The sequence below is a fragment of the Haliotis asinina genome, chromosome 16 (genome assembly GCF_037392515.1).
Source record: "Haliotis asinina isolate JCU_RB_2024 chromosome 16, JCU_Hal_asi_v2, whole genome shotgun sequence".
NCBI lineage: Eukaryota > Metazoa > Mollusca > Gastropoda > Lepetellida > Haliotidae > Haliotis > Haliotis asinina.
In genome coordinates, this window is record NC_090295.1 from 12359156 (window position 1) to 12502740 (window position 143585).

Genomic DNA, 143585 nt, shown 5'->3' on the forward strand with positions numbered 1-143585 from the left:
CTTTAATATTGCTTACAAAGCACAGCGTGATTTTGAGTGAGTTTAAGAGTAAAATAGGAGAACGTTTAACTACGGCTGAAACTGGTCGTACACTGACTGGAAAAATAAACTTCCACGTGTATACAGTCAAAATTATTTAACACACTGCTAAAGCTTGATGGCGCAAATGCACTGAATGCACTGAATATGCTTATTAAGACGAATGTTTTGAAGAAAAAACATGTTTGAAAACGCGCAAAGATGTCGGTAACGTAACCGACGTCCTGACTATAACTTACAACATGAAGGCTTGAGTATGCTTTCAAGAAGTTAAACGGTGGACATGAGGAAATGTCCACATTTGATGCATCAGTGACATAAATGATGTCCGATGCAATTCCCTATTTTGACTTATACCCTACATTCCCGAATTATTTAAGATGAACAAGTGTCTAGACATAGCATACGTTTATGAGTGAGTGAGTGAGTGAGTGAGTTTAGTTTTACGCCGCACTCAGCAATATTACAGCTATATGGCGGCTGTCTGTAAATAATCGAGTCTGGACCAAACAATCCAGTGATCAACAACATGAGCATCGATCTGCGCAATTGGGAACAAATGACATGTGTCAACCAAGTCAGCGAGCCTGACCACCCGATCCCGTTAGTCGCCTCTTACGACAAGCTGAGTCGCCTTTTATGGCAAGCATGGGTTGCTGAAGGCCTATTCTACCCCGGGAACTTCACGGGTCCATACGTTTTTGACGGGTGCCAACGGTGGGGTAGGATACGCTCACCTTTTCGCGAACACTTGGTGACATCACTATTTTATGGTGATAGGAACCAGAAATGTAAAAATAAAACATGTGTCTAACATATGCTGGGACTCGAACTGGGTCTTCGGCTTGAGTACCGAACGAGATTACACTTTCTCTCTAAAGAACAGATTCTAGTAATTGTGGTGGGTTCAGCTTCATTCAGAATTCTACACCCAACTCTCAGGCATCTACTCGGCACAAAAAGTCAGCGATGGAATCGACTCACAGCAGCATTAACAAGACAAATTTTAACGAGTGTAAATTGGTCCGGCTCCCGTGTCCAACAGCAATGACTACATAATGCAATTTAGAAACTGCCATTCCGTAGGTATGACACAGTCATGGCCGCAGTGTTTGCCCTTAACCCCGAAAAGCTGCAGGCCTTAAAGGACTCTGAATCATAAAAGGTGGTGGGTCCTGATCAGAGTGTGAAGGCCCCACAGTTTAGCTAGAGCAGAAGTAATTATCCGGTAAACAAAAGGATAGGACAAACAAAGTTTAATAGTTTGATTTAACTCAACATCAACTTCGAAGTCTTCTGAAAAGTCAGAATGACATGAATATGTCAGAATCATTAAGTATGCATAAAAAGTCGTCCAGCAGAAGACAAACGCTGTGTGTTTTCAGTCGCCTTTGGGCCAAATGGACTGACGTTCATTTCGAACGCTGCATACTCGTGTGTCTGGAACTGGCCTATCGAAATTCGTGATAGCGTTTACACGAGCACCTAACATCACTGTTGCTAGTTCACTGTTCACTGTGAACACGGTGTATTCTCAGGACATATGAGCCGGGAACGCCACGATATCAGCTTAATCTCAATATTGTTTTTATATTCTGTTGGTAACACTAGTCAGTTTCCCGTTTATTCAGGATAAGTAATTGAAATCGAAGAACGTCGTGTGATTGAAAATACAAACAATGCATACACACGACAACAGTATGTCATATTTCTACGTCAAGAGAAGTAAGTGCTACAAAATTATACCGCGCGTAAATCAGGATTGTCCTGAGAGTGAAATTAATTTTGGTTGTGAAATTGGACATGTTTGCATAATGAATATTACAGTTGTAACATTTCGTCAGAGTGACGGCTGATTATTTATGTTTTTATATGGGCTAACTTGCACGTAATTGGATACAGATTTCCTGTTACCAGTGGGATTATTACACAAGCATGTGTATCATTCTTATTTTCACGAAACAAACTTTTGTATAAATGAGAGCCTTTTGTAAGCAGTTTGACATACATTATTGTATAGCCCTACTGGATTTGTTTGTTATGTTCTTATTTATGTTTTACAGATTAAGAAAATTTTCAGGAAAGAGGGTTCGGGTGATCCTGGCACAGTCAGGCTGATAAAGCTCATTATCACCCGATAGCAACTGGTAAGGCTCATCATCAGCGCCAAGAGATAAGGGGGTGCCAAACCAATGGCACCGAGAACAATGGCGACCCTGACAACAGTGTATTTGGGATGCAAGCGAGACATTTCAAATGTGCGGTTAGCGTGTTTAGAATGCTTTTCCTTAATCTTACCAATCACATTGCCGTCAAAAGGGACAGAGAATTTAATGATATAAATAAATTCATTGGAAAAAGGACAAGATCAGGTTTGTTGGCTGGAATTCGTCTCAGGCTGTATATTAGCCTATTCCACAGAAGTTTGAAAACATCATTTTCCGAGATGCATTGGACATGTTCAGGGTCGTACCATGGATGGACCCCGATCGTGGTCAAGGCCACAGACATGGCGCAGACGATCGTAATAGCAGCGAGCCATGCCATCATGTCTTTTAACATATGTTGTTTGTGTTAAGGAAGGGCATCAACTCACAACGTGTCTGTAAATTCATTACACAGTCGGCATTTCATGTTAATATTTTTTTAAGAATCACATTTTGGCGATTGCGAGTGGGAAGTGACTGGTTTAGAGCAGCGAAAATAAAACCCTCAGTTTTACCTTTGAAACCAGCCGAAGAAGTCAGTTGGATTGCCATTCTGTTTGACACAGTACACTCGATGCAATGGCGTACAGACAATTCATTATTTTGTTTTACAGATTAATTTGAAAATGGAACAGGGAGGGTTCGAGTGATCCTGGCACAGTCCCCAGTCTTGTATCTTGACCAATCCATTATTAGTAACCTTGCCAGGTTTCAGATGATTTCCGTTGAACCGGAAGCTGGCGGGGGGAATGGAGGCGAAGAACGATCTTGCCCTTAAAATGTTAAATAAAATATATTTCACGGGAGTAATTGTTCAACATGGGGTTGAGAATCTGAGAGCACAGTCCAGTGAAAAAATGGGTGTATACCTTTGATGGTGGCGATATTTTATTTTGACATGAAAAATATTTTTCGAACCGAAACGAGGGAAGAACGTTGCCAACCTTTGCTGGCCTCGTTTGCATACATGGCTGGTCATATTATATATGCTGCGCAGCCCCATTTGCGCTACAGTTTGCCTGTGAACCAACCTATCCCACTAGTCGCCTCTTACCACAAGCATGGGTTACTGAACATCAGTTCTAAAACTGGTCTTCACGGGTCACAGAATGCATTAAGGAGTCCAAATTGGTAATCTTTTGTTTTGGAATTATTCAGTCGAGTTCAGCTAAGACGGTCACAGAGTCAATTTAATGTATATTGATGCTATTATCCAGATGGCGTCTGTACGTGTGAAATCTTATATTCTCATTATATAGCATTTATGGTTACACTGCTGACAGATAATATGATAGATAATTTCCCCCGCAAATTTATGATTTGTTGCACCCTTCCTATACTTTGATAATTACGTCTTAGGTAGCTATTCGAGTTGGTGAGGTAAATTTAGTTTTAAGTTGTACTCACCAGTTTTCCAGCTGCATGAATAATCGAGTCTAGATCAGATAAGCCTGTGATCAATTATTGTTATTTGAACACAAATATGTATTACACATATCTTACTTGTTAAAGATAACATTACACATAAATCCAAAATAAACTCAGTGTATTATAACGAACCTTGAACCTTATTTAGCTAAGGTCAACGTATTTTAGCGACAGTTTTAACATGTCTGTCTTGGTGTAGGATCCTCGGACAACGGAATAACTTTCTCACATACGAGAATATCAGCTTTGTAAAAATGTATATAAACCTATAACATTTCCAGTTTTGGACAAGCATAGTAAACCACAGTGAGTGAGTGAGTGAGTTTAGTTTTACGCCGCACTCGGCAATATTCCAGTTTTATGGCGGCGGTCTGTAAATGATCGAGTTTGGACCAGACAATACAGTGATAAACAGCATGAGCATCGATCTGCGCAATTGCATGGGAACCGATGACGTGTCAACCAAGTCAGCGAGCCTGACCACCCGATCGAGTTAGTCGCCTCTTACGACAAACATAGTCGCTTTTTACGGTAAGAATGGGTTGCAGAAGGCCTATTCTACCCCGGACCTTCACGGGTCCCCAAACCGGACGTGATTTCATAAATTCAGTTAGAACAAACAACTAGGTTTCAATATAACCCAGATCCTTGTACCTTTAAAGTTTGAATAAAGTCAGCATCAGTTTCACAAGTCACAAGCAGCATAATCCAAATCAGACTACGCACAAGGACTATAAGTGAGTGAGTTAATTTAGTTGTAAGCCGTTTTTAGCAACATTCCAGCAATATCATGGCGGGAAACACCTGAAATGGGTTTCACACGTTATACCCATGCGGGGAATCTAACCCGGGTCATCGGCGTGATGAGTGAACGTTTTAACCACTAGGCTTGACATCGCTATATTTTTCTTTATAAATCTTATTTTTTATTTATTTATTTTCCCATTTGGAGTGAAGGAGTTTCGCCTGACGTCGCTTTAGGAATATTCCAGCAATATAATGGCAGTTAACACCAGAAATGGGCTTCACAGAATGTACGCATGAATCGAACCCAGAACTTCGGTGTGACGAGGGAACGTTTTAGCTACCCATCCGCCCCACTTCTGTTTGGAAATTGCATCGAAAACACCCTGCGTATTAAACGACCTCAACTGCCGGATGTCGGCAACAGTCTTCAACTATGATGTCGTATCTCGTGAGATACTGTCACGAGGGTCACAATTTCTAGAACTAGTGTAGACCACAAATAACACAAATGGAATAACGTATACAAGTTGATTTTGATTTTTCGTTTGTGCTCAAGGGAAACGTTGCCACAGTCATTTCACTCTTCAAAACAAAGAATCAAGTACTAGACTAAACTACTAATATTTTTGTTATAAATGTAGCCAAGACAATGATATCCCTTATTTGTTTCACATAGGCATTTTCATTTCTTAGGCCCTGCAACGACACCAAGACCTCGATTTCATTCGATTTTCGATACTGGACCAGCGATTCGATCATTGTCGATTCGATTCTTCATAGCAATCAAACATGTAAAAACATCAGATTTTATTTAACTCTCCAAGTTTATTAAGCAAAACACATGACACTAAAACTTTGTCCGAGATAAGACAAGGAAATCAGGAATGCAGATGTTGCAACCGTGTAAATAAACAAGTAAAATATGATGTTTAAACACAGAAGATGGCTCAAATATGGAATCGAAATAGTCATATGGTGATCGAAAATCGAAACTAAAGTGTCAGATTCCATCTTCGCTGGAACTGAAATTTCAATGGCAATGAAGTTGTAGTGTAGTGTTCTTCTAGTAGTGGTAAAGTCTTTGACGCTACATCGGAGGTTCTTCTACTTTTTCCTTTACGCTGTCCACGGCTATATATCTATGCGATTTCTTGTCCGTTGTTATGGTCAGCTCTACTTTGTCATGGTTGTTCCATGGCTGTGCGTCACCGCTGGCGAGGAAAGCGAAGATAACCGCACCTGCCACCAGAAACCCCGAACATATGCACAGCACGAGACGCCATTCCTCGGCAGTTTTCTGAGAAAAAGTGTAAAATATTTATTAGATTTAATATTAAAGGTGACTAGTGAGTGAGTGAGTGAGTGAGTGAGTTTAGTTTTACACCGCACTCAGCATATTCCAGCTATATGGCGGAGGTCTGTAAATAATCGAGTCTGGACCAGACAATCCAGTGATCAACAACATGAGCATCGATCTGCGCAATTGGGAACCGATGACATATGTCAACCAAGTCAGCGAGTCCGACCACCCGATCCCGTTAGTCGCCTCTTACGAAAAGCACAGTCACCTTTTATGGCAAGCATGGGTTGTAAAGGTGACTAACATGACAGTGAAGACTGGATTCCCATCATGTTGTGTGGTGTAACGATTCAATTTCACGCAGTTACTATTATTTGTTGGTTTTTATCACCAAAACAATACTATTCAAAATTCCTCAAGGTGTTGACAGATAATCAAGTGATCAACAACATGAGTATCGTTTAACTTAACTGGGATACGATAACAACAATATCGGCGAAGCTGACCACCCGATCTGATTAGTCGCCTCTTTGGGACAAGGATGGGGTGCTGAAAACCAATTCTAACCAATTCAATTTTTAAGGTTGTAAAGTATTACATACAGTGTAACGTATTCATTGTGGACAATTTATGAGATGTTAACATAATACCTGCGTGGAGGCAATATATTTCCTATACGGTGCCAAATCACAAGAAAATAAACAAATTGAGACAGAATGAAGTCGTAATGAAAATTTAATTCTTTTCAGTTGAGGATTTGTTTTCAAAAGCAATAATGTAATTCGTCAGAACACTTGCGAAGTGTAAATATTTTGAACTTGACTCCGTGGCCTAAATCTAGCCTGAACGTCAGTCGGCCATCACTGTCGGGCCTATTCGTCATGTTGAGAAGTGTTCCCCGAGAAGAAGATTCTGGGGAGCATTTAATTAGGAAACTGAACAGCAAAGATGAATGTGAATAACAGGGAACTGTATGTCTCAAATAGTTGAGCGTAATGTACTTCATCGGGGGACGAGTTACTGTAAATAAGTCGGCAACGCTTTGCGCAGGATGCCAGTGACGCCTTCTCATCGCGGCTTGGAATTCCCACTTGTCGAGATTCGATGTTTATGTTGAAGACTTCACCGAAAATTGGGTCTGAAAACACAGCCTACAACCTCGAACGAGGACGATTTCAAGCCTATTGTGTTCAGATTCTGGGAAGTGCTTTTGACCCCTACATAAGAAACCACGGGAGGCATTGCAGTGACATGTTTGTGCGGGAGGACGCGAATGGATGCGGCTGACAGTGGCAGTGGTAGAGATACGAGAGCACCGCTCTTCTTTTGATGTTGTGTGTTACTGTGCAGTCCTGACAACATACACGTAGTAGGTATTCAATCTCTTAATAACATTCACAACTCTTCCACCCAAATGTCCGTCAATTTTGATGAAATCAATAACTTTTACGGGCGACGTATAATAGGTATAATAGAAAATATATGTGAAATACTTAACGGTTACACAGTCAAATCACAGAGTATATCATGCATTTATGCTATTTCTATAGATGAAGTCATGATAAATATGCATCGCTAAATCAAAGTAAAATTTTATTTTTTGTATTCAATAGCTAAATTTTAGTATGTAAAATAATAAGCCTGCGGGTATTGTTCTCAAAGTTGTAAGGTGGGCGCACACGCAGAAAATAATATTCGTCTTTGTTTCAATTCAAATTACAGGCTTAAAAAATTCTTTGGTCACGGGTAATGTTTAAATAACGTCCAGTTTCAATGAGAAAAGAGCTGTCCGAAACTTTTTCAAAGTTACGTTATACAGGATAATCATCCTGGATTATTTGTGATTTATACATTTTGTAATAAGAACACTTACTTCACCAAGCTAACGATGCAGTCCATGTCTGTATATAAATATCTATTAATCTTTGTGTTAATGAAAAACAACAAAATTTGATTTTGAATATACATTCTGGCCATGCCAAACCTGCCCGTAGCAACTATTAAGAAGTATCTCTCTTACACCCGTGACCCGATGTCTTTTTCCGTTATTGTCATAGAGCAACATCATATTATAACATTTTGGGGGAAGTCTGTATGAAGGCATGTCAAGAAGTTTGAAAACACTTGAAAAAGCGTTTTTGCTTGCAGTGCAGCCTGATTTTAACACTTATTCCATGTCAGATTTCTACCGAAATAGACACCAAAATATTATAAAATACTGTGGTCTCTAAAATCTCCCTTCCAAATGTCCAGTACTCATTACGTGATAACTGCCCTCTATTCTATTTAAATACAAGAACTTTTGTCTTATCCCTGTTAACTGTCAATTTCCATTCATCACATTAAGTTACAAGTTCATCTATTTGTCTCTGTAGCCCTTTTACTGTGGATGAAAAAAGAATGGTATCATAAATTCAAGATGGCGGATTTTCTTTTCAGTGAACCTGGTTACAACAATCATCTGCAAACAGTAGTAGGAATAGCTCTGTTTAACCTGGATGAAGCTGGATACCAAATTACTATTCTCATTTGTTTGCTAAGGTAATTCATTGGTAAAAAGGGTAAATAGAAACGGACTTAAAAGGCGATGTTACAAACATGTGGTGTATATTTGGGTTCCAAGCTACAATGCTTTGTCTGGAATATTGTGGGGCGTTCAAAGAGAAAACCACACTTACGTTTGGCGTGAGAGCCCCAGCTACAAGAGGGGCTATCATCCCTGGGATAGTAGCCATTGTGTTGGTAAAACCAAATAGTAAACCAGAATAACTGCAAGACAATGAAGACACTGTTTAAACTAGATTTAGTTATAACCACAATTATATGGGAATGGATATATTCTTGCAAAACGTTCGCGTGTAACGTTCGTGTTTTACTTTTTCTTAAAATTACTTTTTGTGAAAAGAAAACACAACAAACCAAAACAAAGCGACAGAGTTATTGGTTCTGTTCCTTGTTGGGATGCGTGGTTTATGTTCAGCACGTCTCCACATTTGGTACACACATCCTGACGCAGGGGTTTTAACTTCTTACTGAATATTATGCAAGGAGTGGTCCAGAAAAGGTGGGCTTGTCCTGCCGATGGCACACATCACTCACGCATTTGAGTTAGGTTTTACGCTGCTTTTAATGGGCTTCAAACAATGCACTTATGTGGGAAATCGAGCCTTGTGAGTGAGTGAGTGATTGAGTTTAGCTTTACGCCGCACCAGCTATATGGCAGCGGTCTGTAGACAATCGAGTCTGGACAAGACAATCCAGAGATCAAAGACATGAACATCGATCTGCGCAATTGGGACCCGATGACATGTGGCAAGTCAGCGAGTCTGACCACCCGATCAAGTTAGTCGCCTCTTACGACAAGCACAGTCGCCTTTTATGGCAAGCATGGGTTGCCCCGGTTCTTCATGGATCCTAACTTAAGAAAACGTGGATAGTTTCATACTCCCAATTGCGCAGATCGATGCTTGTGATGTTGATCACCGGATTGTCGGGTCCAGACTCGATTATTTACAGTCCGCCGCCATATAGTTGGATGATTGCTGAATGCGGCGTAAAACTGAACTCACTCACTCTTATGTAAGTCTTGACGTACTTGGGGGCAATGTCGACGTGGTTCACCATGTATCCTGCTTTGCTTATTCCCAGACAACCTACGGCGGCACACAGCAAGACGACTGCAACCATCCTATTTTCACATTTCACAAAACCTGTTGCCACAAGGAAAACGGCAACCGAGAGAAACGCTGAAATGGGGAGTGTTTATATCATTATAATTCTCCCCTGAAAAAGACGAGAAAGCACATTAGTTATTGAACTAATTTAAGATCTGGAACTACTTTAAAGTACAGAGATGTCTTTCCAGTATCTGAATGTAAAATCACAAAGATGATGATCCATGTATTAACTGCCTTTCCTAAACAGCCACGTGAAATCAACATGGTCACAATTGCTTTGTCCCTTCAGTATATTTGGAAAACTACGTGTTTCATACCAGTGGGTTAAGGACACACACAAACCTGTGTTCTGGCAGATCTTTCTGACCTTTGTGGTGCCAAGTTGGGTTTTGGCTCTCACGAAATCAGCCACCTGACCAGACATCACTGCCGCCACAGAATGACAGATGTAGGGTAAGGAGGATATCAGTCCGTTCTGTAACAATATATGCATACTACTCCTTAAAGGATTAGACTCACTGCTTAAAACGCAGCCATTTACTTCAGTCAACTGTTCTAAACTAGATTTGGAAACTATTCCATACTGTTTGAAGGTACCGTGTACACACGAACTGATGTATTGTAACGTTGAGAAGATTATTGCCATGAGTTCACTAAATGATAAAACTGGGCGAAAATTGGCAAATTCTTAACAAAACTTTACATCAGAACGCAGCTGTTCACATGATTTGATTGACGTCAGCGCTCTGGCAGATCAACACATGTGTTGTGATTGTCTGGTGAGACCTTGATTGACGTCAGTCTCTGGCAGATCAATATAGGTGTTGTGAAACTAAACTAATTGGATTGCAATCCAGTGTCATGGTGTCATGTGTCATGGTGACATAGTGACATGATGGCATTGTGACATGATGACATGAAGCCATTGTGTCATGGTGACTTGGTGACATGGTTCAACAAACCTGGCGGATGTCAAACTTGAGAACTTCCTTCATGAAAGTAGGAAGGACAGTGATGAGAGTGTAATTGGTCCAGTTGTTGCACATATGAGCCAGGATGATGGCCCAGAGAGGTCCGGACTTGGCCATGGCCAACCATGGTGTCGATCGAGTCTGAAATACGTGGAAATACTTGTCCCTTTTAAAATATGGTTTACATTGTACACTCAATACCATAACATTGGATTGACATGTACTTAAGTCATTTATAGAATTCCTTTAAATTGGGTTGTGTGGTAATACGTGGCATACGAGTTACTTTAAATTATTAGACACAGAACACAAAACTTTATGTTACAAAACAAGTTCTTGTGTGGAGTTCGGTATAAGTTAGGCACGCTGGTCATAGCGAAAAAGTAATTTACTGGACAGAGTGTAAAAGTAGCGTGACTGTCAAGGATATACACTACAATGCTGGATGTCCCAGTTCCTTTCATTAATTGAAATTAAATCAATTCAAACACCTATGCGTTTCGGGTTCCGAAGAGAACGAGGGAACTTGCAATTGCTGGGTATTTATCGGAGGACCTCAAGACAGTTGTCTGAGGTAAAAGTAAATGTACATACAGGTTCTAGTTAAAGCTAGTTGCAGAGTATGAGCCTGAGGCTTTCAGGTGGTATAACAGCTTTAAATACACTATCTGTGGATACTGAAGCATTGTATTGATTCCAGTGTCCGATGGTTGTTATCAACGTGTTCTCATAGTGTTCTCATAGTGTTCTCATAGCCTGTAGACAACTGCTGTATTCCCATCAGTCATTACATACCGTTATTGTTCCGAATTTTATAATGATACGAAGAAATGGGTAGAGCTACATTCCATCGAAACACCCGCTCAAAATGTATTATTGTTGAATGGGGACTAACTAAATGTAAAGGGTAGTATCGCTCATCGTTAGGATGGTAGACGTATCACATTTGTCTTGTGAGGTTGAGAGTGGAATTGTTCATACATCGTACCTTAACGTTCGTCTTGTAGCCTATTTTCTTCTCGATGTAAGCAATCTCCTTCTCAGATATGAATTTATGTTTGCGGGGATTGTCAGCTGACAGCAACATCCACAGGCCAAACCAGACCAAGTTTCCAGCACCTACGAGTAGCGTGGAACATATATCAGTTTATATAGTTAGATATAAGATGAGTGAGTGAGTGAGTGAGTTTAGTTTTACGCCACACTCAGCAATATTCCAGCTATATGGCATCGGTCTGTAAACAATCGAGTCTGGACCAGACAATCCTGTGATCAACAACATGAGCATCGATCCGCGAAATTGGGAACCGATGACATATGTCAACCAAGTCAGCGAGTCTGACCACCCGATCCCGTTTGTCATCTCTTGTGACAAGCATAGTCGCCTTTTATGGCAAGCATGGGTTGCTGAAGACCTATTCTACCCCGGGATCTCACGGGTCAGATATCAGATGAACAGATGGCCTGTCGTCGAATGCAGTTGGTAGTAACGATGACCGAAACGTGAGGAATCGAACTCGGGTCTTCAGCATGACGAGCCAACGCTTCAACCACAAGGCTACCCCACCGCCCCAACAGATGTACAGAAACAAGAGGTTGAACTACGTGTAAGTAGTGATCGTAAACAAGTTATGATGTAGTAACACCGGAACTATTCTGCATTTCGTGACTAGAAACGTTTTGCATACATAATGAACGCTTTAACTGAAAATTCAGCCATCAAAGGACAGGAAAACAAGATGTTGTTCACAATTAGCAAGTAAACATTCACATGATTGTATCTACATAAAGAGTGGAACATGTGGAATCACATCTGGTCCCTATGGATTCACGTCTGAGAGCTTTTTTTCATAATCAATGGTTAAGACTTATAGAGTATTACTGTAGAAATATAATTTCTAAATTCGAAAATTTCTGCTGATGACAATAAGTGAGTGAATGAGTATAGTTTTACGTCGCACTCAGCAATATTCCAGCTATATGCTGGCAATTTGTAAATTACTGAGTCTGGACCAGACAATCCAGTATTCGACAGCATGGACATCGACCGACGTCACTGGGATACGATGACATGTGTCAACCACGTCAGCGATCCTTACCTGATCCCGTTACCTGTTGTGACAAACATGGGTTACTAAAGATCAGTTCTAAATAGGATCATCACGGGTGATGACAACATCGACGACGATTCATATGTATGGTGATGGTAATGACTGACAATAATTTTAAGCAGTTTTCAAATTGTCATTGTCAAATATAAAGAATTCACTGCCAGTATCATACCATGTAGCATTATCAACATCACATCTAGTTGTAGCTGTTGTCTTAAAACATAATTTGCTTTAACTACTGAGTAGGCAAAACTATACAAACCAAAGACGTAGAATATGGATCCCCAGCCGTTGTCAAACCCGTTGGCACAGAGGTACCCAGACAGTGCGAATGCGATGATAGTGCCCACGTGAGATCCTGCAGGTGATACGGGCATTGTCATATGAGTTTCCCAATGAATATTCATATGTCTGTATCTCTCGGATTGTGTTTCATCACAACTCAGTTAAAATGTGAAGTACCTTCCTATTTGGGGAGTGGGGTGGGGGTTCATTAGGGGAGATGTTTATCCTGCACTTCAGGCAGTGTACATGCAAAGAAACTAAAAGCAGTCTGTTTTAGTCACGTCTTTCAGGGTCAGGTGATATGTGTGCATTACTCTACGTTGCGTTGCGTTACCTGCATAACAAACCGACATGAGTTTGCTTCTCTCGAGGGGAGGCGCCCATCTCCCCCATAGTGAATGTGTAGCAGGAAATGACACGCCCTGAGACATCCAAAAATAAAGATAAGCATCCTTTGCGAAAAAAATAAAATCAATTCATCAGATTGTATATAAAAAGCAAGTTGAATAGAAAAAGTGTATAAAATACCACAACTGCATTTAAACGCATTTACTTCGTCACTAGCGATCGGAACCAGAACGGTGGATCCGAGAAGGAACAGTGAGCACGAAGAAATCGGGTGATCTTCGATCTATTAGTTGTATGATCTAAAATGGAATCGGGCCAAGAGTGAGTGAGTGAGTGAGTGAATAAGGTTTTACGAAGCTTTTAACAATATTCCAGCAATAACAAGGCGGGGAAACCAGAAATGGGCTCACACATTGTACCCACGTGGGTAATCGAACCCAGGTCTAATGTGTGTTGAGCGAACGTTTTAACCACTAGGCTACCCGACCGCCCCTAACATCGAAACCAAGCAAATAAAACAGGTGCGCGCAGAGTGGTCAATTCTGAAAGACGGATACAGAGTTTTCAGGAAACAACCAGCATTTCAAGGGTTGTATGACATTGAGAATTGTCTAAGTACGTTGAGCCATGTCCAGGAAGCTCAGGAATTTCTATTCTTTAACTTTCGAAGTACAATCACGACATCACGCGAAGATAGTTCGTCGTATATTAGTGTCATTAGATGCTGTTTGATCAGGGCCCCGTTTCACGAAACTCCCGTAAGCCTAAGATCTCGTAACTTTTCTCGTAGCATCCATAGCTCCTGTGTTACAGTATAGGAGGTACAATGGCTACGAGAAAACTTACGAGATCTTAGGCTACAAGCGTTTTGTGAAACGGGCCCCAGATCTATTGTACTCAGGCCCTGATAAAACTTACCACATGTAAAACGTGGAGAACATTTGGAAATTTGTCAGATCACTAACACTAGTGATGTTAGATGCATATCCTAATTATTGCGTGCACATGTTGCCAATTATTGTTTGTAAATTGTCTTGCCTTTACACGTGTTTGTGACAAAGGCGCAATCTATTTGCCAACATCTAGTATTTTAGTACAAGTTTGATTTGTTGAAACTCACCGCTGCAAATCCCATGATGAATCTCACTGCATACAAAACATACAGATTCAGACGAGCACTGACAGGGGTGAGAATGGTCCCAAGTCCGTTGACGAACATCCCGAGTCCCCACACCCGCCGTGCCCCGTAGCGTCCTGCCAGCCACCCTCCAGGTATTTGTGTGAAGATGTAGCCGTAGAAATACATAGCCAGAATACGCGACCTGGTGGGCTTGTTCCAGTCAAACTCTCCTCTCTGGAACACAATTACCGGTAAGGTAAATATGATCCTGGTATTTTGTGTAAAGAACCTGTGTGAGAATTCACTGAAAGTCGGGGCAACTGTACCTATACACGACGTACAGCATGTACTGATCTTTTGCAGTATTTGGGGACTACTCTGTGGCATTCTAAGGGGCTTACGAGTAACCTTAGAAAATAATTCAATAATTTAGTACGGAAAATTTACATGTATTTAACATTTTTTGGGTGTTCAACAATCTCATTTGCACAGTGTCACTCTTGTTTATATAAGTGAGTGAGTTTAGTTTCACGCCGCACTCAGCAACATTCCAGCTATATGGCATCGGTCTGTAAATAATCGAGTCTGGACCAGACAATCCAGCGACCAATAACATGAGCATCGATCTGCGCAATTGGGAACCGATTATATGTGTCAACCAAGTCAGCGAGCCTGACAACCCGATCCCGTTAGTCGCCTCTTACGACAAGCATAGTCGCCTTTTATGGCAAGCATGGGTTGCTGGCCTTTTCTACCCCGGCACCTTCACAGGTCCTTGTTTATATAACAAGGAATTCATTATTCAGAAAGATATCGAAGACGTATGATGCAACTACTTCTGGCAAATAAATGAGTGATATCTTATGTGCATTATTCTGGACATAGTACCTACAGGTATGACCTGATATCTTTAAAGCTGACAAAATTTACTCATGGATTTTGTTGTTTAAAATGGGCTAGAGGTTTTCAGAAAGTTTGGTCTTAACTCCGTTGTCAGTTTACACTTTTGTAACATTATCTGACCAACCTGTAAAAACAGATGAGAGGGGAGGGCACGTTAAAGAAAAACATTCAAAAGTAGGCTTAAATGGTGAAAATATGTAGTTGAGACGGCGTGCCTGTCCTTTGATATTCTTGGATGAAACACGACATTCAGAATACTGATACCTCCACACGATGAATCATATCAGTCAAGTTATGTCACCACCCTCGCATTAGTAAGGAGTAAGGTCACGAAGCTGTTGAAGTTAAGCAAAGTTGGGCGCTAAGAGCTCTTGAGTGGGTGACCGTTTTTGACAGCTGAACACCCGTGAGTTTCTAGGACTTCAGTCCTGCCCCACAACGAAACACATGTAATATATGTGGCCTCACCTTAGGCAGGTGGTTTGTTCAAAATTGCCTCTGTTCACCTAGCAGAAAATGGTTATCATGTTGGATAAAGTCATGAGACTAGCTAGCAGTCAGCTTGTGTTATCCGGGGTAATAATCAAATTCTGATTACAGCGTCCAGTACGCCACTAGACAGATAGATACTAGGCGCTGTATAAATGACCAATTATTATTTGTATTATTTACATTTGGTTAAAGTGGACTCTTCGTGGCATATATTCAATATGCACACATGATTGAAATTCATGATGGACGCAATGAATGAGTTGTGTGTTGATACAGATGGCTGGCCCGAAAAGTGAAACAGAAGGCTTCCTGCTCGATCTGCTGGGATCAAACGGGACATGGGTGTGAGCATAACTGGCTCTTTACTGCAGTTATTTATTAATCGTAGTCTGTAAATATGAATAGCCAGAATGACCATAATATTACTCACCCGTTGAAGATACTGCAGTGTAATATTTGTACGGCAATACTGAACTAGTGTAATACCGCTTGACGTATGACGCCAAAATGGTTCAAAGTTGTGACGTCACAATGCTAATGCCAATGTCGCAATTTTACTGGACCTTGCTTGACTCACGGAAAGCTGAGAGTCCTCACACTGTAGGGAATTTCGCGGCAGTTTCTGTCAATTTATGTTGGCGAGCAATAAACAGAATACAACACTCGCTTCCGTGAAATATCAGCAAATATCAGTGAAGTACAGATATTGTACTTGCCATTGTGTCATAAAGATATGATAATTGATTACCTGAGTAGTTGTTGAGATAGCTTGTTCCAAAATGCCACATGCATCATCAAGAACATCAAGAGACCCCGACGTCGACGTCACGTTGAGTCCAGAGCTGTTGTCATCTGATGTGAAGTTCGACGTCGCCGACCGCACCATGCAGATGATGGCCACGCTGATGTTGACGCGAGTGGCGTAAACGAAAACGAAACCGAAGAAGGACACGTAAGCCAGAATCCATCGTCTGGCGAATGGGCTGACTGCAAGGAAATATATATCCCGGTGAACAATCAAGATTGCGTCGACTCAGTGCAATATCAATGTACTCTATGTCATACCGTTTCTGTATATCACAACCAATAGTCTGATCAGGTGCTTTTGTGTGTTTGTGAAACCTCGCACATCGCAATAGTCCACCCATAAGGTGACGGTCTGTAAATGAAGGAGTCTAGCACGGAAATCCAGGGATTAACAGCATGAGCATCGGTTTATGAAGCTGGTATACAATGACATGTGTCAACCAAGTCTGACCACCGGATCAAATTAGACGCATCTTACGACTGCGATCAAGACCATATTATTGTCAATAGTATAAAGATACCCTCCAGGACAAACATATTTAGTAGTGGCTGTGTAGACATTAAGGTGCACTGTTGGGTTCGGACGGATATTCCAGATTGACGGCGGCGGTCTGTAAATAATCGACCGGTGATCAACAGCATGAGCATCGATCTACACAACTGACATACGACGACGTGTCAACAAACCAACCAACCAACCGATAGTGTTAGTCGCCTATAGTGTTAGTCGCCGATAGTGTTAGTTGCCTATTACGACAAGCATGGATTGCAGAAAACCACGTTGTGTCGATGACCAAACTGCAGTTGGTCGGGCGATGAGAAAAAACTGTTTCCCAAAAATAAGAGGACATTTTGCCAATCCCTAAGAGGATTTATAATGAAAACGTCTTAAAGTCTGAAGGAGTAAGTGAGTGAGTGAGTGAGTTTGGTTTTACGCCGCTTTTAGCAATATTCCAGCAATATCACGGCGGGGCACACCAGAAAATGGGCCTCACACATTGTACCCATGTGGGGATTCGAACCCGGGTCTTCGGCGTGTAATGATTAAGTAAGGAGGTTTACAGAACTATTCGGAAAAATACTTTTCTCTAGAGTCGTAGGGCATATGTGTATAGTCCGTTTGGCTCAAAAGCGGACCGATGAATTGCAATGTCACTCGAAAACTAATAACCATAGCATAGCCAATGAAACGCTGATCATAATCAAAAGATCACTTCAACTCTCTCAGGTTTTTGCAGAATTTTTGTCCAAATAATAAAAAGCTTGTTTAACAATCTATCATTATCAACTATGCTTTCTCGCACACATGGCTGTCCCTTTTTCTGCACTCCTCCCTCGTAACAAATAGTGAACTGTCTCAATAATTTCATGATGGTTAGTTAAACAAATATTTTTTTTTCAAGGAAAAATATTCTGCACAAAATTCAGTGATGTGATGTTCTGATTATGATCATGCTGTTGGTCACTGGATTGTCTGGTCCAGACTCGATTATTTAAAGACCGCCGCCATATAGCTGGAATATTGTTGAAGGCGGCGTACAACTAAACTGACTGACTCACTCATCACACTGGGCCACAACTTCAGGAGGAAAGAGAGCATTACAATTTTCTTGATCTGCACGTGATGTCCATGTGAAACCTGATGTTCTATATACACTTTGTTGTATTCCCTAATATCTCTCCATATTGTCGGTAACACAGCACTCACCACTTCACCGAAAATTCCGTCCAACATATACCCTGCTTCAAATAGCGTCCATTCTTTGAGCAACACATGCGGTATCCATTCGCTTTTGTCAACACATGAAGAGGGATCGTTTCTTGCATTACATAATCAGGACGTCCGTTTCCTACTGTTCATCAGCACGGTTTATACACTATGCATGTGAATCAAGCGGCTCTCCCTTTTAGTATCGCGAAAAACAATAGTCTGTTTACATGTATATTTAGCATGTAAACGTTTATATTAATTCACAAACTGTTTATTCTGGGGCGGTATGTGCATGCATAATGTTCTTATTTATCAATCTGGATTTCAGGGGTGAAATATATACAGTTTTATCAACTTCAGAAATGTTTTGACATTCTGGAAGCCCATTCACAGGTAACCATGACACTGAATAGAGCTAATTTAAGTTCATGAAGAACAAATTTCTGCTTTTGATATGGAGTGAGTTTCATTTTACGCCATACTCAACAATATTGAGTTGGCGGTCTGAAAATAATCGAGCCTGGACCAGACAATCTAGTGATCAACAGCATGACCATCGATCTTCTCAACTGGGAACCGACAACATGTGTCAGCCAAGTCAGCGAGCCTGACCACCCGATCACGTAAGTGGCCTCTTAGGACAAGCTTGGGTTACTGAAGACCAATTCTACCGTGGATCTTCATGGGTCGCTATCGTTATAGAAGTGGACAAGGTCGATTCATTTCACGCTGCTTAGGATTATAGTATTGTGGTTTTATCACGGCGAACCAGAAGAAGGGCTGATTCCACGCTATATGTAGTTTTCGTTTTGTTTATTAGCGCAACAGACATCAATAGTCCAGCAACTTGAAGGCGGGCTGTAATTGATCGAGCATAGACCAGACAGTCCAATGTTTGATGTCATGAACACCGATCTACGATGACACGGATGAATCAACACAACGACCATCCGATCTCGATAGTCACCTCTTCAAAAAATAATAAAAAAAACATTGGCTGATGATAGTATTTTCTAATACAGTCCTTCACGAGTCTCATGATACATGGGGGGGTATTAATAGTAATATACAGCCCGTGAAGGTCTACCCGGGGTAGAAAAGGCCTTCAGAAACCCATGCTGGCCATAAAAGGCGACTATACTTGTAGGAGTCGACTAACGCTATCGGGTGGCCAAGCTCGCTGACTTGGTTGACACATGTCATCGGTTCCCAATTGTGCAGATCGATGCTCATATTGTTGATCGCTGGATTGTCTGGTCTAGACTCGATTATTTACAGACCACCGCCAAATAGCTGGACTATTGCTGAGTGCGGCGTATAACTAAACTCACTCACTCAGCAGTAATATTCCTCTGTTCACAAAGAACCTTCAGTTTGAAACATACATTACTTGATGGACACAAGAGAACTTACCAGCGTCCTCGTCCTTGACCTTTTGACCTGCTACCTGCTGTTTCATGAGCTGACCATCGCCCGATTGGTCAGACATAGTCATTGATGATTCCTGAGTAGAGTAGATGCGCTGAAACATTACTGTTTTTGAGTTTGTAAATACGTCAGAGATGTTTTAAATGCATATGGCAGGTGTCCGTGATAAAACGTAGAAGACTGAAACAAACAAAAGGCTCCAGTCAGGACACAATCTAGGGAACATTTTCAGAATCAGGAATTAAAGAGTTATACGCCTGCAGAACTACAGTGAAGAGCTACCATGGCAGATATCTTGAAATTTTATGCACGCTTCAAAATGACAAATTTGACATGACGGTTATGTGTATTGATTCCTGACAGTAATTAACTCATGAAGAAAATATTGCTGTTTACACAACGCAAGAATATGCTGGCACTAGAAATGGTTAGAGGTCCGTCCATAAACAAATCATAAACTACTGCTTGACATGTATTAGATGAGAATGTTCTGGAGGGCGTTCCCATATATGCAAATTGGGGTCATTTGTCAGGTCGTGGCTCATCTAATACTGGTTCATCAGTAACGAAACACCACAGTTTCGAACAGATTCCATGACGCGTAAAAGACTAATGATGTAAATTATAAGATCGATAGGTCATACGTTTTGTTTATTTGTTTTTCAGTGTCGCATTCAATAATATTCCAGCTATATTGCGGCGGTCAATAAATAAAAAAAAAGGTAGTGTAGCCAGACAATCCTGTGATCAGCATGACGAGCATGTATCTACGCTATTGGTATCGATGGCATGTGTCAACCAAATCAGCGAGTCTGCCCACATGATCATGTAGGTCTTCTCTTTCCACAAGCATGGGTTACTGAAAGCCAATATTCTAAAACGGACCTTCATCGTTTCCAGCAGTTACATCAGTGTTACAATTACTGTCTGTTTGCATCGAAAACATACCTTTGAATTTCACTTTAAACACAAAAGGTAAATCAAATAAAGTGAAACTAAGATTGCGAATCCCCACAATTTTCCCTTGCTCACTGGACATTTAAACTTCAGAATTGTATTCAACTGAGCATAAATGTTGTTCAAGACACGATCATAGATTCAAATCGCCAATATTGATTTGTACTACAAGGGGGTAAGCATGGAAGTTGGAACAGTTAAACAAATGCGATGTGCGGTTCGTGCGTTAACCTATACCAGCCCTAGTTGTTCTCGGTGTTTCATTTAATGCGCATACCCCCTTGTAATACAAATCAGTAATAGCAATTTCAAACTATGATCGGTTGTTGAACAACTTTTATCCTCAGTCGGCAGGATTATCCAAAGTCACAGTGCCCACACACCACGGTGCTGGTAATATGCGAGACGCAGCAGACAGAATGAAACATGAGGACAATAAAATATATGATTTTACGTTTGTACTAAATCACGTGCTTCCGATTTTTTAAGAAAAAAAATATGTATAAATTAATAAGCAACGATCAGCCAACAGTATCAAATAGTACGTAATCCTTAAAATATTATGAATATATATAAGAGTCTCATTGCTCACTATGTATGTATTGAAGCTACAAGAAACGTTTTCCTACAGATAGGTAGCCATTCATTCGAATACGGGGTGGTGGGGTAGTGTAGTGGTTAAAGCAATCGCTCGTCACGCCGAAGATCCGGGTTCCACTCCCCACGTGGGTACAAGGTGTGAAGTCTACCAATTCTGATGTCCTCTCGCCTTGGCATTGTTGGAATACTGCTAAAAACGGCGTAAAACTAAACTCACTCACTCACTCGAATGCATTATCCCAGACTGACATGCTAATGTATGCAAATGATACCTCTGTATTGCATTTCTAATAGCGACATTAGTTTTGCCGTGGACAATAAATGGAGCCATTATTTTGACCACAGATTAACAAAACACCTCATTTGGCTGAACATATTATTTCCAATCAATAGTGGCAAGAATGTCTTTCACAGATACATGCACAAACCAATGAATACTGATTTCCGAACTATTTATTGCCGATGTATCTCTCGATGGTCTCCGCTGAATATGATCAAATAATATAATATCTATAAAACAACGATGATTGATTGATATGTTCTGCTCCCCACTTTCATAACAGACATTAAAATGATCGTATATTCTTTTACTATTTTTCGACATGACACTTTCCCAAATGGTTTACGCACAATTTCCTTCACGCACGGATCACCCCATGCAGATTCATTCACACATGATCAAACCCAGGTCCTCACTCCAAACACATTCAGTCACCAGTATATGCATATATACTATAACGAGCGCTCATGTTCTCAACTTGAAACGTCTGTTAGCCGTGAACTTTTCCCGGAACTGCCTCGAAAGTGCTTCGTAATATGGTGATGGCAGCTTCGACATATCCGAATACCGTCATAACCGGTACAGCAGATCGGACAGGCTTTTCCTTCTTTAGCGGTAATAATGACAGATATTTCAAGTTTTGATTTCTTCTACTCAATTGTTTTAAACACTCAGTAAAATCCACTTGCGAATCTCCCACTAACGAAATATACTTCGTTCTGCGTAAAAGTTGATTAACAGTAAAATTCCAGTCATATCTCTTTGATGCGGTGGTTAAGCTAATTATGTAATATGACTACGAAACCTGTTTCTTATTTAAATAAAAAAATGTAAGGTTATAGAATTCGTTGACGTTAACTTTTTACGCAAATTGCTTCTCGTTAAAAGAAACATGCTACTATACATGCCATGTGGAGAGTGAGTGAGTGAGTGAGTGAGTTACGTTTTACGTCGCACTCAGCAATATTCCAGCTATATGGCGGAGGTCTGTAAATAATCGAGTCTGGACCAGACAATCCAGTGATCAACAGTGTCTATAAAAACATATGCTTTTGTAGCGTTGGATCTAAGATGCATCATGGTAGCTTACGCAACTTCAAACGTCAGTGTTGTTCGATGGGTAATGAAAATTAAACTGAAGTTGTGTAAAAGCATATACTGGAATACGTGTTTATTAGACAAAATATATCAACATGTTGTACAATCTTATGTTTCGTATAACATACTTAATCGCAACATAAAATGTCTTGTCTCGAAACCGTCCGAAACTTGGGACAATCTATTGCCAGAATGATGGAGAATGTTTCATTCGATATTTCCACACCTTTCCAGATGTAAAATAACACCTGTTCCTTTTGTACTTTGCAGTATAATTTGAAACAAACAAACCATGGCACGTACAACAATGTAAAGCCGAAAAAGGGCAAACGGTCGCGAGTTACCTAACTCTTTGATACCCATCATTGCATAATATACAGACAAGATTCCAATATCCAGCCAGAACGGTGCGAACAAGGCATGCGACTCAAAACAGGACAATAAGCAGTTCAGTCTCTGTTACGACAACCGTAAACCAGCCTGGACCTTCCGTTGATGAACGACGTCAGATTCAACGTCGGTTTACAGACATCATATATGGCGTCATGACGTCAATTTGGCAGACCGGTCACTGGAAAAGGGTTTCTATATACTCCTAAAGCATGCTACTGTTACCACTTAAAAGTTTAGAGAATACTTCGAGTGTGTTTTCTGATTTAATACACAAACATCAAGCTGAGTTAAGTTTGTTTGCTGCGTTACGGAATTTCACTTACATGACGAAATCCAGACCAGACAATCCAGTGTTCAGCATCATATTCAAAGGCATACACTCACATTACACAAAGTGCGTTGACTGATGCTCAGGTTGTTGATCAATGGATTATTTACAGACCGATACCATATAGCTGGAATATTGTTGCGTGCGGCGTAAAACTCACTCACGCATTATCACAGGAGGACGCTTTACTCACCTTTACCGTATTCTCTGTTGTGGTGTTTAAGGAATAAACCGGGGTTTCAGCTGGGACGCTTTGATGCTAAGTAATGGTTGGGATTCACATAGCATCGTTCATCTTGTGACACTTAATGGTATTTCTCTCTTTGTCCTCATGATAATTCCAGTTTAATTAAACACGACTAATTCATCACGGACGGGTAATCAAGCTAGACGATTCACATTGTCAATCGAAACAGTTATATAGATGCAAATTTATGTTTAACGCCGTTTTACCTTACTGTGAGTGAGTTGGGTTTTATGCCGCTTTTAGCAGTATTCCAGCAATAAGAAGGCAGGGGACACCAGAAATGGGCTCAACACATTGAACCCATGTGGGGAATGGAACCCGGTTATTAGGCGTGACAACATAATGCTTTAACGACTAGGCTATCCCAACTCAATGTTTTTGAGTAGAGATGCAACTATATACCTAAGGATGTTAAATTTTACGTTCTTGTAAAAATGTTCCAGCAATATTAAGGACGGGGACAACAGAATGGGCTTCACATATTGTACCCGTGGTGAATCGAACCCTGGTCTTCGGTGTGACGAGCGAACTCTTTTGCCACTAGGCTACCCCGCCGACTCTTTGGGATAGTAGTGTACACAGTTGATAGAATTAGACTTGGTTGTAGTAGTGTACACAGCTGACAGAATAAGACTAGGTTGTAGTAGTGCACAGAGCTAACGGAATTAGATTAGGCTGTAGTGTACAGAGCTAACAGAATAAGACTAGGCTGTAGTAGTTTCCAGACCTGACAGAATAAGACTAAGATGTAATAGTGTACAGAGCTGACAGAATGAGACTAGGTTGTAGTAGTGTACAAAGCTGACAGAATTAGACTAGGTTGTAGTAGTGTACAAAGCTGACAGATTTAGACTAGGTTGTAGTAGTGTACAAAGCTGACAGATTTAGACTAGGTTGTAGTAGTGTACAGAGCTGACAGAATTAGACTAGGTTGTAGTAGTGTACAGAGCTGACAGAATTAGACTACGTTGTAGTAGTGTACAGAGCTGACAGAATTAGACTAGGTTGTAGTAGTGTACAAAGCTGACTGCATTAGACTACGTTGTAGTAGTGTATAGAGCTGACTGCATTAGACTACGTTGTAGTAGTGTACAGAGCTGACAGAATTAGACTAGGTTGTTGTAGTGTATAGATCTGACCGAATTAGACCAGGATGTAGTAGTGTACAGAGCTGACAGAATTAGACTAGGTTGTAGTAGTGTATAGAGCTGACCGAATTAGACCAGGATGTAGTAGTGTACAGAGCTGACCGAATTAGACTAGGTTGTAGTAGTGTATAGAGCTGACTGCATTAGACTACGTTGTAGAAGTGTACAGAGCTGACAGAATTAGACTAGGTTGTAGTAGTGTATAGAGCTGACAGAATTAGACCAGGATGTAGTAGTGTATAGAGCTGACCGAATTAGACTAGGTTGTAGTAGTGTATAGAGCTGACCGAATTAGACCAGGATGTAGTAGTGTACGGAGCTGACTGCATTACACTAGGTTGTAGTGGTGTACAGAGCTGACAGAATTAGACTAGGTTGTAGTAGTGTATAGAGCTGACCGAATTAGACCAGGATGTAGTAGTGTACGGAGCTGACTGCATTACACTAGGTTGTAGTAGTGTACAGAGCTGACAGAATTAGACTAGGTTGTAGTAGTGTATAGAGCTGACCGAATTAGACCAGGATGTAGTAGTGTATGGAGCTGACCGAATTAGACTAGGTTGTAGTAGTGTATAGAGCTGACCGAATTAGACTAGGTTGTAGTAGTGTATAGAGCTGACCGAATTAGACCAGGATGTAGTAGTGTACAGAGCTGACTGCATTAGACTAGGTTGTAGTAGTGTACAGAGCTGACAGAATTAGACCAGGATGTAGTAGTGTACAGAGCTGACCGAATTAGACCAGGATGTAGTAGTGTACAGAGCTGACAGAAATAGACTAGGTTGCAGTAGTGTACAGAGCTGACAGAATTAGACCAGGATGTAGTAGTGTACAGAGCTGACAGAAATAGACTAGGTTGCAGTAGTGTACAGAGCTGACAGAATTAGACCAGGATGTAGTAGTGTACAGAGCTGACAGAATTAGACCAGGATGTAGTAGTGTACAGAGCTGACAGAATTAGACCAGGATGTAGTAGTGTACAGAGCTGACAGAATTAGACTAGGTTGTAGTAGTGTATAGAGCTGACAGAATTAAACCAGGATGTAGTAGTGTACAGAGCTGACTGCATTAGACAACGTTGTAGTAGTGTACAGAGCTGACAGAATTAGACTAGGTCGTTTTCTTCGATTGCAAAATCTTCATGAACATTAGAGGTAATGTTGTAGACAGAACGTCGGTGGTATATTTGCCGGGGGTAACAGTCTGACTAGAAGGTTCGCTCGTCACACAGAAAACCCGAATTCGATTTCACATATATGTACAATTGTGAACCCCATTTCTGTTTCCCCTGTCGCTTTATTGAATCTTCCATATCAATGCAAACATGTACGGGCTAAATGCTGTATAATATAGTTAGTATTATTCGAATTAATTCCTCCATCCAGATGTATTTTGATATACATTAACATTCATGATGAGTGGTTCATCTGTTTACAACAATCTGTTGCCCATATCACATCATTTTAATGCTGCATAAACATTACTATGATTAACCTTTTCACTATCAGCACGGACAGATCGCCAGTCAATCCTGCAGCGGATATCAAACATACAGAATGTCATTTGATAGTATTTCTCCTGTGTTTTGCTCCTCCCAGTCCATGGCCGTACAAATATTGTACACAAGCGGAATTATGGACTTAGTGAGTCTTCGTACACGATATTTTAAAGTAAGTGAGTGAGTTTAGTTTTACACAGCAATATTCCTGCTATAAGGCGGCTGTTATTTTAAAGTGTGTTCAGAATATTAAAATCTTTAGCAACATCAATTGCTTGTTTTGGTTACGTTGTCTGTGTTGGATGGCCCGGAATAATTTTAATAATTGCATCAGAAGCAAAATTTTGATTCACAGAGTGACGTTGATGTAAGAGCAATTGCCAAAGAAGAACTGGAAAGGTCTTTGTCGGTCCGGATTATGTTAAAATAGGGTTTAGGACACCAAAATGTGGTTGCACAGAGTGTCAGAGGCATGAGAACAATTGTCAAAGAAGGACTGGAAAGGTCTTTGTCGGTCCGGATTATGTTAAAATAGGGCACAGGACACCAACATTTGGTTGCACAGAGTGTCAGAGGCATGAGAACAATTCTCAGAGAAGCACTAGAAAGACCTTTGATGGCGTATCTAATGTTCTTCTTCTGGTTCCTTGATATTTTCAATGACGACATATTTATGTGTGTTCTTGTCCTTGATGACTTCAAGCTCTATGGCGTCATGGTCGTTCCATGACTGGAGATCCCCACTTGCAAAGACGGTGAAGATGAGGGCACCTGCTACCAGAAAGCCCGCGCATATATACAGCACGAGGCGCCATTCCTCAGCAGTTTTCTGAGGAAAAAGATTGAAATATTTGGTTTAGATACTGACACACTTAATATTGAGTGTGAGTGAATGAATGAATGAATGAGTGAGTGCGTCAGTTTGCCAATGAGTATGGTTTTACGTCGTCCTTAGCAATATTCCAGTAATTTCATGCGACACTAAAAATGGGTGTCATACATAATACCCATGAGGGGAATCGAAGCCGGGTCTTCTGCATGACGGGCGACCGCTTTAACCATTAGGCTACCCCACCAGAAATTTGATAATGGAAATGCTGTGCATAACAGGGTAGAAGTGCTTCTTTTCTTTTGTTTATTTTTCTTATTGTCTTTTGAATAGTTGGCTCCAGGATCAACTAACGATTTTCTGACAAATGAAGTTCAGTCAGTTTGTGAAGACGTGCTATATTTATCTGGAAGAATGGCTAAACGTTTGCCGCACCCAGCAAAAACTCCAGCTATATGACAACGGTCTGTAAATAATTGTAAACAATCCAGTGACTGACATCATGAGCATCGCCCCATGCAGAAACCATACATTACGATACATCAATCATATCAGCTTCAGTCTCCAACTCCTGCTACCAAACGTATCTTTTTTTACGTCAGACAGCTATGTCAATATTTCAAGCGTTGTCACAAATGACATCAGAACCAGGAACTGCAGATGGCGAGAAAGAGTTGCAGGCTATGCACAGCTGACACTGGGCAATGGTCAGAAAGTGGCAGTTATGGACAAGGACCGGAGACATCAAGCATTTTAGACATCAAGCACTTCCATTAAAGTACATTCATAATATATAAGTAACCTGTGAATGTCTTGGGGTAGAATAGGCTTTTAGCAACCCATGCTTGCCATAAAAAGCGACTATTCTTGTCGTAGGAGGCGACTAACGGGATCGGTTGGTTAGACTCGCTGACTTGGTTGGCACATGTCATCGGTTCCCAATTGCGCAGATCGATGCTCATGTTGTGGATCACTGAATTGTCTGGTCCAGACTCGATTATTTACAGACCGCTGTCATATAGCTGGAATATTGCTGAGTGCGGCGTAAAACTAAACTCACTCACTCACTCATGATATATAAGTAAGCAAATACTTACGTTAGGCGTGAGAGCCCCAGCAACCAGAGGGGCAATCATTCCAGGCACAGTAGCCACCGTGTTGGTTATTCCAAATAGTACACCAGAATATCTGCAAGTCACAACCAGGTTTGCTCATAGACGAAAGATCACTTTGTGCATTTGTGTAGTCATGGATATTTGTTTACATAAGAACTGCTACAGTATTGATTTGCTCCTTTTTTGAGAAAATATGCTCGTATAATCAATCATTCAAACAATCAATCAATCAATCAATCAATCAATCAGCCAGCCAGCCAGCCAGCCAGCCAGCCAGCCAGCCAGCCAGCCAGCCAGCCAGCCAGCCAGCCAGCCAGCCAGCCAGTCAGTCAGTCAGTCAGTCAGTCAGTCAGTCAGTCAATCAATCAATACGAAGGAATTACATGTATATGTCAGTATAGAGTATGGACAGAAATGTAATTATACATATGTAAGGCAATGTGAAATTGGGTAGTAGGATTTCTGCAAGGTAAAAGCTTCTTAAAGTCATGTAGGTAAATATTTACTTCTGAGTTAAGTCAAAAAGACTCGTGAAACTCGTGTTAGAATTTCTCTATAGTAATCGTAACAGGCGACTAACGGGATCGAGTGGTCAGGCTCGTTGACTGGTTGGTAATCGTATACCAATTGCGAAGAGTGATGCTAAAGCTCTCAATCATTACATTTATTGGTCAAGACTCAATTATTCACGGACCGCCGACATATAGCTGGAAACTATTGCTGAATGCGGCGTTAAATCATACCCATTCATTCAATCAGTGCTTTATGGAATCCGTTTCTGCAGCTATTCCAAACAGATTTTTCTCTGGCGTTGTCACTTAAATTTGTCTTGAAAATGGCTTGGGAGCGTGATCTTTTTTAACACTTCATGTGACATCGATTAAAAAGAGGAAAGTGGATGTATAACGTTGATTAGCCAAGGACAGTGTTTACAACTTCCCATGAACTTGAGATCGATTTAGTCCGTTTAATGTGAGTGTGACGTACTTGGGGGCTATGTCGACGTGGTTCACGAGATACGCTCCTTTGCTGATCCCCATACACCCGACAGCGGCACACAGGAACACGACTGCGACCATCCTGTTTTCGCACTTTACAAAGCCTGTTGCTACTAGGAAAACCGCAACCGACAGGAATGCTGAAACAGAAGCGATGGGATTGTGTATGAAGTCGCTCAGAATAAATTTTCAGTTTTTTTCAAATTATCAATCAAGTTGTAAATTAATGCAAGCAAGATCTAGGTTCAACAAAAGTTTTAGAAGTGAGTGAGTGAGTGACTTTGGTATTATGACTCTTTACAGCAATATTTCAGCAATATCACGGCGATGGACACTAGAAATGGGGTTCACACAGTGTATACATGTGGGGAATCGAACCCCGGGTCTTTGGCGCTTTAAGTTGTAGGCTACCCCACAGTCCCTCCATTCCTTGGAGCAGTGCTGACAAACTGAGGGTTCTGCAAGCTATCATGCTACATCACCCTCTACGCTAAGTATGAGAATATGAAACTACTAGAGCTCTGCGCAAGAGTGGGTGAATTTGGTTTTACTCCGCTTTTAGCCATTTTGCAGCAATATCACTATGGTTCACACAAGAAATGTGTGTCCCACACCGCGCCAAGGGGAGGCTCTGCACAAGAAACCTAAGAAACCAATGCTTTGAAAGATGTGGGTAAAAACCCGGCGAGATGAAGGTCTTCAACGCCCTTTATGGAACTACGCCATCAGGATACAACGTCGTCAGCGAGCAACGTCACCACGATACGTCGTTTGTCGTTACCGTAAAATGTCGGGGTAAAATGTAGTTGAAAAGCAGTTCATTACATCCTAAAATATATTTTCCGCCACGATTTGGACAATGTTAATCTAATTTGGATTAACACGTCATCACATTACCGTGATCTGCTTCTAAAACAAAAGCTGCTTGTGCACACAGTTAGATGACCAATCTGTTGGGCAATGAGGAAAACCAATCGCCTCCACCACTGTGATATTTCAGCTATACATGAAAAGGGATGATCACAACTGCATTTCGCGCTTGTGTTTCTCTGAACGCTGTGCTCTTCATGCCAGTGTGTTAAGCATATAGATATACCTGCGTTTTGCCAGATCTTCCTGACCTTTGTGGTGCCGAGTGTGGTTTTGGCTCTCACGAAGTCAGCCAACTGACCAGCTAGCACTGCCGCCACAGAATGACAGACATAGGGCAGCGAGGATATCACTCCGTTCTGTAACATACATGTGCATTTATTGGATGTGTTTTGCACAGGCCTTCGTGTCATTGCGAGGACTAAAGATTTTTTTTTTTAAAAATATAAAAATATTGAGATGACCACCCGACTTGCAACTTGAAACTTGAAACATATATTTAGTAAATATAGTGTACTGTGAATCGTTTCAAGTGGGGGATCATCTCAAAGTTTTTAAAATAATTTAAACACGAGGGCATGTGGTATTAAGTGGCAATCTGCAAAATAGATTTGACATATTCATAAATTAGGGTCATATATTTCGCAAGGTGATTGTGGGAATTCTGGTATCCGTGGGCCAGAATCAACTATTTCAGGAGGGATATTGCTGTCTGAGGCTCTGGATCAGATCATCCAGTGATTAACAGAAAGCAGTCAGTCTCGGCAATCAGGTTACAATGACACGTGGGGTATCATCGATCCGAACCAGTCAGTCCCGTTGATTGCCTCTTGCGACAAATATGTGTTGCGGGAGACCAGTTTTTACCCGGATATCCACGTTCTTGTAACTCCGAAAACATGAAGCACATTGCGGGACCAAAACCAGGAATAAGTGATCAGAAAGAGCCTCAGAAATTCAGCATTGTTCAGTTTGTGTTGGGAATGCTATTTCACATTTAATAGCGCGTAGTGATGGAAAACCCATTGGGCTTTGTCTTTACTATGTTTACATACACTGCCGCCTCCCCCTCGTCAGTTACTAGACAGTCACAAACAGACACCGTGAATGAATGCAGCACCCTATGTTTGAACTGAAATGGGGGAAACGTCGCATGGAAGATTATTGGACTTGCTTGAGCGAGTCAGCTTAGTTTGTTTTAGCAACGTTCCAACGATATCACGGCGGAGACTTCAGAACTGGGCCTCACACATGATATCCATGTAGAGAATTGAACCTCATTGAACGCTTTAACCACAAGGCTACTCCAGACTTGATCGCCAGGGACAAGTTTTTCGAAGCGTTCAAAGAGCTATGATAGTCGTAAGTTAATGTTAATGTACGGCACGTACGACTATCTTAACTCTAGGGGAGCTCCGAGAAACTAGGTCCTGTCATACGTGCTGTACATTAGGTCCTGTCATACGTGCCGTACATTAGGTCATAGTCATACGTGCTGTACATTAAGTCATAGTCATACGTGCCGTAAATTAGGTCCTGTCATACGTGCCGTACATTAGGTCATAGTCATACGTGCCGTACATTAGGTCCTGTCATACATGCCGTACATTAGGTCATAGTCATACGTGCTGTACATTAGGTCATAGTCATACGTGCCGTACATTAGGTCCTGTCATACGTGCCGTACATTAGGTCATAGTCATACATGCCGTACATTAGGTCATAGTCATACGTGCCGTACATTAACATTGACTTATTATTAACTTAAAATTCGAAAATCTGGGCTCTGGGTCCCGTTTCACAAAGCTACTATAGCGCTACGACTATCGAATGCCTATGTTACAGTATGCAAGGTTCGACAGGCATAGCGCTCCGATAGCTTTATGAAACCAAACCAGTAATCTATTGTTGGAGGAGCTGCCGAAAAGGCTCGAGGTACAAATGTCTCACTCTGTAAGCTAGTGGATGTGTTGAATGCGAGTCCATACTCTACATATGAACAAACCTGGCGGATGTCAAACTTGAGGACTTCCTTCATGAAAGTAGGAAGGACAGTGATGAGAGTATAATTGGTCCAGTTGTTGCACATATGAGCCAGGATGATGGCCCAGAGAGGTCCGGACTTGGCCATAGCCAACCATGGTGTCGATCGAGTCTGAAATACAGTGTGGAAATACTTGTTCCTTATCACATAATAATTTATGGTAAAGTCAACGCCAAGCATTACTGGAGAGTCACTTCCTATTTATACCCTTCATTTATGTTGGTGATTGACGTAACACATTTCATCATAATGCAGAACATTTTAGGGCCGGTGCCTTTTAGCAAATGAGACCAAAAAATTATCTCTGTGTGTTGTGTGATAGACTTTAGTTCACTCTCTGAAACATTCATCAGACTGTGCTAATGAGTGAGTTTCTTGAAACGTACTGAATTCAACGTCTCTATTATCAGACCGCAGTTGCCTCATTGTCACATGATTATAAATTGTTTAACATCGAGCCGGGCAGTGAGGTAGCCTAGTGCTTAAAGCGTCAGCTTGTCACTCTAAAGACCCGGGTTCAACTCCCAACATGGGTACAATGTGTCATTTAAGGTGTCCCCAACTAAACTCACTACCTCACAGCCTGCATATTACCTTAACGTTCGTCTTGTAGCCTATCTTCTTCTCGATGTAAGCAATCTCCTTCTCAGATATGAATTTATGTTTGCGGGGATTGTCAGCTGACAGCAACATCCACAGGCCAAACCAGACCAAGTTTCCAGCACCTGCAGCAAAGAGTGGTATCTATAAGTACGCATGTATGTAAAACCGCAATATCCCCGGTTCTGAGATGCCTCGCTATAACGTCTAAGGCGCCGAATAGTTCTTTATCAAGAAGTTTATCATTTGTATTCACGGCAAAGTACGTCTACGTAGGGGGCAGGCCAATCACTGGACGAGCCCTCCGCCTCGATCCCTGAACGAGGATTGTTCATTTACGTCAACGTCAATGTAATTTTTCTCTTTGTTTTCTGAATTGAATAATTCCTGCGTGTCTCATATTTGGCATTTTAGAAGAGAAATATAGTTCGCTCTACACGTATGAATTGTGTAATAAAGTACCGTTTTGCTCTAAATTAAGATCGTTAACTTTAGGGGACCCTTGCGAACTGTATTTCTGGATTATCAAAGTACCCTCCTATCGTGTGATAATTTCAACATACACTACACTACAACCATGTCTAAGTGGATATACCAGTTGTTCTACCCAATAACACCAATGAATTAGATCTGAATGGACGTTCTTAATGATGTGCTCATTAAAGTAATACTGGATAGTACATATGCACGTGTGGAATGAGCAAATATATTAGTACATATACTAACCAGTATTAGTGACTAAGCAAAGATAATGATGATGATGGTGATTATTATTATTCATGCTGAGGCTGTCAGTTAAAACCCAATTAAACACTATACCAAATAACAACATCAACAACAAATGTAAGACGTGTTTTAATTGAAAACAATATTCAAGAGGCATACAGGAGGCATACAAACCAAACACGTAGAATATAGATCCCCAGCCGTTGTCAAACCCGTTGGCACAGAGGTACCCAGACAGTGCGAATGCAACGATGGTGCCCACGTGAGGTCCTGCAGATGACGGAAGATGATAAGGTCAGTATTCTACAGGAACTAATTAGTGTCAAGTTAAATACCCACTTGTCCGCAATCCTCACGCATGTTGTGGGTCCATTTGTACCATCTGATTTTGTTTGTTAATGTGTGTGTGTACATTATCATAATGCGGCGGTTAATACGTCTATTACCCTTTGAACATTCTTTTCTCAGGATATATATAGGAGAATGACGTATTTAGGCATTTTTCTCATCAACAGAATTACGATGAAACAAAATAACACACAGGTATATATGTAAAATATAAATAATAATAAAAGTGGCGGTAGAGTTTGTACTACACTTTTTCAGAAAAGTCCATATTCTAGTTCTTTTGAGGGTGTAGGACTCAAACCTCAACCAAAGCCACATCAAGTGTTATATTTGTTACGTTACTTCACTTTACGTTACCTGCATAACAAACCGACATCAGTTTACTTCTCTCGAGTGGAGGCGCCCATCTCCCCCATAGTGAATGCGTAGCCGGAAATGACACGCCCTGTGATATCCAAAAATAATATTCTGCCTTATAATTTCATTAGGTTCATTAAATACAATTATGTTGAAATAGTTGATATGGTCTTGCAAATGCATCTATTGAACGGTTCCACCATTTTTACAGAAGCTTGGAATCCATTAGGAGAGGTCCCGAGTAACTCTATCGAATCGGATAGGGTTGTGATTGGTTGCTTGTGTACCCAAATGGTCTGGGGCGTTGATCATATTATTATTCACTGGATTGTGTGGTCCAGACCAGGGCTGCGTTTCACAAAAGACTCCTAAATTTAGGAGGTCGTAGGCCATACGACCTTGTTTACGACCCTCGTCCGACCTCCTTTACGACCGCTTCACAAAGACGTCGTGTCCACGTCGTACCACGGGGTCCTATATACATGTCGCACATCGTGTAAGAGGTACTTTGTTGCATAGCAACGCATACAGCGAGACCAAACAGGCACCTGCGTATCTTGTTATTCCCGTAGTATTTCAAAATAGAAACACTGTTTCAATACCAATGGAAATGTCATGTTTTTAACTGATAGCACAGATTATCTTATCGTAATAATTTTATTCTCTCATTAAATTCCATTGAAAATTACAAGATAAAATGTATAAATCAGTTCCATTAATATTTGCAGTGTTTACCTATAAGGTTTGAATTAATCGCTGTCCATTAACCATGTTGCCGTTATGTCTACGTTTGATCTACTAACACTAATCTTGTGTAAAGCTTTAACCATGGTCCGTTACACTAAATGAGTCAACTTCTTTCGTAACTTTTATTCAGTCAATTAAAAATGTTGTCCACGCTTGTCCATCCGACCTTGACCTCAAAGAAATGGCCTAATATGTACAACAATGTTGACATATGACATCACAGCCGATGACCGATTTCTTACAAAATGGCAGCTTCGCTGACAAGGGTACACAGGATTTTGCGAGGACTCTTCCCTCGATTCAGGGATCGTTTGAGCATAAATACGATATGTAAGTAATCAGAATGACTCTGACTATCTGTGTGTTGTTATATGTTTTCATCATTTTTATTGTAAGTAAGAGAAGAAGCCAGAAACACTCATCTGATAATTACCGTTGTTCTGCGTGATTTTGCTTCAGTTATGGCGTCACGCTACACGGAAACTTTGACAATTACTTATGAAGTATCAAATCTTTGAATTGTATCTGTTATTAGTTTCCTCTTTCCTGCTATGATACTCTTTCTATGCATACAGGTATTGAGCCATTCAAAGAAATGGAGAGCCGGTTGTGGATGTCGGAATTTGTTTATAAAGTGCTGCACAATCAATGTAAAGTAGGAATTTTTGTTTACGTTTCAGACGCAGTCTTTGTTTGTTTTCACCCCCAGTATGTTTCGTTTTATTTTATCTAGACTGTTGGTAATGGTGGCAAAGACCAGGTGTAATATCATGTTAACGTGTATCGGTAATTTATTGATGCATTTGTCACAGTTGATTACGGAATATTCGTGATGCAATAGGCGTCTCAATACCGGCCTTCTCGAAATGAGATTTTGTAAACACAATCCAAAATGGCGGAAAGCGCACTTGGGCGTTGGTGTGAGTATAGATTCGAAGTTTCCAAGTTTCGAGGTTTCAAAAGCAGCCCAACCGGTTCTAGGTTCATCGGCTGCGTTTCAGATTTATCATTGGTAATAACATGAAAAACTCATATCAGTGATCGTTAGCATGTTATTTTTAAATGAAATAATCATAGTAATTATCACATTTTCGCATTTGAAATCATACTGTACACCAAATAATGCTGTGAGTCATTATCTCAAAATTTCTCAGGCCTTATTAGTTAGCGTGTTTTAATCACTTGCTGTACCATAGTCGTTGACGCCATCTTTGTACTAGTAGTGTTTACGACCTCCTAAAGCATTTACGACAGGTCAGTCGGGGTCCTGAATTTTGGGCTGTTTGCAACACAGTGTAAATGTACGAGGTCTTTGTGAAACGGGGTAAAAAAGTAAGAGGTGGTCTACGACCTGCTTTACGAGGTCGGACCGGTAGGAGGGCTTTGTGAAACGGGCCACAGATTATTTGACGCCGTTACACACCTTGAGGGCAAAACAAACAAAACACAAACAGCACGTGGGGTGACATAACCTATCCACAAGACTTGTGGACAAGAAGGATGGGTTCACCTGCCCAATGGTCAAGTTTCCTTTCACGTCTATCGGAGGTTGTCCAGCAGTGTCTTTCAATACTTCAAAGGGCTGCATGCGACTTCGCATAAAAGGTGTTCGTGGGTAGCAACATTCAGTCCCTCAGTGAATGTATCAAGCATTGTATGGACAATGGAATCTTCTTTTGGAAAGGATCCATTGATAATTACATATGTTATTATTATGATTATGAAGAAAAATATTTTCGCTGAATTAATTCAATTTCAGACGCTTATCTCCAACATGTCCGATATGTGAAATGAGGACATTGAAACTCACCGCTGCAAATCCTATGATGAATCTCACTGCATATAAAACATACAGATTCAGACGAGCACTGACAGGGGTGAGAATGGTCCCAAGTCCGTTGACGAACATCCCGAGGCCCCACACCCGCCGTGCCCCGTAGCGTCCTGCCAGCCACCCTCCAGGTATTTGTGTGAAGATGTAGCCGTAGAAATACATAGCGAGAATACGCGACCTGGTGGGCTTGTCCCAGTCAAACTCACCTCTCTAGAACACAATCACCGCCAGTATCAATCATGTACAGTAGTCTTGATCAAATAGAAAATTGTAAAAAGACGTAATTTTTTAAAGAGATACATAACTCTCAAGCGATTTTGTCGAGTTTTTTTTCTCATCTTATATGTCAGTGAAGGTTTTTTTATCTGCATTCATATGCTGACAGATACAGCTGCAAAAACAAACTTTAAAACAATTAAACTGTGATCGAAAATGTTATAAAACCAATCTGAACATGTCTCTATTTCAACGCACGGTCTATGCCGTAATACGGAGGTCACAGGCCCTCTTTCTTTCAAGAGTAAGCAGTCTGCCAGGAGAAAGAGCATCTGTATTTGTTTGCCAGGGCTATCTTGACAATACCGTTTTGGCTTTATTTTGAGCAAAAGCAGTTCCATCCGTCAACGTCTAGTTAAAACGTTTATCTTGACCTTCTTTGTGTACAGCTTCGTTCCCCTTTGCTGTTCACCAAGTTGACGGCACCCTGACGAACTTAATCTTAAATCAGTTTGAAAAATTAGATCCAGCACCGTGGAAGTGTTGCCCCCCAATTGCATATAACATAATATGGCATGGAAATGGAAAGGAAAATGCCCAGCCTGAAAATTATTGGTTGAGCGTTTGATAAGCAGTAGGATGACATATGTCGACTGAAATTAATATATTGTGGATCATCTGCCCTTAGTCCCGACATCTGAGGCTGGATTTCTATAAAATTAATACATCAATCCTCATAAGTCTCTTTCTTTATATGTTCATGACAGCATAGGACGGAAATACATTTGGTACAAAAGCACCACTACCTTTAAAAATAGCAATAACATCAAACACAGTCGCAGCCATACAATCGAACACTACACTCCAGCGTTACAACAGTGCGTCCAGCCGTTCTGGCTTGGAGCTCTGATAATGTTTACCTGTGTCGTGGAGACTGCTTGTTCCAGTATCCCACACGCTTCATCCACTATGGTTTCCGAACTCGACGTCACATTGAGTCCAGTGCTGTTGTCATCGGATGTGAAGTTTGACGTCGCCGACCGCACCATGCAGATGATGGCCACGCTGATGTTGACGCGAGTGGCGTACAAGAACATGAAGCCAAAGAAGGACACATAGGCCAGAATCCATCGCTTTGCGAATGGACTGACTGAAAGGAAACACGAAACGCTTCAGTCAGCCATATCCTCACAAATTCTCACAAACGTACCAAAATGTTACCTTCATTTTGTTTCAAGCACTACGATGTGGTTTTAAAACGTCCTTGTGCAGGAATGGCGTCGCCAATAGCTGCACAGGCTCTGTCTCCAAAGCAAACGTTCGGACAGGATGCCTATTACTTCTATGAGTATTTGTATGAGTGGTCGGGGAGAGAATGGCACTCCAGCTCTATAGACATTCACGATATTTATATCGTTACCGACATACTTGTCAAATAAACTGTAAATGCTGAAACATGCGATCATCATAAATTCATTCATTCTTCTTACCCATATTCGATCCTTGAAGATCAGGGCCCCGTTTCACAAAACTCTCGTAGCCTAAGATCTCGTAAGTTTTCTCGTAGCCATTGTACCTCCTATACTGTAACATAGGAGCTACGGATGCTACGAGAAAAGTTACGAGATCTTAGGCTTACGAGAGTTTTGTGAAACGGGACCCTGGTTTAGAATACTGGCCTTCATCAACCCGTGATTGTCGCGAGAGACGACTGACGGTATCGGGTGGTCAGGTTCGCTGGCTTGGAAGTCATCAGTTCCCATTTGCGGAGATCGATGCTCATGCTGTTGATCACTGGATTGTCTGGTACAGACCCGATTATCTGAGGCCCGCGCCTTATAGCTGGAATATTGCTGAAAGCGGCGTAAAACTACACTCCCTCACGTACCCATACTCGTTGTAAAATTTACACTTTTCCCTTTCCCAATCGTCTTCATGTTCGACTGATGTAAACTGCGAGCATGGTGAACTCGGAAGAACCACTAAATCTAGTTCGTTAAAACCGTAAATCGCATACACACATTTCAGTTAATATACACATGGAAATAAAAACGCAGCATCTAATTCATAAGACCTATTATTCTGTGAAATGAAAAACAGACATTTCTGTATGGTTTCTGAATGATTTTCGAATTAACATTTTGCATGTTACTGTGTGGCATGAATATTTTGGGAGATTCAATAATTGTCATGACACGTTGTAAATTGCCAGAGGTTACAAGATGGCAAATGACTGGCATGAGAAATGTAGGAATGTCAGTCAGGCAAACTGGAAATCAAAGTGGGCGTACCCTTACATCATTTCAAGACTCAACACAGAACAAACACAGAACTACCAATGATGTTAAAGATCTTCTAAGTCATGACAGACCCTGTCAGACCAAAGAAAGAGAGGACAGAGTCTTGTTAAGCACTGAAGTACATCGTGAAGACAACAGTGGTCTCTAAGGAGACCCATTTTCAACAGGACCGTCAGGAGTCGGCAGAAAACAGCAGGATACAGGGCAAGAAGAAGACCCAGCGGATGAAACTGTCTCACAAAGCAGCACTCCTTGCGTGATGTAATCGCTTGAACATTACATGATGAGTTCCGATAAGTTTCTCATTGTATATGATGGATGGCTGAACACGTGTGTGGAGACAGCAGACAACTTCCGTTCCTCACAATATCCAGGGTCCCTTTTGGGGAACGTGAAACATGGTGTGGGCATCATTTCCTTGGGTTGCGAGATGGACGTCATTACCTCTCGTGGTAGCCTTAACTGACCTCGGTGTCAGCAGGATCTTTGAGAGGGTTGTTGTCCCACATTTTGATAACCATCCTCTCTCCACAAAACCTATCTTTATAATGATAATTCCAAGCTTCACAGAACACGTGCTGTCTCCCAGTTCGTGCAACAGAATGCCGTTGAGACCATCCCATGGGCAAACATGCCTCCAGATCCCAGTGGGCATCAGACGGACATTTTAGTCCGTCGTTTTCGACAGAGAGCCACCTGTCCACACTCTCAATGATTTGACTGATGCTTCACATGAGGAATGGAACAGGATTCTATAGAATGAATAGAATATAGAAGAATGAAATCTGCAGATTTAGTTAATGAATTAGGAGGCGTCCTGATTCAGTTTTGCACGGAACGTTAGTATTCGGACTTACAAGACATTCTTCTTCAGTTCCGTGAAACAATGTGTCCTCTGTAGTGTCAGTTTCGTTTCACCACAAGATTCATGTACCATGGACATCTTTGACAGATTTGATGCACCAGTTCACTAACGGTGGTAAGAGACGGGTATTGCTTAATTAATTTTCATATGTATACATCAAGTGACAGGGACAGAAATATCCGTCCACGTGTTTAAAATAACAGTCTAAGTAAACTTATCCTCAGTAATTTTCGTTACACTCCACTACTGAGTCTAACACACGCTTATGGGAGGTCGCGTCAGGTAACCTTTGAGACTGACCAATCAGAACACAGCTTACCAAATCGCAAAAGTGCATATTCGCACATATCTTTTGATTCAGAACTTTTTACCTCGAAAAGGTTCTTACCCGAACGATTCCGAATGCTATTTAGCGTACGCTCGCTTCTGGGTGATGCACACAGCGTACGTACAACCATGACAACGGTGAGTAAACAGTCGCTGAAAATAGTGTTTTGGGCAATATTCAAGGATGTTATCTTGCGGAAATATTAGCTAATGGTAACCATGCCAAGAGAAACCCCAAAGCCTATATACTGCAGGTCAAATAACTGTGTTATATGCCTATTTTGTTGTGGAGAGATCTGTGTCAGTGACCTGAATGTTTTGAAAGTCCCTCCTATCCCTAAATAGTAGCCGTTGTCTGATTAGTTAAATCTATTTAACCGTCTCGTGTTTGATTGGGCGGTCATAGGTCGCTCAAAGGTTACCTGACGCGACTTTCTACTAGGTTTTGTTAGACTCAGTGGTGGTGTGTAACGAAATACATTGAGACTAAGTTTACTTAGACTGTTCAATATAACTGTTTACTGTGTTTGAATTAGGTAACAGTAATAGTAAAACATATAGATACCAAGTTCAGGCTGACATCTATTATGCGATGAATTTCCATGTCGTGTTCAATATCATGCCAATAGTCACACAAACAAAACCCATGTCACCTTTTCAAAAACGGTGGACGTAAAAACTACGAAAGACACAAAAAGAAAAAGTAAGATAAAAAGAAAATAAGAAAGCAAAGACGGAAATAGACAAGGAAATAAGGAAAAATAAGCAGAAACACACAACTATAAGACAAAGATATGACAAAGGGTAAACAGAGAGGAGTAACCGGAGAGACATAGAGTAGACACAAGGTAAGACAACATTTAAAGAGGGGAACAATGGAAAACAATGGGGGAAACGGGGAGGGCAAAAATGGGAATGGGAAGACAAAGAGGAGAAACAGGGGAATCATAGGGGGAAACAGGAGAAGACAAAGAGGGGAACAAGGGAAGAAGTGTGCATTGAAAGCATAGTACATTGTAAGAACCCAACAATATTATTAGCTTGTGTTTACGATTTACTACCCAGTCGGATGATAACACTCTTGTGACACACTCTAACTCTGACTAACCCGCTTCCTTACTAACACAGTAAGCGGTGGGGGTAATGTCACCTTTTTCATCCTCCTCCTTTCCCGATTCCCTTTCAATGAAAGTCTGCATTTTCTCGGTATCGCCCAGCTATTCACCAAGTCTGTTGTAATCCACTAACTAGGGCATGAAGTGAGCTTGTTCGCGAGATAGAATCGTGGATACATGCTGTTGCATAAGCACACGCGTCTTGGACATGCTCGCCTGAAAGCATTTAGTCGTTTCGTGATGTCCATATTTGACTTACCAGAGGCGAACGTCCGTAATGAACGCTAGTTAGTTTTAGTTTTACGCCGCTCCTGGCTATATTCCATCAATAACCGACTGGAGGAATCGAACCCGGGTGCTGGGCATGACGAGTGAACACTTTAAGCACCAGGCTACCCAAGTAGGTCCCTCAGTAGTTAATGATTCCACAGTAATGTCTTAAAAGTTCAGAACTTCAGCACAAACAATCTGATGACTAAACAACGCATACACAGGGATGAAATATTTCAGACGGTAGGTTTCCAAACAACAGTGTTTGCTCTTGAATTGTAATAAAAATACATTACGTTGATGGGACAACATAGATGCATTCAGATATGGAAATATTAGAGTTAACCGGTGTGATTAATTCTCTTGACAATGACCAGGAACTTGATGCCAAGGTCGATACGTAGTTAGACATGAAAAGATCCGGATTAGAACTGATCTTCAGCAGCCCATGCTTGTCGTAACTGGCGACTAACAGGATCTGGTGGTCAGGCTCGCTAACGCATGTCATCGGTTCCCTTTTGTGCATGTCAATGATCATGTTGTTGATCAATGGATTATCTGGTCCACATTTAATTATTTTCAGACCGTAGCAATATATGGCTTGAATATTCCTAAGTGCGGCGTATAACACAAAACCAATCAACCAACCAACCAACCAACCAACCAACCAACCAACGATACGCAGTTCTCAGCAAAGAGAGGTGATACTTTGATAATGTGTTCCGTTTCCCTTACAAAATGTTTTATAACCGCACACTTCCTTATTACCATATCGTTAGTAGATCTTTCCATTTCCTTTCTAACTTAAATCAGATGATGGACTATTGCTCGTTTTAAGACATTCACTCAGCAAGTGCCTCAACCAATAAAGGGTTGTATTTAACTCATATTGCAACGTTTGCAAACAGATGCAAGTTGTACTCTAATCAGGGCCTGGATTTTCAAAGCTCTCTTAGCGCTAAGATAGTCGTAAGTTAATGCTAATGTATGACACTTACGACTACCTTAGTGCTAAGACAGCCTCAAAAGTCCAGGCCGTGGTTCCTAAACGCAGCATGCAGACTGACTGGTTTAACCGGCAATAACTCACGAACTCAACAGAGGGATATGGGTGTCCATGTCTGCCTGTCCTCATCAGATGTGTCCACGAATACGTCACATGGAGTCAACGACAAGATCCATTTCCCATTCAGCTACAATCGTTGTGAAAGCAAACAGAGAAGCGTGGCATGAACGTATTGAACTTGAACTACGTGCTATCTTGTACATGCTCGACCTTACCACGGACCTTACGATTCGTGACCTTTGACCACACTGTATCTCAGCTGACTAGTATGCAGCATGGTTCTCAGATGGAGTTTTGTGTCTTAGTTGACTAGTATGCAGTATAGTATTTCTGTGGACTAGTGTGGAGTATTGTGTCTCAACTGACTTGTATGCAGTATACTATCTCAACTGACCAGTATGTAGTATAAAATCTCAACTGACTAGTATTCAGTATGGTATCTTAACTGACTAGTATGTAACATGTTATCTCAGTTGACTACCATGCAGTATAATACCTCAGTTGACAAGCATGCAGTATAGTATCTCAGTTGACTAGCATGCAGTATAGTATCTCAACTGACTAGCATGCAGTGTAGTATCTCAGTTGACTAGCATGCAGTATGGCATCTCAACTGACTAGTATCCAATATACTATCTGAGTTGATTAGCATCACGTATAGTATATGAGTTGACTAGTATGCAGCATAGTATCTCAGTTCACTAGTATGGAGTATAATATCTCAGTCGACCAGTATGAAGCATGGTATCTCAGTTGACTCGTAATACACAACCCCAGCATACATCAGTGTTAGTATAAGCAGGCGCGCGCACGCATGCACGCACACACATACCTTTGAACTGCACTGTTTTGTTGAGCATAAGGTTAAGTTCTTATTTAACCCCATCTCACTTGTAGTGTGCGAGCTCTAAGACTTATAACTTCAACAATTTTCTCAGCTGTAATTATAAATTGTATCGCCAGCGTTTTGTTAATGATAAGCGGACACAACACAATGTCTGTGTGACATATCGCCAGAAAGGGTAACTCGATCGCTTCATGTGCGATCGAATCCAAGTACTGAAAGCTCAAACACGTGTAGATCATTGCCCTAATATCTTATACACGTGAACATACGGGTTAGAATTTGTCTTCAGCGACCCATGCTTGTCGCAAGAAGCGACTAACGGGGATCGGGTGGTCAGAGTCTCCGACTTGGTCCACACATCGTAACCCAATTGCGTAGATCGATGCCCATGCTGCTGATCACTGGATTGACAAATATTGCGGCGTTATACAGCCAACCAACCAGCTAGTCAACCAATCTAATGACTTATCCCCTGATTGTGCACACATTTATTTGACCGCAGGACGTTCTACGTGTTCATGCATATAACAAGTTGATAAATCTCAAATGTCCAGGTAGGAGGCTAATTATCTTCATTTAAATCAAATACAGTGCTCTGCTGAGGATCTGTGGGTCTGTGGATCCTGGGTCCCGGGGACGTCTTCTTTGTATGCACAATGTCTATATATGTATTACCTTAATCCGCATGGTCAAGTCAAATTCAAAATGACACCGAGATGTTCAGTCAAATAGGTATGGGAGATAAAGACAAAAAAACAAGGGCATTTGCAATGCGCTGAATTTCGCAGCACGGAGTGGCACGCTTAAGGTCCTACGCTTGTAATCATGCCATGATACCATGCAAGAAAGCATAGAACCTCGGCGTTAGATAATATAAAGGGAAATTACATAGAGGTGGCAGTGTCTCTGCTTTGCTCCATTGCCATCGACCACAGTTCGTCTACAGAGAAATTGGAAATGCACATGATAAACGAAGAACTTTCTTTTAAGTACTAATTTTCTTGAATTTTCAATACATAAAGTTGACTTTTCAAGATATTAAATTGAATTTCCAAGATATTAAGATGATTTTCAAGTAAGGATGTTGAATTGTCTTAAAAGGATGTTGAATTTTCTTGATAGCAAGTTGAATTTTCATGACAGAAAAAATTATTTTCAAGATACTTACTTGAATATTCAACAATGTTAATCTAAATTCTTAAGATATTAAGTTGAATTTTCATAATACTGAGTTGAATTTTCAAGAAAGGATGTTCAATTTTCAACCATTCCAGATCCCGTCCCTTCCAGGTCCCACGCCATGCTCATGCTATATAATTGACATCGTTCAGTCCAAAGTGGTTTCAATGAGGATGTGGGATTTGTCACATGTATTTACGATTATGGAAAATGTATATTCTACAAACATTACAGATTACTCGTGTGCATATTTATTTTGAAACAATGTTTGATATACATTACAAGGATGCACAACTTATTGGCCCTCATGACGCCCAAATATATATCTCCCTACCCAACTTAATAGGTATGAAACGTTGGAACGGTCAGGAGAAATTCAGACGTGTCAAGGCATAATTACTCCGTAGCTCAACGTAAGGGGAGCTTGGTTCAGAAGTGTCAATATATTGCTTGAATTTCTTCACGATAGTATTCAAGATGTACAGAAAGGAGGCGTCCAGAGGGGGTAAGTGCTGTCTTTTAATTGATGAGTTCGAATCCATTTTAAATCAGGACTGGTACATTTCGTCTGATTTCATTTGAGACCATTAAACTGCTCTCTGGCACAAAATCTTATAATTTCAACAATATTTTTGCAATCACGTGATTTGACAGACCACCTCTGATGATTTTTCACATAATTTTGATACCCGAAAAGAAACGTTCTCTAACATATGATCATTATTTTGCTGTCACATTTCGCTATTTTTTAACAGTGGGAACCACTTGCTGGTAGAACAGTCAGGTACTTCATCAAGCCTGTGCCGTGAAATTTCATTTTCACACGTGCAACCCTCATAGCCGCAATTACGAGAGCTTGTGTTCGTGAGCAATTCATCGGTCTAAAATGAAATAAAAAAGTCTATATCTGGGTGGTTTTAATTTGAGCTGTTGCACATTCTGTATCGTATGATGTTGCCTTGTATACAACTAACATGATTTTGTTCGTTTAGTGGTTGACGCTGTACTCAAATTCACTGGGTTGTTCGCTTAAAGCCGCACTCAGCAATATTCCAGTTACATGGCAGCAGTCTGTAAATACTCGAGTGATCAACAGCATGAACATAAGTTTAAGAAGTCCGGAAACATTCGCAAGAGTTTACGCAAATGTTTGGATTGTAACAATTTAATGTAATGACATTGATGTTGTCAGTATCAACGAGGAACTAGCAATTGTCTTGATTGACGAACGAAAAACTTCAAAGTAATGTGTGCTATTGTGTACAACATACCTTGTGATGTGAAGTCGGGCGTTCTACCATAATGTAATGTGATTTTGTTGACAGAAAGAGTAAAGATAATAAACCAGCAAAGATATTATCCTTATATTATCCTTCCTACGCTTGCCAAACAATGGACTAGGGTATCGAAACACCTATTCGACAAAATTTGTCGTTTAAGATCAAACATGAGTGAGTGAGTGAGTTTTAGTTTTACGCCGCACTCAGCAATATTCCATCGATATGGTGGTGGTCTGAAAATAATCGAGTCTGGACCAGACAATCCAGTGACCAACATCATGAGCATCGATCTGTGCAATTGGGAACCGATGACATGTGTCAACCAAGTCAGCGCGTCTGACCACACGATTATCTGCAGAAAACGTCTTTTACCACAATTTACCCCATTATTTAAATCTACAAGAACAGCACGTGTCATTGATCTAAGCTTTAAATAACCTAAAGCTCTTCAGTGAAGGCCTCTAAATCAATAATAATTGATCCTTATTTGTTCAATAATCTGTGTTTCTCAAGTTAAATTGTCATTCATGTATCTGGAAACTATTCTTTCATATTTTGTGGACCAAAATTGTCTTGGTTGAACGTATGTTGAATGTTTCAGTGCCATGTATCTGCTCACGAAGATGGATCCTGGCTTACATAAGCTTCTTTGGGATGTTCTTCCTGTACGCGACACGGGTCAACATGAGTGTTGCTATCATCTGTATGGTCAGATCAGGAAACGGGAGTCTGTCGTCCAATCAAACACGGCTTGGCGACGACGTGTCATGGCCAAATCAAGCACTTCCTGAAAACCATGTTGAAGATGACACATGCTCAAAGCAGGACACATCAACGTCTAGTGCAGCCACGGTAACATGAATCTCCTTGCATTATACTATTATGTTTTTGCAGTAAGGGGATTCTACATCCTGGCTTCTATGAGCAAAAGTTAAAACAGTTTCGCTTAGAGCACTATATCTCATACGTAGACAGAATTATTTTGAGTTAAGTTTTCATTACTATCTCAAGGGGTGATTACAAAACACCAAAACACAGCAGACACTTTAGGGTTCGCCATACCACATCCGCTCCTCCCAACGCCCCCCAACCCCCCCCCCCCTCCCCCCCACCCCCCCAATCGTGGATAAAAAAAAAGAAATTAAAAAGAAAGTAATAATAACAAAAGTCCAGTCAGTACCGATCGCCAGACAAATTCGATGCCACTAGGCTCAAAATAACGAATTACCGGTGAATGATTTTTTCTTAATTTTGCGATACCCCTGAAGTTAAGGAAAAGAGAACGATATTGCTTGGATACATGTAATGTTCAGTCAATGCGTATTTTTCTTGTTTGTGTGCTTGCAGAAGGGCGAGTTTGACTGGGACAAACCCACCCGATCACGGGTCCTGGCTATGTATTTCTACGGGTATATCATCATGCAAATCCCCGGGGGGTGGCTGGCTGGGAGATACGGAGGCAGGAGGGTCTGGGGGCTGGCCTTCTTCCTGCTTGGGCTGTTCACAATCTTAACCCCTGTTGCAGCAAGGACCAGCCTGGCCTTTGTGTATGTGCTTCGCTTCCTGGTTGGACTTTCGGCGGTAGGTATAGAGTACAAAACAGTATACATGTCGTGTGCGTGTGCGTATGAGTGCGTTAACGCTCTTCGAAATAATATGCTCTTGCCCATTGATATGGGGGTCTTTGTTTAAGTTATCTGTGAGTATTTCTACTATATGCATTTATCTAAAGCATAAAATGAACGAAGGCCATCTGTTTTTAACACCAGTTTGTTTATGCCATATATCAAATTGTGCATTCAAATGAATGTCATATCTGTATCTTGCTATAGTGAGTGAATATTCTTTTCTGTATATTCCTCAGTATTATTATAACCCTCCTACTCTGTTTAAATACAATGCATTGATGTCTGTAGACAACCCAATGGGATTAAGAAATCTTGCAATGTATGTCTTTCAGGCAAATGAACTGCATAAAAGCCGTCTATTGGCTGCAAAATAACTCATACAATGCTATGTATTATGGGCCGGTGGGCTACATACTCCTGAATAAAAGAAAGTTCTGTTTAGCAGCAATCGAGCAATATCAATCACAGTAGGATTATTAAAGTACTGTCGGAAATAGGAAAACAAGAGTTATCAAAAGATGACATATCCCCCCGGCCCCAACATGTTTGAAAGGACAAATAATCTGAGAGTTACTCATTGTTTTTTCAGACTAAGTTTGAATTGTTTCCATGGAAATCATGAAAATTATAAATGCTATATATCTGTAACCAGCAAAGTCACAATTTCAAGATCTGTCTCATATATCTGCCAAGATCTGTTGAAAGATATGAAATGGTTTTCGAGTTGTGCTCTGGGAACGAAGCCCATCCCTCCATTTTGAGACTAAGTCCGAAACGTTTCCATTGAAACCAAGAAAATAATGCATCACAAAAACCTTTAAAAACCAAAAGGCATCACTTCAGGTTCTGACTGATATATCTACCAAGTTTTGCAGAAAAATGTTGAACGGTTTTTGAGTTCTGCACCGGAAATGAAACACACATCTCACTTTTGAGACTATGTCCGAAACGTTTCCATGGAAACCGAGAAAATAATGCATCACAAAAATCTTTAAAAACCAAAAGGCATCACTTCAGGTTCTGACTGATATATCTACCAAGTTTTGCAGAACAATGTTGAACGGTTTTTGAGTTGAAACTGTTTTGAGTTGTTTTGAAATGAAACACACATCTCACTTTTGAGACTATGTCCGAAACGTTTCCATGGAAACCGAGAAAATAATAAATCACAAAGACTTGTACATAGCAAAAGGCACCACTTTAGGTTCTACCAAGCTTTGCAGAAAAATATTGAACTGGTTTTCAGTTCTGCACCGGAAACGAAGCCCACCCCACCATAAGACTAACACCAAAATGTTCCATGGAACAAAAAATATATAAATGCCAAAAATCTGTAAATAGCAAAAGGCACAACCATAGGCTGAGACTACTATATCTATCAAATTTGGTCTAAAAGTATTGAACGGTTTCTGAGTTATGCTCCGGAAACAAAATGATTACGGAAGGACGGACGGACGGACGGACGAGGCGTCGACTATATCCACCCACATTACATGCCGGGGGGATAAAATGTTTTCGCGTTTGTGTTTACACTTCATGTAGCTGATATGTTAAACTACGTTCGGTCTAACTACAGTCGTAGTGACAGGGAGATAGGACATGTAATTAAAAGACTTTACTGAGGACAGATATGAGCCATGCCGGATTTTTAAGTTCAAAGAGACTTATTTTGGACAGACCAATGGCTGTACGCAAACTACACTGCAGAGTAGGGTGCGATGATATTGTATTACAAAGGACACTTCTTAAATGTCCCTTTTGAAAACACACTTAGCTTTCATTAAAAATGATAGCTGACGTAAAAAGGAATAACTTAATAAAATACTAAAACACAAACTATTAAGGATGTGCCTACCATGGACACTCACTATCACTATAAATAACTGGTTGGAGGTGATGTCTCAAAAGCAAGACCACGGCGGGTTTCGCAGACGGTGGTTGGGAACGGACTGGGGGATAGTGATATCAGCAAAGACAAGATAATCCTTTAGGGGGATTAAACTGGGGAAGTAAACGACAAGTCATAACAAATAGTATCCAGTCCTGTCGATCTTCGGATGGTCATGCCACCTATATATTTTGAGACTTTGGATATGATGGCTAATATGTAAGCTATTCTATGGGTATCATACTCCTTTACATATCTCAGCATAAACATTCTGACAGAAAAACGCGTAAGATGTTAATCAATGGATTAGACATATTCAACACATATGAAGAAAACCCCATAAAACGTCTTTAAGATGCCCCTTGTGTCTGTTGGCAGCACAAACATTTCATGCCAGGTGTGTAGAAGGTAATTGTTATCTAGAGTCTGACCTATTGTTTTCAGCAGCTATTTGTAATTTTTGCTAGATTTTACGAGTAAACATGCTTTCCTAAATACCCTATTATTACGCATTCCACTAAACACCCAGTTAGGCCGAGGTGGGTCATTTCGACACATGCTATTTGTAATTGTATACGTTATAATGATACAGAAAAACTGCTTCCAGCGCTTAAGCTTCACAGGCTGATCCCATGTGAGGGGTCAACTCCTGGGCCCCGTTCATCAACGCGACCGTAGCGCCAAATTGATCGTAACTCCCACACTTTTAACATAGCGCTACGATCACCTTAAGGAACGGGGCCCTGGCCATCGCTTAAACCTACTGGCTACACTACAGTCCCACATTACTATAGGATGCAGCGTGTTCATATTAACCAAAAGATCATTGGTAATTCGCAATATCTGGGGGGTTTTTTTTGGCAGGGGGTCACCTTCCCCAATATGCAGTCCATGTGGGGACGCTGGGCGCCTCCTCTGGAGAGAAGCAAGCTGATTACTTTCTGCATGGCAGGTATGTGGACATTTTGCAATGTAACAGTAACTTTACCCAAACCCCTCGTACTGGTCCAGATTCTGAACATATACTGAACAGCACAAGAAACACAAGTTTCGAAAAATTGAAATCTCATAAAAGTAAGATTTATGTTTACGTCTTGTATTTGAAAACTGGACAAAAAGCCAGACTTGCGGTTTTTGTTGTTGTTCCGCATATAATTCTGTTTGTTAACTGGCAACATTCTTGGGTTCCGTTTAAAAATTCTCGTAAGCCTGAGATCCCGTAAGTTTTCCCATAGTATTCGTACCTCCTATGTTACCGTAAAGGAGGTTCGAATGCTAGAGGAGAGTTACGAGTTCTTAGATATGCGAGAGATTGTGTACCGGGCAAACGGGGTTTAAAACAGTGTTCAGTTATGTAAAGGTGTTCAATGGCGAAGCAGGTCCTCTGAAATAGGTTCAACCCATTCGGGATGTTTCAACAAAATGCTAGCCCCGTGACGAGTGCAAATGAGGCTGTACCAAAAGCGTAGTGTTACCAGGTCTCGATTTCTCGAAAAAAACTCTGAGTTTTGACTTAAGTTAGAGTTAAATACTCTTCCCAGAATGAACTGAAACTGATATTAAATTTAAACATAGACGACAGTTTATGTTTGGTGAATAGAATACTAACGTTTGTGCTTTTATATGTTAAAAATGCAGCTGAGTTAACATGCTGTTTCAAACTGTCAAATTGAATTTTTGGTCCGCAAAAGGTTGGGCACAGATACTTAGAAAAGCAAGGCAATTCTTAACCTGAAAGTCGCAGTCGGCCATCATGTTATCACTGGCTGTTACATTATGGAAATGTCCTCCAAATTTCTACGTTTATGAAATTTATACTGAGCCCATAACTGAGGAAAATTTACAGCATGCGGCTAACGGCATTCCATAGCAAAAGCGTGACTTTGTTCGTGTGTGTCTCGAAAGATATGATGGAATTTGTCACGTTATAAAAGAAATAACATTTATCTCATTATTCTTAAAAACATTATGCACAAAATTGCCGACACAAGCCCCAACCAGTATATATGTACAGAATTGATGACCTCCCTACCTCCCCAAAACAAAATGGGTTATTCCCCCGCCCCACCTCTAAAATCATTATCACGCCTCTAGCCGTAGGTTAAGAACGGTCCCTTATGGTATCACGTTCAGAATTGTTTTTTTTTGTGGGGGCCTTATAAAGTTGTCTTATATCACAATGACCTGCGTTTCCCCAGGATTTGTTTGAAGGATGTATTTATCTGTTACCTTTCTCCACAGGGCCTGCGTTGGGGACGATAGCTGGTTTTGCTTTATCAGGATACCTGTGTGCATACGGATTTGACAACGGATGGGGCTCAATATTTTACGTGTTTGGTGAGTAAGTGAGTAGTTTTACGCCACAGTCAGCAAATATTCCAGCTATATGGGAGTGGTCTGTAAATAATGGAGTCTGGACCAGACGATCCAGTGATCAACATCATGAGCATCGATCTGCGTTCACCATGGTCGCAGTTTACATCAGTCGAACATGAAGACGATTGGGAAATGGAACAGTGTAAATTTTACAACGAATATGGGTACGTGAGTGAGTGTAGTTTTACGCCGCTTTCAGCAATATTCCAGCTAAAAGGCGCGGGCCTCAAATAATCGGGTCTGTACCAGACAATCCAGTGATCAACAGCATGAGCATCGATCTCCGCAATTGGGAACTGATGACTTCCAAGCCAGCAAGCCTGACCACCCAATCCCGTTAGTCGCCTCATACGACAAGCATAGTCGGCTTTAATGGCATGCATTAAGGGTTGCTGAAGGTCTGTTCTACCCCGGAACTTCACGGATCGTGAGTGGAAAGCAGAACGACTGTGTCGCTGATACTAGAGTGGTATGTCATGTAAGCTTAAACTGTCACCATAATTCGATATATTGCTGATTTAGTTATATTGAAGTCTCTAAGTCCTGACTGATTGACTGACTTAATATCTGGCCTTTTTTAGTAACATCCAAGTAGTCCCAGTACACCGCAAACTGGTTTCAAATAACGCAACCCCTACTTGGATTCGAACTCATGTACTCGACGTAATAAGCGAACACTTTAACCACTATGTCACAGTCCGTCCTTTAAGCGCCTATAGCATATTATCTAGAGCGAAAGCTACTTAAACACTGTGCAGGGACAAAACGTAAACCTGAGATGGCCTCACCTACAGATTATACTATAAATTCTTTCACTTTCATACCTACTACATGTTTTGATATAATTTAAATTTGAAATAATCTTCCATGACAAGAAATGCCCATGAAAAAGAGTATAGTTTTGAGCATACACGTTGAACCACTTGCTGATCATTTTTATTAGCATGTAAATAATGATGGTTTAATTATATCTTGAGCCAGAAATCATTAAATAATGCAACGATTAGGCCACAAAATATATAACGCCAAATTGCTTCCCTGGTCTCATGAAGTACTTTCATAGTACACTCTATGTTAAAGTTAAAAGCGAAATTCATCGCTTCTTCCCGCTGAAACGACGCAGGAGCCTTCATTGTATACCTTTACCAATTCTTGGATTATATAATTGTGGGTAGCACATTGATGCAATTTGAAAGCTATTGTGAATGGCCTTTTAAACTCCTTTAATGAAAAATTGCTAAGTAAGTGCAAACAATACCTTGACACCATCAAACGTTCTTCTTTGTGGTCAATTGCAGGTGTGGGAACCCTCGCGTGGGTAGTGTTATGGTTCCTGCTGACGGCAGACTCTCCGAGAGACAGTTCTCGTATATCAAATGCCGAGCTGGAATACATTGAAACAGAGATCGGTTACAAAACAAATGTGCAGGTAAGGATATTTTGTTAGATACTTTACATCTTAATCATTAGTGCCACAGATATGTAGTGCTCGCCTGTAAATGGTCGAATCTGGATCAGAGACGCCATTGGCATTTAGCTACGTCCGAATCTCTTGGAAGCCATGTCATGGAATCCACCATTGCACTGCGTTTAAGTCCGTAATGAAAGCAGCAGAATGCACTATACCTGCTCTGACTTGGGCTCATGGTTGTCTCATTGCAACAATTAACTTATCTAAATGGTAGTATAGCATACAGACTTGTGCGTAAAATACTCATCCTTACAACCTGTTTGAAGATTCCTTCATGTTAAACCAACAAAATTTCCTGAAAACTTTATTCTTTTCAAAACAGATACTTTTCCACATCTAAGATAAGTGTATATTTTTACACCACACTCAGGCGACTATTCATTTATATTGGTATTGGTAGTGGATCAACTTGTACAACAACCTGTGACACGTCACTGGTGAGCGAGCGAATTTAGGCTTACGTCGCATTCAGCAATAGTCCAGTTATATGGTGGCGGTCTGTCAATAATCGGATCTGAACCAAACAATCCAGTGATCAACAGCATGAACATGGATCTACGCAACTGGGAACCGCTGACATGTGTCAACTTGGTCAGCACGCCTGACCACCCGATCCCGTTAGTCGCCTCTTACGACAAGCATAGTCGCCTTTTATGGCAAGCATGGGTTGCTGAAGGCCTAGTCTACCCTGGGACCTTCACGGGTCAGATATCAGATGAACAGACGAGTTGCTGAAGATCACTCCTAATCCGGATCTTCAAGGGTTCAGCATCTGAGAATAATAACAAGAGGGCATATGAGTTATTGGCATATTAATATATGGCAATAACTCATATTATTAAAAATATTAATTTTACCACGAAGTACTGTCTTTAATTTTGTGCTTTTTTCCATTATCAGTACCAGTATTCTGGATCTCGGTATTCCGGACAATTTCATGACGATTCGCTTGTGGAAACTTTCTTTTAATACTTTCATTTGACATATCACCGTCGGGAGTGACACACATTCTATTCCACGGATAAATGTAACCATGGGTGCATAATTGACAATTATGACTTTCTTACAAAAAGCTTGTCTTTTTCTAGAATACATCCACACCCTGGCGTGCTATTTTCACGTCTGCCCCTGTTTGGGCAATCGTTGTGACACATGTATGCCACAACTGGTCGAACTACACACTGCTAACGGGGCTGCCCACCTTCATGAAGGAAGTGCTCAACTTTGACATTAAACAGGTATTGTGGAAAAAAATAGTTAGAATCGCTGAATATAACTCTTGGTTTTAGACTTCTATACAACTTCCAAAAAAAAAAATTATACGAGACCTTTGCTTTGAGTTCAGTCAGTCCTTTCATGTGATCCCTTATTTCTTTCCCTGAGTATATCAGAATCGTGTGCAGGTGTTTATAAACTACTATCAAACAGTGATGACACCGAATGTTTGCCCGTAGTTCAGCATATCCTGTTACAATGTGCAGATTGGTCACAAACGCATGCAAAGGCAGATCAACAGTTTGCCTGAAATTGATCAGTACCGAATTGTTCAAGTCAAAATAGTCCCATAAACGTTCAGCATTGGACTGCATGTCCACCATAAAAGGATTTGAAAACATTCCTGAGTCTTTGTATGGGTTAACCTTATTTTTCATCGTCCTGTGCAGGACAGGATTAACACACGCAAGCTGTAATATTCGGTACTTCGTGGTAGTACTTCTTTATCTCGAGCAGCATTCGAAGTTTTGCGAATGCAAATTGATCGAAGGGAGATAATTCTGCAAAATCTGCGATGGCTACGAAAAGATTTGCCTTCCATTCCAATGAATAAATTTTGACAAAACGTTCAAATGTAGACCAAGTGAATATTAAGAAGGGGAGTTACATCACGGTGACTTTACTAAGACAATTCCTACGGGTAAAACAGCAGCATGCAAAATTCAATCATTTAATTCCCGGAGGTTGGCTGAAGTGTACGATCCGATACCCACGCTTCAAACATTTCAAAATTAACATTGAGATGTTCTCTAAGATAAATGCATTGTTCACTGGTCCCTCGGGACCCATAGGTTGTTGTACCCTCCAAGTTTGTTTATGTTCCCCTCGCCCTCAACCCATGGGCCCCTCGTGACCAGTGAACAACTATTATAGATTTCTTGAAGAATGGAGTCCCTAAGGTCCAGTTAAAGAAATACACAAAAGTTTAGAAAAAGGTTCACACCAAGGATAAACAATTGAGCAAGAGGTAATATTTTCTATCATGCGGATGTAGTCAGATCAATATCGCGAAAACAATTTCGTTTCGGTCCGATAACACAAATATGCAAAGAGGTTTTCAAAAGGGATAAACAATTAGGATAAGCAAGTTGAAATATTTTCTACTTGTTGTTGTAAACCAAGAAACATGGTGTAAACAAGCAACACAGAAAGACCCACAATCATGTGACTATTTCCCTCAGAATGGGAGCCTGTCCGCTGTACCATACCTGTGTGCTGCCTTCATCAGCATTATAGCAGGTCAAGTTGCAGATAGCCTGCGGTCAAGAGCGGGTCTGGCTACAGTTACCGTCAGGAAGATCATGGTGGTCGTGGGTAAGTGACCCAGTTCCATTTGATTGCATTATGCCGTATAGCAGGGGTGAAACAGTTCGCCTTTACCACCGTACGGTTCGTATTGCGGTACAAGGCCTTCAGTTGACTCCACCCTTCTAGCAGGGGTGAAACAGACCTCCTTTACCACCGTACGTTTCGTATTGTTGTACAAGGCCTTCAGTTGACTCCACCCTTCTAGCAGGGGTGAAACAGTCCTCCTTTACCAACGTACGTTTCGTATTGTTGTACAAGGCCTTCAGTTGACTCCACCCTTCTAGCAGGGGTGAAACAGTCCTCCTTTACCACCGTACGGTTCGCATTGTGGTACAAGGCCTTCAGTTGACCACCCTTCCAGCAGGGATGAAACAGTCCTCCTTTACCACCGTACGTTTCGTATTGTTGTACAAGGCCTTCAGTTGACTCCACCCTTCTAGCAAGGATGAAACAGTCCTCTGTTACCACCGTACGTTTCGTATTGTTGTACAAGGCCTTCAGTTGACTCCACCCTTCTAGCAGGGATGAAACAGTCCTCTGTTACCACCGTACGTTTCGTATTGTTGTACAAGGCCTTCAGTTGACTCCACCCTTCTAGCAGGGGTGAAACAGTCCTCCTTTACCACCGTACGTTTCGTATTGTTGTACAAGGCCTTCAGTTGACTCCACCCTTCTAGCAGGGATGAAACAGTCCTCCTTTACCACCGTACGGTTCGTATTGTTGTACAAGGCCTTCAGTTGACTCCATCCTTCTAGCAGGGGTGAAACAGTCCTCCTTTACCACCGTACGGTTCGTATTGCGGTACAAGGCCTTCAGTTGACTCCACCCTTCTAGCAAGGATGAAACAGTCCTCTGTTACCACCGTACGTTTCGTATTGTTGTACAAGGCCTTCAGTTGACTCCACCCTTCTAGCAGGGATGAAACAGTCCTCTGTTACCACCGTACGTTTCGTATTGTTGTACAAGGCCTTCAGTTGACTCCACCCTTCTAGCAGGGGTGAAACAGTCCTCCTTTACCACCGTACGTTTCGTATTGTTGTACAAGGCCTTCAGTTGACTCCACCCTTCTAGCAGGGATGAAACAGTCCTCCTTTACCACCGTACGGTTCGTATTGTTGTACAAGGCCTTCAGTTGACTCCATCCTTCTAGCAGGGGTGAAACAGTCCTCCCTTACCACCGTACGGTTCGTATTGCGGTACAAGGCCTTCAGTTGACTCCACCCTTCTAGCAGGGATGAAACAGTCCTCTTTTACCACCGTACGGTTCGTATTGCGGTACAAGGCCTTCAGTTGACTCCACCTTTCTAGCAGGGGTGAAACAGACCTCCTTTACCACCGTACGGTTCTTATTGCGGTACAAGGCCTTCAGTTGACTCCACCCTTCTAGCAGGGGTGAAACAGTCCTCCTTTACCAACGTACGTTTCGTATTGTTGTACAAGGCCTTCAGTTGACTCCACCCTTCTAGAAGGAGTGAAACAGTCCTCCTTTACCACGGTAAAACGCGGCCCCCGAGCAAAGAAATACATATATTTTGACAAAATGGTTAGATTTCTATACACTTAAAGGTTTAAAATTTCATAAAATGACGTTGAGAAAACCGATTTTGGGGCTGCATTACTGTGTACCGAATCGAAGGCGAAATACGGAAGTTCTAGTATTTTCCGCGGTATAACGTTTCAGACCTACCATACAGTAATGGTGTAAGCTGCATCAACTGGACATATCTTTACACCGAAAACAAACACCAGAGTGAGAGTGAGTGAGTGAGTGAGTGAGTGAGTGAGGAATTTAGTCTCAGTGTTTCAGACAGCGTGACACAATACCTAGTGTTCCCTGAAATTATTGGGACAAAGTGGGTCGACAATACATTGTTTGGTATTTTCCGGAAGTGACTGAGAAAGGTTTTGGGTCGTTTTACTCCGGCAAGACACAAGAACAGGACTTCATACATTGTACCCATTTAGGGGAAGCGAACCCAGGTCTTCGACGTGGCGAGCGAACGCTTTAACCACTTTTCTACCCCGTCATCTGGGTTTCCCGCGATCGGCGGCCGTGCTATGGCTTGGTGCTTTGACAGATAATATTCTCTATTTAACTGCTTCTGGTCAATTCAGCCCTGACGTAAGCCCTTGCTTAATTTACCACTCACAGTTTTATTATCTGCTCTGTTATCGCCCCGTTGTAGAATATTCCTTCAGAAAGATTTCATTTAGCCTAAAGTACAAATTAGTCGTGACGTTTCTAGAAATGAAACAATCAGTGATGAGACCAGGTGTGTTTGTAATAGGGTCGGCCTTTCACATAATTTGCATTAAAATGTACTCAATAACTAAAGAAATTCAATTCTGGTTTTTTCTCAAATTTTGAAACAAAAGACATAAACATGAACGCTTACTTTCATGAGATTTAAATTTTGGGGAAATTGCGTTTCTTTAACTTTAATATGAAACAGTATAGTCCGCACCTGTTGCCCTACGTCACTGCAGTCCTTGTTTCGTGAGGGAGGAAGTATCGTTTTTCGCTGCCTTCACAATATACCAGCAGTATCACGGCGGGAGACATCAGAAATGTACTTGAACCCATGTGGGGAATCGAACCCGGGTCTTCAGTGTAACGAGCGAACGCTTTAACCATTAGTCAACCTCAGAACACCCCCTGTGCGCCCCCCAACCCCCATTTCCTCATAGACACGCACGCGCACGCGCGCACACACACACACACACACACACACACACACACACACACACACACACATACGCACACCGCACAGTTTTGGATCAACCGTTTATGCAGTGTAAATGTACATGATATGCAATATGACACCATGATCAAGGAAACATGGTTCAATGTACGCTAAATGTTTCAGCATTTTCGACTATCGGATCCTTCCTTATCGGTGCCAGCTTCGTGACGTGTGAAGCTCGACATATCGCCGTCGTGCTGTTGTGCTTTGCTGTCGGTGGTACTGGAGTCACCAGGGCTGGGTTTCCAGTTAACCATGTTGACATCGCTCCCAGGTTGGTACACGTCACGAACTGGCTGAAGAACGAACCTGAAAAACAGTGATTAAATGATTACAGGTCAGGAGGTTTCGTTTAGTAAGAGGAAACTGAACGCGTGGTCTGATTCAGAGAGGAACGCTGTCCTAACGATCACAAAAGGTCTTACCCAGATTAGATTAAATAAAAGCAATCTATCCTCAAGTACTTTGAATATTTGACTGCAGTGTTAGACAACGAACGTGACATGTCATCTCACTAAAATTCCTTAATGCTTATGGTGTTGATCACTGGATTGTCTGGTCAGGACAACAAACAGGAGACGACATCTACCTGTCACTGGTCTATAGACAGGTCTATTGTTCATGTGTATACTGTTTCAGACACGCAGGTGTATTGTATGGCATAACGAACACTGTTGCTACAGTTCCTGGAATGGTTGCGCCGCTCGTGGCAGGGGCGTTAACCCCAAATGTAAGTCATACATATCCTCCACCATTCGTCATAACTCGCCCCTTTCCGTATCCTCCAAAAAGACATGAGTCGCTATTCGACTTGTCATGGAATAACACGTGTGGGCCGCGAATGATGCTCCACTTTAAGGCATCAAATCACAATGGTCTCTTTGGAATATAGTTTGGGACTTGAAAGGTTGGAGTGTGGTGGGTGAAAATTTTCTTCTTGCTCGGGTGTCGTTGTTAGGCCGTTTTTACTCAGTGTGCACACTTATTATTCACGTTGTGCGAGTTTTAAGACACATGAAATAATGAATTTTTTTTAAATTTTAATTTTTATTATTTTTAAGAAATTCAATGGTTTTACGCCGATTTTAGCAATGTACCTGCAATATCACGGCGGAAGACACCAGTACTGAGCTTATTGCATTGTTCCCACTTGAGGAACAGAACCCCGCTGAATAAGCTACCTCATCGCATCCCAAGTATTGAAGAAAAGTCTTACATGTGTAGATATACGAAGAAACATTTGTTTGTGTTTTTAATCTTTTGTCTGTCATTTGTTCAGAAAACGGCAGAGGAATGGCAGAACGTGTTCTACGTCTGTGCAGCGTTTTCTGTCCTGGGTTCCATCATGTTCCTAGCATTTGCTAAGGGGGAGGTCCAGCCTTGGGCTAGAGAGGCCGGAGACAGGGCAGCTGGAGAACACTCCAGCACTTACCGTGTCATGTATTCCCCCAAATCGCGACCATGATATAAACATATTATCATGAACTATGGAGATAATTTTGTTGAAATAAAAACTGCCTCATTGTTCCTTACTTTTCTTATCTACTTTTTAATTTACAATTTTGTCAAATCTAAATTATTTTAAGTTCTCCGCTGAAGTAATGAAGTTTATTTAATATTCGTACTGGATTATGTCAGCTTCCCCTCAGAAATGTTCACATAAAAATCATAAAATCCAAAGGTTAGAGGGAAATGCTACTTGGAGAACATGTTCGGAGGAATGTGTGGGATGGGGTTGGTGCGCACGCCACCTGTGGGTCCCCTTGTGACATCCCGAGATACAGTAGACATTAAGATGATACTTTAGTGGGATGTTTCTACAAGGTTGTGTACCAACACCAGATTTCCGCCAATACCATTGCTCGAGACTCAAAGGACTCAGCATAATACTTAGCGCCAACGAAGTACTTATTCCAAAGATAAGATAAGTGTCTACGTATATTTCGGTCCTTTTGACTAATATCACAATGACTGACAAAACCATATTAAAATGTTTTAGTATTTTCACATGTAAATCTTGTTTTTTTAATCATTAATAATAACTTGGATACATACTGCGAGACACACGTCATTTTCAAACGTCGCTGAAATTGAGAAAAGATTATGATTTCGAATATTGTCTACATGTCACGAGGTCAATACTCTTCCAGAAATCCGACCTGTCATCATTCGGCCGATTCGGGTTTGAATCTGAAAATCTGAATCATGATTTTTCAGTCGTACTCTCCGGAGTTATAGACCTGCCTTTGTCATGACACAAGACACTGCGGCGGTAATATCCTAAGAACATTTAGTCAAAATCATCGGTCCGGCGATACTAGTACTGCTGCTGATATGGGAAAAGCATTCTGCCATCCATATTTAAATAATACTTTAAACCACCAACAACAACCTTTTTTCAATAATGTGCACCCCCTTTCTTGAAAAGCTGTATTCGCCCCTGGTGATTGTTTACACACAATATCCATCTACTCGTGATGCAGTGTAGCAGATAAAACATACTTTGATAAAATAACAATGTGATACAATGAAGTTGTGTGTTGTAAAGTGAAGGGAAGAACGGATGAATAGAGAAAGAAAGTGCACCATTAAAATGGTGATCACATGGGGAAATATACATCTGTCACGTGGGTGCATGTTACGAAAGTATTAATAGACATAATGATAGTAACTTTAACGGCAAGTTCAGTGAAATAACAAAAAAATATTGAATATACTTTATCTAATGCCAACCCAGAGGGCCACTAATTTCATTTTCGTTGCAACTAGTTATACACGTTTCGACTAAAACAATCCGGGACAGAAAACAGTTCGTTATAACGGCCATTTCGGTATAACCGTAGTTTACTGAAATGACAAAACATCGTAGACTATATTTGGAAAATATCTGACTGAAGCACTAGACATTAATTCGTGAGACATCATTCGTTGAGGTGAAAACAATGTACGTATAAATTGCACTTGCCCACATATGATACTGTCCCTCTTGATACAAAATGAAGACTAGTATATTCTTGCAATTGTTTTCAGAGACTAAACAATAATTTCAAATCACTATCGTGCGCTCACGTACATATCCTTGGAAACAACCATGATTACTACATTCATCCGAAGTTTGAAAAACGAGTGACGCACTGGCTCCCAGTCGAAATACAATGCAGGTTGTCATTCATATAATTATGTTTAAAACCACACGTCGTATGAGTGGAATACGCCAACGTAAGTAGCACAACAAGTATATGTATTATATTCAAACGTTTTTTTTTGTTCGACACCTGGATCGATCTGCCGACTTGGCCCTCACCAGACAGACTGTCTATTTTCTTTGAGTGTCAGTTAGAAGTGTTATAAACACCGGAGAGAGTTCTGATTACTCGCTTGATATGTGTTATTGTCCGTTTGGCTCAAAAGCGGACCGATGAATTGCAATCTACCTCGAAAACTAATAAACATAAAATAATTAATGAAAGGCCGATCATAAGCCAAACACCATACCAACTCTCTGAGGTTTTTGCAGAATTTTTATTCTAAAAACAAACTAAATAAAAGTTATTTAACAAATAATCATTAAAATATTGACGCAGTTCACTGCTTGTTACGAGGAAGTGCAGACAAAGGGACAGCCAGGTGTGCGAGCACGTGAACAAGTGCCGAAAAGTTATTTATTAATTAACCTGTGCGGTGCCGTCTTCATTCTTTATCAGACACCCGGTTCTCGCTTTCTACATCCATATAACTCCCTCCGTTGTCCAGTGAGCAATGTGTAAGCTTTGTCGATGTCGTGGCCTGGCAGGAATCGATTCTGGTACAACGATGATGATGATGATGATGATGATGATGATGGTGATGATGATGATGATAAACAATAATAAAAAAAATGAAAGACCACCCAACCTTAACGGAAGTAAAGCAGATCGAGCAATGCATTACTTTGTACCTCTTGACGCTCCCAAATTGCATCTTCATAAAGTCCAAATTTTGCTGGTGATACAAGTAACGCCTGATCAGTTTCGACTTTCTATTCACCTTTATTGACGATGAACATATATTTACATGTACGTGCACATGTCTCCAAGAATGTTTGTGTCCACATAATACGACGTATATATAAATAAACAATATTAAAAAAGAGACAATAAAACGTCAGGGCCAGGGCCCTTATTCTCGAAACTTTCGTAGCCATACCATTTCTTAACTTTGATCGTAGCCAATGTGTCAACAATGGACTTAAGATATTCGTAGGGGTGGGAACGTTTCGAGAATAGCTAGCTGGGGTTTGTGAGTTTTATCAGTCTACCAGTAATGTGACGAAACAAGACACCAAGCAGTTGGCCTATAAACTGTGGCAAGCATATGAGTGGATCACCTGGAATAAACAAACACCTCTGATATGAGTGGATCACCTGGAACAAACAAACACCTCTGATATGAGTGGATCACCTGGAACAAACAAACACCTCTGTTTAACATTACTGTTACGATTATCTACCTGTGGTAACATGGTAAAAACCCATACCTGTAAAGAGCATTTTACATTTTACTGGTGAATGTGTAGTACACATTGTTTAAGGTAACACGTTTAACGATTTCCTTGGAGAACGATTATCTCAACAACTTCTTGCGTATTATTTCATGAAAACGTCAGAAACATAATTATCAACTCCTTGGTATGTTATTAATAATCTTATCGACAAATCTTATCGAACAAAATCGACACATGACCTCAAACATGCATAGAAAAGAAGTTTTTCCTGAATTTGTACAAACCGATTTGATGCGTAAGCACAGTCTTTGTGAGTTTGTTATCTGCGGCACCAAAAATATTCTACGTATATGATGGCCGTCTATTAATGAACGACTCTGAACCAGTCAATCCAGTGATTAATATTACCATGGATCTACACAAAAGTGCTAACACGACTTGCACTGACCTTCGTCTCAAAACTTGACAACACGATAACGCACGTTGCTTCTTACAAAACATCATAATATTTTAATGTACACAACATTTACACACCGATATCAAGTACAATTTCCCAAAATTGCATACTGTTAATAAGAATCCGAAAAACTATTCATACATAATGTAACAAATCTATATTAAATAATACAACATAGATTAATGGTGATGAGTATATTTTTCACTGCTAAAAACATGTTTCAGTTTGAAATTTTCTCACAGCCAATACATTTATAGTTCTGGATACACAAATTTCAAAACAAATATGAAACAATACCCGTTTACAAATAACAAACACTGACGTGTTTCATGTAAAACCGCACAGTGGATTTCTTTGATGCTATATAGCTTATAAATCGAACGACATTTTTCAAAAGGATACATGTAGAAGTAAGTTGCGCATGAATGAAGGCCTGCATGACGTATGTTGCGATATTTGTTAGAATGGTTTCTGTTATTTACCATTAGTTCATGGTTGGCCGTTCTATTTATTTGAGACAGAAGTCCATATATATCAGAAAACATTTCTGATTAGTATCATACCTTTGGTCGGCATGTGTGTAAACCACTGGAAAAAAGAACGTAAACGCAAATGTTAGATGATGACTAAAAACCAACAGGAAATAGCTATTCAGTAGTGATAACTCTAATTCTGCTTTGGATTATTTTAAACGGCGTCTGTTAAGAAGTGTTTGCAATACTTTATTTTACTAGTTGGCAATCAGGGCCTGCTGACACCTGCAAGTTTTAAAATCTACAGGCCTATTTTGATAAAGTCAAACCAATAACGCAAAACAGACTACACTGTACACAGCTTTACACTGTTTGTAATGGAATGGCGTTTTATTTGTCAATGACTGGTGTTGACATTCCTATGCGCATAGCGCTGAAATGGTGGGAGGTGAAGTTATGGCACATGAAGGATCATGCATGATCCCCGAAAGTTATTAAGGAAAACAAATAAAACAAAAATAAAAAGAATAAATAAAAATAAACAGGGGAATGATTGCAGTTGAAAAAGCGACACATAATTTACTGAAGGCCACAAGGGCCTGCAAATATTAGAAACGGCCGGTCCAATACAATAATAACCGGCTTTGGGCCTCCTGGCGGCGGTTATTTCGGACGCTGCTGTTAAGCCGGGTAACGTTCTCATAACCCATGTAAATGTTTGGCCAAATCTAATTGATAGGCGTTCGTTTTCATTTGTCCAGTGAGTTTCCTTTTCGTTTGACCAGCGCGCACTATGTCCTGAGGTACTGTGAAGGAACGAACGATGGTAAGAGGTTCCTTGTGCATGTGTTGGGACATTCAGTGCTGTGTTTATGAGTCCTGATGCACATCCTGTCTCAACGTCGTCAGAAGGGTTTATGCTGGACCTCGACGTCTCCAGAAGCATCCACGCTCGACGTCTACTGCACCTTACACTGCACCCCTGGAGGACCTTCATCATCTGCGGAGAGAGGCCATACAAGGATTTCCAGTGTGCCCTCCATCTATAACTTCACATATATCCACGGAACTTACTGAAGGTTACACAACTGACATATTCTTCGCCTTCAAGACTGATTCAAAATGAGAACAAGAGGACATTCTAAAGCTACAGCATTAACATTTTAGCAATATTTTATGAATATTGTCTTTCACACGTTGAAATAACTAAATAAGAAAAAAATCAATCAGCAATACCAAAAGATAACCAAATACAAGAGAAAATAGCGTTGTACTAATATTATCTAAATCGTCTTTCCTTGCCTGTGAAGTTACAAGTTAATGGAAAAAGACACAAGACCCTTGCCACATGACCACAGGACATGTCTGCTTACCGTCGAGTCGAATGTACAATATTAACTGTATCGAATGTACAATACTGATTTATCGAATGTACAATACTGATTTATCGAATGTACAGTACTGACTGTATCAAATGTACAATACTGACTGTATCACGAGTGTTAGTACTTTGACGCCGTGTTCAGCAGTATTACAGCAGTCAGTTTGGACAAGACAACCCACAAATGAGAGCTTGGAATACGATGACAGAGCATGTATTTATGAATCACTATGAAATAGTGATGACACCAGGTGTTCGCGAAGAGGTGAGCGTGTCTTGCGTGTCCAAGTATTACTCGTCATGAACACAAAGACCCGCGCACATCAGTTCAAGGGGAACAACTCGTCACAGCATACATGTTATGGACGACAGCTTCAGGGGCGCGAGCAGTGTACTTTCGTTACACATTTTGGAAAATATGCAGCAATTTAGATCGGCTATCAAATGGCCATAAAATCATTGCACATCATCATCTTACCGTTCTATAATGCTGAGTAACTGCTTTATTTATTGAATGAGTATATCATGTCTAAGAAATGAAAGTGCATATTGTACCATGGAATTCTATTCCACAAATGTTTCTTATAAGGAAATCATAATTCCGCAAACGGAACATGTGCCATGTTCACTTCTATACTGAACAGCAACGAAGAAGCCACTTTGGTCTTTTTTCAAGTTTTCAAATAGGAGGCATGAACGCTTATTTTTATGAGATTTCATTTTTTTAAAAACTTTTTTGTTTCTTTGGCTGCTCAGAGTATTTAAGCGATATTCCAGTAGTACCAGCCATGGTAGCTACAGCTGTCACAACTTTTGAAATACAATCACGCTTGCTCGACTTCAGGAGAATCTGAGCAACAGGGAACCGATGACATGTGTCAACCAAGTCAGCGAGCCTGACCACCCGATCCCGTTAGTCATTACTTACAAGTTCAGTGGCCTTTTGTGGCAAGCATGGGTTGCTGAAGGCCTATTCTATCCTAGATCTACATGGGTCAAGTGCAAATAGAATATTGTTTACTCCGTTCCTCCACCTACCTTGTGTGATTCTCTGTACTGTTTGTACTGGGGTGTCACAAACAGGACACTTCGAACAGCCATCGGCGCACGGTTTGCACATCACTTTATGTGCGCATGGGACGAACTTAGCATCTGACGGACGTCTGAAGCACTTGCTGCAAGGAGTCGGGATGTCCAGCAGATTCAACCCACCTAACCCGTGTGCCAAGTTGTGTGATGAGTTGGTTGTAGTGGTGTTCAATGAGTCTTGACTGAAATAAGGAACGATACACACATTCGATATACAGGGAACATGGATGCAGGAACATTTCAATCATATAAACTGATTCTGGGCTAGACAAAAACAGTGGTTAATAATGTGAACAACAAAATTACCAACATCACCATTCTACGCATTTGGGGATATGATGAAACATGAGCATCCATCTTTGGGGCATCGCCGATATCTCCAGGGTATACGCTCCATTAAATCTTCACAATATCCTAGCTACATCTACGACTCAGACTGATGAATTTATTACCTGAGGCTACCTTTCCTGGCTTTTTGTCCAACCTACACTGGGAAAATGAGCATTCGAGGTCACAAATCACTTCTTAAATCATCTAATGTATTATATTTGGCAACACAAATCATGCACAAGGTCATCACAAGGTCATCTGAAACAGGCAGGAGTTATTGCACATATTTTTTTGTAAAACATGCGACCGCTATCTTTGTTGACACTGGGAAGGTCGATTGTAACAGTAGTTTGGCTTCAGTGAAAATTCGGAGGCAGCAAAGGGAGGTAATAAAAGTAGACGTAGAGCATCCGGTAATATTGGAGATTTATCGGAACGTATACCCTGGAGACATAGAGGATGTCTTCGGAGTCAGAAGACGATGACACACAATATCCCAAGTCACATATCTCAACTAACCGACGTTAAAAGGTCGGATCTAACAACAAACCGAGGACCTTCCTTTCCTGGGGCATTACCATGAACACTATATAACGAACAGTGTAAGAAACACAACTCTGGCTGTTTGTCATGTTTTCAAAAAGAGGACTAAAATATGAACGCTTACTTTCATGAGATTTCATTTTTTCGAAACTTGTGTTTCTCTATGGATGTGTTTCTTTTTCTGTTCAGTATACCATGAGAGGTTGTGGGCACATGCGTGACGGGCGATGATACTTACGAAAATGTCTTTTCAACAAATATGGTAACATTCGCTGTTTCAGATGTGTACCTTAGCTTTTTTATTGAGGAAAATATCATTTGCCTAGTGGCTAGCTAAGTGGTTAAAGCACTCGTTCTTCACGCCGAAGCTCCGGGTTTGATTCCCCACGCGTACGTTGTGCGAAGGCAATTTGTTGAGTCCGCCGTCGTGATACTGCTGGAATACTGCTAACAGCGGCGTAAAACTAAACTCATTCACCCATTTCAAATGGAAGGACTTGTACACACTTCTGATCAATGTATTTCTGGATTGCTTTCTTGACACCTCCGTTATTACACAGATCAAGGGCCGCCATTCCGAGTGCGTTTTTGGCCTTGTATGCAGCACCATTCTGAAGAAGCAGCCGTCCAACTCTGAAGAACTTCTCAGCCTCACTTGACGATATGGCACCCTAAAATAGTTATTTAAACGATTGACGCTGAAAAAGATTAAATTACCCTGAGAACAGTTGAGTTTGTATTGAGTTCTCAATATCTAACGAGAAGACAAGGTCATCAATATCTACAGCCACAGTGTTCTGTTCCTGTTTGGTTCCTGATGTTCCTAACTCCAACATAACGTTAACTTTACTTACTGAAAACACATGCCACATTTGGTTTTCCTATCTATAACGGCTCTTGAGAAAATCTCCTCCCATTGAGAAAACCATGCACTAAGTCAATAATGCATGACAAGGGCCATGATTCTCTAACAAATCGTAACACGGTTTCCGTTTGCGAACTCCATCAAGAGATTCATGTCACGAAAAACACAAACTCGCCAAATATGGTTTCCCTGTTTATAACGGTTTCTGAGAAAATCTGTCCCCATCATCTGGGAAGGGAGGGATGGACGGAGTTCAAACCAATATCTCCCTCTCACTTTGTGGCTGGGGAATATAGAAAGAAACAGTTGCACAACAAATGACTCGGCATATTTACCCTCTGGGACACATGAACACACATCGCATGTAGCGGCCTGTCGCCCAACTCATTTTCAGCATTGGGATCAGCACCTGAAGAGAAACGAACCTTAAAACGTTAGAGATTCACATGCAGTCAAATGATCAAAGGCCAAAATAACGAATGAGTGAGTGAGTTGGGTTTTATGGCGTCAAAGAACTGTTACAGTTTACCACTCGTGTTAGGGAAAGCGGGTCTCAGAAGTTTAACATGGAACAGTGGAACCAACGTGGATTGGTATGCTGTTGGCAACAACGTCAATAGGATACTGATTTGCCCAAGGCAAACAACTCTGCCAGCGAACGGTGGTGCCTAACGACTGCCCTTTTTCATTACCAACACCTTCCTATATTCTTTCCACCGTATAGTGAATGAAATAGAAAGTTACGATAATCAGTTACAATTAACAAATCTACAGATGTCTATTTATATAGTAACCTTTCTGAAGAAGGAGTTCCGCTGCCCTGTAATACGGTTGGCTGACAGCAATATGCAAAGGACTGAGGCCCTGTCGACCCTTCCGGTTAACGTCCGCTTTGCCCTGATAAGGACCGATCAAGGACGAGGAAAATGTCACAAAATATTGAAGGCAACATTATGAATCAGTGTTAGTGGGCAAAGAGTATAAACGAACAAGGAGCTTAAGGCGCCATTCCAAGTGGGTGGGTTATCGTTTTGGCAGCTTGGCTCCTGAGAGAATTTTCCCACAAAGAAACACATGTCATGCATGAGGTCTCACCTTACTGTTCACCTAGGTGTAAATGGGTACCCGGTGGGATAAGTCACAAGACTATTAACGTTCAAGCGGGCTGCGTGGGTTAATTGGGGTAACAATGCCCATTTGTTGAATGCGCCTAGAGTTCAGCGCCACATAAGTGGTCTTAGTAAAGCTGGGTATACAAACGTGTTTATGTGCTACCTTGTCAAGGAGCAGTCTGCCACATTCCACGTGATCGTTTGCTGCTGCGATGTGGAGAGCAGAGAAGGTGTCGTTGGCCATCAGATCATTTACAAATGACGTGTCTCTCTCAAGTATTTTTTCAACCGAGCTGAAAGCACAATATCAGATAATTATTTTCCCACGGTCAGTTTTCTTTTTCGTATGTAAAGTCGACATGCATGTTTTTAATAATGTATGATAAATTTGACTAATGGCTTAAGAGATAAGGTATATATATATATGTAATGTATACATGTTTATTCAGTAGAAGTGCAGATTGAAAACAAATAAATACGCAAAAGTTTCTGTTAGACTTTTAAGTACTTTTGATAATTTTTTTTAAATGTGCCGCCATAGGCAAACAGTGCAATAACTGACAACCCATCTGATAATACATTACTTCATGTCAGCGTTTACCTTGATTTCCAAGATATTTATTGTTACTGAATGCGTTATTTATTGTCATGAGTATAGCTGGCAATTTCGAATGTTTGTGAGTAATAAGAAGTAAGATTCTTCATGGATAACAACTTCAATTTCCAACACATATGATGCAGCATAATAAGGGGCGAAGGGGTAGCCTGGTGGCTAAAGCGTTCTCTCGTTACGCCGAAGACCCGGGTTCGATTGCCCACATGGGTACAGTGTCTGAAGCCTATTTCTCGTATACCCCGCTGTGATGTTGAATATTGCTAAAAGTGGCGTAAAACCAACCCACTCACTCACTCACATGTAACAAATAAACTGTTATCCATAAAGTATCTTTCTTCTCATGAGTATACCTGAGTTCAACACTGTGCTGTGAGCACACAACAGGCTTTGAGTGGTTTCTCTCCGAACTCGAAGTTTCAGATGGAAACGGGGGCAATAATCTAGGTTATATTGTACTGTGAAGCGTTTCAAGTCGGGGGTATCTAAAAACGTTTATATTTTTTTTTTAAAAAAATCTTTATTCCTCGCAATGGTCTCGGTACCTGCCATGTTTTGCTGGAATATTGCTAATGGCGGCATAAAACTCAGTCACTCACTCACTCTCACTTACGGCACAACGTCTTTGAGACATGCCCACTGCAGGGGGTTGAAGTCTTGTTCGTTATACTTTCGGAGATCGGTTCTTGGACATTCGATCAGCACCTCAGCACATTCGTGGTTCTTGATAAAGATCGCGTCATGGAGAGGGGTGTCGCCGGCCTTATCCTGAAAATCACACATAGTTTTGTCGTCTTCACCTAAGGCAGGGAGCCTGGAGGGCGAGAAGAAACTCCTCGAAAAGCCGCTGAACGTATGTCTCGGGTCGTTACGTAACCAGTGTAGCCAATATGGTGGCAGCTTAGTGAGCCCGGTTTATTTTCAACAGCTGATTAAGTTCACTGAGTGTTGTACCAACTGAAATCCTACCTGTAGGAGATAGGTTAACTATTTTGTCACTTCAGTTTAAGTCAAATAATTGGTATTAGTGTCCGTATTAGGACAGTAGATTTGTAGTAAAGTTTCAAGTCGGTATGTTATAGCTCACTGGCTTCTATTCTCGATTCACCGCGAAGACAGACTAAATGTTGCCTACAAAAACTTCTTTCACACATTCGTTTCATTTTTAGAAGGAAAACATACCTTTAGTTGAAAGGTATTTGCAAGTAGTGTGACAGTTTTATGACTTAAAATATTGTTAGGGTGTAATTGAGGTGTGTGAAAAATATGACATTTCGCCGATCTGTTCTGATCCGCCATTAAAATGCTATTCGCCGTTGTTACTTCTAGTTACTTCCTCCTAGTTACTTCCTCAAAAACATCTTTCACATACACCTATAATTAATATGAGGGGAATAAACTATCAGCTGAAATGTGTTTGCAAGTAATAGCGATAGTTTCATGACCTAAAAAGGAATGTTAGGGTGCATTTGAGGTGTGTGAAAAATGTGACTTATCGCCGATCTGCTCTGATCCGCCATCGAGATACTACACGCCGCTGTTTGAGTGTTTCTAGTTATTACTTCAAAAACATCTTTCACATACAACTTTAATTCTTATGAGGGGAATATACTATCATGTGGAATGTGTTTGCAAGTAATAGTAATAGTTTCATAATCTAAAAAAATGTTAGGGTGTATTTGAGGTGTGTGAAAACATGATGTATCGCCGATCTGATCTGATTCGCCATAGAAGCTAGAGGGTTATAGTTCCATAACTTCTTTCTTTCTTGATGATCTTATTATTTGACAAAACTGGAAAGGTGTTTTAGAACGTTTTGTGACAGTTTTACACATTATATTTGAGGGCAGTGTGACAGTGTCAGTTAACATTTTGTTAGTGTCCATTCCATTCCCCACATGCAATAAGATATCTGAATTAAACAAAAATGACTCAAAGTACATTTTTTAAAAGGACTGCTGATGTTAACACATGTTCTCGCGATACTTTTGCGTTCTTTGACATGTTTTGGGAGGGAAGGCAGCGGTGTATCATTTATTCTTTCATTCATTACATATGTACTTCTTTCTTTTATTCTTTTTCTTTATTTCTTTCATTTATTAACATAATTCTTGGTCTTAATTCTTACTATAATTCATTCATTGTAAAATTCCGACTGATACAATAAACTGGCTGAAGTTCTGTTAAACACAGCTGAAGTTGCGCTGGGAACGAGTCAAGTCACTGTGTGCCTTGGAGCATGACGAGGCACACGTTAGTTAGTACAAATGGTAAAGAAAGCAAGCGAGTGACCTATCCCTGTTGTAGAGTATCCCTGCCTAAAGGAACGAGTTTATGGATGTCGACTTCTTTATTTTCATGGACACCAAGCTTTCGGCAAGGGAAAGCACAGAACGTTGTGTATAGAATGAAAAGAAGTTATTCTCTAAGTCTCTCTAGACCAATGTTATTCTAACTCCTTTATCGGGTGAAAGAAAGACAAGGAAACGGACATCTACACAACTGGGAATGCCGAACTCATTTGATACTTCGTGGTAGTAATTCTGTATCTCGAAATACAATGAATCACGTATGATGTACGGAAATTACCGATGTTTTGCGAATGAAGTTCGATGGAAGGGACACAACTCTAAATCTGTTTCTTGTCGCCTGAAAAATCTAGGGAAAGTTTCTGTACCTTCTCAAACAATTCCAAATTAACATTGATGTGTTCGGTAAAATAAATACGCAGTTCACTGGTCCCGGACTCAGAAAACATAAAGAACCGAGGGTACATCAACCCATGTCGGCCTCCTGACCAGTAAACATTTTACATGTACATGTGGAACGACAATTGTGATAAGATAACAAGGGAATCAGTAGCTAATCAGCCTTACATTGGTTAGATGAACGGCCAAATCTGTTAAGTATTCTTCCACGTATAATACTAGGATATCTACCGTTACATTGACGTCCACACCAGCATCTACCAGCATTTTGAGGACGCGGGGGAGGTTGTTGTGCACAGCCAGATGGAGAGTTGTCTGCCCGTGCTGATGTCTGTGATGGATGTTGGCACCCTTCTCGATCAGCAAAGTCACAATGGTCTCCTTCTTCCTAAAAATGGAGCCGAGAAGCACCGGGTTAGAATACTGGCCTTCAGTAACATTGGCCTTCAGTAACATCTTGCTTGTCGTATGATGCGACTATCGGGATCGGGTGGTCAGGCTCGATGACATGGTTGACACATGTCATTGGCTCCCAGTTGTGCACATCGACCACATCGACCCTTATGATGTTGATCTCTGGATCGCCTGGTCCAGACTCGATCATTTACAGACAGACGCCACATAGCTGGAATGTTGCTGAGACCGGCGTAAAACTAAACTCACTCTCTCTTTCTATAAAAGATACAGTGGTATATTGCAGTGTTACAAGAATGAACGAGGGGATGTAATGCAGGAAACACCACTTTCAAGGCGAGAGTTTGACGAGTGGCCATTCTCGGTTGGTGGTGCTTGGACGCAATATGGTTTAGATTGTACCCACAAAAGGAGCAGTATTGTATCATACCAGACCACTGACGGACAGTTAATTATTTAACTAGATAGCACCATTTCACTGTTTCTATATATACTGGACAAAATAAGTTATATGTTGGATACTGGTATTTTTATGACTGATTTTTTATCAGTGTGTCTGTGAATAGTAATAGTGGATTTGTACATCCTAAGGAAACTTAGTCTACACTCCACCACTGAGTCTAACAAAACCCAGTAGAAGGTCGCGTCAGGTAACCTTTGAGCGACCAATGACCGTCCAATCAAACGCGAGACGGTTAATTAGATTTAACTAATCAGACAACGGCTACTATTTAGGGATCGGAGGGACTTTCAAAATATTCAGGTCACTGACACAGATCTCTCCACAAACAAAAATCCGCATATGACACAGTAATTTGACCTGCAGTATACACGCTTTGGGGTTTCTGTTGACATGGCTACCATTACTGAGGATAAGGTTGCTTAGACTGTGGATTTGTACTGCGATTTTTCCATAATTGGACAGTATGCTCATTATTCATAATTTCAAAATTTACAATTTGAAATATCCCTAACTACTTTTATATATAACTATATTTCCACCGGTCATATCTGTTCTGTGTTCCAAATAATGAACGTCTCACCCGACCAAGGCCGCTGAAAGAGCGGTAATTCCCATGTGACCCTTAGCGTCAAGGTCAGCTCCACTCTCCAACAAGAAGCGAGTGATCTTTACTTGGCCCTCGTGGCATGCTATCATCAGTGGCGTCAAACTTTGGCTTCCAGATGTTTCCGACAGCTGAGAAATTGAGACTGGATCTGAATTTGATGCTTAATGTGTATTTAGAATTTCAAAGGTAACGTAACAATGTATGGTATGTATTTAACCTGATGAAGAGACAAGAGGTAGTTCAGAAACGTCGTGTTGAAAATGTTATTTGTAAAGACGTTGTAAATCCATATCATAGCCATAGATTTGGATGGGACTGAAAAAGAAGGTTTTTTTTGTAATTTATGTAATCACCTCTTCGCATTATACTATGAAACAATGTTGGGGATATCGGACTTCGATGAGTGATGGGAGGCAACGTAAGAAAACGAGAGCGGAACAAACAATGAAGAATGAAGGGACCGTATGGAAATGCCATACATTTGATAATGCCAAAGAAACAAGGACATTCTTTGGTATGGGTCAAACAGCACCAAGGGTCAATATGCAAATTTCTGATGGTCTAGTCTCTTGCGCCTGTTTGCATTCGTTCTCTAATCTGACTGGCTGTTAAAACACGATTTCTTAAGGATGTAGCTTGGATAAATCTTTCCCGAGCCGCAGTTGTCGCCCCTGGTCTATCTGAGCGTTGTCAGTCGTTGGCAGATAGTGTGTAACGGTATCTCGACCATAATCTGCTGATGATTGTGAAACGTTCAAACTTCGTGCCACAAGTCTGTGTTGTGCCGACACGTAGCACGTCAAGGGCACGTAATCAGTCATCTCGAGAAAGTCTGCGCATGTCTCAAAGTTGTTAACAAAGTTCTAAAACAACCAAATTGATGTTTGCACATTCCACTTTCCTCTGTTGATGACGAGAAACGTCACATCAAACATCGTGCAAATTTCAGGTTCAACCCCCATGATCGTCACAATTATCACGTGCATATTGTGGGCATGTCATTGTTGTATTTGGGCGATAATGTTTAGGGAAAATGATTACTCTCAAAGGATAGATAATATTTACATTGATAATCATTTGTATTTACTAAAACAATGCATGTAAAATGGAATGTCCCCTACTTTTTTTATTGTATATTTCCAGATTATATGGATGCGAAAGATGGATTTATTGAGCGTGTGTAATTTAACGCCGTTTTTTTTGTCGCATTTCAGCACTATAGAGGTGGGGAACACCAGGAATGGGTCTTATACACTGTACCCATGTGGGGAATCAAACCCGGCTCTTCAGCGTGTCGTGATAACGCATTAAACATAAGACTACCCCACCAATTTCTGATGTCCCCCGCCGTGTTATTGCTGGAACTTCGCTCAAAAGGGCGTAAAAACATTCTCACTCACGGCAGGGGACACCAGAAATGGGCCTCACAAATTGTACCTATTTGCGGAATAGACCCCGGTCTTCGGTGTGATGAGCGAACGCTTTAACCACTAGCACATCTGTGACACAAACAACACCCACCAGCTCGGGTTTGGTGTGGATCATCGCCTTCACCGCATCAAGGTCCCCCTTCACAATGGCACCAGTCATACCGCCCATGCCAATTGACACCTCCCCACCCACAAGCCTTGTCAGATCCCCTAGCAGTCCGCCCAGCATCCGTTCAAGGTCTGGAACTGCATCTAATCCTAAATAACCAAGAAAGTGTTGATTAAAGGCAAGAACATGGACTAAAGATACCATCAGAACTCTTAGAACAGTGTTTGAGTGAGGCAAAAGTCAATGAGATTTATATTGTACGAAGGTCTTCGGCCCATATAGAAGCAGTGGTGGGAACTGAAATCTCACAATTGACTATCGGTTCCTTACCAACCAGCAATGATAAAAAAACACTAAACTGGTCAGTGTCATTTTCCAGATTTTGCTATTCACGATGTTATTGAAGTATAACGTACTATTTTTCTGTTTGTTTGTTTTTCTTTTTTTGTTTTGTTTTGTGTTATTTAGAAAGTGCGCAAAATGCATTTGAAGTGATGACAAATTTATCATGAACATAAACTTCCTGGAGTCTTTAAGAGTTGTCACTAACGTTTCATTGCAAGGTCTTCAAATGCTAAAATGATTCAAGCCGTTGTTCCAAAATTGTTTGTGTTGGATTAGGTGAGAATGTGATTGATTTTTCGGTCGTTTGTTCACTGTGATCCATCCTCAGTTACTTCAATTAATAGGAACACCACTACAGTTTGTATATACAAGACAATTTTATACATTCATATATTTCATACTATTGCACACTTCTTTAATCAGTTTCATTTCTTTTGGCAAGTTCATATTTTATCGATAGTGAAAGATTTAATGCATGAGTTCGTCCTTTGTCGTTAAGATACATACGAGAACTTCTTTCGAAGGTCACTATGAAATGGACAGACGATTATTACACACAGAAAAATCTCCGTCGCTATCTTTCTTGTGACAGTGTATCTATCGTTTAATGAAATTCGAAATATTACTGAAACATTCACAACAGAAAGTACTGTGTTAAACATTTATACCAAACGTGAATTGCATAAAACTGTAAACAAAATCGAAATCGCATACAGGTACATTTGCCTGCAAACACCTGTGCGCTCATAGTCCTTTACAGAAGTATTACAAACAGTCAATGGAGCAATAAGAAAGAAATGGTAATGACTAAATCAAGTGATATTAATTGTAAAAGCCTCCTTACCTAATACTGCATCCCCCTGGGCACCGTCACAGTCGTCCACGTTCTCACCAGGGGCAGGGACACAACAGGCGGGGTTATAGATCCACTTCCTCGACCCAAACATAACAACGACATCCCCATCGCTGTCCACTCTCTTCACCCGGCCTACTTTACCCAAGGACTGAAAATACAACAGGTGGGGTTCATCAACGATGAGTACAGAGAGTACATGGACAGGTGGCCGTCTTTAGCAGCTTGACTCCTGATAGTTTCCAGGACTTCGGTCCTGCCCTACAATGAAGCACAGGTGATATATGTGGTCTCAACTTAGGCATGTGAGTTTGTTCAGAACTGACCCTGTTCACCCAGACAGACAATATTACCGCTCAGTCACTGAAACAAATACTGGTGTACAAATACACCTGGAGTTTGGGGATTATTCTTCTTTTTTTAAAAAAGGAAAATATTGTGAAAGGTGTGACTTACAAATCGGAACATGTCATTAAAAGGGTCAACATCGGTTGAATCGTCTACGTTAGTGAAGGAACGTTACTGTGCTCACAGCGTTGCAGCTGGTTCCAAATCAGTAGCGTTTGGGCAACATGAACAGCTGTGTGTGATTCATTGCAATCAAAACACTTTCCAGAATATTTACGTTCCTTTTAAGAAAGTGTGTACTTTCTTTTGTACGTCAGTATATTTCGAAATCGTGAAGTATTATGACTTTCTTACAGTGGTTGGTAGTGCAGGTTTTATAATGCTTTTACAGTATACCTCTTCCATTTTTGCGTTCCACTCCCCGTGTCCGTCTTGGAGCATCTGTACCTTCTTCTTGTCACTGAGAACACGGACCACGTCGTTGACGTTGTGGTCATACACCTGCACCCAAAGTATAACACAGATAATACTGAGATTATATGAGATACTACATACCCGAGATATATGAATACACACATGTGGGATAACACACACTAAACTAATAACTGGCAGTTATTAAACAATGTAATTATAACATTAGTAATATGATAGAATATAATTTTTTTACAATCTGTAAAAGTATGTTGCCAAATGGCGTTTGCGTTTTTGAGAGCTGATACCAATGCAAGGCAACACTGAGTAAGGTAAGGTAAGGTAAGGTAAGGTAAGGTAAGGTAAGGTAAGGTAAGGTAAGGTAAGGTAAGGTAAGGTAAGGTAAGGTAAGGTAAGGTAAGGTAAGGTAAGGTAAGGTAAGGTAAGGTTACAAAGTTCACTATTACTAAGGATGTAACAGAATTCGTGGTCTAAAATAAGTTTCAGCAATATGTACAGATATGCTTACAGTTTAAAAATGTGAGAGAGATGAAAAGATACAGAGTGAGTGAGTGGGTTTAGTTTTACGCCGCACTCAGCAATATTCCAGGTATATTGTCTGTAAACAATAGAGTCTGGACCAGATAATCCATTGATCAACAGCATGAGCATCGATCCGATGACGTGTGTCAACCAAGTCAGCGACAAGCACTCTTGCGACAAGCATAGATTACTGAGTACCATTTTTTTTCACCTGGATCTTCATGGGAGATCAGGTTCAGAAGCAGTACCGACAACATATATTTCCTCATGCTATTTATGATAATAATGCACGCAAATAAAACACACTGTTGATAGTCATGTAAGATTGTCACTTGTCTGTTTTTCATTATAAGGACAGCACTGGGTTAGTTTGAGTAACGGCTGTTTTGACCGATGCGCGTACTTTTTAATTTACAAATCAGTCCTAATTTTTTCAAGAACCTATTTACTACCTTGCCAGTTATTGCAATACTTTAGTTTGCCAGTTGACCATCAGGACCAGCTGCCGGCTTTAAAATCTGCAGGCCCGTTTTGTTACAGTCTAACCGTGCCAATAAAGACAAAATAGACTACAGACCACTGTACAGAGTTTCACTCTGTTTCTACAAATCATTTATCGAAGCGGGAACTTGACATTCCTGTACGCAGAGCGCTGAATAGCAGGAAGTGAGACTGTAAGTTATTATAACATGATGGGTCATGGATGATTACCGAACGTTATTAAATTATCGGAACGGTTCCAGTTGAAAAAATAATGACAGACCACAAGGGTCTGGAAATATTTGAAACTGCCGGCCCGATACAATGACAACCGGTGCTGGGCCGCCGGGCCGGCGATTATGTCAAACAATGTATTTTGCTCATACACAGTTTATGGATAGTGACGACCAAAAGTATTCGTGGAGATTTTACACACAACGGTACATGAACTCTCACCTTTGTGAGTGCTTCAGTTGCCAGTCTGTATCTACAGTTTTCAAACTCAACACAAGCTACGCCATCGCATGGTATTTCTCTGACGGTACCGAACTTCCCCATACACTGAAAAATAGGCAAAAGAATACTGACATTATGAAACTGTACTTTTCAGCAAAATGAAACAAATAAGAAGTAAAGTGCTGTTGCATTTAATTTGTTTTGTTATACTATGTTTGTAGTTAGAGGTACAGTCCAACATCACTGGGACAAAGTTGGTGGTGGGAGCAAATTAGGTGAGGAAAGGCAACTTTGGAGTCGGAGAGTCTTTGGATGGGTGTTTATTAGCTTGACTCCTGAGGGTTTTTAGGACTTCAATCCTAACCCACAACAAACAAACAACATGCATACATGTGGCCTCACCTCAGGCAAGTAAGTTTCTTAAAAAAAAAAATTTTGCCACTGTGCACCCAGCAGCAAAGGGGTACCCGGTGACTCAGCTAAAGTCATCCGGGTAATGAAAGAGTGAGTGAGTGAGTTGGGTTTTACGTCACTTTTAGCAATATTTCAGTAATATCACGACAAGGGACACAAGAAACGGGCTCTACATATTGTCTCCATGTAACGATGAAACCAGTGAACGTTTGTTAGCGCAGTGAGCATTCACCTATGAAATGGAGTTTAGTGCATTATAAATACACTTTAAGCATTCCACATTCCGCACAACCGACGAAATGTTGACTAAAGAAGAAATACAGTAATCTGGTTTGTATTTCGAGAGAGCTGTAGGTTCGACATATCAGTGTCTGATTATTTGATGCTCGTTATAAATATAAAGGCAAAAACGCAAGGGGCAAGTAGTAAAAATATAACCTTGCTTTTCCAACAAGATGCCTGACCAAACTCACAGCATAATGAGTATTTGACCAAAATACAAACGTATCCACTAAGGTTTACCTCTAAGACATATAAAAGTCTTCCACAGCTCACTGCTACTTTTGGGTAGTTTAGAGGCAAGAGTGTTCGATCAACATGCTAAAACCTCAGGTTCGATTCCCCACACATGTGTGAAGCCGACTTCCGGTGTACTCTGCCGTAATATTGCCGGAAAACACAAGTACCGTAAAGCTATAGCTACTTTAAAAACGTCCACGTCCAAAATACAACTACCCGGTGCTAAATACTAGTGAACCGATGGGACTGAAGTTGATATAATTACTGTCTATCAAAGAGTAAACAATGGCTTGGAAGTCCCATTGTAACTGCTGAGTTAGCCCTGCTACAAGACTGTACTGAATGCGAAACCCATGGATGTGTAGTAATTTCTATCCTTTACAGAGGCAAGTCTAGATAAGCGGATAGTCTGGACCCCCAGGCTGCTGGTTACAATGTTTCAAAGAAATTATCATTTATACTCTTCATTTTTACATTAAAGACCTGTGCAAGTGTACTTTTCAACATTCAGTACTCTACCTCCGCCATGCTTGCTGTCCAACCGCCCTTGTCCGCCTGAACTCGTTTCATCTCATCTTCATCCAACTGTATACATACTTTACACCCAACGACAATCTCAGCGCTGACAGCGGGTTGTGGACGCCTTGGGACGGCCACATCTGGATTTCAGCATTAACGTTATTACTGCTATTATTCGATGAACCACGACCTGACAAATGACCCCATTTTGCATCTATGGGAACGTCCACCAAAACATTCCATTTGAAACAAGAGGAAAACAGGTTGTCATCTAGACATTGAGCAACCTGCAGCAACCAAGTGTATTCGTCCAGATTACTTGCCCCGCCTGCTTGTTACAAACGCATTCACTGTGCTGGCACATCTAATACTTGTCAAGCAGTAGACTGTTAGACACTGTGCATCCATTTACATAATTTACACTTCAATTTTGCCTACGTCACCAAATGAAGTTTTACTTGGCGTATAACAGAGACTGGTCATCCTCTGGCTTTGGCGTTTTATAGTTATTTCAAAAGGTAAGGGGGTGATGGGATAGTGTAGTGATTAAAACGTTCGTTCGTGGATGGATGGTTGGAATATGTTCCAGTATATAATATCTGGCGTAGACAGTATTTTTCGGGTTTCTAAGCCCAATGAAAATGATTAATATCGCTACAATAGTATGACCTCCGTGTGGTGTCAATTATCAGTACAGCTTCATTAACCCATGCTTGTGGCAAGAAGCGGCTAACGGGATTGGATGCTCAGGCTCGCAGACATGGTTGACAGATGTCACCGTACTCCAGTTTGCCTAGATCGATGCTCATGCTGTTGATCACTGATTTTTGTGGTCCAGGTTCGATCACTTAGAGACAACTGGAATATAGCTGAGTGTGGCGTTAAACAACAAGCCACTAACCAATGCCAGTACAAGGCTGAGTATCTATAAAGGTCGCCGCTACATCTCACCTAGGACAGGCATGTTATCCCTGTAGTAGAATAAACCAGGAGCTTCCTCTACGTACTTGAGGTCAACCTTGCCCTCAAACCCCACCCGGTACAGATTTGAGGGACCTGCGTCCCACTTCACCCTCACTGTACTTCCGGTCGTCCCAACCTTGGGCTCGTCATGCATCTCAGTGATCGTACCCTTGCTTCCACTGCCGCCTGTAGTGACAAGATTACAATATGTGTGTAATATAGATTGTCAGTGCAAATGAATACCAAGTCTCGACTGTATTCAGAAACCAATTCCGTATAAAGACGGGCGAAATACGTATATGTGCTTTTAATTAATGTGGTTCCGATTTTGACGTGTTGACTTCAAGTTGGATTTCATGATGAAATTATAAAACTAATACAAGATATCAAACATATGTAAACAACTATGCTTAGATACAGAGCAAGAGTGGACACAGCTGGTTAGTCTACACATACCATCTTGTAGCCCCCATTTCCAGTCATCTCCCCTCACAACTCGTGCCCCGGGGTAGAGTCCGAGGGAGCGAACCTTTAGACAGGTAGTCCTTTTCTTTACCTCAATCCTATAAAGAGAAATGAGAGATTTAAGAAGCTGGAGGAGACGATGGGGAGGGAGCGCACCTGTGGCCGGTGTAAACCCTTGGAGTCATCTTTGTGTGCACTCTTTCTGTGTTGTTACAACTCTGTGCTCTGAAAAGATCATACGAATCCGTTGGTACATAACGCGATAGCGGCCACATGACTACGAGTAATTTGAAGCAAATTTTAAAGACTTGTTTCATCATACACTTGTCTGCCTCCTTGGTCAAGTGGATGCGGGTTTTGCCCGGAAATGGTCAGAGTTCGACTCCCTGTCCTGATGAGGTCGTTGCTTCCCAGCCTGTCGTTCGTCACAAACCGGATAAAGCAAACACTGTTGAGCTCGGGATCAATAAAATATACCCGAGTGAGTGTCCATGTTAAACTGCAGCGTGGCAATGGACTTGAAAATCAGCGGATTGCTACAAGCAGCCACGGAAACGCGTGCGTGCATGTCACTGAATTAGGGGCGGTGGGGTAGCCCAAAACTTAAAGCGTTTTGGTTTTTTTGTATTAGTACAATGTGTGAAGATTCTTTCTGGTGTCCACCGCCGTGATATTGCTGGAATATTGCAAGCAGCGACGTAAAACTAAAAAATTCAAACTTGTTATTAAGGAAAGCGAGAAAATCCCTAAAATCTCCTGTAAAACAAAATCCAACCGATCGATTTTAATTATATGATAACAAGCTCCATTTGTTTATGAATCAACATGAAATGTTTATGAAGAAACGCGTACATGAAAATGTGTGTTCCGGTACTATCGCAATATTACAATAAAACGATACCTGACCATTTTTTAAAATAAACAACTGCTGATCACAGGATTTACTGTCACAAGTGCGTTATCGAAGCAAAAGTCAGGGAGGTCAACGTACCCAGCATCCCCTGGCATATCGTGACGTAAGAACACGTGACCAGTGTTATGTTTATCCGCGGAGTAACACAGAGGGCACAAGGTGTCACTCTTGCACTGGGTGCACGTCCATCTCATGCCGAGGAAGTCCTTGGTGTCACAACCAACACACGTAAATCCTCTGTGACGTATTCCTGAAATAAACAAAATAAGGATGGTAGGTGTCCAGGAAAAACGTGTTGTGCGAAACATAATTGTTCGGCTACCTCAGTCACAGGAAACATTGCCTTTTCTTTTGTCTTTGGATAATTGTTTTGTGGAAGTGTACGGATCTTAGTTCTGTATAGCCCATTCAGTTACATTATGCTATATATAGCGTTTACTTTTGTTGTGCAGGTTGGCAGCTATTCCTTCAACTGATATTGCTATATCGGCGCACTGTTAAACAGATGGCGGTTATTCATTTCCCCGTGTATAAATTTAGAAGGGTTGGTTGGTTGTTGTTCGACGCGGATATATTTCAGCTATATTGCGGCGATCTGTAAATAATAAGCATACCACACTATGCAATATTCCAGCTGCATGGCGGCGGTCTGTAAATAATCGAGTCTGGACCACACACTCCAGTGACCAACAGCATGAGCATCGATCTACGCAACAAGGATACGCTGAAATGTGCCAACCAGTCAGCAAGTCTGACCACCCGATCTCGTGAGTCACCTCTTACGACATGCACAGGTTACTGAAGATCAATTTTTACCGATCTTCAGGGATCGTAGTGTTTAGACGGGGTTTGAGTTGGCAAATATTTTAACACGTGTGGTTGTTTTCAACAATTATTAGTAATGCAGCCAGTGTATATTCTGGTGAGATGTCTCTGTCACTTCATGATCATTTACACTATAAACAGGAATTCGTAATGAATTTTGATATGAGCTGATCTGTTCAAAACGAACATAGTGACGTGAGGTCAAATGGGGCTAGACGTCGTACTTATGAATATTTCGCTCATATGAAGACGTGCATGCATATGTATATGTGATTGCTTGTACTAGCCCAGAGTTAAGCCAAGGTACCCTGCGGCAGTTAAATGAATGAGTGAGACAATGTATATGTGATTGCTTGTACTAGCCCAGAGGTAAGCTGGTTTTATACGCTGAGGTGCCGTGCAGCAGTTAAATGAATGAGTGAGACAATGTATATGAGATTGCTTGTACTAGCCCAGAGGTAAGCTGGTTTTATACACTGAGATGCTGTGCAGGAGTTAAATGAATGAGCGAGACAATGTATATGAGATTGCTTGTACTAGCCCAGAGATAAGCTGGTTTTATACTCTGGTTTTATACACTGAGATGCCGCAGCAGTTAAGTGAAAGAGTGAGAGAGTTTATATGAGAGCAATATGGCGGCGGTCTGTAAACAATCGAGTCCGCACCAGACAATCCAGGGATCAACAGCATGAGTATCGATCTGCACAACTGGGAACCGATGACATGTGTCAACCATCCGATCCCGTTAGTCGCCTCTTACGACAAGCATAGCCGCCTTTGATGTCAAACATGGGTTGCTGAAGGCCTGCTCTGTCCCGGACCTTCTCGGGTCTGCAGTAGTTAAGCATGAACACCCCACTCGGGTACAGTATACTGACTCCCAGCCGACCAGTCCTTCTTGTACCCATTAATGCCGAGCCCCAGACAGGGACCAACAAGTACCATACGTTAACGTCTTCTGGTATGAAGCGGCCGGGGATCAAACCCGTGACCTTGAACTCTCCGGTGGACGCTCACAGAGGCCACAGAGTCGTGAACAAACGATGGAGACATGGGATCCTCACCTATGGGAGCAGTATCCAGGATTCTCAGGTCATGTTTGCCGTCTTTCCCAGCTCTGCACGTCGTTCTCTGACCACCGTCCCATATGACGTCAACACAACCTGCGCCATCTTGTGATACAACAGTTCCCACGTGACCTTCACCTCCATCTCTCTCTCCGCTGGACCAGTCAGGACCGCGCACTACTCGGAGTCCTTCGTACATTGTGTCACCAGTAGATTGTTTTCCTATTGGAAATACGAAATCAATATCACATAAGATTTGATCTAGAAGCCATAAACATTATATCAATTATCATACGAAATTCTGACTATTTACGATTTCGGTTTGTGCAGCCGTTGTTTATGAATGCGTCGCAGTGGTAAAATCTAACAGAAAATATATTTAGATGTTAGAAATAGAACGTCAGAGCGAAAAAATAACCAGTGTCGCATATCAGATTACATTGTGAGTAAAAGGAAATCCTTTCATGTATGAATAACTGAAAACGAAAATCGAACAACTGGTGGTCTTGACTGCGTACTTTGTGTACCCCGCTGTGTGTTAGTTGTGTTGTTCACTTGTCACTAGGGGACCATGGGATGAGGGACCTTCGATGTTTGTTTATGTTCCTTGAGCCCGAAATGAATCATGCATCATGCGTCATTTAATGTTATTCGAGATAAAAAAGTAACTAAATTTAAGCACCGAATGAGTTGCTGTTGGCAGCGGGGTGTATTGCAATACACCTCGCTTGTGCACGGGGTGCATTGAAAACAGCAAGTGCGCCTCAGTCAGTCAGACAGCGACATTTATGTGTGTGTGTGTGTGTGTGTGTGTGTGTGTGTGAGAGAGAGAGAGAGAGAGAGAGAGAGAGAGAGAGAGAGAGAGAGAGAGAGAGAGAGAGCATTTGTAGTGGGGTAGCCTAATGGTTAAAGCGTTCGCCAGTCTTTCTGAAGAGTGGGGCTCGATTTCCACCATGGGTACAGTCTATTTCTGGTGTCCCCCGTAGTGGTATTGCTGGATTATTGCTAAAGGCGACGTAAACCCCAACTCACTCATAGCGACCATTGTTTTTTAGTTCGTTTAGTGTCGCATATATACGCATTTCGACTGAAATATAACCTACGTTGTCGGGACACAATAATCCAATTCTCTATGTCCGTCCATTCGCAATACGCGTGTTCGTCTGAAAAGAAGTTTACTGTATTCCAGAAGGGTTCCCATATCCATTCGTAATCATATGATTTTCATCACAGCTGCACGTTTGGTGCATGCTGAAAATGAGAAATTTAACTTTAAAGTAAAACATCATGAGGGTGCTGCTTCTGATATAGGTGGAGAACCTTACTTTGACACGGAAAGATTAACCTGCATCCATAAAGTATAAATAGAAATGCTACGGAAGCTTAATATTCACATTCAGTGCTTTTTCTCCCATTTCCTTCTGGCAACTAACAGGGTTGATTTTGTGACAATCCATTGTATACGTGTTGGGGGCGTGGGGCAGACCAAATGTTAAACGTTCGATTCCCACCATGGATACAATGTGTGAAGTCTATTTCCGGTGTCGTTGTTATTGAAAGCGGTGTAAAACCATACTCATTCGTTCGTATATATTTCGTTTGAATCTAAATGAGTAACTTTAGGGTTACGTGCAATTCATAAGCGATTGTGTGAAACATAAGCAAGCACACACACACACACACACACACACACACACACACACACAGTGGTGGAATTTGTTGATACGAACTAGTAATGGTGGAACGAGGATGTTTTTTACGTCTTTTGTTTTCAGCTACGTTCACAGTGTACTCACCTTCTCTAAATCCACTTTCTGCCATGAAGTCGATCGTGAGAAGAGTGACGTTTACAAATACCTGGCAACTCCGAAACAATACACTCAGTCCTCTTCGCAAATACCGATTTCTGAGAAATATACAGCACTGACGTGCATCTATTAATAGTGCATACGGTAAAATCTGCTTTCAGTTTGAGTGCTATTTATAAACTTGAATGAATGATTTATTGTGTAGCGTTCTTGTGCACCTGCGAGCTGTGTCAGTTGGTATCATTATAATGTGTGATCTGCGGATATAATCTTTCAACAAGTCATTTAATAGTTTACTCAAATGAAACATAATTACAGCTCATTGCATATCCTCTCGTTTGTATGTACGGATAAGCAATTCGCCTGGACCTTGAATATGGAACAATTGTCACCAAAAGAAGCATAGAAGACTACAAACAAGTATTAGCTTTAGTAAACTGATTCTGTGTGGTTTTTGACAGTATATAAGACTGCATTACGAAACAATTCACAAACAAATGCAACAAAGCTAAATAAATAAATAAATAAATAAATAAATAAATAAATAAATAAATAAATAAATAAATAAATAAATAAATAAATAAATAAATAAATAAATAAAACAAAAAAACCCATAGTACACATATCATACTAATTAGCAATCTCAGTATTTCCTTATACACGACTCGCGATCGTCTGCATATTGTCAGAATTTAGAAGCTTGTTATCTCTGCAACATAACACCGATACTACATGCAGTTGTTATTCATAGTTAACTTTTGTCATGCAAGTTCATCATGACCTAGTTAAGGTCAAGGTGACACATCTAGACATGATACAGTGGAATACTATCAACATGCTTAACACGACTGGTCCTTGATGTTGTTGATACGCTTAAAGGACAGTTACAGCCAACAGTATTTTTGAATTATTTGTTGCAGTTATTACTGTGTTCTTTTCAACATATAACAGAACATGTGACATATCAACTCCTTCTTATGATTGTGTAAAGTATGATGTGCCGGTTGAAAAGACTACGAATGTGTTCCCGATAATATATGTGTCTTCTTCCCCGATAGGTCTCCTCTAATAGGCACATGCATTCACATTCTTTCGAACAGGTCTTGTACTGTAAAGGAATGCACTCATGTTTCACATGTTGTCACCTAGGAGTTTAGTTTTACGCTGCACTCATCAATATTCCAGATATTTGGCGGCGGTCTGTATATAATCGACTCTGGACAAGACAATCCAGTGATCAACAACATGAGCATCGATCTGCGCAATTGGGAACCGATGACATGTGTCAACAAAGTCAGCGAACTTGACCACCCGTTAGTCGCCTCTTACGACAAGCATAGTCGCCTTTTATGGCAAGCATGGGTTGCTGAAGGTCTATTCTACCCCGGGGCCTTCACGGGTCTACAAGGAAACAGGAGTCAAATAGAATTCATATTGTGATCTCGTATACCTGTATTATGCAAGAGCTTTGCTTGAATATACACTGATAACACATATTTAGAAACATCCTGTGGTTTCAAAGCACCACCATCACGGCCGTAAAACACACATTTTGTGGTAGGCATTGGAGAGTATAAAAAGGTGGAGATATAAAGACCTGAAATCATCAGGCTTGAATACTACAAACATACCCTTTAAATTCGTTATATCTTGGGCAGTGTTTCTCCAACATGATTAAACTTTTGTTTTTGTTTGATTTGGATCGTAGAACTTGTTAGAACGACCCGTGAAGGTCGTGGATAGAATAGGCCTTTAGCAACCCATGCTTGCCATAAAAGGTAACTCTGTCGTAAGAAGCAGCTAACGGGATCAGGTGGTCAGGCTCACTGACTTGGTTGGCACATGTCATCGGTTCCCATTTGCGCAGATCTATGCTCATGATGTTGATCACTGGATTGTCTGGTCCAGACTCGATTATTTACAAACCGCCAACATATAGCTGGAATATTGCTGAGTACGACGTAAAACAAAACTCACTCACTCACTTGTGAGAACAGATGCAACCTTATGGATAGCAACTGCTTATTTTTTCTGCAATCCACAAGAAATGTTGCATGTTCCATGTTACACGTGCTATGGTAGCGAGCGAGTTTACTTTTCCACCGCTTTAATCCATATTTCAGCAAGATTACGAAGGGAGACACCTAAATGAGCTGTGCACATTAAGCCCATGTCGGCAATCGAACACTGACTTTCGGCGCGACGAGCGAACGCCTGAACCACTGCACTACCGCACCGCCCTTAAGCTGTGGTAATGTATTACTTTACCAACACGAACATCTTTAAATAATCTGTCGGTCTGGCATGAGTAATAGCTTACGATACTAATGGATGACAACCTCTTTATTCTTCTATGATGGGACTTTCGCCATAGCCGTTGTCACTGAATGAGTGGCGCAGTGCAGTGATAATAAAAACAATAAATAACAATAACGTAGAACGGTCATAATACTAGTACATGTTTATTAAAAGTGACAACGTGAGATGCAACAACAAACAACCATCATGGGAGCATCAGCAACAATGGATATATGTAAATGATTATGGATTAAGAACTGAGGAAGCTAAGTGATCCTGAGGCCCAACAAAATATACATATCTGGTAACATTCATTAACAAATTGACAACGGGAATGTTGTTTCATCAGTTCATTGATGACATATCGCTGGACTCTTGATTGACGGCTTGTGCCAAGGGATTCGAGGTGCTAGTTTTCTTGGGGTGACGTTATGAAGCTTTTTAAATAATTTCTACATTGTCCAAATATGGGTATTTTATTGACTTCTTGCACTTACTTGTAAATGACCGCATTAATCATTATCAGTTGTGTGTGAAACCAGAATTAGTGACGCCATTTAACAGATCACTAGTTGGCACTCCAACCGACGATGGGCACTGTATACAGAAAATACGATATTAAAGCATCGTTCTGTGCAAACGTTGCAACACTCATACAAACTGGCTTGGCGTTACTCAACCCAACACGTACACAGATATAATATATCGCCTATAGAGTCACATGAATTCAAATGTTGTCTTGGCTGACGGTGCATTTCACACGCTGGGTGAACTTTATATTCTACTGAACTTTGCACGGTACATCGTCATCACCACCACCATCGTCATCATCACCATCACCATCATCACCACCACCACCATCGTCGTCGTCACCTATAAAGAATAATTGATTATTCATTAGTAATAATTTAATTACTTTTCATATGATCTTTGTATTATTTCTACACTGTGCAGAACCGATTTCCGGTTTGTGTGTCACGCTCTGTGCCGTGTGTATTACTTTTTGTGTTCTGTTTATCAATCTCGGTACACAGTGTATTACTTTTCGTGTTCTGTTTATCAATCTCGGTACACAATGTATTGCTTTTCGTGTTCTGTGTATCAATCTCGGTACTTAGTGTAATACGTTTCGTATTCTTTTACTCTTTTCTGTGTATTACTATTTTGTTCTGTGTACCATTTTTGATGCACTATTTGTGACTGTGTTCCGTGTGTCATTCTAGGTGTACTGTGTGTTACATTTTGTGTTCTCTATATCTGTTATGGAACACATTGCATCACTTTTTCTATCCTGTGTATCATTAATTCGATGTGTACATATTGTTTATCATTTTTTTAATTCGATGTGTACATATTGTTTATCATTTTTTAATTCGATGTGTACATATTGTTTATCATTTTTTTAATTCGATGTGTACATATTGTTTATCATTTTTTAATTCGATGTGTACATATTGTTCCGTGGGTTACTCGTCACCTACCTCGTTTGCTTGTTTGAACGTGGAGTACGTGCGTGTCGCATAACGGACACTTATTGAAGCTGGCGGCGCACGAACTGCACATTACTTTGTGTCCACAAGGGACGAACTTAGCATCTGCAACCTTATCGAAGCACTTATTACATGGCGTGAAAAATTTGGAACTCGGACTTTCTGGAGCTTGGGGCCTGAATTGATTTTCCGGGGGTTCTGCGGAATTCAGGAATCCTTCACTGAAAAAATATATGTCACTGATTTATTTGTTTATTTCGTAAAGGCGCCACCGGCTCTTTTCACATATGCATGATAACATCAAAACGATCGATGGAGCGGCATACCAATAAACAAATTGTACAGGCAGAGATATATCTGCAGATTGTAGAGTCTATTGATGATTCAAAGATGAAGTGGACAATAAATCTAATAATACATCATTATTTTAGATGAGCGAGTGAGTTCAGTTTTACGCCGCACTCAGCAACACTAATTCAGCTAAATGGCAGCGGTCTGTAAATAATCGAATCTGGACACTCCAGTGATCAACAGCATGAGCACCGATCTGCGCAATTGGGAACCGATGACGTGTCAACCTACATATCGAGTCTGACCACCCGATCCCATTCGCCGCCTCTTACGACAAGCAAGACGTCTTTAATGGCAAGCATGGGTTGCTGAAGATCTTCTATGCCTGGAATCTTCATGCTCCTGGGTCCTATTTTATGATGGCATTTACGATAATTACAGATACGATAATTACACAACACGTACAATGTTCATGTCAGTTCAAAGTGGTATATGTAAACTGACATGGTTATAATATCGTTTATTAGACTGGAATGGCTTGGCGTTGATTTACATTTGAATTAGAACTAGTCATTAATTGTTTCATTCCCTCGCAAGAAACTTCGGAATTTAGGGATCCTTTCACTGAGCTCATCGCCTAAGTCCATTTGAAGAGCCCTAAATAGATTAAAGGTTTGTGATGCTGCTGCTGCTGCTGCTGCGGCTGATATTGATGGCGGTGAAATTACAAATAAGTAGAAAGATGAGCCTGTCCGCTTGACCACACCAACGATGACGTGTCAGACATGACCTATAGCTTTACTAACGCGTATTTTCTCAACCACATTGCTGAGGAAAGTAAACGGCCACAATGTTGTCATGCATCAAGCATTACTGATTCTGTCGTCATGCATCAAGTATTACCTTACTGATTCCGTTGTCGTGCACCAAGTATTGCTGGCTATGTCTTCATGCAACAAGTATTGTTGAATGTCTTCATGCAACAAGCATTATTGATTATATCTACCATAATCAAGCATTACTGATTATGTCATCAAGCACAAAACATTAATAATTCAGTCTATACGAGTCAAACATTTTTGAATGTCTCTTCATGCAACAAGCATTATTGATTATATCTACCATAATTAAGCATTACTGATTATGTCATCAAGCACAAAACATTAATAATTCAGTCTATACGAGTCAAACATTATTGAATGTCTCTTCATGCATCAAGCCTTAATAATGGCATGCGTGAGGCATGATTTGAGTCTATATACGTTGAACATTATTGATTATTGAATGTGTTTATGCATGAAGCATTACTGAATGTGTCTTCATGCATCAAGCATTATTGAATGTGTCTTCATGCATCAAGCATTACTGAATGTGTCTTCATGCATCAAGCATTACTGAATGTGTCTTCATGCATCAAGCATTACTGAATGTGTCTTCATGCATCAAGCATTATTGAATGTGTCTTCATGCATGAAGCTTTATGGAATGTGTCTTCATGCATCAAGCATTTTTAATTATGCCGTGATGCGTCAAGCATTATTGATACTTCTCGCGGCAAGACTGAGTCTATTTATTCCACTGAAAACATCAAATGCAACCACCACATCTCTCATTCTAAAAGCCCCAATGCTGATGTTCTCTGTCGGGAAAGCCCATCAAACACCTACTTCTTGTCGATGAATTCCCGAATCGCTGACTTCTCGGCTTCACCAGAACACATATCAAGGGCTGTGGATCCGTGCTTGTTCCTGGCTTTGTAAGCGGCACCTTCCTGTAGAAGTAGTCGTGCAACGTCGACGACCTTGCCTACTTGTCGACGTGACCCGCGACCCTTGTAAAGTGCAAAGGGATACATGTTTATGTTTATACTGTTTTAAACATATTTCATTGTCCATAGGACAAAGGGGTTAGGTACAAGTGCAGCACGTGTCGCCTTCTTAATATACTGAGTCAAAAAAAAAGAAATTTCACAAAATGTAATTTTTAAAAATTATGAATAATGTTTCTCTGATGATACATCCATGTATCCGAAATGGGATCCCTATCTTTCGACTCTAGGAAAACGTTAGCAAGACCCACTCAAACCCAGTCAATCGCGTGATCTTCATTTGCACGTGTTTGCATTGGCCTCAAGAAAAAAAAACAGATTTAAACCACAGCTCTAACGGGGCTTTAAATGCCACGGTTGTCAAATGTGCAACGTAAACGTGCCGTTGGCATGCTGCAAGCGGGAAGATCAGTTATTGACATCGCAAGAGCAATGGGAAACAGCCGTCGTACTGTGTATGACTTGCGAGGTCGTTTACAACAAACTGGCACCACTTCTGATCGCCCAAGGGGATCAGCTACAAGAACCAGGGCTAAGATGTTTAGAGGTCGATTGTACTCACAGACCATGCGAAATCGGTTGCGGGCTGCCAGTCTCCATTCTCGACGTCCATATCGTGGGCCAACATTGACGCCGTTTCATCAACGACAACGTCTGCTGTGGGCCCAACGTCACCTCCGATGGACCCAGCGAGATTGGAATCGAGTCGCCTTTAGCAATGAATCCAAGTTTACCCTCAGATTCGCGGCCGTCAGGGATAGAGTTTGGAGACGACGTCGTGAACGGTATGCCCAATGTTGCGTACAGGAAGTCGACAGATTCGGGGGCGGAAGTTGCATGGTGTGGGGAACAACCGTTCCCGACCTCTGGTCATCCGTGGAAATCTCACAGCTGCTGCTTACCGCGACCAGGTGCTCACCCTTGAACTCGTTCCTTTCATGGTGGCTCATGGCCCAGGTCTACCAATCCAGCATGATAATGCTCGGCCGCATACCGCGGTGTTGACACGAAATTTCCTTCAAATTGCTGGAATCAACGTCACGGACTGGCCATCGAGGTATCCTGATTTTATTCTAATAGAGCACGTGTGGGATGCACTTGGGAGAAGGCTTCGTGGTTTTAGGAACCAACCTCAGAATTTGCAGGAACTTCGCGGTGCCTTGCAAGAGCAATGGTGCAGAATCCCCAACCACGTGTTCACAAGCATCAGGCAGTCGATGAGGAGACGGTGTTTGGCAGTGGTGAATGCGCAGGGCGGCCATACACAATATTGAACTGAGACATTTCGAACTCATTGTGGCACTGTCAGTGTATCGAGTACAGATCTCAATAATTACAGCAATTTAACCATCTTACCATATCTTGTTCTTTTATAGTGCCCTGAAGAAAGAATGTGAAGCTTTCTTTTTTGACTCAGTATACATATGTCACACTGAAGACTTGCAGTGTTGATAAAAGGTCAAGACTTCGATATAAAATAATTGCTTCGATAAGTGTTAGATTTCATTATTCCATTTGTATGTAAGGACGGCTATTCTAAACGGCCGTTATTCTGGTAAGCTGTTGTTGCTTTACAATGTAAATACATGGAATGTATGGTGATATACAGATGCAGTCTTTCAAAATAGTTGAGTTTCATTTCATTTCCCGTGACGAGTGGCGCTTAAACTACAAGGCTATCCTACCATCCCCAACTATGCTTTTACATATGTGTGCACAGACGAACATTCCAAAGGTCACACACTGTCTTGACACAAGTCACAGCGTATTTCCAGGCGAATATAAAAGATTAAGATACCACAGAACCATATCAATAAAGGAAAGTAACTAACTTCACATATTAATTAAAAATGTTTTTCAATTCATATTTTATTATTGGAGTGAGTGAGTTAATATTTAACTTCACATCGGTAGTATTGAGGTTTATTATTGGAATCTTCTGCCTGTTCAGTAATTTTCTTAACGTAAATACATACTTTGAGCCCACTATTTTCTAATTAGAGTTCCAGACACCATTTGGCATTAATATAAGCACTGGTGGCACTGTTCCAGAAGTATGATTCCAAGACATCATACCTTACACAACCCGTGGAATGGTCTGTTACCGTTGTCATTTTCGAAGTTGGGATCAGCTCCTGAGGTAAAATAAAAAAATCAAACAAAAACTTCAATCAAGTTTCACAAGCATGTTAAAGCCGACAGCAGGGAAAATCTTTCAGTTTATACTGTAACGTGTCTTACCTTTCTGGAGAAGTAGCTCAACTGATCTGTACTGAGAATGACCAGCGGCGACATATAGAGGAGTGACACCCTGCGGACCCCTCCGATCAACTTCAGCCTTCCCCTATAATGTTTTGTTTATATATATAAACAAGACAGTGTTTACTCCAAATGTTACAGACTCGGGGAGATTCGGGTTACAATTGGTTTTCAGTAATCCATGTTTGTCGTAAGAGACGCCTAAAAGGGAACAGGTGGTCAGACTCGCTGACTTGGTTAACACAATCAAGGAATTGTATAACAACTGCGTAGATGGATCCTCATGACGTTGATCATTGGATTGTCTGGTCCAGACTTGATTACCATACAGCTGGAATATTGCTGACCGCGGCGTTAAACAGTCAAATGCTATAATTTCAACACCCGAGAATAATCGGGTCGAATGTTTGCCGAAACAGACTCCAAAGCTTATAAAGTAGTCTGAAACAAATGTAAATTGATCACTGGCAATAGTTGTGAGTGAGGCATTGTGTAAATTTAGAATATCATTGCACACTTTTAAAATCACCTCGTTCCGTCAGATAAAATGCAATGAACTTAGAGATGCTGTTTGTGTAAGTGTGATAAATATGCACAGTTAAGGCTGAAATACCTTCCACAGTTAAAAACTATTACCTGTTTTAAGCAGTCAATGGCAAATATTTTAAGCTCACAAAATATGCATAGTGTGCATTCTCTTGCTTTGTATGTAAAACATGTATTTAAAATCCACGAAAGCTGTTCACAAGTATAGTAACACGTGACTGTTTATGTGACAGTCAACCGCAATTGTACAATGGGCCATGTGGAAAAATATTACTGAATAAACTGTCTGTCTGTCTGTATAAATAATTGAGTCCAGACAAGCCAGTGGTCAACAGCATGAGCATCGATCGCAAATGGGATACTATGACGTATCAGTCAAGACATCTCGATATGTAGTTTAAGTTACCTTGACGTGCTACCATGAGTGAGCAGTGGGTGATTTGGACAAGGCTAGTGTCCATATTAGAAATACAATATTACGGTATCACTTGCATACATTAACATGTCAATCTGGCATAAAATGATTGATTGATTTTAGTTTTACGCTTCTTGAAGCAATCTTCCAGTAATATCACGGCGGGGACACCAGAAACATAGGCTTCACACATTGTACCCATGTGGAGAATCGAACCCGGATCTACAGCGTGGTGATTGGACGATTTAACCATTAGGCCACCCCGTGTCACTATGAAATACTGGAATGGTGAGGTACTTTGTCAATGAGCAGTCTGCAACATTCCACGTGGTCGTTGTTAGCGGCGATGTGAAGAGCAGCAAAGGTATTGTCAGACATCAGGGCGTTTACAAACGACGTGTCTCTCTCAAGTATTCTCTCTACGCAACTGAAATGTAAAAATGCAGGTAAAAAAGATATCTTCGAATCGGACAACTTCATATGCAGACATACAGAAATTCACTGGAACACGAGCGCCACATAGCTAAAATATTGTTGAGCGTAGAATTAAGCAACAAAACCCACCACTGGATCACTGGATTGTCTGGTCCAGACTCGATTATGTACATGCCGCCGCCATATAGCCGCCGGAATATTGCTGAGTGCGGCGTAAAACTAAACTCACTCACTATAAAATTAATATGAATTGCACACTAACGTCACACTGCCCCGTAAGCAGGCGAAGTGCAGGGGGTTGAAGTCATTATGGTTACAAAGCCTGAGATTGACATGAGGACATCCAATAAGAATCTTCGCGCATTCATCTTTTTGAATGCTGATAGCATCATGAAGAGGCGTGTCTCCAGCCTTGTCCTGAAAAGAGTTCATAACGTCACACGTCAATCACGTTACATTTAGTACTAAGTTTAATATTGAAAAGTTGAAAGCCTGAAAGACTGTTCAAGCCACGAACCCTTAATATGATTATTAACAGAACAAACTAAAATAAATGCATGATTACAATGTGGTTTACTCTTAGTGGTATACTATTTCATACGGTAGATGTAAACCTTCAGGGTTCGGTAGGGTAGCCCAATGGTTAAAGTGTTCACCCATCACGCCAAAGACCCGGGTTCGATTACCAACATGGGTACAATGTGTGGAACTCAGTTGTGGTGTCAATATGTGCTGGAATATTGTTACAACCGGTGTAAACTAAACTCACTCACTGTAAACATTCAGCTTCAGGAACACAATACACCATTCACACCACTTGTAGTAAACCCACCGTAGCATTGACGTCCACGCCCTTCTGGGTAAGCACTTTGAGGATATTGGGGAGGTCGTTGTGTACTGCAAGATGAAGGGTTGTCTGTCCGTTGTGGTGCCTGTGGTGGACGTTGGCACCCTTCTTCAGCAATTCCATCACTGTCTGCTCCTTCTTCCTGGAAATGACGACCAAACAAAATTACTTATGGACACATTGGTGTGAGAATGGGTTCATGGAGCTCAGGCAGAGACGTATCATTGATAATTCATCATTTTACCATGACTTTAATAAATACTGGGTTCTGATTGGTTAATCAAAGTCATTCAGATGCATATAATCACGTTTTATACCTCTCATTTTCCAACACAGTATGTATTTTGGCTAAATCTAAATAACGCGGTTATGGAAAAATGGAGATAAATGGACCATGTTGGAAAGTCACGGGTTTATAACCAAGTAATAACCAAGTTATAAATTGTATATTTATTTATTTTCAATGAGCTTTAAAGCTATTATAATTTCGTTATATATCTCTTTTAATTAAAAGTTTAACGGGTGTTCGGACAACTACGCCCATTTCCACCTTGCCCATCACAAACGTTTGCTGAGCTTAACAAACATGATAAAGTAGTACAGCCGCCATTCGCTTTAATGCTAGCACGGATTACTTTCTGAACTTGATGGTATTACTTGATCATAATAGTCCACCCAATGAGATGTCAATATTGAAAGCTGAAATCTTCTACCATCGTTCTACCATCGTCTTGCGTTGAATTACGTATTATCGAGGTGATTACACACAATATTACTTTATTAGTAATATCAGTAAAAATTAGTCATGCACCAATTCCACAAGGTCCTTCGTCGCAGAGCAACTGGTATCGTATGAGAATATTGTGTTAATATTAATGTCATGATCTTTGACAACGGACAAAAGTTTTCATTTCAACATCGCTCAAAAAGTTGGTATGAAAATCTCACCCAATAATTGCTGCAGATAGGGCTGTGATTCCCTTATGACCTTTGGTCTCAAGGTCAGCTCCACTGTCCAGCAGGAAGCGTACTATCTCCATTTTGCCGACATGACACGCCCTCATTAATGGCGTCAGTCTTTGTTTTCCGAACTGTTGTGATAACTGTATTGTAAGAGAAATCACATATAGATAGATTCTACAAATTAAGATCATTATTATAAGCCGGCAAAATTTTCATATCGAAAATGTCCTTGGTCTTCAATACTCACATAGAGGTCGAAAACATCCAATACATTACACACACGAACACAGACATGCTCAGTCACTGTAATGGGTATCAGAGACTTAAAGTGTGAGCTACTATCAACGTGATAGGGGAAAGTGGAATGAAATCGGTTAGTATGAGGGCAGTCGTCTTGGAAACCACAATTTCATGTGTGGAGTTGCGTCCCTCGAGTACCCCATAAACTTATAAGGGCAGTACTTTTTAATTCTGTGTTTCTCATCGCCCGACCGACCATAATTGTATTGCCGAAACGCATGTTTCGAAAGAAATGATACCTCATAAAAGTAAGCGTTCATGTTTACGTCTTCTATTTAGAAACCTGACTCAAAAAAGAGAGTTGCGTTTCTTTTACTGTTCAGCATATGTACATCAAGCACTCACCAGATGTGGGTCGGACTCTATCATGGCTTTCACTGTGTTGAAGTCCCCTTTAATGATTGCCTCTGTAACACCCCCTTTCTCTTCTGAAGATAATAACCCCCCTGATGGCGTGTCGTCCACCAGTCTTACCAAACTTTCTGTCAGATTTTCAAGCAAACCTCCCATTAGCCCCATCGCTAAAAAGGGATCTGAAAATAAAGTATCTCAATTGCCACTTTCATCAATTATTATGTCTCAAACATAAAAGTGTTTATTTCCATGTTTGGAGAATGCATTTAAATTTTGGAAACTTTAAAGTGTGAGTGAGTTTTACGCCGCAGTTTACAGCAATATCACGGTGGCAATACCAGAAATGAGCTTGAAATATTTGTATCCATGTGTTGAATAGAACCTGGGTCTCCGTCGTGACGAGCGAACGCTTTCACCACTAGGCTACCCCACTGCCCGGACAAGAAATGAAAACGATCTTGCCGTGAGTGAGTGAGTGAGTGGGTGAGTGGGTGAGTTAAGTTTTCCACCGCACTCAGCAATATTCAAGATATATGACGGTGGTCTGTAAATGATCGAGTCTGGACCAGACAATCCATTGTCCAACAACATGAGCATCGATCTGCGCAGTTGGAAACCGATGACATGTGTCAAACAAGTCAGCGAGCCCGACCACCAGATCCCATTAGTCGCCTTTTATGGCAAGCATGGGTTGCTGAAGGCCAATTCTACCCCGGACCTTCACGGGTTCATCTTGCCAAGACGTTATAAAGCCTCTCCATTCATGAACAACTGCCCCACACGCTACCATCTGCGGAACGTCCACATCAGACTAGGTCTTAGTATGTCTCAGATCCAAGTTTCACAATACATCCAATATGTACTTGACATGTAAGTAAACGAGAATGCGTTTGCAATGTTTTTCACTATGTAGGGCCGAGACCATTCTGTTTGCTATAGATCAGTGAAGATCCGGGTTAGACTTGATCTTCGGTAACATATACGTCACATAGTTGTAAGAGGCAACTAACGGGATCGGGTGGTCAGGCACCCTGGCTTGGTTGACACATTCCGTCAAATCCCATTTGAGAAGGTCGATGTTCATGCTGTTGACCACTGGATTGTCTAGACTAGACTCGATTATCTACAGATTGTCGCCATATAGCTAGAATGGATTATTGCTGAATGCTGAGTTAAATAACAACCAACTAACAACCAGGAAATTGTTATGGTCCTGAATATCCGATGTCATCACGTACAGTAACGGACATACAAGTTCATGATGGAGTCTGGAAACAGTGGTGAGTGAGTGAGTGAGTTTAGTTTTACGCCGCACTCAGCAATATTCCAGCTATATGGCGGCGGTCAGTAAATAATTGAGTCTGGACCAGACAAGTCAGTGAGCAACAGGATGAGCATCGATCTGCGCAAATGAGAATCGATGACATGCGTTAACCAAGTCAGCCAGCTCACTCACTCACTCATAATGCAATCGGAATCGACAATGCTGAGAAGTTGCATGTGGATGTTTTATATTAAATCAAAGTAAAGACGACGATATGTGGAACTTATACATGTGAACTTAATCATCCTCAGTACCTCAGGTATGTCCTGGAGATGTCCTGGATGCGTCTTATTTTAAGTACAGTCAAAATCAAAATAAAGTTGACATCCATAAATTCTCCCTTTGTAGGTATTACTTCTAAGTGTCGTTCAAAGACGTGAAAATCAAAGTGTATACAGGTCCACAGGTTTACCTTCATCGTCATCACTATCTTTCAGGCCATCCACAGTCTCCCGGACAACGGGTACACAACAGGCAGGGTTGAAATACCACTTCGTCGATCCAAACTTGACTACCACGTCACCGTCGTGGTCCACTTCCTTCACCCGACCTACTTTACCCAAGGCCTGAAAATACCGTCACTTTTATTACAGTTACTTCGGTAATGATTCTGGAAGCATTCCATGCATTGATGGTCGTGAGTTCGAATCACAGTTTATCAATACCTTATTCGTTACTTAAATTACTAAAATTGCCCGGGGCACAACTGGCACAAAAGTTTACCTACAGCCAATTTACTGAAGTTCAAAGAATGAGTTTAGTTTTACGTAGCTCTGAGACTATATGCTGGTGTTGACAACTTGCCGGATTGGACAGCTGCCGGTTTTGATAGCTTCCACTGTACTAAGAGGTGCTGAGCAACAATCTGCGCTTGAAATGGAGTGAATGAGTTTAGTGTTACGCCGCACTCAGCAATATTCCAGCCATATGGCGGCGGTCTGTAAACAATCGAGTTCGGTTCCGACAATCCACACCCAGTGATCAACAGCATAAGCATCGATCTAAGCAACTGGGATAGGATGACATTTAAACCAAACAAGCGAGCCAGAACACCCGACCCCGTTTGTCATCTTTTACGACAAACCTGGGTTACCGAAGATCAATTCTTACCATCATGGGTGGAAATTCAAAGAAAGAAAGTTAACTTTCAGTCATTGTTTTGCCCACCTTTTCCATTTTGTGGTTCCATCCTCCATGTTTATCCTGAAGCATCTTTACCTTCTTCCTGTCATCAAGGACTCTGACCACGTCTCCTGCGCTGTGGTCGTACACCTATGCCCAGGAGAAACACCAAATAGGCACATGACGAAATATGGTACCATGTGTCAATCAAGTAAACAATTAAAATAGACAATGAATGAACGAGTGAGTCTTTAAACGTTTGAAAGCAAATTCTGATAGGTTTTAAGGCTAATATTTCCTTGTTCTTTTAACGATTATTGTCACTGAGTGAGTTTAGTTTTGTCAGAGGTTGCTGGACTTTGTCTAAGGTTTTGGTTCATGTGACATCAACATAGCAACTATTGAAAACAAGTGTTAATTTTACCCTCTCCATCAACATGTTTCGTGTACATTACAAATAAATCATTAAAAATAATTGCTCATTTCGCCTTAAGAAAGAGTGACTAGTTCCATAAATGAGTTAGTGAGTACTGCTTTACGCTGCTTTTATCAATGTTCCAGCAATGTATTGGTTCACCAGAGACGGGCTTCACACATTGTATCATGTGGGTAATCGAACGGGGTCTTCGGTAAACGCTTTAATCACTCGGCTACCTCACTACCCCTTGCTCCATAAATAACGGCAACACTTTTACCTCTGGACGTGTGTATAACGATCGAGTACCTTCAAGAGGGCTTCGGTGGCCAATCTGTATCTATTGGTGTCAAACACCACAGTTGCTACGCCATCACTGGGGAAATCTGTAACTCTTCCGATCTTTCCTTCGCACTGAAATCAGAATGAATGAAATTAGTTTTACGCCGCATGAAACATTAATACGGCGTGTGACACAAGCAATGGGCTATATAGAGGATACTAAAGCATATTCCGTGTAAAACCATTTTTATTAAACGAGTTAATGATTTGGTATCAGACAACCGAAAGCGAGTTTGATACTAAATCTTTAACGAGTTTAATGAAAATGGTATTTCACGGAAGCCAGTTGAGTATTCTGTTTATTACTCGCCAACATAACTTGACAGAAACTGCGGTGAAATTGCCTACAGTGTGAGGACTCTCAGCTTTCAAGTCAAGCAAGGTCTAGTAAAATCGCGACATCAACATTAGCATTGTGACGTCACAACTTTGAACCATTTTGACGTCATACGCCAAGCGGTATTACACTAGTGTAATATTGAAGTGAAAATATTACACTGCAGTATCTTCAACGGGCGAGTAATATAACCAATTATATCAATGTGGGAAATCGAACCCGGAAATCGAACTCGAGCGACTGGCCTAACCACTATGCTACCCCACAGCTCCCATTACAAGAATCAACATGGTAAGTACACTGTAGGACACAAATGCAACTTTATTACTTTACAAATACACCCAAACAAAGAGTCACAGTTGTATCTTTATTGCCTTCATTGGGACTTTTGACTAAATGTTAAGAACTTTTGACTAAATATTGATTAACAAACACATACCTATATATATATAGTAGTCACAGAAAATAGTATATAGTACATAAAATATATATTATATAATTGAAGTTTTATTTAAACGAGTATGTTGAGAAATGATTCTCTTACAGTCTAAGTGTCCTTTTCAGTACATTGTGAAACCTCCTTGCCCTGCATTACATGACTGAATGCGCTGAGTTACATTACCGATCACAGTTTGTAGGATATGGTGTGACAGCATATCCCTATATCCAACTACATCTTTCTTCATCCTCAATATTCCTGTGTCGTTTTCGGTTTAATCTGTCCTTCATTAGTCCTCATACATGCTCAATAGGGTTAAGATCAGGGGCCCGTTGCACAAAACTCTCGTAAGCCTAAGATCTCGTAGCCTTTCTCGTAGTATTCGTACCTCTTATACTGTAACATAGGAGATACGAACACAAGAAGAAAAGTTACGACATCTTAGACTTACGAGAGTTTTGTAAAACTGGCTCTGCGAGCCTAAACCTTCAACATCTTCTACCGACCACTGTTTGGGTGTGTTTCGCGTTGCTATCATGCTGGAAAATCCAGTTATCTTCATGTCTGGGCCCGTTTGAAGGAGGTGACCATTTAAGATGTCACCATATATCGTTCCTTCGCCATATTTCCAGAGAAAATACACAACGGCGTCGCTCCAAGTGATGATATCTCACCCCACATGTGAAATTTCTGATTTTGGTTTGGGCGTTGGTAAATATGTTTCATCGTCTCTTTTGTCCAAATTGGTATGAGGCTATATAATTCTTCTACCATTGAGGATTATAATTGCCATAATTTTTCACTCGATAATAAGAAAGTTGTCTATAAGAGTTGTCATTATTTCAAGTCGCAATAACACCTCACATGTCAAGGGTGTTGAGCTACTTACCGGAACAGCGACCCAGTCATGAAAACAGGCAGGTCACATGTCACAATATCTACATTATGCTCGGCAGGTCATGTCACGTGACTACTGCTGCTACTACTACTACTACTACTACTACTACTACTACTACTACTACTGCTGCTGCTGCTGCTGCTGCTACTACTACTACTGCTACTACTACTGCTACTGCTGCTGCTACTACTACTGCTGCTGCTGCTGCTACTACTACTACTACTACTACTGCTACTACTACTGCTACTGTTGCTACTACTACTACTACTACTACTGCTACTACTACTTCTACTACTACTGCTGCTACTACTACTACTACTGCTGCTACTACTTCTACTACTACTACTACTACTGAGGATATGGTCTATGGGGTAGAGTAGGTCTTCAGCGACCCATGCTTGCGACAAAAGGCGACTATGTTGTCCTTAACGAGTGGTCAGGCTCTTAGATTTGGTTGACAGTGCTAGACACATGTCATCGGTTCCCAAACTGATCCGATCGATGCTCCTCTTGTTGTTCACTGGATTGTCTGGTCCAGACTCGATTATTTACAGACCACAGCCATATAGCTGGAATATTGCTGAGTGCGGCGTAAAACAGAACTCACTCACTCACTACTGCTTCAGCTAATCCTTGCACTTTCAGTTACTTCTTCCCTACAGCAAACTCTCCGATCTGTCGACAGTCAACATACCTCAGACATGCTTGCTGTCCAACCGCCTTTGTTAGCCTGCACGCGTTTCAGCCCATCTTGGTCCAGCTGTATACACACTTTACACCCAACCTCAAAGTCCGAGTTGACAACAGGATGTGTACTCTGTGCGCCCATCAAGTCTGGATCATATTATATCTTAATGAATGCATACGATAGTAAAATCCAAAACAAACCCTTAATAATCTGTGTATATACATTTACGCTGACAAGAGGTCACTGCTCAGCGAATTCTTCACATCAGTACATCTCGCAATTGATATAGCATGACCAGAAATTATTGAGGATTTTAGGAATATGTTTAACTGGATTTCTAGTGTAAACAACTTTGACCAGCTATTAATTAAATTCTTGGTTTCCTTCATGAGAGACTATTCCGTTAAACCCTTTTTTCATTAGTTTGTGAAGAGTTACCCCCTTGTTTACTTGCTAGCAGACGACATTTTCAGTGATCCTCGAGCTCAGTATGAATTAGAGAAGTTGATTTTAGAGCATTATAACAAGGACGTAAGATCAGCTAAAGTGATTTCAAGCAGAACAGGCATCCCTTTGTCCACTGTTTATCATATTTTGAAAAATATTGCAAATGGATATGGCACTGAGCATCGGGGAGACGCTGGTAGACCCAGAAAATTGACTATCGGGGTACAGGGTGCGACTTGATATTCTTGTTTCTAAAACAAACGGAGTTTAGACAAGTTAAAGCTGGATACGACAGATAAAGGAACTGTGGCTGTCTGTAAGGAGGCAATTAGAACTGAGCTGCATGCAGTGGGTTTGCACAAAAGTCGAGGAATTCCATCATGATCATGAAACCAGAAGAAAAGGATCGAAGGTTGAACCGAAGGCAAACTGTTGCGCAAATGGAGTTGCGCAGCGTAGAGAATATGACCAGTCTTCTTGTGTGCGCGCGGAGCGAGCAAAGGTTGGCAACTCACTTACGCTCGAATACCTCGAGTGGCGCTTAAAACGTTGAATAAAACATATATCACGTGAGTAATTATTAAATATGGGTGTGATGGTACAACCCAGTGAGGAAATGTGAGTGTACCTTTGATGGTGGCAGTAATTTATTTTGATATGCAAAATATTTTTTAACCGGAGCGAGGTAAGAGCGTTGCCAACACTTGCTCGCTTCGTTCGCACACAAGAGAACTGGTCATATTCTCTACGCTGCGCAATTCCATTTGCACTACAGTTTGCCTGTGGTTGAACTTGTGCTTGCAGCATAGAAATTTTAACTGAGACAGATGAAAGTTCCGTGTGGCTGTTTCCTAATACAATGAAATTCTGGACCGAAACAAACTTTCAATCAGCGCCCAAAGTACAGTCCGAAATTTAACGTGTGGGGTGGCATATCCGTGCTAAGGGCAACGCCCCTTATTTGAAGGGAATATGAACAGTGAGTGGTAAACAGATATTCTCGTGGTACATTTACTAGCATCTGCTCACGTGTTCTGTGCACTTTGGGGGATTTACCAGCAAGACAACGACCCATTTAAACAAATCATTCAGAGGCCTGGTTTCGGACCCAAAATATGATTATTGACCAAGCTATAGCCCTGACCTAAATCCAGTAGAAACTCTTTGGGGAAAGTCTCAGTAAGAAAACTCTGACAAATATTCCTGAAATGAAACAAGAGGTGGTCCGACTTTCTGACTTCTTTGATCAGTGATACAGCTGTATGCCATGCCGCCGTGAAGCCTGCATTGGTGCCCATGGTGACTTGACAAAACACTAACTGTTCAATTGTATTTGAATCTGGAGTTATGTTCTGTTAATATTCACATTTAATACGTGAGTAATGAAAAAGAAAAATATGAAAAAATCACGATCTTTAAATTCTCCATAATTTCAGGTCATACTATATAATTACCGAGCGATTAACTAACTACACATTCTCTGGTTTGAAACACATCACAATATGACAGTAGCTTACGTAGACAAAGGATATTCGGAAGTGTCTTCCTTGAAATTTGCTTGTAACATCCTTTAAGCTTTAGTGCATGCAGCAAAAGATTGATTGTGACATGCATTCTTTCAAACGTGTGGAAATAAGGAGAACATTTACAGGACAAGAAATATATATCATGACAGTGAACTGAATTGAAAGAGTTCTTTGTCCCTTTAAAGGGGCGGCGGGGTAGCCAAGTGATTAAAGCGTTCGCTCGTTCGATTCCCCACATGGGTAGAATGTGTGAAGCCGTCACTGTGATATTGCTGGAATATTGCTTAAACAACTCTCACTCACTCACTCACTCACTCACTCACTCTTTTTCCCTGTGAGTCAAATATCGCGTATCAAAAACAAAATTAATGACACTATCACTCCAGCATAAATACTGTTTGGTCGTCTTTTCAAGAACCATTTTGGCGTGACATATGTATTATAGAGACAATATCTCACCTAGCACAGGTAAGTTATCCCTGAAGTAGTGTATCCACGGAGCTTCTTCTACGTACTTGACGTCCACCTTGCCGTCACGCCCCACCCTGTACAGATTGGAAGGACCTGCGTCCCACTTCACCCTCACTATACTGCCGGTCGTCCCAGCCCTCGGCTCGTCATGCATCTCAGTGATCGTGCCCATCCTTCCACTGCCGCCTTTGAGGAAAAAAATGTACATTTATGATACTAGTTTAAACAGTACATGTTCCTTGTAGACAAATAGGCATAAGAGACCACTTGACTTGGGATAACCACTTTTCTCACAGCGCCAGTGTAAATTATATATAATTTATATATTTAATTATAATAAGTATTTTCTTCGTCGCGAAGCATGTACAGTGAGAAAGACAAACACTCCATGCCCCAACACACACACACACACACACGCGCACGCACGCACGCACGCATGCACACGCATGCACACACGCACAAACTGATTGCTACTGGCATGTCATGTACACGTTCCACTTAAAATCAACACCCCAAACCTAACCCCACCTACGCCATAAATTATGAACGGTCAGTTACGTCCATTATGTCCGCTGGCATGATAAAAAAGGGAAATAACTCTATGACTCCTTAACCACAACGAGTGCAACGTTTCTGTGAAATTGCTTTGTTGATCGAGTGGGGCATGGATTATTGTGTGAGGTACCGTCTTGCTTGCCCCAGCTCCAATCCTCTCCCCTCACAACCCTTGCCCCAGGGTACAGCCCGAGAGAACGTAACATCAGACAAATTGATCTTTTCTTTACTTCAACTCTGAAAGGATAAAATCAAATACGAGATCAGTACATTGTCAATGTATGCAGTAATGTATAATATGTCTGCAGAAATTCCAAACTTTGCCTTTGATATTTCGAACCCATAGAAAAAGAGAACCTGTTTGGTGAAACAATGATGGCAAGATTCAGCGTCAGTGGACAGGCGACCCGTGAAGGTCCCGGGGAGAACAGGCCTTCAGCAACCCATGCTTGCCACGAAAGGCGACTATGCTTGCCGTAAGAGGCGACTAACGGGATCGGGTGGTCAGACTCGCTGACTTGGTTGATAAATGTCATCGGCTTCCAGTTGCGCAGATTGATGCTCATGCCTTTGATCACTGGATTGTCTGGTCCAGACTCGATTATTTACAGATCTCCGCCATACAGCTGGAATATTGCTGAGCGCGGCTGAAAATAAAGCTCACCCACTCACTCACTCATTAGACGAACGGGGATGTTTTGTCTGATGACCGACAAATGGCGTAGCATGATTGCCAACATCGTCGTTTAGATTTTAACTATCTTTCAATTTTTCAGCTTCTAAATAGTTCGACCGCTAGGTTTGATACCTTCAGGTGTTTCATCATTCAGCATCATGGATTAGTACCATCCGATAAACAAAACAACAGTGCAAGATTATGTTAAACAGCTATCAATATAAAGAGAAGACATTCCACATACCCCGACTCGCCGGGCATAGCATGGCGCAAGAACGTGTGACTTGTGTCGTGCATGTCTGTAGAGTAACACGTTGAGCACAAACTGGTCGTTGAGCAGTGTTTACACGTCCATCTCGTGCCGTAGAAGTTCGTTGTTTCACAGCCCTCACATGTGAAACCCTCGTGTCGTATTCCTGAAATTCCGTTATTCAACATGCTAGAAATCAGTAATGCAAGTAAATGATACGTTTGTGTTCGTAAGAGTGAGTGCGTACGTGCGTACGTGCGTACGTGCGTACGTGCGTGAGTGACTGAGTGGTTTGGTTTGTTGTTTAACGCCGTGCTCTGCAATATTGCAGCTATGAGACGACGGTCTGTAGATAATCGTGTCTGGACCAGACAATCCAGTGACCAACATCAACAGCTACATCTACGCAATTGGGAACCGATCACGTTTGTCAGTCAAGTCAGCGAGCCTGACCACCCGATCCCCTTAGTTGCCTCTTACGACAAAGGTTTCTGATTACCAGTTTTCACTCTGATCTTCACGCGACCACTGAGTGAATGAGGTATAAAGGTATTTAGGTTTTACGCTGTTTTAGCAATATTTTAGTTATATCACGGGAGCCAAAAGAAATGGGCTTTGCACGTTGACCAATGTGGGAAATCGAACCCGGGTTCATAATAACTGTCGCATAGGGATAATAACATGTTGTGAAATAGGTGAACATCGGTCACTTGTGCACAGGCTATGCCACAGACACCAGGAAGAGGCTTCCAAGAGGGTATAAGAGCCCGTGACGAGAGCCTTTCACCTAACAAACATAAATACGCCCCGAGAAGGTCCAGAGAAGGACAGACAGCGTCTTTATAGACACGACCATTGCCAGACAGCACATATAAATGTACTCAGCACATGTAATTGTGCCCATTCATCAATGAAGATCTGAAAAAGGTATCTTACAACTGAGATTTAAGGACTGTGTATTAGTGTATACACATTGATAAGGTCAGATTACAATAAGGGGGCGCTCCACCGACGTTATGTAGTAGATATATTTAGTTGATCACAACACTGATCAGTATAACTGACTCGCCTGAGTCATTCATACCGTCATCTTTGTGGTTTCGACTGTGAGCCCAACATATATCATATTTGGGATTTCACTTCCTCAGTAAAGTACAAATTCTAGTACTTTTTTTTGGTTGAGTCCCATCCGGGATTCGAACCCGCACTGTGGAAGTCGCGGTGGCTGAGCGGGTTAGGCGGCTGACTTTGTGTGCTGGCGATTAGGTGCCTGACTCTGAGGGTTCGAATCCCGGATGGGACTCAACCAAAAAAAGTACTAGAATTTGTACTTTACTTAGGAAGTGAAATCCCAACTATGACATATGTTGCGTTTGACCACTTTCTAAATGGCATCGTGTAATCATGACTGTGAGCCCGTGTCTTAACAGCCCGTGAAGTGGTAGGATGGCCTAGTGGTTAAAGCCTTAGCTTGTCACGCTAAAGACCCACGTGCGGTGTTTGATGCCCATTTCTGGTGTCTCCCCGGATTTGCCTCAACTGGAAGGAAATGGCTGATACAATGCAAAGGGCAGTAATCACAACGATGCTTCAAGCGTCACTGTTTCCGGAACTGAAAATCCTCGTCCACTAGTCGGGATTCCCGGAGAGCAGAGGTCCCAAGTAGCATGGATAACTAACAAAACTGTGACTGAGTGACTATTTTTGTGTGTTGGCTGAGTGTCTTAAAACTTAAAACACCCTATCGCAAAAGTTTATTTCCTGTATTATCGGCGACACTTTATTCATATCGATAATTATCAACATGTATCTGATTATCTGATTATCGATCCCTCTAGCCATCAAGCCATCACTAGTTATTAGACTTATTGAATGGGTGAGTTTAGTTATACGCCGCCTTTTGCAATGTTCCAGCAATATCACATCGGGGGACACCAGAATCGAACCCGCGTCTTTGGCGTGATGAGCGAACGCTTTAACCACAAGTCTAAGCCACCGCTCCATAGTGACCGTGTGTCATAATACGTTGTGCCTGGGTTGGGCAGCACACACACAGACACGTACGCACGCACGCACACACACACAAACACAGAACTATCCTCACCTATGCTTCCAGTATCCAGGATTCTCAGGTCATGTTTGCCGTCTTTCCCAGCTCTGCACGTCGTTCTCTGACCACCGTCCCATATGACGTCAACACGACCAGCGCCATCTTGTGACACAACAGTACCCACGTGACCTTCACCTCCATCTCTCTCTCCGCTGGACCAGTCAGGCCCACGCACAACCCGTAAACCAACGTACATACTGAATTGCCAAAAGTTCATGTTTTAATTGACAGACAGTTGCAACAAACTCAGCAACTTCAGGGCGCATTTAATGTATAAAAAAGATTTCGTTTTAATGAAATTGTAGAAAAAGAAAAACGAACTTGCAGGCTTCTATACTTTCAGCTGTTATAATCCATTGCTATTCCTATGAATACATTAAGCAGAAATTAAATACAGCTGTCAAAAACTGGAAGCTGTCTAAACCGGCACTCACTGGGACTGAAGAAATAATCCAGTTTAGACAATGGGCCGGATTATGGAGCTGACGATATCTGTACAAGCCACGGATTGAACTGAGACTATATGCTGGTGTTGACAACTTGCCGGATTGGATAGATGCCGGTTCTGACAGCTTCCACTGTAATAAGAGGTGCTGAGCAACAACCTGCGCATGAAACGGAGTGAGTGAGTTTAGTTTTACGCCGCACTCATCATTATTACAGCCATATAGCGGTGGTCTGTAAACAATCGAGTCTGGACCAAACAATCCAGTGATCAACAACATGAGCATCGATCTGCGAAAATGAGAACCGATGACATGTGTCAACCAAGACAGCGAGCCTGACCACCCGATCCTGTTAGTCGCCTCTTACGACAACCGCACATTTTTACCAACATTCAATACAAACCCCCCAAAACATTTTTGCTCCATGTTACCTGTTTGTTTGTTTTTTGTTCAGCATGCGTGTTGATGACACAAATAAACAAAATGCACAAATAACCAGACAAAGCAAAGTGAGTTTAAATTCATAAATCATTGTCCCAAGTAGCTTCAATCCCTTCCCCCCCCAACCCCCACCCCCGAAAAAAAATTAAATACATACAATACTATAAAACAAAAATAAATAAAAAATAATGAAAACTTAAAATGAAATAAACTAAAAAATTTGGATAAATACACAAAAATAATAACTACTTGAATGAGTGTAATACAACTTAATATGAATTAAAAAATCGCACTCGCCAAAATTACACATCATATTACATTGCACCATGATGGATTTTACGTCCAGTTCTTCGGTTCCCAGATTATATTTATAGTTCCCAAATTATATTTCTTGATTGATAGTGTTCAGGTTGGGGTATTGTCGGTCAAAGAAATAATACACCCTGACGCATGTGCAGCAAGGGCAACATGTAAACTACAAGCCTGAGCAACAGGGACAAGACCGATGAGGAAATAAGTAACGGTCAAGTCTAACGATGCAGAATGTCACGCATAGAATCGAAAGAAGAAAAGTAGTTATAGGTTTAACAAGGCAACTAATCATTCATAAATATATAAACATTCCTAGACATTACACTCGAGCTGTTTTAACCTGTGGTCCGAATCAAACAACGTACCTTAATACGAAAGTGTAAACTGCCCTAGTCTTGTCAGCTGATGACGTGAGGCTATAAATAGTGACATGCGGGAAATACATAGATTCGCTTTGAGAGCTATATTTAGAAGAAGTGCGTATTGACTCCCGGGTCGTTTCAGCCCAGTAAGGTCATACATAGTATTCCCAGAAATTATTGAGAAAGTTGTTTCAGGAAATATCTAATACAGTTACAAAGGTTTAACTTAAATTAATGTGCTGAGATAGGGTTCGCTTACAGTCAAAGTGTCTTTCAGTACTTAATGGGACCTCCTTACCCTTCAATACACAAATGAAGCCGCCTAAGGTAAACTACCGATCAAAGCTTGTAGGAGATCGTGTGACAACGTATCCCATGGCCAGTATTCTACCTCTTCTGTTCTCATATCAGCGACTTGTGAAGGTCCGGGTTAGAACGTACCTTCAGTAACCCATGCTTGTCATAAGACTAACGGGGTCGGGTGGTCAGGCTCGCTGACTGGTTGACACTTCATCGGTTCCCAGTCGCTGAACTCGATGCTCATGATGGTGATCACTGGATTGTCTGATCCAGACCAGTTGTTACAGAATGCCGTTTGAATATTGCTTGCTTGCCATAAAAGGAATGGAGAGACTTTATAACGTTTTGGCAATATCAACCCGTGAAGGTCTCGGGGTAGAATAGGCCTTCAGCAACCCATGCTTGCCATACATGGCGACTATGCTTGTCGTAAGAGGCGACTAACGGGATCGGGTGGTCAGGCTTGGTGACTTGGTTGGCACATGTCATCGGTTTCCAATTGCGCAGATCGATGCTCATGTTGTTGATCACTGGATTGTCTTGTCCAGACTCGATTATTTACAGACCACCGCCATATAGCTGTAATATTGCTGAGTGCGGCGTAAAACTACACTCACTCACTCATTGAATATTGCTGAATCCAGGGTAACACTGAACTCATTCACTCACTCTTCCGAAACCACTGTTTTGGTGTGTTTTGGGTCGTTATCATACTTGAAAATCCCGTAATGTTCATACAGAAGCAACCTTAGTGCTTAGAGTACCGCAGGACAGTGATAAAGGTATGGGAGTTTGGGTCACCTTAGCTCTGAGATCGCTTTATACGACGATACCCTAGGGCTGAAAATAGGCCAGTGTAACCTTGAACATTTTTGTTCTGTAACCACTGTTTTGCGTGGCGCATTGTTTGTCGGGTCGGAATCCAACTACCCACATACAGTGTCAGGGCCGTGGGAAGGAAGTGAGCATTCAAAGGAACATCATCAGCATTGATCCACCCATTTGCGACCATGCTTGTCGTTAGAGGCGACTAACGGGGTCGGGTGGTCAGACTCGCTGACTTGGTTGACACTTGTTATCGGTTCCCATTTTGCGAAGACACTATTGTTATTGATCACTGGATTGTCTGGCTCAGGCTCGATTATTACAGACTTCAGCCACATAACTGGAATATTGCTGAGATCAGCATAAACGCAACTCAGTCAGTCACGACCCCTCAGACATATGCAGGATGAAGGGAGATAATGCTGTTTCGACAGACTGTCACACCGTATCTGATATGTATCCTAAAATACTCATCGAAAACAGAAGTAAAATGTGTTTTACTTTTATTTCGTAGTTTTGAACACAACTTACGTTTGATTGTTAAATGAGTTATGATAACCTTTTTTCCCAACCTTTTTCCAAAAGTAACAATATTTCCGAAATCTGTTTACAAGAGAGCCAGTCATGTCATTTTTAGCCCTTGAATTTCATCCAAGTCACAACGTAGGGTTTCTTATGCCAGCTATATTATGCAAGTAGGATGTAATTTCCATAGGTTAGCGAACATAATACATTTTACGATAAATATCACATACCATTCATACTTTATTCCTTTTATTCTAAACAATATGTGCAAAATAACTGATTGAGGGATTTTCTCAAAACATTTTTCATGCCTGTACTTTTATTAAATGTTTTCTTTATTTACGAGTTCATTCATATTTTTGAATGCCAATTGCACATTCGCTATGCAGGAAAATGCATGTGCTACAGATAGTGGACACCAACCCTTATTGTTGTTGATTGTGACGTAAGGCTTAAAAAGTCTCTGAAGTTGTTGATATTGTGCATTGTTTACCTTTAAAATGGTACGGTCGCCGGTTGGAGACGTGCTCAGTTTTCACAATTAATTAGCATGTTCAACTGATGAATACATTCCTGTTTGTCGACATTATTCATAGTAATCATACGATGTTATGTAAGAGTCAACGATGCATGACTGAAAAGGTACACGAAGAAAAAGGTCAAGTGAATGAGGATGGGGATGTAGGTCGGAAATTGATATGAGCGCCCACCCTCTCCGGACCTCACAGATGTGACTTCGCCGCCTGTACTTACAACTCCCCCGACAGGGAAGGTTTAGGAATGGGTTCACGTAATTTGCATGTCACATGCATTTTATTGATACGTTCTACAATAGTCCCATAGTTGCCATGTTGCATGTACTACACGTATAAAGCTAACACTTTATTGATTTTGGATTAACATGGTGACGAATCAAAGCCAAATCCAGCGATAAAATTAAGAATACGATCTATAAAATTGAAGTGTGCATACAGTCTGTAACGATCCCTGTGTGGTCACGCGATGATTTCAAAGGGAGACAACTCTGCCATTCGTTTGGACTGCCGTGTTAAATATTTTCGTGCTTGGCAAGCAAACATTGGATCATAATACTCTTGGCCACAACTGTCAGATACGGGTAAAACGTAAATTATGCAGCCTTTTTGTCAGAGATTTGGTTGGCCCGAGCTGACTTAGTTAGATATAAGTTCCATTTAAAATTTGGTCGAATGAATAAATTACACTGATTTGAAATGATGTATCGGCAAAGGGTGTGTTGAAGCGGGTGTAAAATACCTGGCTTCTTGAGATGGCATGTGAGACCACATCATTAAGGGTATCTTAATTATTGTCAGGGTTTTAGTCGAAGAATTTTTGTTGTTTGTCAAGCATGAGGGATAAGAGGGATGATGTAAAGTACATGTTTCGGGGGTCTTTGATCCCAAGTGAGGTAATTTCACTTTAAATTAGTTGCTGGCTATCTATGGTCCAGTTTCATATTGCATTTTATTACTCGCCCGTTGAAGATACTGCAGTGTAATATTTTCACTTCAATATTACACTAGCGTAATACCGCTTGACGTATGACGTCAAAATGGTTCAATGTTGTGACGTCACAATGCTAATGTTGATGTCGCGATTTTACTAGACCTTGCTTGACTTGAAAGCTGAGAGTCCTCAAACTGTAGGCAATTTCACCGCAGTTTCTGTAAATTTATGTTGGCGAGTAATAAACAGAATACTCAACTGGCTTCCGTGAAATACCATTTTCATTAAACTCGTTAAAGATTTAGTATTAAACTCGCTTTCGCTCGTTTGATACCAAATCATTAACTCGTTTAATAAAAATGGTATTACACGGAAGGTCGTTTAGTATCCTCTATTTATGATGATACATACTATGTATGGTTACATACTAGTTATAAACAACATGACTGGATTTATGAACAATTTTATTTTGTCTGCCAAAAAAATGTTTCAAGTAAAGGTATAGCTGAGATTTTGCCGATGTGAAGATACGGGTTAGAATTAATTCAGAAACCCAGGGTTATCGTAAGGGACGACTAACGGGATCGGGTGGTCAGGCTCACTGACTGAGGTGACGCATTGCATAGTATCCCAACTGCGTAGATCGACGCTCATGCTTTGATCATTGGTCTGTCTAATCCAGGCTCGATTACTTGAAGATCGTATAGCTGGCACATTGCTCCGTGCGGCGTAAAGCTAAAGTCACTCACTCAGTGTGACCCAAATACGTAACTCGATGATCGTTATGTCAATCACTGTATTATCTGGTCCAGACTTTATCTTTTACAGTTTAGTCAATATTTACCATTTTTTTCACAAGTATCAGTAGTTATGGTATCAATTTGATTAACCATCAGGGTCGATGCTCATGCTGTTGACCACTGGACAGTCTGGTCCAGACTCGATTATTAAAGGGCTGGTGTCACATGGTTGGAATATTGCTGAGTGAGTCGTGAGTGAGTGAGTGCGAAATTGGGATACGATGACGGGTCAACCAAACCAGCGAACCTGACCACCCGATTCCGTTAATCGCCTGTTACGTTGGTGAAAACCAGTTCTAACTCCGGTTTGTTGTGTGTAAGGATCTTAACTACACGTAATAGTGTTCAGTTCCAATATATGTTAACTTGTTTGTTTAACGCTACACTCATCATAAAAAATATCCCATCTATATGACTGTGGTATGCAATACTCGAGTCTTGACCAGACAAACCAGTGTTCAATATCATGAGCATCGATCTACGCAGTTGGGATACGATGACACGTGTCAGTCAAGTCTTGGGATGCTGGAGATCGATTTTAACTTGCATCTTCGCGGGTTCGTTATTTGTAATCAGCCCTTTGACACGTACATACAACCTTTACTGAAAAGATCACAAAATAATCTACTTTCGAAAATGCGAAAATCCTCTGCCTTTTATGCAGGATAAGGGAGATAAGCTTGTCTCGGCATACTGACAAACACTACCTGTGACTATCTGTGCATCCTAGTCCTAATCTCGAGTCCCTCGGGTCTTTGAAGCTAGGATATTGCTGAGGGTGGCGTAAAACAACACTGAGGCATGCAAGCAATGAAAACCCGAACATAGTAAATTATCTTGAGACAGTTTATGTCAAACGAGTTGACAAATAACAGGGGCGTAAACAACTGAAACCTCGTGCATTGGTGGAGACTGTATGAATTACAGCCGCAGGTTCGAGACGTACTTTGTATTTACAATCCGCATGATCAAAGATGAATACATTCATGTTTGCCAACTAATTATGCATACGAAACGACGGCAAGGTCATGACATCACCAGCAGAACGGAAAAGACAGTAGCAGGTTGAAAAGGTCTAGTGATTGAGGGGGTGGTTATTAGTCAGAAACAGGTTCAACGGGCACCAAACCTTTCCGAACCTCAGCTCTCCTCCATTCGCCGCGACATCATCAACCCCTGCGGCTCGTGAGTGAGTGAGTGAGTTACGTTTTACGCCGCACTCAGCAATATTACAGCTATATGGCGGTGGTCTGTAAATAATCGGGTCTGGACCAGACAATCCAGTGACCAACAACATGAGCATCGATCTGCACAATTGGGAACCGATGACATGTGTCAACCATGTCAGCGAGCCTGACCATCCGATGCCGTAAGTCGCCTCTTACGACAAGCACAGTCGCCATTTATGGCAAGCATGTGTTGCTGAAGATCTATTCTACCCCGGGACCTTCACGGGTCCAGAAGTGTAAGGAATGAGTATACGTAATTTGCATGTCTCAAGCATATTGTTGACAAGTACTGCAATAGTCTTACTGTTTCCGGTTGTTAAAATGAGCATTCAACTGAATTTGGATTGGTACAGTGACGAATCAAAAGCACATGCAGTGATAAGTTTAGGAATATGGTACATCAAATTCAGATGTGCCATCTGAAACGGTCAATATTTGGTCACGCGACGATTTTAAAGGGAGACAACTCTGCCATTCTTAGTTGGCGTTGGAGTGCCGTGTAAACATGTCCAACATTTTTGTACATTGTATGATTGTATTCGATATGAACACCCGTGACCTCGATCCTGGAGTAAGTTGAGTATTGTTTTGAGTTTTGTCAGAGAGTTGGTTCAACCGCGTTGGGATGTGTTGACCTGAGCGACAATTAACCCCCTGGATGCCGAGTCCCTGTGGCATCCAGGGGGTTAAGCCCCAGAAATGTTTGTTTTACGCCACCATTTAGCAACATTTCTGGGCTATCAAATGAGGACGCACGCGTTACAGAGTGCTGGGCCTAGATTTCGGAACTTCTCTTAGTGGTAAAATAGTCGTAAGTGCCATACATTAACATTAACTTACGACTATCTTAGTGCTAAGAGAGGTTCGTAAATCTAGGCCGTGTACTTAAAGGACATTGACAGAAAAAAGGCATGGTTTTCGCTTTCTCTCATAAAGTGCACCTTTCGAAAACACGCACACACACGCGCACACACACACACACACACACACACACACACACACACACACACAGAGACACTCGGGCACTCTGTTAGTTACACGGTATGTACCGGTATAACGTTTTGTAATCTTTATTTCTACCATAAAGCATAAATGACACCACAGCTATACAAAGGTGCAATACAATGAAGATCAGGTCCAAAACACTGGAGTGATGTAAAAATAGCAAACGTAAAACATGGACGTCCATGGGATTTGTACCGCCATCTTTGTGATTATGACTCCCTCCGATAGAGGCAGCATCAGGGTTGGAACTGATCTTCAGCAACCCAACAATGGCTGTCCTAGGAGGCAGCTTACGGAATCGGATAGCCAACATCCATGGTGTAGTGAATTAGTGTCACAGAACCCCAAATACTTTTGAGGTCAATCAGTGGACTGTCGCATTCTGGCCAGACAAACAAACACACACACACACACACACACACACACACACACACACACACACACACACACACACACACACACACACACACACACACACACACACACACACACACACACACACACACACACAAACACACACACACACACACACACACACACAAACACACACACACAAACAAACAAACAAATAACTAACTAACTAACTAAACAAATAAATAAATAAATGTGATACTGTATTGTACAGTATATATACTAACTGATGTATCTTGTTGTTACCTTGTTAGGTTTGCAGATTTCAGTCAGTAGTATGTGATTTGACCCTGAAAACCCTGACCATACACAGATGCAAGAAAATTATCAGACAAAATGGTCTACAGTGATTTATCGTGACGAAAAACGTCAGTGACACCCCATGCGCGTGCACGAGGCTCCCACGTTGTGCATGTGCTCACCATGCATTGTGTTTGCGTGTGGTGATAATGTGAAATGATGCCGCATACAAAGGATGAATGTCATTGACTTTGACTTCAAAGTTAAGGTTCCCCTGCTTTCTTTAATAGTATAGTGTAAAAGCCAAACTAAGAAGACTGTCACAAAGATTACACAAGAGTTCTATTGCTGAGGGCTGTGTCCGATGTGTATTTGGCTGTATGGTTCATAGCATTGTGAAGAAACTCTTCATCACCCGGAAGAAGATCCTCGGCACCTTCAGGATAGAATTCGTTTGTGTCGAAGTTATAGACAGACCAGAAAACGTACATGGCTACTGCTATTGAGAGTATACTCAATAGGCCAGTGGTCAATATTGCTTTCTCCAACCTGGTCTGTTTGAGGGCAACAGGGACGAACACGGGATCATGGAACGCCTCGTCATTCTCGGTGCTTTCATGGACTTGGTCAATACCAAACACGTAGTTGACCAACCTCCTGGCGACGCTCCTCGTGGCTGTGGAACAGCAAAACTAGGTTTAGAAATTGGATATAAGTTCCTGACTGATTGTAGCATTTGTCCACGATACTGAAACAGTTTATTGTTCATAAAGCGCATATATTAGTGAATATGATTTGTTCAATTTTAACCCCTGCCCTGGGATATACTCTGTAATGACCAGGTTTTACAGAAAAACGGTTCCCAATACATTTTCATAAAATGTGATACATCGGATTTTGTTCGTGGTAATCTCGACTCGCCACATACTCTATATTTGCATGGGCAACTTTGTTTAAGTAGTTGCCTGTGAGGCCCATACTGAAAGTACTATAATTCATCTGATCCATGTTCTATCATAATTCACCTGATCCATGTTCTGTCATATTGTATCAATAGTTAAAACTGGAAAATTAAACGAAATTGGCGAAATGCAATAATTATAGGGACAATGCTGCAGTGTCTATCATGTCCCCACACAGTCTGTACTTGATATGAATAACCCGTGAAGATCCGAGTTAGAATTGATCTTCAATAACACATGCTTGTAGCAAGAAACTGCTAACGGGATCTGGCTTGCCGCCAATAAGCTGGAATATTTCTGTGTACGACGTAAAACGTAACTAACTCTAATATAATTTTGTTAACTAGAAAATATATGTTCTCACACAATATATTGTGTTAGTAGTTTATTGTGTCAAGTCGTCATCACCTGTAGTTTCTGCCGGAAGCAGGTCAATACAGGTCTCTTCCACTTTAGGCTTCTCGGTAACCGTCGGCGGAGCAACGTCGTCGCGTGGTGTAACAGGGTCCATTTCGTTACCGTCAGCGCCGTTGATGATCTTCAGGTCAACATCAATGTTCTTACTCCCGTCGGTGAAGGCTTTGACTTTGTTTAGGTAACTCCATAAGGTCGTGTTAAGCAACTGAGGAAAAACAAATATGCTTAAATGAAACCTGGATCACGGTCAGGTCAGTGAGTCCTTTCCCTGTGCGTGCATGCGTGCGTGGGTGCGTGCGTGCGTGCAACCCACGATTGACGTAAGAGGCAACTAAGGGGATCGGGTAGTCAGATTCGCTGACTCGGTTGACACATGTCATCATATCCTAATTTACATCGATGCTAATGCTGTTAATCACATGACTGTTTGGTCCAGATTCGATTATTTACAGATCGCCGTCATATAACTAGATTGTTGCGGAGTGTGGTGTAAAACTAAACTCACTCACTCACTCACTCACTCTCCAGGTAGGTGCTTTGTCCACTGCACAACGCAAGACTGTTTGTAAAAACTCACGCATTCCTCTGGTGGAGACGTTGTCAAGTAGCTGATAATCATAGCTATCAGACCAGTGGACAGGAAAAGGAAAAGGGCGAAGTACATGTAGTGCATGTCCCTCACAACTGAGGGTATGGTCGTTGTTGATGGCGCTCCACAGAAGCCTTCCCCCTGGAAAGACAGAACCAGGACCAGGCGCACCACCCCGACCACAAAGGCGTACATCAGAGACCAGAACACACCCTGCAATCAGTATCATATATATCTCATTTTCTCAAACACAGAGACAGAACACATCCTGCAATAAGTATCATATATATCTCAGTTTCTCAAATACAGAGACAGAACACATCCTGCAATAAGTACCATATATATATCTCATTTTCTAAAACACAGAGATAGAACACACCCTGCAATCAGTATCATATATATCTCAGTTTCTCAAACACAGGGACAGAACACATCCTGCAAAAAGTATCATATATATCTCAGTTTCTCAAACACCGACGCTTTAACAAGCGATTGTAGTTTCACATTGTCTTTTATACACTTTAATATCTAAGTTTGATTATAGAGGATTTGTATCTATGTCAAACATACAAAATGTTTCTTGCATATTCTATTTCCTGAAGTTTGTGGTGGATCTATTGCAGAGTTTGCGTCTTTTGTGGGTACGAAGATAAATAGTCAAACAAATTGGGGATCGTGAGGCTGGAACATAGCAAAGCAATTTGCTTGAGGTCTACAAATATTATGTAAGAAAACTAGAATATATAAGCAGTTGGATTCATATCATTGTCCGGGTGAGGCTCAATACGTTTTGACGCTCCCTCGTACAAGTCTCACAAACCTAGGAACAGACCACACCCTGCAGTCAGTACCAAATACATGTCAGTAGCCCAAACACAGAGGCAAAAAACAAAAGAAAATATGAGTTCAGTTTTACGCCGCGTGAAGCTATATTCCAGCTATATGGCGGCGGTCTGTAAAATAATCGAGTCTGGACCAGACAATCCAGTGATCACCCCAAATAGAGAGACAGTTGCTCTATAGTTAACCTTGTACCTAATAAATTTTGAAAGGCGTGTCTTTGCTTAACTCGATAAGTACCTACAATCAGTCAAATATGTGGGTTAATCTAGCTGTGCCATTGTGGTACTACTAAAACCAAAATAAACTATTTTAATTATAAGCAATACTTAGATAACGTTACTAATACAAATTCACACATTTCAGCATAGATTAGCAGAACTAAATAAATGGAGATTATTTCTTGATTTCAACTCATTCAATATATACTAAATATACAAACAACACACCTTTTCATTGACCCTGGGAACTAACACAGCCAGTAGAAACACCGCAGAGAAAGAAGGGGTGAAGTAGTTGGTAACCTCGTTGATGAAGATGAACACCTGACCTTTCTGTGTTTCTTTAATCACGGGTACCCATGCTATGGATACGACAACCATTATCACAACAGACACCCTGTAATTACAAAGCACCAGAACTTTGATAAAACTGTCAATAAAATAGAGGGAAGTGAGTGAGCTTTTAGTTTTACGCCACCTTGAAGTTGGTTTCATTACGAGGAAGCAGACTAGAACGGCATTGTGACGTCAATGCAGTGTGACGTAAGGCAAAAAAGGGGTACTTTATCGCCTGATGATAGGTCGCAGTGGTAAGTAACCAGTTCTGACAGATCGGTGCGTCCAGAAAATGTCAGTCTATGTGATGCCATGGGGATTCACCACTAACAGACTGACATATGTCACGAGAACCGGTGATCATACATGTCTAGAAGAAAACTAACAAGCACCTGCCAACAATCATCTGTTCTGTAACCGATGCCGCCTTTCTGATCCGCTTCCATATATCAATGGTGAACAAGGTACTTGCGCTGTTGAAGATGGAGTCGAGGTCACTCATGAGAGCTGCCACAATCACAGCCATCATCAGCCCCCGGGCACCTGTGTGAAGGCAAGAAGATAAAAGTCATGTGTAGACTGACAAGACTGACGTTCTCAATCCCCGGACACCTGTGTGAAGAGAAAATGATGAAAGCATGTATAGACGGATGTCATCAGCCCTCGGGCCCCAGTGTGAGGACAAAATGATGAAAGCATGTATAGACGGACGTCATCAGCCCTCGGGCCCCAGTGTGAGGACAAAAGGATGAAAGCATGTATAGACGGACGTCATCAGCCCTCGGGCCCCAGTGTGAGGACAAAAGGATGAAAGCATGTATAGACGGACGTCATCAGCCCTCGGGCCCCAGTGTGAGGACAAAAGGATGAAAGCATGTATAGACGGACGTCATCAGCCCTCGGGCCCCAGTGTGAGGACAAAACGATGAAAGCATGTATAGACGGACGTCATCAGCCCTCGGGCCCCAGTGTGAGGACAAAATGATGAAAGCATGTATAGACGGACGTCATCAGCCCTCGGGCCCCAGTGTGAGGACAAAATGATGAAAGCATGTATAGACGGACGTCATCAGCCCTCGGGCCCCAGTGTGAGGACAAAATGATGAAAGCATGTATAGACGGACGTCATCGGCCCTCGGGCCCCAGTGTGAGGACAAAATGATGAAAGCATGTATAGACGGACGTCATCGGCCCTCGGGCACCAGTGTGAGGACAAAATGATGAAAGCATGTATAGACGGACGTCATCGGCCCTCGGGCCCCAGTGTGAGGACAAAATGATGAAAGCATGTATAGACGGACGTCATCGGCCCTCGGGCCCCAGTGTGAGGACAAAATGATGAATGTCCATGAGGACAATTGTGCAGTTACGGGGAAAGTCATCAATTGTCGTTGATAAAAGATGATAAAAGTATGCATAGACTGACGAGAAAGGCGTCATCCATCATCGGGCATCTGATGACAGAAAACATGCACAGAGTGACGTCACCCGTCCTCGGGCACCTGTGTTGAGACGAGATGATAAAAGTCGCGTACAGACTGCCAAGATAGACGTCACCCGTCCTCGGGCACCTGTGTTGAGACGAGATGATAAATGTCGCGTACAGACTGCCAAGATAGACGTCACCCGTCCTCGGGCACCTGTGTTGAGACAAGATGATAAAAGTCGCGTACAGACTGCCAAGATTGACGTCACCCGTCCTCGGGCACCTGTGTTGAGACAAGATGATAGAAGTCACGTACAGACTGCCAAGATTGACGTCATCAACCCTCGGACACCATTGTGGATACAACATGAGAAATGTCACGCACAGACTAACAGCAGAACCAGTTTCGCCTGAATTGATCTTCAGCTTGTCATAAAGGGCGACTAAAGGGATCAGGTGGTCAAACTCGCAGACATGGTTGACACATGTCATCGTATCCCAGTTGCGAAGAACGACGCTTATCATGTGGATAACTGGATTGTCTGGTTCAGGTACGATTGTTTACAGACCGCCGCCATATAGCAGGAATATTGCTGAGCGTAAAACTAAACTATTATACTTCTACTTTGCGAGAATTTCGTGACAAAAAACTCACCATCAGGCATAAGCCCCAGGACAAGTCTGGGGTAAGCGATGTTGGAACAGCCTGCTCTGCTCTGACATACCGACATGCAGTAGTCTGGATTGGTGCAAGCAACATCATCTACGCAAAAAAGACCAAATTAATACTTGATGTAAATACAGTAGTGTGCCTTTTTGATGATTGTGTGTTTGGTCCCAGAGATGGGGTATAAAAGAAAGAACAACTTCGAAATGAAATAGCAGGTATATATTAATTTTAGATAACCTTTTAATAGAGTGAACTGGGATCGCCTATCATTAAACATTATTTAATGATTGAATGTTGTGTCCTAAAGCTCAGTGCTTCAAATGAATGCTTGGATTAACTGGATCGCGATTATTCAAACATTCGTATGCTTGGCGTGGCACGACTCGAGCCAATTCCCAAAGATCACTGGATTCTTTTGATACACCTTGGACGACCTTTGATTCCCCAGGTCAAGGCCTATATACTCTTCAAAATTAAAAAGCACAGATGATACATATATATATATATATATATATTTCTTTCCAAAACGCCATCCAAAACGTGATTGTTAACAGCTTCAGTGCCAAAACGCTGCAATCTAAACTTTCTTTGTTTTGGAAGCATTTGAAGAAATATTCGATTAGAAAACACGTCAAGCAAAATGCACGTGCAAGTAAGAGGGCATGTATGCTATATGGATCACTATAAAAAGGCAAACGTTTCTTTGTCAACCTTGTCTTCGTTTTTGTCTGGAAAAGAGGAAGCATGGGAGTCGCAACCTGCAGTTTCTCGACATTTCAACCGAATGAGCATCATATCTCGCCTTTGGGATCGTTTCCTGTAGACCGAGTCCGTCCAAGATCGCCCGGGCAGTGGGCATCAAAGAGTTACCAGTCAAGCCTATGACCGAAACATCTGTGTTGTTCATTGATGTCATCGTCTTGCCAAGAGACTTGGTTTGAGAAGAATTTCCGACCAAACTGTCCGGAATAGAATGCGTCAGGTGGGGATTTGACCAAGGACAGCTGTCTCCCCTGTCTTGAGAGACTGGATGCAATCACTTGCAGTGGCGCCGTGCGGACCTGGAACCTTAGAAACCAGAAGCGAGTCTGGTTCAGAGATGAATTACAATTTCTTTTTCACCTGCCAGATGGAGACAGCGAGTCCATCGTCGATAGGTCGACAGATTCGGTGTGACAGTGACGGTGACATGATGTGGGGTGTGCTATCTAACACACAAAGACCTGATTTAATGATGGTTCTGGGGAATTTGACACCAAATAGGTACATCAACGAAGTCCTTGCACGTCACATTCTCACGATTATGGACCGACAGAGGCAGCTGCATGACAACGCTACTTCACTTATGCATGCGTCACGATCCGCTACTTTGCCTATTCTAACGTCAGTGCCTTGCCATGGCCTTCCGGATCACTCAGATCTTAACCCAATAGAACACCTGCGGCGTTGACTTGATCGCAACGTCAAAATGCCTCAGTCGACACTTCCACAACTGGGCATCGCGTTGCACCAAGACGATAACTTCGTCGACTCCAGTCTGTGCTGAAACGATGCCAAGTCATACTGACTGACTGTCGGCATCTTGTGGACTCAAGTAAACAGAAAAACAACATAAAAGCTACTGTTGATTACAAAAAAAAAAAAAAACTTGCTTACAGATAATGCATGAAAATATGAGAAGAGTGAGTGAGTGAGTTTGGTTTAGCAATATTCCAGACTCGATTACCTTCGGACCGTGGCCATATAGCTGTCACATATTGATGAGTGTGTCGTTCAACAACCATCCAACCAACCAACCAACCAACCAACCAACCATCTTCTTGACAATGAATCTTAGCATTCACATTTCATTCATAAGCATTTGTTTCACCAAAGCTTTGAAGAACTAAGGAACCAGTGATCATGAATTTAGCTCACCTGGGTATAAGACTCTGCTGATCATTCCCGGCATCACCATGATGAACAGAGGAAGTATTTTGATGACGCCCGCCATCAGTGTGGCACCCTGAGCATGCGATACACTCTTGGCCGCCAGGGCGCGCTGAATGATCACCTAGGCAACACATGAAACATTTCTCAGAATGATCTCGAATGGGACAAAGAACTGCACAGGCTTGGAAAGGAGTGTGTTACGGTGTTTTGTTTAAATCTAGCAGAATGAGGACACCAGACATGGGCTTCAAACAATGTGTTGTCACTTTGTTAAACCGTTAGGCTACCCTACCAGCCATATTTAAGCTTGGATTTAGTAGTCATAGACATCTGTTAACGAGGCAATAATTGGATGACTGTAAATGACGGTGAACACATTACCCAGGGTAGATAGTGACAAAATATGAAAAATGACGTCAGTCTCATAGTGTCAACAGAAAATGAGATTGAGGGCATCTAATATGCTCAAACCCGTAAGGACCTGCGGAGATCCGGGTTGAAAATGGTCTTCACCATGCTGTCCCGACTAACAGGATCGGATGGTCAGGATCGCTGACTTGGTTGGCACACCCCCATCGTGCCCAAACAGCTGAGATCGATGCCCATGCTGATGATCATTGGATTGTCTGGTCCAGACTCGATTTTTACTGACCGCCGACATATAGCTGGAATATTGCTAAGTGCGGCGTAAAACTAAAGTAACTCACTCAAACCTGTAAGTGATCCATTTAGGAGTAATCGATCTCCACCGTTGTGATGTCTCCCTCTTCTCAGTTACCTGGTCGGCACACCAGTACCAGATGGACCCTGCTGTCTGCCCAAGAACGAAGCCGACCCATGGCACGTAGTCATCTGTTGCCCCTCGCAACATGCGGAACGCCTGCTTGTCTGGGTGATGGCAGGTGGTACCAGGCACAATGGCAGTTACGTTGGTTGGAACAGCCTGGGGATACTTCTCCAGAAGACCCGAGAACCCACCAATTTCGTAGAATCCTGACGACGAAACACCAAACGACAGCGTCAGAGAATATCTCCATTATCCATTTAAAAAACCATTCGTGCGTGTGCGTGAGCGCGCATATCGGGTTGGAGGGGACAGGAAATGATACAAACATTGTTAATTTATTGTTTCAGTGTATGTTGCAGTACTCAGCAAAATATACTATTTCTAAAGTTTGCAGTACCCCGTCGCAATTGGTTTCGCACGGTCTCTAATAAGTAAATTATTGGTACAAATTTTGAAGTTCTGGGAAACACACCTGTCATAACCCAGCGTACAATTAAGTTGCAGATATCTGTGTCTGAATCTATCACTCCTTTCAAACTGTTTCCACTTTATTTCACATCTATATCATGCCCGCCATCGTTTCAAGGCATCTATGAATATTTATTGGCAACCTTATATCATTGGTTTACGGTGAAATGTCCGAAGAGACAGGTGTCGAAAAACCTTCCAACATTCAATAGACATGTGAAAATTGTCGTAAAATTCGCCCCCAACGGGATCGGATGGTCAGGCGGGCTCGTATCAAAGCTGCATAGATCGATGCTCATGATGTTGATCTCTGGATTGCCTGCTCCAAACTCAGTTATTTACAGATATTAGACTGGAATATTTCCGAGTGAGGCGTTAAACGACTAACAAACTAAAGAAACGTCAGCATTCAATTCTCGCGTCAGCATTCTCAGTTCTGTCAAATGACAGGTTGGCATTATTCGAAAGTTCGTCACACAGTATACGTACAGATCAAGATCAGAATTGGTCTTAAGCAATCCTTGCTTGTCGTAAAAGGTGACCAACAAAATCGGGTGGTCAGGTTCGCTGACTTGGTTGACACGTGTATGTCATCGTATCCCATTTGCCTAGATTGATGTTCATGATGTTGATCATTGGATTTTCAGGTCTAGGCCGTCTCCATATAGCAGGAACATTGCTGAGTGCGGCGGTAACCAACAACCACACCAAACCTTCCAATATTCTCTGTGTATGAAGCGAGCACAATGCCAGCGTAGACCCAGTCAGACCCAGTCAGACACAGTCAGACCCCGTCGAACATACCTGCTCCCATGAGGTAGAGGGCCCCACCGACCATCACTGTAGCCTGCAGTGTGTCTGTGTAGATGACAGCTGTTAGACCACCTGATGAGATAGCAACACCCTTTGTTACATCAAGGAACACCTTTGTTACATCAAGGAACACACTTTGTTACATCAAGGAACACCCTTTGTTACATCAAGGAACACACTTTGTTACATCAAGGAACACCCTTTGTTACATCAAAGTCTGAGACCACTTGCACAAAGTTACCTCAGTTCGAAAATACATGTAACCTTTATTCTAAAACGTTAAAATGAACTGGAATGCTTTGTGCAAGAGGTCCCTGGATGATAATGCATTGCACAGATAACCCAAAGCGATGAGGGTTAACGGTTTCGAACGTTTCAGTAGTGAGATCACATGGTTAAAATGGTTTTACTATCTATTTTGATTTGACTTGTTTGTTTGTTAGTTTCTTTCTTTAATGCCACACTCGGAGGCAATTTCCCAGCTATATGGTGGCAATCTGTAAATAAGCGAGTCTGGACCATACAATCCAGTTAAACACACCATGAGCATCGATCAACGCAGTTTGCATACGATGTCATGTGGCAACCAAGTCAGCGAGCTTGACCACCAGATCCCGTGAGTCGCCTCTTATGACAAGCATGAGTTACTGACGACGGGTCATATATTTTCATAAATCTGGCAATACTAATGACAATTGGGTAAATAAGCATGCCCGTCAGCGTTTGATGATTCCCAAATCGTGTTTTGAGCGTTGGGACAATAAAAGAGAAATCATCAACACAAGTTCAACTTTGAGGCTTACCCAAATATAATATTTGCCAGGAATACAGAGACACTACTATGCACCATACAAATTGTGCATTCAATGAAAGTGTTTTCAAGGAATCAAAAGCATGTTGATAAATAGCACATGCAAGTGAAATAGACGCGAGTAAATGAGTGCAGTTTGGCGCCGATTTCAACATTTCAACAATACCAAATAGTAAGACACCAGAAATGGCCTCATACGTTGTGTCCATGTAGGGAATCGAACCCGGGTGACGAAAGCGAGAGTAATCACCTGTCAATGTGAGGACGGCAGTAACAACGATCAGCAGCACGATGCTGACGTAGATATCCCAGTTGAGAGCTTGTTGGATGAACAGCGCACCTGTGTAAAGATTAGACTGAAAGCAAACAAATAAATCCACTGATTCCATTCAACAATTGCCACAATAGGTAGTTTACCATCGCATACACAATATAATTCTCACAACTATCAGATGGACTTGGCCACTTTTGTATAGTGGGATACAGGTTCACGATTTCACTAACAATTCAATTCTGCATTCTCATAAACCATCTTGGTGGTACAAGAGCATATGTTGTAAACATATATACAAATACAAAAGCAACTTAAAATTCAAGATGGCAACATAACAGCATAGTAACATCTTTTTCTGACACGAGATGATAGATGTAAAATATATTTTGATACATTCACTATGTCTTGAGAAGTTTTCGTGAACTTTGTTTCATTAGGAAAAGTGATTAGACTAATCTAGAGTGGGTAGATATTGCTTCCTCAAAATATGAAATACTTTTGCAATGGAAAACATAATGATACTCGTCTTTTTGAAGTGTCTTGAACCTTTGTGTTATTTAGAAGCTGGTTTGATGACAGGAGCAACTTTTATGGATTCACAACTTCCATAACTTGCAACAGATGTAACCTTTTAGTGTGGATGCTGACACTTACTTGATAGAGGTGTTAGCATTTATAGGAAACCTCGTACATGTTGCAATACCTCTAGAAGTTGTGATCCAATCAAGTTTGTTTCTCTTCCTGTCCAACGTGAAGATGTTGTCACCAAGTGTACAACCATGCTTGGTTGTCACATCTTCTGACAGTCGCAATGATAAAATTGGCTAATTTGGATATGGTTTACTTTGATCGGACATCTGTTATTCCTACAGGGATTATCGGTATCTTATAGCTAGCTGATAACCTTGAGATCATTTGAAAATATATGAAACACTGCTTGCCACATGATTCAGAAGTACTAAGGTCTCGCAAAGTGCCGTGCCAGACAGGTCCTGTTGGCGTTACAGAAACGACTCACCGAACACTTTGTCAGCATGGAGAGAATAAGGCTCAACACCGCGTAATAGATCCGCAACCGATTACCACCAAATCTCTTGGCGAGATACTGAGGCATTGTATAGGTCTGTGAAAACAAGAATAGGTTTCAATTCCCCTTGCTCAAGAGAAGAGCCGGAAACGTAGCTGAGTTTTGATTTAGCTGAACTCTTTATCACACCACCAATTTCTAAATAGACAAATAAAGATCCGGTTTAAAACTGGTCTTCAGGGACCCATGCTTGTCGTGAGAGACGACTAACCGAATTGGTTGGTCAGGCTCGCTGACATAGTTAACACATGTCACTGTGTCCTAGTTGTGTAGATCGATATTCATGATGTGGATCATTGGATTGTCTGGTCCGAACTGGATTATTTGCAAACCGCTGCCTTATATTTGGAATAATGCTGAGTGTTAAAGAGCAAAATCAAACACCAAGCTCATGAGAAACAGTTACTCACCCCACACGATAAGTAAACAGGTATGAATATCCATCCAGCTATCTGCAGGATCAGTAGAGCCTGTTGACAAGAACCGGCGCACTTTTCAACATGGAATCTTTGTCAAGTAATCAGCCATTAAGTTACTTTATTTACGTCAATGTATTAAGAAATACCAAGGTGTTGGCTGGAGGCGTGTTAATACAGAAAATCTACCTCACCGAGCCTTCTTTATCATACAAAGGATTCTTCTAACTGTTCTGGGTCTCGAGCCACAAAACGTGCGTAGCTCTACGACTTTCACCTCACAGACCAGTGATCACAACCCTCTATTTTTTATCGATGGGTTTTGGGTGAACGGTCGTCAAGCACAACACGGTGTGCATAATGCTGACGCATTAAGAGAAAAAAAACCAATTTGATCACACTGACTGTGTTTGATCATAGCTCTTGCTATTGATGAAATATGATGCCGTCACTCACACAGACTTCCCAGGCCCCAACAGCGATACCATTTGCTGCACCAGAACCAGCCAGCCCTATGAAATGTTCCGTTCCTATATTGCTGACGAACAGAGATGCGGCAACCTGCAAATAATGCAAATATGATCATCATACTAGAGTTGAATAGTCAAGGTAGCTGCAAACAGGTCACTGAATGGGGAAGCGCTTTAAGTATTCGTTTTGAAAACAGCTAGAGCTGAAGTTGTGGCCTTAATTTCAAAGTCTGTGACTTCTTCAGGTTTGAAACTCAACGGAGCAGACCATTTTCTGCATTCGATAAATTTCTTAAAAGTACATCTATTGTTGTTGGGGTTCCAGAGTAGCATTTGAAAAGACACCCTAAAACAACGAAAAACTCCATCTTCAAACGGGAGCGTCTAGGAGGGGGGCGCATCAAAGCCATGCACACTGAAAAGCGTGATTCGTTTCAAACCCAGCTTGTGAAGAACACAATGCGAGGTGTAGATCAGCAAGAACAGACACTTATCATTTAGCAGTTTGCAAAGGAAATGGAAATTCAACATCCACTCTCAATATCTCAGTACCAGCTTTGGAAATTGTTTCATAAGTTCTTTACATCCAAAGTTCCTGGGGAAGTGAGATGTGTTCTTTGTGAAACATCAAATATTGTGAGAGTGGGGAACAATTATTTATGCTGGAAGCGTCAAAAGAGGGAAGTGGGTTCGAGTCTGTTTATCTTGAGACTTGAATGAATGCAAGCCACACAATAGAAACACAATGGGTTGCTTGCACAGAAGAGACATATTCCAGAAGACTGCCTTTATTTTTTTTAATAGAGCATCTACATAGGACACATATCCACGCAGCTGGTGCATGGTCAAGGCTCTGGTATTTTCCCTCGGTCAATAGATGTCAGTCTCAGTGGTATATCACGTCATCAATCTCAACTTTCCGGCGAGCATAGAACTCTTGCAGCCACTGGACGCACCGAGTTATTGCGGTTACCCCATCCATATGAAGTGTCCATTCACAGTTTGGTGGACCAGGACACATGGCCACAGTTTAATGCACAGCGTTGTACCCGCAAGTGGGCGTATACATGTGGCCACCATCTGGTCATATACCAATTACACGTTTGTGTACTGTATGCTTGAGGTTCTGACAACACTGAAAGAGTCTGCACACAAGGGATATTCCATGCATGGTACATCCAGTCACATGTGGGCTCAATCTCGACACTTCAAGCTCGCTGAATCACTAGCCTGGCGCCGTAGCTCGCCCGGCCATTATATGCAGTTACCATAAAATACAACAGAACCAAACTTTAAGAAATCATTAAAATCCACAAGAGAGCACATATTTATATCTAACTGACCAGAATCTGAAATCACAAGGTTAAAAATGTCTTACGTTTGAACTGATCTGAGGTATCATATCAAATCTAACATTGCCGAGAAGGGCACACTGATTAAAATGACAGACGTTCAAAATCTAGTCCAAGCCATGTGGCAAAAATCATTTGAGTTGAAAATGCTGCGGAGCATCAGTTGTGGCGTCTATGCTTTTTACAACAGGCAACTATCAGTCACAGAGTGCACTCTGATGCCAGCAAAGGGTCCACGTCAAATTCAGAATCAAAGTGTGATGACTTTTGATACCACCCCCTACAAATGAAATCAACATTGCCCGGCTGTTACCTGAACTGTCGTTACACCTTTGTCACAAATATTAAACTATCAAATGAAAACCATGATGGTTTTTCAAAAAACTTCTTTTTATTTTGCTTACATATTTGTAACAAAATGCTGTGTGTTGAAAGAAACTGAAGAATCCCATCAGTTGTGTCATTTCATCCACTGATTCTAGCAGCATGCAGCATTTCAGTAAATGTTTTATAAGTCAATGGTATATTTCATAGCAAATGTAGAACTGTATATTATGCAATTTTGTCTGTTCAATCCAGCTGTGAACATTGGCCAAAGGCTTCACCAGGTAACTGGTATAGCGTTTCTAAAACGCGGTGCAAGAACACATTTATTAAAAAATTACAGATACTGGAATGCAGATCACCAGAACACTGAGTCTCAATCCAAATCTGCCGAGTCTGAACTCTCGTCCTCAGATGTCACAGCATTGATGTCCACTCCTTCATATTGATGTTCAGTCTCATGGACGTGGTCCTCTGTGTTCTGCCACACTTGATGACTTGGGTTATCTGGGCTCCTTCCCTTGCGAGAGATAGAAGGTAGTGTTCCTCTTTACAAACCCTGTACATTTTGCGCAGAAATGTTCCATTAAGTTCAGTTCACAACGTCTCACGTGTGAACGTAACACAACGTGATCGTGTTTAGCTTTGTACTGTATGGGCGTCTTGTTCAAGCGGATCTTCAACATAACCGGTGTCTCTGTGTATGTTGGTCTGTAGTGAACACCACACGATGTGAGGAAATCCGGCATCATCTTCTTCAGACTGCTCATCGTCGGTATGATGCTACATGGCTTCAGCACATTATGGTCGGTGGTATTGCCCAGCACTATGACACTGGGCTGATAAAGATTGAGCAAAAGTTTAGGTTCCACCCAATTCATGACGACATCTCATTTCATCTCCTGATGGTAATTAATATCCATTTGATTTCTTTGCCTCAAAGACTATCACGTAAACGTTGATCAATCCTTTGTCCTGGCTTCCAGCATGAAGTGCAGTCATTCGGTTACACTAAGGCTTAGTCTCGGTATAATTTTGATAGTAACAAACTAACCCATTTTAACTGAAAAGGAGACCCAGAGATCCTGAGCCTGAGGAAATCTAGACTTGCTTCTTTTAAGGCTTTAGCACTGCAGAGGAGGCTTGGTATTAGGCAAAATAATGTGAGACAGACTACCATTCGGTTGCCAGTCACAGATGGTATCATCATTAATGTAACTACAAAGTCTGTAGGTCAGTGTGCAAGCCATTTGTTGAGGCATTTGGTTGCAAGAAACAAGCAGTTAGGATGTATGAACTACAGGGTGTTTGGAAAGTTATATGACAACTTTGTCAAGTCTGTTATAACGTATGCAGCGACAGTTTGGGGCTCCAGGACCACGCATGTATTAATGCTATATTTAAGTACAGAGCTGGACGATTCTTTTCAGGTGTAGGGAGATACACTCTAACAGATATAGTGTCAGGAAATCTCGTATGAAAACCGATTTCTCACAAACAAAGTGAAACAGCGTTAAGACGATGGAAAAGATATGCCACAATGAGTAACACAAGGTAGAACAAGAAAATCTTCATCTGGGCTGAGGAGAGCAAGTCGCGCAACTGCAAGAACTGGAATTTCAAATTTCACAGACAGTTTGATAATAACGGATGCACAGAACTGTGCAGCACAGAGTTCATGCTTCCAGGAACGATAATACAAATGTGACTGGAAACAACGTCTCAGCATCAACACAGGAAAACTTCGAACATACTGCCTTCTTACAACACACATCAACAAAGCAGAGTTCATATGTGGAGTGGTTCCAATCAGGCTAGAAGCTGGAAGATGCGAACGCCTCGCAGGGGAAGACAGAACTTGCACCCTATGTAACAATCACGTCATTGAAGATGAAGCACATGCTATTTTGAACTGCCAAGTTTATGATGATTTACGTTTTAATTTGCTGAAAGTAGATTCATTGTCTGTTAGGAATTTTAATATGCTAAATGATCGGGACAAATGTCTACAATACCTCATAAAATATAGCATTTTAAAAAGACGAACCAATGTATTTTATATCACTAGTAAAATGCGCTATTTGTTTTCATTTTCTCAGTTTCAACCAGGTAAACAAGTTCTCAAGTAAGAGGATCTCATGGACATTAAAGAGTGCTTCTTCCTAAAGGCAGCTCTGTCATCACCACGTTGAACCTTAATTTCCTCTCTGATACTCTTACATGTAGGTGGAGACCCGTGAAGGTCCCGAGGTAGAATAGACCTTCAGCAAACCATAAAAGGCGACTATGCTTGTCGTAAGCGGTGACTAACGGAATCGGGTGTTCAGGCTCGCTCACTTGGTTAACAAATGCCATCGGTTCCCAGTTGTGCAGTTCGATGTTCATGATGTTGGTAACTGGATTGTCTGGTTCAGACTCGATTATTTGCAGACCGCAGCCATATAGCTGGAATATTGCTGAGTGCTACGCATAACTAAACTCACTCACTCACTACATGTAGGTGGAATCGTTTTCTCGTAAACGTCGTAGACTGCCCGCCTGATCACTCCCTTGTTGAAGTTGTCACGGATGATTTTACGTTCCGGTTTTGCTTTGGAGACGGACCCTTTTTCGTTTGATATTGTAACCTTGTTGTAACGTGTCACAGGGTTTGCAAACCCTTTCTTTGTAAGTCTGCGTGACAGTAAAACATACCAACTGATGTACAAGTTCTGTGATAAACCTTTTCTAAACAAATGAAAGATGTATCTCTGTCTTTGTTAAAAAACATATAAACATTTGCATATAATCGACTGCAGATCACTGACCTTTGTGAACGCTGTCATTAATATTTATATACCAACACTTATATCAATAATTTATTCAATAAAGACACTATAATTAAGGGAAGTAACCCATACATTGAATATGTATTTGTTTATTAAAATATGCATACATATGTAACGTTGGATAGCAAAAAAATATGAAACGAAACCGCCATGCCTTTAGATCTCATTAGAGTAGCATTATCAATAATCCTTCATAAATTACAGTTGCTGTCACTGACTACTTCATAGGAAACAATGCATGTTTAATTCTGGCTGAGAATATGCAGCAGCTGCCACAAACAACTATCGGAAATACATCAGGTCTTCTGATGTTATATTGCTTATCTTACCAACATATCGCTTTCTGGCTGAGCGCTCTTCTGTTACTTTCAATGTATTCCGCTTAAAAGCGAGTGACATTTTAAAATAAATGCATGCCACTCTGAATGCTGAGCGTATCTGGTACATCGTGGTGGTAATTCTCTATCTCGAATAACATCAAATCAAGCATGATGTATGGAAATTACCGATGTTTGGGGATTGCAAATCGATGGAAGGGAGATAACTCTGAATTTGTTTTTCTTGTCTGCAAAAATCTAGCGATAGCCTTCCCTTCCTTCAAACAATTCAAACTCAACATTGAGGTGTTCGATAAGAGAAATACGTTGTTCACTGGCCCCTAGAGGTCCAAAGGTTGATATTGGCTATCCTCGCCATTCGGATAAGTGAACAAGTTATAATATATGTATAGGTTCTTTGTTTTTTGCTTGTTGCTTAACGCCACACTCAGTATTAATTCATACTGTCATGTTAAGAGATACTTGAATTTAGACGTTAAAGACTTCCATGGCGTTTAAGCCGTGCCTGTTTTCAGGATGAATTACGTTTAAGGCCGCATTGAACACATGCTGATTTCCTGTCCCCTTCATAAAATATACTGGCATTAAAGACAGTACAGCAATGTTACATCTATATAGTGGCGGTCTGTAAATAACCGAGTCTGCTCCAGACAATCCAGTGATCTACATCGAACGACACGCCTTCGTATACGGTAACATGTGTCAACCATGTCTGTCGTAACTAGGATCACGCCGAAGACCCGTGTTCGATTCCCCACATGGGTACAATGTGTGAGGTCCATTATCTGGTGTCCCCCGCCGTGATATCGCTGGAATATTGCTAAAAGCGGCGTAAAACCAAACTCACTCACTCACGTAATTAGGAGTGAGTGTGTAAGTTTGATTTTAAGCCGCTTTTAACAATATTGCTGCAACATCTTGGCGGGGGACACCGGTTCTCACAGCATGTGCCCAAGTTGGAAATCGAACCCAGGACTTCAGCGTGACAAGCAAACGACTACGGTAATTATTGGATAGGACGTCGGGTTTAGAGACTAAGGAAGTTTCACTGGACATGACATACTTACAGGAAGGAACCACATCGACCTCTCCGCTAGAAAGTAGCCGCTGATGGTGTTTCTTTTCGCTCTGAACATAGCCTACAGGTGACACAAACATACATTACGTTACTTCAATGCATGTACATCTTGACCTTATACTATACTACATTGTATTAGATACAGTATGGTTCAAAATTATTGAGAATAGCTAAAGCATTTCATATTATTAAACGAGAACAAATCAGATAAAATTGAATGTATTGTGAAATTGAACTGACCTTTTCATGTTGTGTAGGTAACAATTTAATATTTTATCAAGTCTCCTTGAGCTTCACGGCACAGTCTAAGACGGGTAGGCATACTTCCTATCAGAGAGGTTAGTGTCTCGTGAGTTATGCTGTCCCAGTATCGGACCACTTCTCTCTTCATGTCTTCAATTTTTGTCAACCCCTTTTGATTCACACATTCCTTCATCATCCCCCAAATGTTCTCAATGGGATTTAAGTCAGGACTATATGCAGGAAATGGTAATGCAGTCACATTTTTCTCCTGAAACCACTGCTTGGCATGTTTTGCGGTGTGTTTAGGATCATTATCTTGCTGCAAAATCCAGTCATTTCCATAAAACACATGTGCACTTGGAAGGAGAAAATTATCTAATATGTTAGTGTAGCGTTGACTTGTCAGATTTCCCTCAAACACACACAGCGGGGTCGTTCCTAATAAGGATATCCCTCCCCATACATGAAACTTTGGGCTGTATTTAGGTCGTCGATACAACGGTGCTGACGCAGACTTTGTCCATATTTTCACATTATTGGGATATACCCATACTGAGCTTTCATCAGTAAAAATCACATTTTCCCAGTCAAAGTTTTCATGTGCCAAACACCACTCAACACGCCTGTCTTTATGTTCTTGTTTCATGAGAGGAGAAGGAATTCCAGTCTTTTTCTCACATCCAAGATCAATCAAATTTCTTCTAACTGTAGATTTTGATACAACTGTTGATCCCCTTTCTATCATTTCATACCTGATGTTGGAGATGCTTGCCCTTTGCTTTTTAGACGCTAAAATTCCCAGCCGGACGCGATCTGAGAAGTCCAATTTTCTGGGTCTCCCTGCTCCTTTCTGGTGCCCCAAATCCTTTCCCTCTTTAAAATTCTTCCTAATCCTATACACAGTAGAAAGAGGAGTTCCTGTTCTCTCTGCCAATGTATTTACATCATCAATTCCTTGATTACACAACTCAAAAATCAACCTTCTTTTATCTTCAGCAGACATTGTTGACAGTGCTGAGGAAAATGACGTCTGCTACAAATTCAGGGGAGGTAACTCTAATTGTACTATACTCAGTAGGCCAAGATGAGTTGCCTCCCTTATACCATTACTTAGTTTTAAGTATCAGTGAATCAGTTGAGGTGTTAGGATAGCTCAAAGTAAGAAGAAAAATTCTCAATAATTATGAACCAGACTATATTTGTACAGCGCCGACAACCAGTTGGTTCAACTTTTCAAGGGCGCTTTTGTTTTTCACTCGATCATTGGATGTCCATCACAACGGTACATAGTATTTTCAATCTCAACTCCCTGGGAATCATACAACTCTTGCAGCCTACCCGAGTTAATGTGGCTTTCCCATCCTTACGAGGTACCCATTCACAGTTGGGTGGATTGGGACAGATAGTCACAGTACTTTGACCATGTTCTACTGCACGTTGCTGTACCCGCTACTAGGCGTTTGCATGTATTCGTGTGGCCACCATCTGGTCATCTACCAACGGATTCGTGCACAGGGTTCTTTTAAGTGCACAGGGTTGTGTACTGCACAGCAGGGGTTGTGACAACACTGAAAGAGTCTGCACACAAAGTTGAGACCAAGGTGTTTTACACCCGGTCACAGGTGGGCTCGATCACGGCACTTCCAAGTTCGCTGGATTAGTAGCCTGGCGCCTTAGACAGCGCGCCCCCGCGACATTGATTCGTAACCGGTTTGCTTAATGTCTCTATACATGTAAATGTGTTAAATTGTAAGTGGGGGGTTGTATGGAATACATTGTTCAAAGTCACTTTGAAGAACATGCATTCAAAGAAGGACAAAAAACAAAACAAAAAAGAACCACCACCAACAACAAAAACCCCAAAAGACAAAAGAACAAAAACAAACAAAACACAGTGCATCAAGTGAGTGGGTCAGTATGGTTTTAGGTCGGTTTCAGAACTATTCCAAAGACAACCCGATCTTGCATTTTACAGATGAGCTTCACGTTTTTACTCATGTGGAGAATAGAAATCAAGACTACGACGTGACAAGCATACACTTCCACATCGCACCACCACTTGTTTTGATTGTGACGTCACAAAACTACAGAGGCGGTGAGACAGAGAACTACATATCACGTTACGGTCACCAGAACAAGTTTTGAGATCGGAAGGATTCTGAAAACTGACCTAATATCGGAAGAATTAAGTGGTAGGACCGAGGGGATATCGGGATTTGCTTCGGTCTTTTAATACACCTCTATGCATATAGACTGACAATTCAACGAAGATTGCATTAAAGGTTAATATATACAAGAAAAGACCTGTTGATATTCGGAAAGGTATAACATTTTCGAAAGTCAGTATACACTATGTTGTCCTATCTCGATGCAACGGAATTTCAGTGGCAGGATGTATGTGGGCTTCGGTACCTTTTATTCAGGGCGAGCCATGAGCTTCCACACTGATGTCATACAAAGCGAGATGTTCACTCACTTGGAATGTACATTAGGATTAATAGCGAAATAAAATAATATCAATATAATAATTATTTATTACATATGCCATACTTACCAACAGGCCGATACCTATGACCAGGACGAAATACCCGGCGATGACGCTGATGTCAGCTCCAGTTAGGCGTGGGGCGCTGAACGTCGCCATTCTTCCAGTTTGAGTCAGCGCGTAAACTAGGTTCCGCGATATGTTCTTGACTCGGTGTCCCGATGCTTGGCGCTGAAGGTTATTATGGTAGCAGTCTGTATGGAATCCTAGAAGGGACATTGTCGAATAACATGGAATCCCAGAAGGGACATTCTCGCGTTGTCACCATCTCAAAATCGAGCAAAAAGAGGCAAAAATAACCAAAGCAAGACAATGCGACATAACGACAATTTTCATGGTCAAAATGTGTCCCGTTGTTGCATTGTCTCCCCATCTAAGGTGTGTAAAAAAAACTTTAAAATACGTGACAACGCGACATAATAAATATGCCGCATTGTCGCTGTTTGGTTAATATGCCTCTTTTTGCCTTATCTTTTCAGTTACCGGTGAGCATGTGTAGAAACTCATGCGCAGGTAAAGGCATACTCTATGTCAGATTTAAGTGATCTTATGTTACCTCTAATGGTTTTGGACATGAAGTAGTACTCGTCACAGCAATGGACGTTGCCTTTTTTATAACTTAATGCAAATCTTCTATTGTTGTTTTGAATATCATTTCTTAAATTGTATACGTTGGTACATACGAGTTTTAAGACACATTATTTACGCTACTATTCATTGTACTAACAGCCGGCAATGGCCCTGTCATTTTAGCCGGGGCAGTTTCGTTGTGCAGGGTCCCGTCTCTTAGTCGTACCTGAGAACAATGATCATAGGTTCGAATCGCAGCACCACACACAATCATCACTTTGGACATTTATAAATCGGTATACACATCAGGTTAAAATATCGAGAGTTTCGCAGGACAGTCATGTCTCAAGCTGATGGATTTGTCCGAAATGTGCTTCTGTTCAGCCACCAGCAGTGGATGGATACCAGGTAGAATTCGATGGTACATGTAATATGACTCTAATCCTCCAGCTCCTCAAAGACAGCTAAGATGGCATTCTCCCATCGAGACTGAGAATTGCCGTTGTAATATTAATAAAAGCTTTCAACGTGATATTCTGCTTGCGGAAAACGGTATACAAATGGACTGTTATCACGATGGTACAAAACACGATGAATTTGCTTGGCAGAGTGGTGTAACCTTGGAATGCAAGCAATCTCTACTCACTCACTAACTCACGTTCGCACGCACTCACGCACTCGCTCAGGACGTAAGGATGTTTGGCTAATTAGTAAGGTATTTCACAGAAACGCATTGTATAGGTACAGTATATGTCATGGCGGGCCTGCCACGACTCTCACTACATCGATAGATCAATAATTTTCTCATTCGATACGATACGCATACACGTGTACCTTTATCGACTGATATTTAAATCCCGTTTCAATTATAGAGCTGAGAATCAACCCCTATTTTGGTGAAATGATGCGTTGGCGCGCATTGTTTGAGTATGCTACATATTCTAATTCAATTTAGGATGTACCAAGAGTCCTGATTGGTCAATGCTATAAATCTCCGACCGTATAATCAACACAGTCATTGCAGTCGCAATTTGAAAACCGAATTACCAATACCTTTGAACGTATTTCTACACTTTTCGGGTAACGCTGTTTTCAGGACATCATTGGCTGAAGCCCTAGATGTTCTAGAGCTGCTACAATCACAGCCCCCGGGCACCTGTATGGAGACAAAATGATAAAAGTCGTGTGTAGACTGACAAGATAGACATCACCAGTCCCCGGGCGTCTGTGTGAAGACAAAATGATAAAAGTGATGCACAGACTGACAAGACAGACATCATCAGCCCTCGGGCACCTGTGTGGACACAAAATGATACAAGTCCATGCCGGGACGACTGTGTAATTATAGGGAAAGCCATTCTTGCTACAAAGGCCAATTTAATTCAAGTTTAATTCAAACAACTCCAATGTTAATGAAAGACCTCGGGCCGCTGTAAATGATAAATTCCTAAAAATCATTATCCTTATATTGACTACAAACGGGACAACGCCAGTTTAATGAAATGTCAGACTGTCGCATTCTCGCGCTTTGTTCAAATATTGAGTATAGGATGTATTAGAAAGACGGGTTGGGACGAAGGGATTTAGGAATATGCAATAGCCCAATCAGAACCTCTGTTTAAGATAAATATTTCACAGAACTTTTATGAATGAGTCTATCAGGATTCTGTTTCGAAATTTTGTTTTGATTGCATGAATTTTGCATTTGACGAACAGAACCCAACAAAGAAATAGTGAAGCAGTGGTTGCACTTAACGATGATAAATAAGGGTTGAAATGAACTGTCATGTGAAAGTAAAATGCTACAAACGTAACATATTTAAAGGGAGTCAATGTGTTCGTAAAAATTACCGTAAAATGCCAATAACATACAGCTTCACATCCATCTTCATGGATCTTCAAAAGGTTTGATGGAAAGGTACCTACGCTCACCTCAACTTGTCAAATGATTTTTTTCGTTTTAAGTTTCTAACCTTAAATGGGTTTGTTGAATGGATCATAATGATGATGATGATGATGATATACCGGTACAATTCTCAGTACACAAAACGATATTCGTAATGAAAGGCAGGGATTACCTTGTTTTAAGGCACATGATATAGATCAAGTTATAGGAACACATCTACATCCACTGATGGCTGAAGTATGACTGAAAAGTGCTGATGTTATGGTTTGTTATGAGTACTCTTTTATATGTGCATAGATTTGATATTCTAGAAAACCCGTGAAGGTCCCGGGGTATAATAGGTCTTCAGTAACCCATGCGTGTCATAAAGAGGCGACTAACGGAATCGGATAGTCAGGCTCGGTGACTTGTTTGTCAAATGTCATTGATTCCCATATCCACAGATCGATGCTCATGTTGTTGATCACTGGATTGTCTGGTCCAGACTCGACTATTTACAGACCGTCGCCATATAGCTGGAATATTGCTCACTATTATTGTAGAAAGTGTGATGGCTTCACACATTTATCATTTCGATTAAAGTGATGGGTTCACATAAATACTAGTGTGATGTGTTCATCACTTAATGACCAGCCAAACACGACAGGTGTAAACGGTTTATATAATAGTATTTGGAAATAACCAAAGTTATGCATTTATGGTGACAGCATAAATTACAGTCGCTGGTTAGAGACCACGTGTTCACAAACAGCTTGTCCAAAGCATGTTACAGCCACATTGTTGACAATTACTGCAACAGTGCTACAGTTTTTAAATTGGGTGTAGCACAGATATATAACAGGCACTCTAGGGAATTTGGATTAGTACAGAGACAAACCAAAAGAGGATGCAGTGACAGGTTTAGGAATACGGTCCATCAAATTTAAATGCGCTGCCTGTATCCAGAGGCCATGGTTTCTGCAGAAACCAGCAATATTTGAAGGGAGACAACTCTGCCATTCTTACCTGGCGTTGGAGTGGCGAGTAAATATGTCCAACATTTTTCTACATTGTATGACTGTAATCCGTGTCTCGATACTGGAAAATGTAAACGATGCAGCCTCTTTGTCACAAAGCTGGCTGGGTCCAGCTGAGTTGGGC

The 143585-nt window shown here is 41.3% G+C and overlaps 5 protein-coding genes across 5 annotated transcripts; 1 reads left to right on the forward strand and 4 right to left on the reverse strand.

Moving 5' to 3' along the window:
* Positions 1–5226: 5226 nt before the first annotated feature.
* LOC137268215 (sialin-like) lies at positions 5227–19635 on the reverse strand. Its single transcript, XM_067802755.1, has 11 exons — positions 19560–19635; positions 16377–16615; positions 14234–14467; positions 13100–13187; positions 12743–12838; positions 11358–11488; positions 10361–10510; positions 9741–9873; positions 9317–9467; positions 8400–8490; positions 5227–5718 (listed from the first exon to the last, which is right to left on the reverse strand). Exons 1-11 carry the CDS (start codon positions 19633–19635, stop codon positions 5509–5511), a joined length of 1599 nt encoding a protein of 532 aa, XP_067658856.1. The 3' UTR covers positions 5227–5508.
* Positions 19636–26748: 7113 nt separating this feature from the next.
* LOC137268219 (sialin-like) lies at positions 26749–41498 on the reverse strand. Its single transcript, XM_067802758.1, has 11 exons — positions 41450–41498; positions 37728–37957; positions 36568–36801; positions 34011–34098; positions 33480–33575; positions 32574–32704; positions 31941–32090; positions 30162–30294; positions 29055–29205; positions 28050–28140; positions 26749–26952 (listed from the first exon to the last, which is right to left on the reverse strand). Exons 1-11 carry the CDS (start codon positions 41496–41498, stop codon positions 26749–26751), a joined length of 1557 nt encoding a protein of 518 aa, XP_067658859.1.
* A 3755-nt stretch (positions 41499–45253) lies between these two features.
* LOC137268217 (sialin-like) lies at positions 45254–60212 on the forward strand. Its single transcript, XM_067802757.1, has 11 exons — positions 45254–45287; positions 46658–46908; positions 47404–47637; positions 50437–50524; positions 51814–51909; positions 53247–53377; positions 54508–54657; positions 55876–56008; positions 58871–59021; positions 59387–59477; positions 60027–60212. The coding sequence occupies exons 1-11, from the start codon at positions 45254–45256 to the stop codon at positions 60210–60212; spliced, it is 1545 nt and encodes a 514-aa protein (XP_067658858.1).
* A 2539-nt stretch (positions 60213–62751) lies between these two features.
* Positions 62752–111990, reverse strand: LOC137267621 (uncharacterized). Its single transcript, XM_067802107.1, has 39 exons — positions 111944–111990; positions 110814–110984; positions 110374–110576; positions 108264–108435; positions 107474–107580; positions 106777–106974; positions 104351–104490; positions 101950–102054; positions 101271–101375; positions 100516–100669; positions 98771–98958; positions 98111–98265; positions 97148–97304; positions 96578–96732; positions 96178–96307; positions 94902–95004; positions 94737–94795; positions 92500–92663; positions 90533–90762; positions 89835–89924; positions 86742–86879; positions 84943–85167; positions 83132–83303; positions 82132–82238; positions 81664–81861; positions 80713–80852; positions 79261–79365; positions 77767–77871; positions 77014–77173; positions 75807–75973; positions 74259–74413; positions 73033–73189; positions 70707–70861; positions 69644–69773; positions 69163–69265; positions 68704–68777; positions 68011–68174; positions 66580–66812; positions 62752–65160 (listed from the first exon to the last, which is right to left on the reverse strand). The coding sequence occupies exons 3-39, from the start codon at positions 110573–110575 to the stop codon at positions 65120–65122; spliced, it is 5343 nt and encodes a 1780-aa protein (XP_067658208.1). The 5' UTR covers position 110576; positions 110814–110984; positions 111944–111990; the 3' UTR covers positions 62752–65119.
* A 7081-nt stretch (positions 111991–119071) lies between these two features.
* On the reverse strand, positions 119072–140068 carry LOC137267622 (sodium/myo-inositol cotransporter-like). Its single transcript, XM_067802108.1, has 15 exons — positions 139979–140068; positions 137171–137242; positions 131248–131352; positions 130786–130845; positions 130307–130411; positions 129265–129370; positions 128195–128275; positions 126914–127128; positions 126121–126256; positions 124189–124296; positions 122500–122650; positions 122000–122168; positions 120699–120923; positions 120113–120326; positions 119072–119418 (listed from the first exon to the last, which is right to left on the reverse strand). Exons 1-15 carry the CDS (start codon positions 140066–140068, stop codon positions 119072–119074), a joined length of 2184 nt encoding a protein of 727 aa, XP_067658209.1.
* Between the last annotated feature and the right edge of the window lie 3517 nt (positions 140069–143585).

Coding starts and splice junctions, on each gene's coding strand:
- LOC137268215 (XM_067802755.1), bottom strand. CDS start 19,635: ATGTCTGACCAATCGGGCGATGGTCAGCTCATGAAACAGCAGGTAGCA. Junction 11,489..12,742: donor ATCCATATTCTACGTCTTTG/GTTTGTATAGTT, acceptor CGCTACTCGTAG/GTGCTGGAAACTTGGTCTGG. Junction 10,511..11,357: donor GCTACAAGACGAACGTTAAG/GTACGATGTATG, acceptor CACGTATTTCAG/ACTCGATCGACACCATGGTT.
- LOC137268219 (XM_067802758.1), bottom strand. CDS start 41,498: ATGCAGACTTTCATTGAAAGGGAATCGGGAAAGGAGGAGGATGAAAAA. Junction 36,802..37,727: donor AAGCAGTCTCCACGACACAG/GTAAACATTATC, acceptor ATTGTGTTCTAG/AGAGGTGAGTTTGACTGGGA. Junction 34,099..36,567: donor TCATCATAGGATTTGCAGCG/GTGAGTTTCAAT, acceptor TGGATATCACAG/GGCGTGTCATTTCCGGCTAC.
- LOC137268217 (XM_067802757.1), top strand. CDS start 45,254: ATGTACAGAAAGGAGGCGTCCAGAGGGGGTAAGT. Junction 46,909..47,403: donor CAACGTCTAGTGCAGCCACG/GTAACATGAATC, acceptor GTGTGCTTGCAG/AAGGGCGAGTTTGACTGGGA. Junction 53,378..54,507: donor GTTACAAAACAAATGTGCAG/GTAAGGATATTT, acceptor GTCTTTTTCTAG/AATACATCCACACCCTGGCG.
- LOC137267621 (XM_067802107.1), bottom strand. CDS start 110,575: ATGTACGTTGGTTTACGGGTTGTGCGTGGGCCTGACTGGTCCAGCGGA. Junction 97,305..98,110: donor CTATCTGCAGCAATTATTGG/GTGAGATTTTCA, acceptor CGTCATTTCCAG/GAAGAAGGAGCAGACAGTGA. Junction 83,304..84,942: donor CCTGGATACTGCTCCCATAG/GTGAGGATCCCA, acceptor TGTTTATTTCAG/GAATACGTCACAGAGGATTT.
- LOC137267622 (XM_067802108.1), bottom strand. CDS start 140,068: ATGGCGACGTTCAGCGCCCCACGCCTAACTGGAGCTGACATCAGCGTC. Junction 129,371..130,306: donor CCATGCTGACAAAGTGTTCG/GTGAGTCGTTTC, acceptor GTTTGCTTTCAG/TCTAATCTTTACACAGGTGC. Junction 122,651..124,188: donor CCTGGGGCTTATGCCTGATG/GTGAGTTTTTTG, acceptor GCCTTCACACAG/GTGCCCGGGGGCTGATGATG.